Source organism: Vicugna pacos, chromosome 18 (genome assembly GCF_048564905.1).
Source record: "Vicugna pacos chromosome 18, VicPac4, whole genome shotgun sequence".
Taxonomy (NCBI): Eukaryota; Metazoa; Chordata; class Mammalia; order Artiodactyla; family Camelidae; genus Vicugna; species Vicugna pacos.
This window is the reverse complement of record NC_133004.1, coordinates 5,638,484-5,782,662: the sequence shown is the minus strand read 5'-3', so window position 1 is coordinate 5,782,662 and position 144,179 is coordinate 5,638,484. Positions and strand designations below refer to the sequence as shown.

Genomic DNA, 144,179 nt, shown 5'->3' with positions numbered 1-144,179 from the left:
CACTTTTTCACATTTGCTAGTTTTTTGATTCCAGAAAGGCTGTGGGACTCATTCTCACAGTCTCCTGTGCCCCCACCACATGGTGGCCCTCTGCTCATGTAAACACGATTTCCCACAACTGCACCCTGCCTCCCAGCTTGTCAGAGGGGAGTGTCCCACAAAGACACAGGTATTTGTGAGGATCCTGTCCCCCAGCAGAAAGCCTGCTCCTGGAGCCACGGACAGGGATCTGGCCTCCTAAGCCGCTTAGCTCTAATTCAAAGCCTAAAGTGGGGGCCCCGAACATTGCTGAATGACTTTCTGAATCACCTGGACTGGAGGGGACTGATTTTCTTTCCAGGAATGGAGGTAGCGCAGCCTCCATTTTCAGGGCTGACCTTGACGATGGATCTAGTTCCCCCGACAGCACCGCAGGAAGGAGAGGCCCTTCCATCCCACAGCTTGGAAACCCAACCCAAGGGAGTACTGAAGCAGTGCATTGCTGCCAGGTCCAGCATCCCTGCAGAGTGGCCTCTGCCCTTGAATGAGCCCCTTCCCAGGGCCTTTCTTGCCCGGACACGACCACACCCCAGGCTGTGCCAGAGCTCTGGGGCTCTGCGTGTCCATTGCACACAGGTGGGACCTGAGCCAGGTGTCCCCTGGGCCTCAAGGGAGAGAGGTCTGCTTCTGCATCAGGGGAAGGTGACCCCACAAGGCTGGCAGGACACTCTCAATATGGACCTCCAGGAGCCCTGAGAGCAGTTTCCCTGCAGGTGTTAAGAGCCATCATCAGGAGGGCAGGCCCCTCTTTGTGCAGACCATCCAGCAGTGCTGGGCCCACGTGCTGACCTCAGAAATCTACATGCCCCCAGGATACCCCAGGCAACCCCACAACTTCGTCACTTGGTGGCCTGGGTACCATGAGCTCCTTGGCCATCCCATGAGGGTGGTCCTTGCAGGCATGGTCTCCAGGTTCTCCCGTTGAGAAATCCCCCTGGGTTTCTGTGGTCACAGAGCACACACCAGAAGATTCTAGTCCTGCAGTGACCCCCACAGCAGTCAGCTCCCCTGTGCATGTCCAGGGACAAATGACAGCAATTTATTGCCAGGAACCGTGATGAACAAGGGGGTGGGATTCCATACTAAGTTCAGGATCCTGGTAACTCACTCTGCACCCCAAAAAGCTTCCATGAGAAATGTGTGTATTGGGATGTCTGTGCCCCTAGAAGAGCTTTTCCTGAGGGTTCCTGGGACCCTCCAGCCCCTCTCAAGGTTCTCAGATCCTGGGTCTAAATTTCTATCTGCCTCTTTTGGTGTACGGCCACCTGTGTCTCGTGGTCACAGGTCACTTTATTGCATGACTTGGCATGTTCTTAGTGCTCGTCCTCCACCCCTGCACTAGGCTCCCAAGATGTTCCCACTGACCCTTGGCTCCCTGGGTGGCTCGGGGGCCCCTAAGTCTGCACCCTTCACTCTCCTCCTCTACCCCCACCTCTGGGGCCACCCCTAGGTGGACTTGGAGGTGTTTGTAAATGAGTCTTACACAAGGACATGTCTGGACAAAGCAGGACCCCACCCCTGGAAAACTCACCTGCTCCCTTCTCAGAAGAGGACCCCACAGCCCCACATTGCCTCCCAGGGGTCTACACAGGACACAGTCCCCCAGTTCTGGGCAAGGTGTCTCCCTGGAATCCTTGCTTCCAGGAAGAGTCTCTCTGTCCTTCTTCAGAGTTTAGAGGTGTTCCCATGTCCCTGACCACCAAGATGCCCAGCACAGTCCCTTCAGTGACCTGGAGAGACAAGGAACTTATGTGGCCACAGGTCTCACAGGACACACCTGCTGGGACCCCAGGCTAAAGGGCTGTCCTTCTGCCTTCTCAGGTGTGGCTCTCGTGGCACCTTTTTGCAGGGGGCCCAAACGGGGAGTGTGGCCCAAAGCAGTTCATGGGGCTCTCTGGGCAGGGAAGACTTGGGCCAGGTGGCCTTGCCTGGTTTCCCTGCTGGGCCACTCTGAAAACCCCCGCTCCTCTGGCTGTGGCTGGAGGCCCCTGAAACCTCAGGGCGGGGCCCTTTCTCTCAGCCTCCACTGACTCCAAAGCCACGCTGGTGCTGGCGAGGGGAAAGAGCTTTCTTGCCTTTTTTTGGCCAAGTTGCCACAGGTGGATGCTGCGGGGAGCTGGAGAGAGAGGTAGCACTTGCTCAGATGTGAGTGGTTAAGCAATTTGACACCCTATCATCTAGCCTTAAACATTGGAATGAGGACTTTCCCGGTAAAGCTGGAAGTTACTTTAAGTAACTTGTCTAAAGATTTCTTTCTTTTTTTTCCACTTAAAGACTCATAAAACCTCTCCCAGGTCATTCCTGGTATGGACCATTATCCAGGGATCAATCAGGAAATGCAGGAGGAGAGGGGTGGGGGTGGGGGAGAGGGGAGGTTAGATCAGATCCCACAGAGAGGAGATGCCCCTCCGAGGAGCCACACACTGGGCTGTGGCTTCTGGCATCCAGCTCTCCTGTTCTCAGGCCCATTCCATCTGCGGAGTTTTCCAAAAAAAAACAATGGTGGAAGGGCCATGGAGGACACCTAGACCTTCCAGAATAGACAGGGGGAGCAGAGTCACCATGCTGGCCCTGGGTTTGGGGACAGACCTGCAGTGGAGACCACAGGCTTCTGAGAAGCCAGTTTCGAAATAAAGGCAGTATGCGCTGGAATACCCGGTTCTAGCAAGTTCTTCATCATAGACATGTAATTTACATAGTTCTCACCACGAAATTCTGTGTTCCCAACACGCTACATGAATGACGGCTTCAACACACATTCATTTCTGAGATGTGAACAAATGTAGAGCCGCTCTATCATCCAGCATAATGGGCATGGCTACACCTAAGAACACTTACCAAGATTTCTCAGCAAGAGCCAATTTCGAAATAAAGGCAGTTTGTGCAGGAAAAGCCTGTTGGAGTGAGGACTTCCCCATATACATGTAAGTTATATAGTTCCCCTCACCATGAAACGCTGTTCCCAACATGCTACATGCATGAAGGCTTCGACACACATTCAGTTCTAAGATGTAAGCATGTGGAGAGCCGCTCTTTCATTCAGCACAAAAGGCATGGTTACACCCAGGAAGATTTACCCAGATTTCTCAGCTGCTTCCTTCAGCCAGATTCAAAATAAAGGCAGTTTGTGCTGGGAAAGCCTGTTGGAGCGTGTTCAGAGCTGTTTCAGGCTCTGTCCCAGCTGGAGGGTGCAAAGCCCAATCTCCAGAAAGAGGGACCAGGATCCCACCCGCCAGGTGGTGTTGCCTTTGTAGGGGAACAGTGATCTTTGGGTAAGATATTTTGCGGCTCTCTCTAAAAACTGCTTTGACTTAAGTTTGCATCCTAGTCACCAGTTCCAGGACAACAGAAAAGGCATACCCTACATCCCTTTGCACTCAACTCTTCCCAATAGAGCAAATATTTGTCCATGAAAATACCAGCTGCTCTTCTAAGGCCCACTAAATACCCAGCAGTGTGGGCGGTGCACTCTTGATCAGGGACAGGAGGAGAGGGAACAGCGGTCCTCCGGCAGGCTTGGCCTGGTGTGGCAGCTGCGCTGTGGGTGCGTGGTGGGGAGGGAATGCAGGGAATCCTGTTTGAGGGGCCTCTGTGCACGCCTGCATTATAGTCTGAGGTTTCACACAAAGGCTCCAGGCATCCTAACTGGTCAGAGACAGCCCCCACCCTTGGGCTGGAACCACCAGGAGATAAGTACCTGTAACAGGGACAGTGCCTGGTGTGGGGAGAGGTCATGGGACACTCCAGGGGCAGGGGCGGTGGTGCTGGGGAAGGCAGGGGATGCAGTGAAGGGTGGAGGGAGCAGGGTCCTTTGCTTGGGGGTGCGAGTTCTTTGGGAGACCACAGGGCATGGCAAACATCATCCCCACCCTATACCCCAAATTCCTAGCCCCGCCAACACAGGGGCTGCTCTGCACCCTCTCAACGAGGCTCTCCTGTAAGACCGCACCCAACCAGGCATCTGGCACCCTGCCCTACCTCCCCTCTTGGGACAGATCCCGTCTTCTTGGAAACTGCCTAGCAGGGCGTATTCAAGGCCGGCAGCCGGCCTGGCGGATCTGCACTTCAGGTGCCCTACCTGGCCAGCCGTGCCTGCCTGGGCTCAGTCCTCTATCTTGCCCACCGGTAGCCTGGGTCCACTTCCGGTGCAAGCGGAGGCCCCGGAGCCCAGGCTGAGCCCCGCACACAGACAGGTGAGGGTGCCCCCGCCCCGCCGCCCCGCCGCCCCGCCCACTGGTGGCAGCACTGCCCCAGCCTCCGGCCGGTGCCACCTGCAGGTGAGGACGTCCGCGCGGCCCCGCCCGCCCCGGCCCCGCCCAGCTGCCCCATAAGCCTCCCCCCACCCCCGTCCTGGCCGCGCCCTTGCTCCCATTGGCTCCGAAAGTTCTGCCCTCGCACGTCTAGCCTCGGGAGGACGCAGACGCAAGCGCTAGGGGAGGGCCCCGCGGCGTTGCCATGGCTACAGACGCCGCGCTCCTCGCGGGCCGGCGTGCGCTTCTGGGGCAGGCAGCGGGCTCCGGAAGTGTGCAGCTGCCCGGGACCATGGCGGTGTTTGCTGCTGGGGATGGCGGCTTGCTTGGCCGGGCCACTAGTTCTGGCCGCGTCAGTCGGCGGCCGACATCCTTTCTGGGGCGGCGTCTCACAGACGGTAAACGTACGGCAGCGCCGTTGGCGGGGCCAGTGGACATGGACCGGGGTGGGATCCGGGTTGGTGTGGCGGCCGGGGAGGGCTGTGGTGCCGGGGAGCGGGTTGGGGCGGGGGGGACAGGGCTGGGGCACAGCCTCCGGCTTTCCTCCCCCTCGGGCTCTGGGGCTTGGACCGCGAGTCCGGGTAGCCCTGCGTGGCCGCGGCCTCCCAGAACCCCTGGGAAGGGCAGGTGGAGGACCCGTCTTTTATGAAGCGGGGCCTTACCCGCGTTTTGAAGAGCCCCAGAATCAGATGTTGGAATAGGGTGGTTTATCAGCCTTGTATATCAGCAGGGAAATTTCAGTTCCATCCAGATGTTGGCTCCTTCGATAAAACTCAGGAGTAAGACAAGGGTCAGTGTCAATTAGCAGTTATCTAGGGCTTGACTCAAAATAGACTGTGCGGGGTGTAGAGATGGTAGATGGGCCCTCCCTTTCAAGATTGGTACTCTTCTGGGATTAGAGGCCTCAGTTGAGGATTACATCCTCATCTGCAGTAATGGAGGTTGTGGGAAACATTAACACAGAGAAGGGAGGGGTGTTGCTGCGGTAACTCATTAAAGAAGCCAGGACATTTGCCTGGCTCTTGTGTAGGAGAGTCTCGCCTAGGGTAGGGCAGCAGTTATCAAAGTGAGTCCGAGGCCCCTGAGATGCAAGACTATTTTCATAGGAACGCCGGAAAGTCACCTGCCTTTTGCACACTCTTGCACTCCCGAGTTTCCTGTGGGGTTTTCCAGGGAAAACCTGGTCTGTGATATCACAAAACAGGTAATGTAGAGGCAGATAGAATTAAGCTCTCACCAGTCCAAAAGAGATTTTCAGAAATTAAAATCACTGCTATTCCTCTCATTAATGATTTTTGTTTAGAAAAATATACTTATTTTTTGCTTAAGAGTATTAATGGTATCATGTAGTAGGTTGTTATTATTTTTAAGTGAACTCATAAGCATTTTTTAAAGTTCTTATTTAACTTCTAACACAGGAACTATTGATAGATTTAACCTACATAAACAGCAGCCTTTTGAAGTCCTCATTATTTAAGAGTGTACAGGGGTCTTTTGGCCAAGAAGGTTGAGAGCCCCTGGAGAACGGGTGCTCAGGTACTAGTCAGGTGCTTAGCGTTGATAGACAGATGCCAAGATATCTTCTGCATGTGCTCCCGGACTCGAAATAATTGGCCACACAGAGATCGGTGGACAGTGCCTCCACTATACAAACCAGAAGCTGCTGAACGTGTCTTGAGTCTAGGCCATGTGCTGTGCAGAGATTCCCATTGTATCTGTTCTATCTAAGCCGGGATTCCTGTGCAGAGTCCTGGCCCTGAAGACTCGCTCTCCTTTGCTCCCTGCCAGGTACCTTCTGTGTTATGTCAACACTCCGAAGGGCTTCAGCCTCCGTAGGGGCGTCTGTATCCACATCGCCTTTCTCCTGAAGACTCTGCTGAAAATGGAAGAGTCGGTGCTGGTGATACCCACTTAGGGCCGCCTCTACCATTGGCAGAGCCTGGACATCCACCAGGTCCGGATTCCCTGGTCTGACTTTTTTGATCTCTCAAGTCCCAACAGAAACATCCCTGACATCATTGCAGGTGAGATGGTGATCGTTTAACTGGGGCCAGATGGTTTTTGTTCTGGTTCCGATGTGAACATCGGGCCGTCTTGCTTCGGGCTTGTCAGTCTGCTTAGGAGCCGTGCTCATGTTTCCTGCACTGCAGGTGAATTTGATCTTTCCACAGTTTTTCTCAGGAAATATATCTGAAGTGTATGAGCTCTGTGTTCCCTCCCCTCTGAAAACCCTGGCCTTCTGGTGAGATGGAGCGGTGACAAGGAGGCCACTGCCACAGAGGCCTTGTCCCAGCAGGACTCGCTCCCTGGGCAGTAAGGGCCATTCTTACCTGAAGGAAAACACGATGGGTGTGTACCATGGGTCACGTTCTGGAGAAGGTATATAACCTCTCATTCAGTATAATTTGGTCCTGCTCAAGCTTCCCATTTTGCTTTTTGTAGGAGGTAAGAGTTGAAGATTTTCTTTGAATACAGCTATTTAGAGCTTATCATTTTTTAAATTGAAATGTGGTTGATTTACAATGTTTTGTTAGTTTCAGATATACAGCTGTTTTCTTAGTTTCAGGTATACAGCATAATGATTCAGTTGTACATATACATAGTCTATTCTTTTTCAGATTCTTTTCCATTATAGGTTGCAAGATACTGAACATTTTCCCTGTGTTCTACAGTGAATCCTTGCTGTTTGTCTGTTTTACATATAGTAGTTTGTAATTGTTAATCCCAAACTCCTAAGTTTGTTTTCTAAGTCTGTGAGTCTGTTTTTGTTCTGTAAATAAGTTTATTTGTATCTTTTTTAAAAATTCCACATATAAGTGATATCATATGATACTTGTCTTTCTCTGTCTGAGTTATTTCACTTTAGTGTGATAATCTCCAAGTCCGTCCATGTTGCTGTAAATGGCATTATTTCGTTCTTTGTTACAACTGAGTAATATTCTTTTATATCTAAATACTACATCTTTATCCAGTCATTTGTCAGTGGGCGTTTAGGTTGCTTCTATGTCTTGGCCATTGAAAACAATGCTGCTGTGAACATTGGGGTGCAGGTATCTTTTGAAATTAAGGTTCCCTCTGGATATTTGCCCAGGAGTGTAATTGCTGGATCAAATGATAAGTCTTTATTTAGTCTTTTGAGGAATCTCTATACTGTTTTCCACATTGGCTTCACCAAACTACATTCCCAGCAAAAATGTAGGAGTGTTCCCTTTTCTCCAAGACTCTCCAGCATTTATGGTGAGTGGATGTTTTAATGGTGGCCATTCTGAGTAGTGTGAGATGATAAGTTATTGGAGTTTTGATTTGCATTTCTCTGAGTATTAGTGATATTGTGCCTTTTTTTCATATGACTATTGGCCATATGTATATCTTCATTGGAGAATTGCTTGTTTAGTTGTTCTGCCCATTTTTGGATTGGGTTTTTTTTTTTCTTATTAAGTTGTATGAACTATTTTTATAGTCTACAAGTTAAGCCATGTTCAGTCTCATCTTTTGCAAATATTTTCTCCCAATCCATAGGTTGTCTTTTCGTTTTGCTTATGGTTTTTATTGCTTTGAAAAAGCTGATAGGTGTAACTACGTCCCATTTGTTTATTTTGGCTTTTATTTCTGTTGCTTGGGTGGATTGCCCTAGGAAAACACTGCTGAGATATATGTCAAATAATGTTTTGCCTATGTTTTCTTCTGAGAGTTTTATAGCGTCTTGACTAATGTTTAAGTCTTTAAGCCATCTAGAGTTTGTTTCTTTTTGGGTTTCTTTTAACTCTATTATATGCTTTCGATTTGTGGTTACCCTATTTTTCAAGTATATAAACCCATTACTATATCTATTTCCTTTAGACTGATAATCACGTAGGCTCCAACACATCCTAAGAATGAGAAAAAAGAAAAAGAAAGAGAAAAAAGTCTATCTTTTCTTGCTACCGTCTCCCTTTCCCACATTGTTGTATTTTGATGTACTTTTTCTTTTTTACATCTTCATGTTTATTGTCTTGTAACTCGTTATTTCATTTCCAACTATGGTTTTCCCATTTCTATAGCATCCTGCTTCCTTTCTGTTTAGAGTAGAACCTTTTAATGTCTCTGTTTGGTTCCATAATGCTGAATTATCTGCCCAACCCCCTCCCCTCTGAGCCTCTGAATACTCAGTCCAGGGAAGCCAAACCATCCTAGCCTTCATCGGTCCTGGGATGCAATCTTCAGAGTGGGAAAAAATCATTAAAAAATAATATTCTGTGTGTTGCTTTCTACCCTTGCCCAGAGAGTGAGAATTACCTCTGAAGGCGGAGGAAGAAAGATGGGGGCGCGGGCCACAAAGTCTTTTCTCCTTTTGCTTCTGAAAAAATGATTTCTTTTGTAATTAGTGATGATGCCCTTTAAATTGGTAAGATCGAGATTCCACAGCTTCAACGCCTGTGAATAACCAGCTGGGAGAAATCTCTCCAGGGCCCCTGCAGTGGGAAAGGCAGCCCCTCTGAGCACCTGTTGTTCTGTATTCTTCCTGCCTCCACACGGGTTCGCTAGGCACCGTGCAGGACGATGCAGTTCCCCGAGGTGGAGGACTGGGAGACACCTGCTGGGTGGCTAGCCACAGGAGCCCACACTTGAAGGACAAAGGGAAGAGTAGTGGGGCAGGCGTAGGAACAGAGGATGGTTGAGACCCAGGATAGTGTCCTGGAGTCCAGCAGGCGAGGCTGGCGGGGCAGATGGGGCCCTGGTGAATGGGCAGTCCTTGAGGGATCTGAAGCAAAGATGTGAACCAAGATACTGGATTCGTTTAGGGGTACAACACCCCCTGGAGGCCGCTGGGCAGTGCAGCTAGCCCAGGAGGAGCGGGCACTTCCCCAAAGTTGGGTTGACAGGTCACAACCAACTCACTGGGAACCGAGAGGTACAGAGATATTGTTAATTTTTATCCCTCTTCCTGAAAAAAAATTGCTTCCTGTTGAATAGCCTGTGTAGTTAGTGAGAATTTAAGACATGAAATAACATTTCCTCAAAAGTCATCCATTGTGCAGTTGTTAATAAGTGTCAAATGCAAACTTGAATAGTTTAAATCAAACAGTCATCATCATATTCTAAAATCTTTTAAAATAAAAATTCTTGCTGTCTTTGTTCTTCATTTCAGGGTTCACTTGGTGATAATAATAGTAACCAAAGCAACAGCAAACCTTTAAAAAATTCTGTCCTGCTGTTCCAGGAACTCTGTGTTCATGACAAACCAATGGGGTGGCACTTTACAGGAAGGACAGTCATTAATCACACAGCTAGTAAATGGCAGAGCTGGGACTTAAACCCAAGCTGTCTGGCCCCAGAGCCCCCTCTCAGGCCCTTCAGTGCATCTCATCACTTGGCATGCCCAACACAGGCCAGAATTAAAGAGCAGCGTGACCTTGGCCAAGGCAGCTTCACTGCTTGGCCTCTGTTTCCTCATCTGTAGAATGGGGGTGTGGGCAGTGAACTCTGTGAGCTCAGTGGTCACTTCCTCCAGCTCTGCTATTCTACTGCTTTGAGTTAATTTAAGAAGTATCTGAGCCTCTGAATGGCCCACCCATTGGCTGGCGGTTTGCTAGGCCCTGGTTCACGGAGAAAAGTAAGATCAGCCTGCTTCTCCGAGGAGCCTGTGTCCCTCCATGGCAAACGGCTGTGAGGCCCAGGCTCCCTCGCTGGCAGTCGGGGACTGGGCAGGAATGTCTGATAGAAGATGGAGTCATAGCCCCTCCGGGAACAGTGGTGGCCACGGAGCTATCAGGAGCGGGAGCCTCTGTCCAGGCTGCTGAGAGGGGGGCCCTCATGAGGCCAGTAGCCCCCCAAACTAAGCCCTCAGGACAAAGATCCAGCCATTCCTACAATGTCACAACAGAGCCAGTCCATCCTCATCACTGTGCCCCTGTGCTCCTTTGTCCTGGGGCCTCTCTTTCCCCTACAACCAGAAGACTCTTCTCCCTCTCTTCTCTGAGTGTCCCCTCACTTCACCCGTGGTCCCTGCTTCCTGGGCCACCATCTCTGGAGTTGACGCTTTGTCCCCTCACACCCTCCGTTTGATCAGGAGCCTTGGTTGACCTCCTTGTGCTCACTTTCCTCCATGAGGTGATTTCTCCTCCGCTCTTGGGAGCACCTGGAAAACCCAGTCCATTCCTAGCAGTGCCTGCCACCCTGGCCTCCCTGCTTAACTGCCTCAGTCAGGAGAAGCTGGACCACCAGCTCTGTGTTGCCTCACCGCCTACCATTAAGACGTCAAATTTTATTCTCCCTCCACCACCCAGTATGGTCATTGTAGGGTCTTCTTCTCCATCAGCCTGAGCCAGCAACCCCTCATTCACCCTACCCCCAGGCTCATACCCAGGCATGCCTCCACCCCAGGTACAGCCTCTCTCCTTTATGCGCCCAACTCTAGCCGTCCAGCTGCTTCTCCACCAGCCTCCTTGGCCCTCCTTCACCCTCACTGGGGCATCATGCACTGGCTCCTCTGCTTTCCTGCCTGTCCACGTTCCTCTTACTTCCACTTCCCCACCTTCCAGCTCTGCATCCACAGTCAGCACTCTCTTTATGACAAACAAAACCCCCTTGACCCTTGATCTTTTCATTTCCTCACCAGGATGACTTCCATCTCGGTTCACCCAGCTCTATTTGTTCTGAGCCTGCAGGCAGCAGGCTCTCCCAGCACAGATTTCTAAGACCTCAAATCAATGCCCAGCATGTTGCCACTGCCAGGCAATCCTCCAGGATTTCTCTAGTGAGCACATTTCCCCACTTGCCACACAGTGCTGTCAACATTCTCTGCTCTCTGCACACCTCTAAGCTTCCCTCTGTCTCTTCCCTGACTCCCAGCAGATGGCCTTGCCTCCTGCTTCAGAGAGAAGGACATCTTACTGGAAAGGAACTCGCTCACCTGCAGCAAATCTGCTCACCTCACCTTTTATATGTCCCTCTCCCACCTGGACTCTAGCTGTAGTTGTTCTTAATTTAGTGAGTTTAGTTGACATATATATACACACAGTTAAAAGCATAGCACACTATAGGCTACCTTCTTGGGCTTACTTTTTCAATTTAACATAGAGTGTATGATGCATCCACGTCTTCGCATGTACCTGCAGTTCATTTGTTTTAACTGATCTTAAATGTTGTGTGTGTGAAAGTAACACAAGGCAAGTGTAAGCCAGGATTCAGGATGCTGGTTACTTCCTGTGAGAAGAAGCCAAGGGCAGGATAGGACACAGTATGTCACTGTCAATAGTCCTGTTCTGGTGCTGGGTGATAGGTTCACAACTGTTTCTTATAATATTAATTTTAATACATAAATACTTCTGACAGGCACCTAAGGTGAGCTTGTGTCATGAACCAAGATATACAATGGATAATCTTACATCATTATTGTTATGTAATCTTGTTATAAAATATATTAATCATAATCCTACATTGTTATGTGTTATATATTATATAGATGCATGAATTATATACTATGCATATAAATAACTACATATGTATTATATACTATCTGATAATAAATAAACAACATAACATGCTAGTATATCTACTATTATGTATTATTTAATAAATATTATACTATATCCTGTTATATGACATGGCACCTAATCTTTAATCAAAAAAAATTATGTCACTATATGTAATGGTAATTAATAAAATTAAATGAAAAAGCCCGTAGCTTTTAACGCCAAAACCGCTCCAGCTATCACTGTCTATTTTCTTCCCTTTCATGGTCGAGGTCCTCACGGTGCTATCTGTTCCCCCTTTCATCTCGTTATCCTGAACCTTCCTCCCCCTTCCATCCCATGCTGCCTTCTGCCCCGTGGTCCCTCTAGTCACCAGCGGCCTCTGGGGCACTGATTTCCGGGCAGTGCCTCAGGCCCAAGCTCACCTGGGTGTCCGCCACCTCTGCCACCGCTGGTGGGGACGGGGCGGAGGGCAGAGTGCACCTCTTGTCCTGGAACAGAACAAAGCACAGACTCCGTGACCAGCAGCAGGTGTGTCCGGGAACTGAAGGACTGGGGGGAGAGCCAGGCTGTCTGCGTCCAGACCTGGAGCACTTGGAGTGTGAAGAAACCCAGGCCTCACTGCCCCTGAAGTGAGGAAAACACCCTCAGTTGGGTTAAAGTGCTTATGACCTAGGTCTGTTGTATGGAAAGGACAAAGGGGTCCCTAAGGGGAGGGCAGTTGATGTTCCAGGCCCCACCAAGGCCCTAAGGGCTGGCGGGGTAGCAGGCTGGACGCTCCACTGGACCCAGTCCCCCCTCGGGGGTGGGGCCTTCCGGAACAAGCCGAAAGCCCTCGGTCTCTGGGGGGAACGCGGCAGTGTGGGAGCATCCCTGCAGTGAGTCAAGTGACGTCAGGGCCTGTGGGATCCATTTGTATGGCCACATCGAGCCTCAGCAGAAGCCACAGCAGGAGTGGATTCCTGTCTCTCCAGCTGTCATCCTCGTGTCTGAGTGCCAGGCTTCAGACCCGATCCCCTGGGGCGCTAGTACAGTTATACACAGAGGCGGCTCGGGGAGGCCTCAAGAGGGCGGTACTGGCCTTCCTGCCGACACGATTACACAAAGATCAAACAATCCATCGATGGGAAGAAAATAAGCACCATGGTCACATCTGGACCGCAAGCTTAGATGTTGTATATGGGTGACATTTATCGACAATCCGGCGAGGATCTGGTCAGAGCTAGAAGCCAGGGCAGCAAACCGGTAGTGACACTAAGGAACATCGTGGTGCAGAGGCTGGACTGGGGGTCTGCAGGCTCCTCCCAGGAGGAGCCTCAGTGTTTGGGAAGTGGCTAACGTGCCTGCTTCGTGTCACTAGCAAATGATGCCAAATGCGGAAAATCAGCTATAATCCTGAGCCGGGTCAGCCCTGGGTGATGTGAAAAAGGCTCCTACAAGAGGGGGCGCCAGACGGATAGTGAACCAACCAACAGGCTGATGAGTTTCTGGCCTGTGTTTATCGTGCTTTCGTAGCCAAGAATGAGGAGAGAGTTGAATGGCTCACCATGAAGATTTTAACAACTTAAGAGAGTTCCGTGTCTCACTGCATTTCAGTGTCACCCGGAGGAATTCAGGAGGTGTTTAGACCCAGAGGGGACTAACGGCCTCTTGGTTCCTCATCAACCTGGCAAACCCACCAGACCTCTATGGCCAGACCTTGGTAAGTGCCTTCCCTTGTTCTAACAAAACCCTTTCCACTCACGCCTGTGGTATGCTTTTATTTTTGTTTAATTAATGGGAATGAAGATACCTTACATCCTCTTCAGAACTTTCCTTAGGCCTTCTGCCCTTAGACCCCGGCAAGGGGGCCCGCTGCCCTGGGTCCTGCACTGACACTTCCTCTGGCCACGCCCTCGATGGGGTGGAGTCAGCAGGGCCAAGGGGACAGGGTCACTGGCTCCATCCCGTGCTCTAGAAACCCAGGACCCCAGATGCCCTGTCTCAGCAGCCCCTGACCCATTCCTAGTGCCTGCACCAGCTCTCTTAGAAGTTCAGATTCCCAGGACTCACAGAGAGGCCGAAGGGCAGCTGTATGCACGGAGGGTATGAGCACATCCCGTATGTGAATTCTGAGTGTCCCTCTGTGCACATCCAAGGCCCCTTGTGCCAAGGGATGGACCCAGCATTGGGAAGAAAAGGGTCAGGCTACTGGTCAGAGACTGGGAATCAGCTTTCCCCACACACTCATTTTCTTTGCCGGACTCCCCTGTGTCTGGGAATTCTAATTTTGAACCTGGTCTTCCTCCTTATAATGAACGTATATTTGTAAAGGCAGGACTTTAGAACCTGGTGCACTTAACATGTTTACATGTATAGGATGTGAGCTCCCAGGTATGCTTTGGCCCTGCACTTCCAAAGGTCTAGAGCAGTTATGTTGGCTCTACTGAGACTGTAATTGGTAAACACCATCTCCAGAGAGGAGGGCTCCTGCTTCACGCTCCAAAGTCAGGACCTTCTGAGTGGATAAAACAATGGACACTGTGACCCTCAATTGTAAATTGATTTAGAATAACGCCAAAGTGTGTAAGACGTGTGTGTGTGCACGCGAGCACCTGGGGACGTGTGTTGTACATGACTGTGTGTGTGTGCTCACGTGCACCTGGGGATGTATGTGGTTCTGTATGTTATGTGTGTGTGTGCGCCTGAGGATGTGTGTGGTTGTGCGTATGTTATGGGTGTGTGGGTGGTACATGACTCCATGTGTGTGTGCCCGTGGGGATGTATTTGGACTAGAGCCAGTGTGTCTGCACGTGTGTTTGTGTGTAAGTGCATGCATTACTTTTAATAGTAGAAGCTGTCCTTTAGAAATACGATGTAGTAAAAATTGTATGATGTCCTTTGCTGTATAAATCAAAATTAAAATTATCTTCAATCACCAGAAATTTAATCCCCCTCAGATTCTGTTTTTTTTTCCATATTGATTATGTCCTCATTTTACTGATGAGGAAACTGTAGCTTAGAGATGTTGACTGACTCAAACAAGGGCATGGAGCTCGCGCGCCCAGGGCCAGGACCCAGTCCAAGCCGTGCTGCTCCAGAGGCCTGGAGCCCTGCTCATCATCATGCTTGGCCTCTTGGCGGGGGAACAGATTCTGATGGGCTGTGGCCAGCGTGCAGGCTGCCCGTGCCGGGGACTCGGGAAGCCGGGTGGAGAGTACCAGACAGCAGAGAAGAGTGAAGGGCTGCTCAGAAGTCAGATAGTTTCCTAGGTCTTGGATGAGGAAGGAGGCTCACTGCTCATCCTTGATCCCTTTGCTGGTGGCCAAAAGGGACCAAGGCCCACGAGAGCACTTCTGGGAGCTGCCTGCCAACACCTGGAAAAGGACTGCTCAGGACTGGCTCTGCAGTAGGAGCAGAGGAAGGAAATGTCGCCTCCTGGTGGACATCCTTTGTGATGGCAGTAGGAGGCCTAGGAGCCTTGGTATCGAGGTGGCAAGGCAAGGTCCTAGTGGATGATCGTTTCCACGTGTCTTAAAAATCATTGCTTCATATATTTTATCCATTTTGTGGTTTATTTTAGGGTGGTAAATATGGTCAGTGTTACTCCATATTACCTAGATTAATTAATTTTTTTATTGTTAATTTTCTCTTCAGTGATTTGGAAGCTATATTGCCTCTTAAAGAAAATTCTCTCTAAATCTTTATAAATCATCTCTAAGTTCATAAATTTTTATGCAATTGGACCAGTATTCCTATAAGAGTCTCAAAAATGAAATAATCTATTAGATCCTGTTCCTCAATAATGATAAATTTAGCATATTTTACCTCTCTGCTGTTCCAAATTGTGTGTGTGTATGTCTGTGTGTTTGTGTGCTCCAGTTACTACTTTTTAGACCGTTACTTTAAGTTTGTTACATTAACAAAGAAAATAAACGTATATACATCTTGGATTTCATTGCTCACTACCACTATTTAATCCCATGTCTTTCCCACTTTTGAGTTATTTTCTTATTGGGATTTCCCAATCAACTGGACACATGATTGACTAATTGTTTTTGAGCGGTGGACTTGGAACACTTACATATCTATATGCAGATTTATGTTCTCCTCATCAACAACTCTCAGAGTGTTGTTGATGGCCCAAGCCTTGTTTTAAATTAAGGCATTGTTTTTCATCACACACACAAAAAAATTAATTTAAGGTGCTGTCTTTTTATGGCTGGCTAGTCTTTTATGGTGAATGGATATTAATAGAGATTTCCTTAACCTTCCTCCTTCTTTTTGCCATAACTCAAATTCACTGAGAAGCATGTTTTTACCATTTCTCAGATGGGCTTCAACTTTGACTTCTGCTTTAAACCATCACCCCACTCTTTTTCTCCATGCTTATTCCTGAAAAAGTGAGCTCTCTATTGGTTTATGGTGGTTCCCGTCAAAGATGTGTGACTCCCTGTCCAAAGTTCCAAAGGAAGAGAAAAGGAAAGATTCCTGTTTCTGGTGGTTACATTTTGCCAGGTTAGAGATCTAGTTATCTGCGTGGCTGCGGTGGAATCTGCAATATCTTGGCTCAGAGTTTCCTTTTTCTGGCTTACTAGGGGAACCGCATTAGCTGGGGTCACAGCGCTGTGGCCGTTGTCAGGATCCTGGGACTGAGGCAGCCCCCCTCCCTCCATGTTATTTTGATCTTGCAAACTGGGTCCCAGCTATGTGAACCCTGCACCTGGTGGCCAGGATCGCCCCACACGTGACGTGTACCCAGTTCCTTGGCGTCCCTCACTGCTATCAGCTAGTTCCAGTAAGAGTACGTGATGGCTTCCACTACTGTCCTTCCTCCATCCTCTCCAGGCAGGCCCTCCTTTCCCACTAGTTGGCCCTAAGCCTTCTCTCCTGCGCTACATACGCTGACGGAATTCCTCAGGGTTTCCACCAGGTAGATGGGTCTCTTCTATGTTTGGACCCCTTCAGTGCTTGCAGTGAAAATTTAGGATGTGGGAAGGAGGAGCTTGGGGATTCTCCGTATCTAGGGGCTCCCTTTCCAGCAGATTCAACTAACAGTGGATTGAAAATATTCTTGAAAAAACAGAAAGTTTCAAAAAGCAACACTTGAATTTGCCATACATTGGCAACAACTTACATAGCATTCATGTTTTATTAGATACCATGAGTAATCTAGAGATAATTTAAAGTACACAGGAGGACACAGTGAAAGAGAAAGTGAAAACAAATATATGTGTATATTCATGTATAACTGAAAACTTGTGCTGTATGCTGGAATTTGATACAACTTTGTAAAATGACTATAACTCAATTAAAAAAAGTTTGTATATATAAAAAAAAGTAGATGGGAGGATGTACATGAGTCCCATGCAAGTCCTATGTCATTTTATACAAGAGGCGTCAGCATCCATGGATGTTGACTTCAGGGTGAGTCCTGGAACCAGTGCCCCATGGTTACCAAGGGATTACTGGAAGTCCAGGCTCCTTATCCCAGCCTGCCATGTCCCCACGTGGTCAGACTCCAACCTGTACTACACTTCCCTTGTCACTCTCCTCCAGCCCTGGCAGACTGCCCTCTGATTCTTGAACAGGCCACACTCACTGCACTTCATGTCTGGCCCTTAAAAATACCCGTTACTTTCTGAGCATGGTTCTGCTTTCACAAGATGGGCTGCATTGTCACTAGAGAAGACAGTGTGGAGGTTCCTTTAAAAGCTGAAAATGGACTTAACTCATGATCCAGCCTTCACAATCCTGGGCATATGTCAGAAGAAAACTCTAATTCAAAAAGTCACATGCACCTCAGTGCTCACAGCAGCAGTATTTATAATAGCCAGGACATGGCAACAACCCAAATGTCCATCGACAGGTGACTGGATAAAGAAATAGTAGTATATTTATATAATGGAATACTACTCAGCCATGAAAAAACAAATAATGTCATTTGCAGCAACATGGATGGACGTAGAGATAGTCATTCTAAGTGAAGTAAGCCAGAAAAAGAGAAAAATGCCATATGATATCACTTACATGTGGAATCAAAAAAAGACACAAATGAACTTAAATACAGAAGAGAAACAGACCCACAGACATAGAGAAACAAACTTACGGTTCACAGGGATAGAATGGGATGGGAAGGGATAAATATGGGGATTCGAAAAGTGCCCCTCTTGTGGAGTTATGGAAATGTTAGCTATCTTGATCATGGTGATGGTTTTCTGGGTGTAGATATTTATCAAATTCATCAAATAGTACATGTGATATATGTGTATTTTATTGTACATGAATTATACCACAATAAAGGTGCCCTTAAAAAAAAACAGGAAAACGGTGGCATTTTGTCCTACGTTTTTATGTGTCTTAAGTGAGTGGGTCTTCAAGATTCTGGTCTGCCATATTTTCTGAACCAGAAGTGCCCTCCTTCCCTTTTCTTTGGTAAACTGTCAGTGGGTGGCATTTATTCCCGTGGCTTCAACTGCTCTCTGTCCACTGATTAACTGTCAAATCTTTTCCAGCATGGACATCTCAGTTCAGTCCCAGAAATATACTTCTAATTGACAAGTAGACATTCACATTTGATTAGCCCATAAAAATCTCAAGCTCTGTTTGTCTGGATTTACACTCGCTCAGAACTAGTTTTACTTTTTCAAACAATGGCATCACTATCCCATCCCTTTTCTGTGCCAAACATCTGGGAGTTTTCCTTTACTTTTCCACTCCTTCACCCCCGTCAGTACAACAATTCTATTCCTTAATGTCCCCCAACTAAGTCCCTGCTCCTCGCTCCCCACTGTATTAATTCACACCACTTGCTAGTCCCCCCAGTGCTGTTCTTTAGAGTGAACAATCCACTTTGCTCACTTTTAATGACTAATCTGTGTCACTCTCCTCCTTAAAACCCCAAAGAATTCCCCGCTGCGTGTGTGAGGATGTCCATGCTCCTTGATTTAACGTCACACCTTCTCATCACCTAGTTGCTGCTTTTTTTCAGCCTCAGCTTCCGCTAGTTCCCCACAGCCTCTAGCCTCACTGACCTTCCTTCCCTAAGTGCAAAGTGCTCTTAGACACGACCAGACCTCTGCACGAGACACAGAAGCTGCGGAGTATCCTGTCCCCACCACACAATCTCCTGGTCTAGAGATTTGCTGGAATCCGTCAGATGTCAGTGCAGAAAGCATTTCCTCTCTGACACCTTCCCTACCTTCTAGAACACAGCCCCAGGCAGTGCAAGAGCCCCTCTGAACATATAGTATATATGATGCAAAGTGACTCTTACCTCATTGTTTTGAAAATCTATTTAAATTTGTATCTTCCACAACACACTGTGATCTCCTTGAGGGATGGGGGGCTGTGTGGTATTTGTCTAGACAGCTAATGTCTGGCACAGACCCCGGGCCATCGGAAACAGTCTGCTGACTCATCAAGAAGAATTGTCTTTGCGACGTAAGAAAGACTACATGCTCTCTGATCTTACACCATCCGGCAAGGGTCAAAATAATTTCACATAGAACTACAGAGGCAAAATATGTGCATTCTTTTCCTCTTTGTGAGCCCGAGATCATAGGCATCCTGGAACGGATGTGTCACTCAAAGCTGTCTGTCCCCTAGGCTGTCACGCCCAGCTTCAACATATTATTTAGAAGTTGTAGGGATACGTGTACATCACCCCGTCTTAGAGCAAACGGTGCTTCAGCCTGACCAAGTTTAATGTCCATATAAAAATCAGAAATCTTCCAAACTGAAGCCTGAAGAAACATTTCCCTTTTCTCCTTCCAGTCTGTCTGCCATCTACATCCCACATCCTCACTGCTCATCTGTGTCAGGCCACCTTCTATCTAGAAACATTTCCGGTGGGACACTTGGATAAGAACTAATTACAGCAGTTATGAAACTGGTCCCATGAACGTAGGCTCGGCACAACAAGGATGTTTGACGGGAGGCCTCAGCCGCGGCCTGCAGGGTCTGTTCACGTTTTCTGCCTGGCTTCCCTGCAGATGTTGTGCAGAAAATCAAGCCTGCAGTTAAAGTCATAGAAGGCCCAAGAAATCCAGAAAAATGCAGTGAGATTCATCTCCTTGGGAATATTTTAGAAAACCATCCACTAATAGGAAGAAGAGATTTAAGAGTTTTGTTTCAGGGCAGATATTGTCCAACTGCAGGTGGGTCAGTTTTGTTATTGTTGCTCGCGAGATGGCTTTCTGCTGCTTCTAACACGCTGCTTTTAAGAGAAGTGGTCTGAGTCGGCCCTCAGAGCAGAAAGGTGAGCTGGGCCTGGAGACAGCCACGCTTCTCTGCTGTGTAGTACCCTGCTGAGAAGGAAGGGATGGCCCAGGATTTCCTCTGACTCTCTCCCTCAGTTATAAACTCTATGAAAGGAAAATGGAACAAAAGTCTTAATTCAATATGGTATTGTCAAAGTATAAAAATAATTGTCTTTGGAGGGGATGGTATATTTCAAGGGGTAGAGTACGTGCTGGATTCAATTTGCGGTACCTCAATGTTAAAAAAAATAAGAAAAAGTCTTTAAAAAAAAGAAAAATAACAAAGAAGAAAAGAGATCTCAAACAACCCCAGTTTAAAAAGAAAAAAAGTCTTTTAAAAATAGTAGTCAGCTAGGTCTTTTGCTAGATTAGGAGTTTGGGATTAACAGGTACACGCTACTATGTATAAAATAAATAACCAACTCCCAGGTCCTTAATAAATTAGTTCAACCTGAATCCTTTTTCTTTTTTCCCCTAAGCAACCTGTGGAAGCCTCTGAAATTCTCATCTTATAAAAGAATTCATTTAAAGGTGGTTTCAAAGTTACTGGTTAAAACAATTATTTGTGGTTCCATGAATATAGGTCTAGTAAGAAAGACAGACAGTAAACCAGTAAGCAAATAAATATATGATGTACTGCCAGGTACTAAGAATTGCCACAAAGAAACATAAAGCATATTAGGAGAGAAAATGTTTGAATAGGAAATATGTGCGTGCTATTTTAAATAACCTGGTCAGATAAGTCCTCTCTGAGGGTAAATAATTTGAACAAAATCTTGAATAAAGCAAAAGAATAAGCCACGTAGGTAACAGACAAGAAAAGCCTCCCAGGCTGGAAGAAGTTTAAGTACGAGACTTGGAGTTACAAACACAGCTGTCCTGGTGGGGACCATCGGGGCGGTGAAGATGGGCTGGAGCAGAACGGTGAGAGCTGAGGCTGCAGAGATGGGTGAGGGCCCAGATCACATAGGGCCTTGATAGGGAATCTGGATATCCTTCTGAATATAATGGAAAATCACGAAAGTATTTTGCAAAGTGGAAAAACTTGATCTGACTCATACTTTAATAAGACCGTTGTGGGTAACGTATGGGGAATAAGCAATGGATGCAAGGAAGGGTAAGCTGATGGGAAGCCAGTGGGAAGAGTGCTGCTGACCTGGAGAGAGACACCGAGGTTGGGCTGGGATGATGGCGGTAGACGGGCTGAAATGGGGACACGATTTGACAGTAACGGTCACAGGCCTTAGTGCTCGAGTTGGACACAGACACAGAGTGGTACAGGGTGATGGGTATGTGATATTTGGGGATGAGCCACAGTTTTTGTGCAGAGACCTGACAGGAGAATAAAGTGGGGACGTTGACGTCGGTAAGAAGGGTTGGTGGGTTTTGAATTCCCCCTAGAGTCGCGTCTGTTTCTCTGTACATGACGTCAGCCGAGCAGGGATGGGTGTTCCTACTTCTGCAGAGAATTGCGTGTCCTCCTCATCGACTAATTGGAGAGGTCGACCTGCCCATCCAATTGCAACGTCTTGAATGCTTCTTTCTATCCAGGAGGAGATTTCCAACTAAGATGCCAATCAAAAATTCCCGTGTCCAGATTTAGAGCTGTGTGCCTTTGGGATGACCTCAGAGATGCCTCCACAGAGGCTCGGTGTGCTATCTCTCCCTCAGAGAAGACAGTTACCTTCAGTCCGCTGGGTCTCAGCAGAGAAGATTTCACAAATAGCCCCTCTCAGGCCCTGGGGACCAACCACTCTCTTGGCCGAGCTCTGAAAATGAGCACGAGTTCCGTGCAAAGGGCCTTCTGGCAGATTACATGAGGACAGTGTACAAAAGGGTGAGAGGGTTGATAGTATAAATGCATTTTAATTTTTGCTCTGAAACTGACTCTGTCCTTTCGTTTTGTTAAGCAAGTGTTCTTAGGCCAGACATGATTCTCCTTTTTTCTTTCTATTTGATCATCCAAAAGGTTTAGATAGGGGATTTGTTTTAGGGTAAGAATCTTTAAAAAAAAAACCTTGCAAATAGCGTCTTGTTAGGCATTTTGACAAGTGAATTCTCCCAGCAGTATTGAACCCCCTTGTTCCTCCAGGGGGTCTCCAAAGGTATATATGTTCCAAATCTGACCCAAAATTAATGAGACTTTTCTTTTTTTTAAGAACTTCACCATGGACAAAAGATGTCACTAAAGAAGGTGAGAAAAGAGCAAGTCCCCATCATCCAGAGTCCCTCCCAAAGAGCCCACTTCTGGAGGAGATGAAGGAGAGAAACGGTTTATTTATACACACGCAGGAGTCAACCAGAAAATTTCCTACCATGTTAAATGGTGAAAGTTAAAGGCTTTGTTATCAAACTAACTTATTAGGGCAAAGGGAGAGGAGAGAATTGTCTTCCATGACAGGTTTTCTTCTACATCTTTTGAATCTCAGTTATCTTCAGCTTAAAGAGGATTTGTATTAGCCGTGGGTTCCATCTGACTTTCCATTCCTCGAACTTTGTTCTTCTTTTTCAAGATTCACTCATGTATTCTGACCCCCTGGATTTTCCACGTGAATTTTAGATTGATTGTCAATTCCTGCAAAACACGACCTGGGATTTGGGTAGGCATTCTTTGAAGCCTTAGATCTATTCGTGGACTATTGTCATCTTAGTAGAATGAAGCCTTCTGCCCCATGAATATGGGATTATTCTCTGTGAATGTAGGTCTTAATTTCTCTCAACAGACTCTCATCTATTGTAGTCTTCAGTGTCCAAGTCGGGTACTTCTTCCTCACCTCTATTGGATGCTGATTCAGAAGAGACACGACCTCCTGGAGAACCTCTGCTGCCATGGAGCTGACAAGGAACTGAGTCCTGAGAAGGCTTTAAATTCTTTTAAAAATAGGATTAATGTACTTTAATTACTCCATAGATGAGTAATGAATGGGTCACATTAGCATAGGATTTTAATCCTTTTAGAATTAGTAGAGTAATACAGACACAGTACAAAAAATTGAAATATTGCCTAAAAGAGGAGAGATTTGTAATTCCCACCCACAGCGGTGACTGTCATGAATGATTTGGTGCTTATGTCTCAGTCTCTGTGTCTCTCAGTATGTCTCTCTCCATCTCTGTCTCTCACACACTCACAATCAGATCAATTTCCATCTATATTGATTTCACACATATGTGGTGGTTCAGATGGGACCCTGGATGCAGAGAGTGGGTCTGCATACTTCCACCCTGAGGCCTCCCTTGATATTGGGTTGAGACCAAGCACCCATTTTTCCAACTGCACAGCATTCTTTCATCCACATGAACCAGAACGAATGGACCCCATCCCCTCTCCATCAACATTAGTGTTGCTTTAATTCCGACTGTTTCAACCAGTGCTGTGATGAACAACCTTGAAAAGGCATCTTTGAATAGGTGTGTAAGGGCTTTAGTGGGGTGAACTGTACGGATCAGAACTTCTGGGGAAAAGATGCATCTGTGGCCCTTTGATGCGTCCTGCACCCTGTTCTCCTGAAGAGGAGCGTCCCTTCATTCTTCCCTCCAGGGGATCTGCTGGAGCCTCTGCCTGCTTACATTGTCATCAGGGCTGGTTGTCACCTGACTAAAAACCGCCAGTGTGATGGTGACCGGTGCTGTCTCTGCAGTGTTTCCGTCTGCCTCTGTTCTCACCAGAGAGGTCAAGCATCTCTAACACACACTGGCCACCTGTATTGCCTCTCATTGGAACTGCCCATGCCTGTTCTGTTACTGTTTAGAACACTGGGTTTCGAAAGGATTTTGGACTACAGGGATGGGAAAAATTTCTCCAACATTGCGTTATGAGGAATGCATTTTCCAGGTTGTGTTTGTCTTTCAAGCAATTTTTCTGGGTTTTTACTAATTTTTTTGATTCGTTTGGTTTTGTTTTTGCCACAGGAAGAGCTAAGCATCTCCCTTGTGTCTTCTGGCTGTGATGTCACAGGGGGAACAGCAGTGTCTACCATGAGATTATGCACAGAGTTACTAAAAGGGCTTCATTTTGTGCATCACATCTTTAATCCCCCTGGATAACCCTTGAAAATAATAAAAATGCTGTTTCAAGTGAAAACAAACAGAAGTCCTCAGCCCCAGCTTAAAACATGTGGGCAGGGAGGAAAAAACCCTTTTTTAAAATTTCATTGGCATGGAACAACCAGTAGAGTTAAAGACACGCAAAGAGAAAGAGGACTTGGGTTTGTCAGGGGCTGGGTGAGGAGGAAGGGTAGTGTGTGCTCTGGATCTAAGGTTTCACTTTGAGGAAAGAAATAGTGTGAAACTAGATGGTAGTGATGGTCGCACAACATTGTGAATGTCCCTAATGCTCCTGAATTGCACAATTTAAAAGGGGAAAAGTCTATATTTTATTACATGAAACTCTGAAAAGAAAAATAAAGGATGTCATAAATCATGTGAAACAAGCAAAGGAAACTAAAGAAAATGAAACAAAAACATCTCCAGCGGAAGTGACGTGAAGTTTGAGAGGGGGAAGGGACTGATGATGGGATTTTGGAGATCATTTTGGAGAAGAAGGTGTGGGTGGGTGCAGAAGGGGCTCTGCCCCAGGTGGTGGTGTTTCCTGAACTGGTTCTCCGTTACCCAGCAGTTCAGCTGCAGATTAAGGTTCAGGAGTAGCTGCAGGAAAGGCAGGAGGGAGCTCGGTGTCTCCTGCTGGATCCAGATCATCCTTTTTCTGGCCTCTGACATCTTCCCCTGCCCCTGCCTCCTCTGTAACTATTGCAAGTGGAGAGAGTTTTAATTCTTGTGGAATACCTCATGCTGTGAGAGAGGAAAATTTTACACACCTGCCTCCCTTTCCATGTGCCTCTACAAGGACAGAAATCTTCCCAGAGCTTTCCAGACAGCTCCCACCCAGAAAGTGCCCACAGGATGTGTTCTGTGACTGAATTTATCCAGACAGGTGGTCTGAGGCCATTCTTTTTTCTGGTCCCAACAGTAGCCTCTAGGGACACCTCCCTGTGTGGCCCAGCCCTTGCCCCACCCTCACCTACACACATACACCAGCCCTGCCTTTCTGACCTTTGGTCTCTGCTTCGGGGGCTCCTGGTCCTCCACCTGACTTGCAGCGAGGTGGGCACGGTGCTCCAGGTCAGACCAGGGTGTGCTGAGCTACCCGTCAGCCCCGGGTAGGTCCCTGGGAGAGCCCTGGGTGATGTCTGGGTCAGAGGCCTGCCCCACTGATTTGTGGGCCATGGTGGTGGGGACCCCTCCATATCCAGACCCACCAGGAGTCTGCGCTGGCCCTCAGAAGAGTGACACACCAGCCCTTCACTTGGGGAGGGGGCGTTGGTGTTCTTATTCATCAGCTTCTTTTCAATATGTGGTATCTGGCTCTGCAATGATAGTGACCAGCAGCTGACCCAGCATGGAATTCTCAGAGTCCTTCCCGGCCAGGAACACTCCTGATTCTGTAGACTCTACCCTCTGCTGCTAGATCAGACCAGAACCTTGTTCAGCTCAGACATCCGGGAGGGAAAATACATACCCAGAGAGCATGGGCTCCACCTCGGGCAGCAGGACCCTTCCCGGGCTCTCCACATATCAGCCAGCCAGCTTTGTCCTGGGCTGTCTATGTGACCGGGCCCCCCAGGCCTCTGTCCTGCTCTTTCTTGAGGCAGATACCCATCCCCAACATGACTGCTCCACCTCCACCAGGCAGGATCGGGCCGTGTGGCTACCTGGATGGGATCTGAGTGGTGGCCCAGCCTGGAGGGGCCTGCCCTGGGCCTCCCTGGGTTACCTTTGGGTCTCTCTGGCCAAAAGGCCAGAGGTGCCTTGGGTGAGACCTGACCCAGTGCCAGCAGCGTTGGTAGAGACCCTCGCTGCGGGCTTTCCGGGGCCTGCGGCCTCAAGATAATGGAATGCAGCAGAACATGCCTCTGTCTCCAACCAGGTGAGCTGAGTAGGGACTTCTCTACAGAGTGGGTGCCTGGTGACTTCGGTTCCAAGTTCTGTTGGGCTCTATTGCCAGGGAAGTGAGGTCACTTCCTGGGGTCCACTTCTCCAAGCTTCCTCCTGACACAAAGCTCCTCAAGGGTCTTTCTGGGCTTCCAATCTCTCATTTCTCACTCCATGCCATGTCCACACACAGTGACACCAACTCAGCCCCTCCATAGCCCTGGGGAGGCCTGGATGCAACCAGTGCCGCAGCTCTGAAGACACAGCTGGGTTCAGACCTGGCTCCCCCTACTCAGCAGTGTTATCATCCTGGACAAGCCATGTGCCTCTCAGGGTCTCCCCAATCCCCCATCAGCACAGTGGGGATCATTCTGGCCCCTGCTTCCTGGAGAAGCCATCCTGTCTCTAGACCTAGAAACATCTATTGCATCTGTCACCCCCACGGGCTGGCATCACAGGGAGATCGTGCACAGACTCAGCAAAGGAAGGACCCCATAGAGGGCTGGCAGAGTGCAAAGCACACCCCACACAGGCTGGGGTCTGCCCTGGGGTCTGAAGAAAGTCACTTTCCTTGCTGCTTGCTTCCCCGCTCCCAGTCGTGAGACTGAAATTAAATACAACTCTGACATCTTCCGCTCTGGCATACAACCTCCTAGGTCATTCTGTCATGTTGACATACAGGCCCAGTGTCCCATCTCGGCCTCTGTGGTGGGCTGCCCCACAATGGCTTCCTATTTTTTGCCTTCTGTTCCCACACCCTTGTGGGATCCCCACACCCTCCCCTGGAGGGTGGATCGACTTTGGGACCAGGTTCTGACACATAGACTGACTTGTGAAAATGTATGTGAGTTCCACTCATTACCAGCTCCAGTGTTCTTTCTCTCTGTCTCTGTCTCTCAGTGCCTCTCTGAGTTGTCTCTCTCTCTGTTTCTCTGTCTCCCCCTGCTTCTCTGTGTTTCAGTCTGTCTGTCTCTTTTCCTGTATGTATGTGTGTATATATTTATGTGTATATGTGTGTATTTATGTGTGTGTATTGTACGCGTCCAGGGCAGGTCACTTCTGAAAATCCCTTGATGACATATTGATTATTTTGAATTCATGTTACTGAAGAAACATTATCTTTGAAAATTGTGCAAGCACTTTGGTGGGATCTTCTCTAAGGCTCAGCACTGCTAGGGAAGGAATGCACCTGTGGAATTTTGATGTATCCTGCACCTTGTTCTGCCGGAGAGGAGCGTCCATTTGCTCTTCCTTCCAGAGTACCTCCTGGGGCCTCTGCCTGCTCACGTTGTCACCAGGGCTGGTTGTCACCGGGCTAAAGACCTGCCAGGGTGATGGTGGCCAATGCTGTCTCTGCAGTCTGTCTTTCTGCCTGTGTCCTCACCTGAGAGTTAGAGCATCTCTAGCACAAACCGGCCACATGCACCGCCTCTCGTTGGAACTGACTCTGTGTGTTTTGTTTCTTTTCAGAACACTGGGCTTCAAGAGCTTTTTGGACCACAGGGATGTGAAGCTTTTCTCCTACCTTGGGTCATGAGAAAAGGTTTTTCCAGGCTGTGGTTTGTCTTTACACCTGTCTTTCTTTTCCTTTGTTTTCTGCTTTTGTTTGGTTTTATTTTGCCACAAGAAGAGCTAAGCATCTCCCTTCTGGCTCTGGTTTCACACTTAGAACAGCAGTGCCTACCCCGAGATTATGCACAGAGTTACTAAAAGGGCTTCATTTGGTATGTCTCATCTTTAATCAATCTGGATTTTCCTCTCAAAATACAAAAATGCTAATTCACATGAAGACAAACAAGCTAAAATTTCACCCATCCCTACTTAAGATATGTGGGCAGACAAACAAAAAAAAAAGCCAACTTTTATATGATTCCATTGATAGGGAACCTCCAGGATAGGTAAAGACATAGAGAGAGAAAGGGGATTAGGGCTTGTCATGGGCTGGGGGACGTAGGACGTGGGGTGCACTTTGTATACAGGATTTTACTTTGACGAAGGAAATAGTCTGAAACCAGTGGTGTTGGTCTCACAGCACTGTGAATGCAATTAATGCTCCTTAAAGTTGCACAGTTTAAAATGGGAAAAGGCTAAACTTTATTCTTATATACTTAAAACAAAAATAGAATATAGTATAATAGAAAAGAAAAAAATCTGACTCCATAGAAGATCTGTCCTTTTGGCTTTAACCCTTTGCCCTCTTTTCTAGACTTAGTTTTACTAGCTCTGCACCTTTGTAAAACAATGTTGCCTTTAGCCTTAAATATACAGGAGAGCCTACTTTCAAGGCTCTGATCTTTAAGGATATTAACACTTTTGCACTTGTATAAAGACAACAGGTTGTAGAATAGAAAACTACTTTTGTTTTGTTAGAGGATTTACAGAGGCACTATGACCTGGTCTACGTAAACAGCTGCAAACCAAGATAATGGCGGACTAATATCTTGGAGAACCATGTCAACTTCAGGCTCCTTTTCTACTAAAAAGGGGAGGGGCTGTGGTTGGTTGTTGCAAACTTCTTGGTGTAGGAATTCTTTGTTCTTGGAATCCTTTGCAGCTGTCCACATGAGTCAGATCATGGTGTTTCTGCAAAACCTGCAACAAAACAAACTTTTTCTATTCTGCAACTTGTTATCTTTATAGGAGTGCAAAGTATTAATATCCTTAAAGCTCAGAGTTTTGGGAATAGGCTCTCCTGTTTATTTCAGGCTAAAGGCAACATTGTTTTACAAAAGGTGCATAACTAGCAAGTCTAAGCCTAGAAAACACGGCAGAGTGTTAAAGGAAAAGGAACAGATCCAATATGGAGTCAGATTTGTTCTTCTCTATTACAGTGACTTTTGGTGAGAGCTAAGTGGATGATTCCTGGGTGGGTCCTCCACTGTCCAAGGCTGGAGTTCAGGCAGGATCCCTGCCAGATTCACCATGACTTTGAACCTAATCTACTGCAGAGAAAGTGACAATTATTGGATTAAAATTACCTCTCAAAATCCCTTCAATTGTCTGTAAACTATAACACAGCAGGGGATGTCTCATTGGCCAGTCAACTGCCAGTCTCCCCTGATGCAAGGGACCAGCGTCGCGGCGAGATCCATGGTGGCCTGGCCAGTGCACCTTCCTACTTTGCTCTAAAGCTTTGGCTTCCCCACTTTGACGCCTTGACAGCTCCCTTCCCTCTTCCCTCTGGCCTGGTGTGAATGAACAAGTTCCCTGCACCCACCTGGGCTGAGACCAGGCCACGCACACAGCCCCATGCACACAGCCCACCATCTGCTGTCTACCCCTGGGCTCAAGTGCAAACTCTGAACTCCCCCACCCCAAACGTCCGCGTGCCCAATGCCTCCGCCTTAGGGGTCCAGATCACCATCAGTACCATCAACCACCCAAAGCCCAAGGCCAGTGCCTGGCAGTCTGGGATCAACCTGACCCATCGGGTCAGTTGAGGCACAAGCTGCGGGAATCAGGCTGCCAAGGCGGGAATTGGAACCACCTTCAGCCCAGCCTGCCTCACCCTGTAGCCTCAGACATTAACTATGAATGTGCACACTAGGCTGGATCCCCCACTGGTGGCAGTAGTCATCATTACTGGAGCCCGGATTTCCCCACCTCAACCACAGGGTGAGGGGTGGGGGAGTGAGCTCAGGGTAGGGGTGCACTCAGAGTGAAGGGGATCCCATGGTGAGGGGGTGCAGGTGGAGAGGTGTGGGGCCCGATCAGATTGGAACTGACCTGGTTGAGAGGTGAGGGGGACAATTTCAGGATGTTGGGTGTCCTGTGCTGAGACATGAGGGGTAAGCTTGTGGGTGTAGGGGCCATAGGTTAGGACCTAGCAGGATGGAGTGTCAGGGCAGGGACCTCGGTGTGAGGAGAAGGAGCCGTGTCTTCAAGGTCTGGTGGGAGACTGGGCCTGGCCAGGGTTGGGAAGGTAGTAACAGGGAGGAAAAGGTGAGCAGGGGAATTGGGGCTGGCGGGGTGTGGCCTGGCCCAGGGCAGTCGTGGTTCTAATTCAGTACCAGGACCCAGTCGGTGGCTGGGTGAAGGCTCTGGGGATGGAGAACCGGCGGGACAAGCAGGAGGGGCCCCACCTGGCTCCTCTCGGCCCCAGCGGCCAGGGCCGGTAAAGCAGGAGACCCACCCGAGCAGTTTGCGTTGCGGGCGGGAGGAGGAGGGGCGCGCACGCGCAGACGGACAGACTCGCGGACGCCGGAACCCACCCAGAACGCGTGGAAGCTGGCTGCAGCCGGTTGCTCCTGGACCAGCTCCTGGAAGAGGAACATGGCCTGGGGCCTGGGCCGCCGCTTGCCCGCGGCTCGGCTGCCGCTGCCGGACAGTTAAGAGGGCGCTGGTAGGAGCGCGCTGCTCGGGGAGCCGGCGGGTGACGCCTGGGCTGTGCAGCTGAGGAGGCGCCCAGGGAGGGGTGCGGAGGTGAGGTCCTGGCTGCGCGTCCCGTTGGGACCCTGAGGCGGGTCCCAGCCGCTGCTGTGGTTCGTGGTAACCCCGGTATTAGTAGTTCCTGAACACCGCATTTTTACAGCCGGTTATACCCGGGTTTAGGAGAGCAGGTACAGCCCCGGGAGGTGGGAGGGCGCCGGACGGCTCCGGAGCATCTCCTATTGGCCCTCAGATCATGGCCTGCTTCTGGGAGGCGGGTGCGGTGCGGTCGCGGGGCCTCGGATGGAATGGGGGCTGCCCCATGAGAGCCCCTGGATTTGCTTCCATCTTACCCGCGGCCTGACCTTGGGGGTGGCCTCTAAAGACCCAGGTTCGTGGGACTCAGGTTACAGGTCAGTCTACTCCTGGGAGGTGGGCTCGGTGTGATCAGTGTGCTGGGATGGCTGCAGCGGCAGCGGGAATGGTCGCAAACCCCGCGCTCTCACAGGGCAGCCCCAATCCCGCCATCGCAGCCGCCACCTTTCCCTGACAGCACAGCACCGCCTTCCAGGAGCAGGCTGACCTGTAACCTGAGTTCCACGAACCTGAGGCAGCAGAGGCCAAGCTCAGGCCATGCGCTGGGGAGTTTGAAGCAAATCCACGGGCCCCCATGGTCAGACTCCATAACCAGCCATTGCCTTCGACCACACCGCGCCCTCCTCCCGGGAGCAGGCTGACCTGCTGACCGTGCCTGGAGGAGCAGAGGCCGAGCCCTTGACAGGCCGTGGGGAAGATGGGGGCAAGTCGACCAGCTTGCCAGGTCGCTGCCCATCTCCCTGCCGCTGCCCCAGGTTCGTGGATCACTTGTTTTCAAGCCAGTGGTTTCCTGAGAGGCAGGCGTGGTACAGTCAGGTGGCGGGGGCTGCGGGGAGGGGTGCTGCCCCAAGGGAAGCAGGTGGACTTGCTCCCATCTCCCCCAGGGCCAGACCTGGGGACGGCCTCTGCTGCCCCAGGTTTGCAGGACACATGTCATGTCAGCCTGTCCCTGGGAGGAAGGCTCAGTGTACTTGGGGCAGCATCAGTGGCTGAAAAGTATTTTAGAAGTGGGCTCTAGCCCAGCATAACTAACTCTCCTTTCTTCTCTTGCTTCCTCAGTTGGTGGCTGTATCGGCTTTTTCATTATAGGTTATTGTTGGATAATGAACATAGGTTTCTGTGCTATATAGAAGAAACTTTATTTAAAATCTCTTTTTATATGTAGTGGCTAACATTTGTAAATCTCGAACTCCCCTTTCCCTGGTAACCTTAAGATTGTTTACTAAGTCTGCAAGTCTGTTTCTGTTCTGCAGATGAGTTCATATTGTCTTTTTCTCTCTTTTTTTAGATTGCACATATGAGTGGTATCATTTGGTATTTTTCTGTTTCTGGCTGATTTCACTTAGAATGACGATCTCTAGCTCCATCAATGTTGCTGCAAATGGTTTTATTTTGTCCTATTCATGGTAGAGTAGTATTCCAGTGTATAAATATGCAGCAACTTCTTTACCCAGTCATCTGTTACTACATTTAACTTGCCTCCATGTCTCGGCTATTGTATACAGTGGTGCTGTGAATACTGGTGAGCAGGTATTTTTTCACATTGGAGTTATTTCCAGTTATGTACACAGATGTGGAATTGCTGGGTCATAGGGTAAGTCTACTTTTAGTTTTTTCAGGGATTTCCATGCTTTCCATAATGACTACACCAAACTAGATTTCTACCAGCAGTGTAAGAGGGTACCCTTCCCACTACAGCCTCTCTAGCATTTATCATTCATGAACTTCTGAGCGATGGCCATTCTGACTAGTGTGAGCTGATTCTTCATTGTAGTTTTGATTTGAATTCCTCGGTTTATTAGTGATATCGAGCATTTTTTCCTGTGCCTATTGGCCAATTGTGTCTTCATTGGAGAAATGCTTGTTTAGGTCTTCTGCCTATTTTAGGATTGAGCTGTTTGTTTTTTTGTTATTAAGTTGTATGAGCTGTTTATATATTCTAAATATTAAGCCTTTGTTAGTCGTATCATTTGCAAATATTTTCTCCCATTCGTAGGTTGTTGTTTCCTTTTGTTTTACTTATGGTTGTCTTTGTTGTGAAGAAATTTATGTGTTTAATTACATCCCTTTTGTTTATTTTTTTCTCTTATTTCCATTGCCTTGGTAGATTACCCTAGGAGAATGTTGCTAAGATTTATGTCAGATAATGTTTTGCCTATGTTTTCTTTTAGGAGATTTATCATGTCTTGTCCATCTGCATCTTAAGCCTGTACTCAACATCTGTGCTTCAGTTTTGAATTTTGAGCTTCTTAGAGAAAACCTACTCTTAGCTCATACATCAGATTCAACATGTCTAAAGCTGATTTCATAATCTTTCTTCTTGCAGCGTCTCCACTTATTCAGTGGGATAATCATTCTTCCGGTCTTAAATACCCAAAGGCTTGGAGTGGTCTTTGATTTATCTTTCTATCACCACCCTCCATATTTTGTCAGCTTCTTGAACTGTATGTTTTTGGTTTCAAGTGTCTATTCTGATTGCTGATACTCTGATGAAGAGCTTTCATCCCTGATACGTTATTTTTTACTTCTGCTGAATTCTTGGATATTCTCTCCCCCCCTTTCAGTCAACCTACAGTTTTGGCTCTCCAACATCTAGAGTCAAGTCAAAGACTTAACACAACCAGATCTCAGTCAGGTAGTCTCGACCAATCATCATTTTGTACTTACATTATGTGTTCCAATTATTATGTAAATTAGCCTCCTATGGTAACCTGTGCCTTATTAAAAACCAGGAGTCACCAGCCTTTTCCTATCCAGTCCTCAGTTAAAACAGATTACAATTGCCCTGAGAACTAGTTGGAGCCCCATCCCCTTCATAGAGTCTTCCCTATTTACTCCAAATACTTCTAGCTCCTCTTTGTATTCCTGCACTGTTTATGATCAGTAGCCTGTAATCTTGGCTTTGAGTACTGACTTGGTACCATCCCTGGGTGGTTTCCAATGTTTTTCCTCAGTTAGCTGGTAACTGGAGAAGACTCACTTGTTCAGCCTCCTTTATACCCCCCACCCTGCTTAGCATCGGACAAAACATGCATCCAGGCAGTGTTTACCTACTTTATTTATTCGCAGGGGTTGTGGTGTGGATTATAGCTAATAACTATTAATTCAGTGTTGCAATTTAAAAAAAAGCCAAGAAAATCCATAAAACTTTATCTCCATGTTCAGTTTAGCGCTTTACCTCAAAAGTTTTCTTAAGTCTGTGTTTACATTCACATAGTGTTCAGTGCTTGTACAGTTTCCTGAGGCAAGCAGGTGAGATGTCATTATGTTAGACTTTCACGTTACATTTCATATTGGATATATTTGTGCAATGACAAAACCTTCTTTTATAAGTAAACAGCCGGAAGCCCAGAGAGACTAAGAGCCTAACCCACGGTCACCTGGTTAGTGTTTGGCACAGGCCAGGACCACAGTTCACATCATCCAGCTGATCGTCTTCCAGTGCCTTTTCATTCCACTGCTGGGAAATGTAGCCCCATCAGCCAAACGGCCAAGTCACATTGCTGCCCCTTTACCTGCCAGTGATGGCAGTGCTACAAATAGTGGCAAAGGAAAGGTCAGAAATAGGAGTGATAAAAGACATGGAAGTGCTGGAAATGGATCCTCAACCTCGTCCTCCCTACTTGAGCGCCTCACAAGTGTCCCACTCTGAGAGTGCTGTTCATTGTTTATAACATAGCCTTAAAATCAGACATCTTTTATAAGACATGCTTTTATCCTGGTCCCTTTCCTGCTAGTAGTCACCATCATGGGCAGAAAGTGCCTGGTTATGTTCTGTTTGTCACATAGGTGGGAGGGAAAGTGGGAGAAGGAGTGGGTTGTACTGAAGCCGAGCATTTTACAGCTCTGTTGTTCTAGGACCAGAGCAGTTCCACTCTTGCTTTCATCACCTCTCCACCTCCGAGTCCCAGCCACACATTCCTGCCTGCTTCCCCACATACCACGTCCTGGGGAAGGACAGAGTTTTGGGAAATGCCCCCTCCGCCCTCTGCTCTGGGAGGTGTAGGAGTCTGCATTAACTTTTGAGCTGTTTTAGTAATTGGGTTTTCCATCTTTTCTAGACATCTCCTTTCCATCTCTGAGAAATTGGAGGTGTAACTTAACCATACATGGACTATACTAATGTATTCAGTGACATTAGTGTGATGTTGTCTGTAAGGTGTTCTGTGACTGGATAGGAGGTTTTTATTTCACAGGATGCTTCACATCCAATTCCGAAGGCCTACAGGCTGCAGGTGTAATCCAAGTTCTTACATGTCTGTAAGGTAGACATGAACATTATTTGATAATATGACCATATGTTCATAGATTACAGTTAGTCCTCCGGCTCTGTATCTAATGAAAGTTTAAATTCCAAACGCTTGAAGAAATTTTGTGGACCATGTCTTTTTGCCTGTAACCAGTTGCAAAAACTGAAATCACAACTCTACCACAAGCCACAGTGTTTCCCAGTAGAGAAAGCCCTCTAATTTTACAACCTCTAAGTAATGAAGTGGTTGTTTGGGTGAGATGAGGGATGCCAGAGTATTTTTTGGGACACTAGAGTGGCATGACAAGTATTCTGGGACTGGTTACAGTTGAATCTCTACTTCCTATATCCTGGACTGATTACAGAGGCAATGTTAGTGCAGTAACCATCTTGTGTATGCAAGTGTAGCTAGGAAGACAAGAGAGAAAATAGAAGGGATATAAAGTAATGGAGGGACTTCATAGCAGTACAAATAGTGACTTTGACACCACCAGCTGATGACGTGAACTTGGCAAGAATTTGTGAGAATTGGTGGGTGTCATTGCAAGCAGGAGAGTCCTGCAGCTCTTGGGGTGAACAGGCAAAGGGGAGAGCAGATATGGTGGCTATCCGGGGGCTATTTTTGTCCTGAATGTGAAAATGTCCAGTCCCCTGTTCAATTTGGCAGCCACAACTTCACATGACTCAGGATATTATTTCCACCAGAAATCCATAGAAATATAAACAAACTCTGTTTCCCAAAGTGTTTGTTCTCGATCTGAGATGATTGTCCTGTGGTGGTAGGTAAGTGGGCGATGGGCCCTGTTACATCACCCCCTTTCACTAGAAGTCTACCTCTCTGCTTTTCATCCTACTCCTAGAGGTGCTCTCATTCTGTTACACCTAGGCCTGTAAGACGGGCTTGCCTGAATCCTCACATGAAGAGGGATGGTTATGTGCAGTTTTAAAAATTGCTTGGGTCATGTGGTCCTTTGTTCCTTCCATTGGAAATCACTATTCCAGAGCAAATAGTATGCATCTATAGAAACTATATTGTTTGTAAGATGTCTTCAGAAGTTTTGCAGTAGGTTTAAATATTTGCTTTGTGATGGCATCTTGATTGTTTGAAGGAGGCAACCCTCACTAGGGGCATTGTGTGCTTTCGGTCTGAGAGTTCCTTTCCTGGCAGCAGAGTGTTCGTAGGCAGAGTTAGAAAGTTACCTGGTCTAAGAAGCCGAATTTGCCCGCAGCTGGGAATTGGCGGAAGAGTCTGTTATGGAAGGAAAGCTTTAGGATTATCTGGTAGCAGAGTTCTGGGATCCAAACCCTGGGAAACCTCAGCTTTTGTAGAGTATGTTCTGTAACAATAGGCTATAGGATAATTTTTACACTTGTTATGGGATGTAGAGTTGGGGAAAGACTTAAAAATGAAAGAACTTTAAAAGAGAATCTTCGAATATTTTAAAGAAGACAGTTCTCAGAATGAGAGCTTTTCTGGAAAAGACTAGCTCTTCACTTCACAGGGGAAGCAGGGAGCAGGTGTAACTGCACTTACGGTAACTTCAAAGGTAAACCTTACCCTCCCACTTAGCTGTTTCCTGGTGTAGGTTCATCTCCCACATCTGTAGTTTTAGACCTGATGTGTCATTTTCTGGTACTCCATTCTGCTTCTTAGTGAGAGACTGACCCAAAGTCACATAGCAATTGAAAAATTGCGCAAAGGTCTTTATTGTTAAAAATGTGGACCTGTGGCAGGGTGCTGCATTTGCAAGTGACTTTCAGTACAGAGAACACTGAAAAGAATGCAGTGTTATTTCTTTTTTTATTCCTTTAAGCCTTTGAAAAGAAGGTTTTCTTTGCAGAGTGTCTGGAGTACATCAGAACAAGCAGAAACTAAAAATGGCTTTAAGAAAGCTCCAGTATAGACGTTGCTTATAGTATGGTATCTGTCTTAAAGTTAATTCTTTAAAGCAGGAAGCTGTAACTCTCAATTTCTTAAGCAAATATAAACATTCTTGACTCTTATTGACATTCTTTGTGGGGTGAAGCTGCTTTTGCTTCCATTGTGAACATTGAAAGGCCTTCTATGATACTCCTACCAGTCCTCAATATTTTATTTTCCCTCTGTTGTGAACTTGTTATTAAACTTGAAGCAGATATAAATATCATTAACTTGCTACATATGTAGATATTAAGTGTTACATAGTCAGAAAGTTTGTGTACATCACACGTATCTACATAATTCCCCCCTTTCCAACTGTGTTCCTGATGAAAGGATGGTGGGAAATGGCAGTATGGGGATATGTCTTACAGTACACAGTGTTTCCCCTCTTCCCTCTACCAGATCTGGATTTTCTTTCATCTTTCGGCTTCTAGACTTACTTGCTCTTTTTCTTAAGCCAGGTATGTCTCATCCCCCTGTGCACACAAACATGCGTACACACACACACACACACACACATATATTCTACCGTAGGGAGTAGCGTGCAGCATCCCATTCTCCCACTCCTTCTCTGGATCCACCCACTGGAGGCAGTGTCTTGCACGAATTCATTTGTAAGTTCCTTTATAAAATTCGAGTGGTTGGGAAATAGGACTGATATCCACACCTAGTAGGCAGGCCCTCAAGGACAACTTCTATGGTTAATGCCAGGTTATCTTAATGTTTGAGTATCTGGGTTTCATGTCTTCCTCTACCACCTGTGTGACCCATGATTCCCACATTTCTGCCTCCCTCTAGACTTTTTCTCTCCAACTCTGAACTATTACAATCTTCTGCTGATTTGACATCTTCACTTGGAACTCTGATATCTTAAAATCAACATGTGTAAAAACTGAGCTCTTTGTCGTCCTACCCCCCCAAACTGGTCCTTTCTGCAACATTCCCCATTCAGTTAGTGGAAACTTAATCCTTCCAGCTGCTTGGGTCAAAAAACTTGGAGTTATTCTGATTTTCACTGACATACCACATGAATTCTGTCAATAGATCTGGTTTAACACTGCCTTTAAAACAGATCCAGAACCCAGCCACTTCTCACCATGGCTCCTGCCTCCACTGCTGCTTCCCTGCCCTGAGCCACTGTCCTCTCCTCCTGCACAGCTCTTCTCAGAGGCTTCCCTCCTTTCATCTCTGACCCGTTTTGACTATTCTCACCCGGCAGTCAAGTGAGCCATGAAAACCTAAGTTAGATTGTGTCGTCATTCTGCAGTGCCTCCCAATTTCAATCCGGGTAAAAGCCACAGTCCTTGCAACGTCCTCCAAGGCCATACAGGATCTGCACTGACCCTTCTCCGCAGCTCCAGCAGTGCCCCCATTCTGGAACATGAGAGGTGCACGCTGGCCTCGGTGATGGTTATTCCGTCTACCTGGGACTTCTCACCTCCTAGTCTTTTTTCTAACCTCAGCCCTCAGTGTGGCCTGCTCTGGTATTTAATACAACATCACCATCATCCCATGCCCTAAACTCTCTTTACCTTGCCCTTTTTTTATTTTTTCCATGGTTCCTCTTTCTTAACATGCCACTTCCTCTGCCTCTCTGTTGTGTGAATTGTCATCTCCACCCCCCACCCCAGCTAGACTCCAACCAAGCTCCGTGAGGACAGGAATTTTGTTTTGTTTATTGATCTATTCCAAGTGCCTAGATTAGTCCTGGGTACATAGTAGTCTGTCAAAAATTATTTGCTAAATAATTTAAAATTTTATAAAACTGAGTCATCCTTTCAGGAACGGGTGTGGAAAGGAAGCTGCATGAAAGAATGGTACAGTAAATAATGATATTTGCCTGTTGTTCTTTGTGTGATATATATATATATGTGTTTTAGTCTTAATTTGATATCCAGTTTCTTAATTTAATAGCTGTATTAAGGTGTAATTTACAGGCCATAAAATTCACAAATTATAATTGTACAAATCAGCCATTTTAGATATTTATAGAGTTGTGCAACTGTGTCCTCACAAAGTCCCCTTTTGTCCAGCCATATGCAGTTCGCCCTCCACTCAGTGGCACCCTGATTTTATTTGTTTTTGTTTTTTTGGCAATCACATCTCAAAAGAATAATTTACACAACAGTACTACTATAGCTTTGCGCTTTTAGAAATGACACACTTAAATATGAATTCAGTTGTCATTGCTGAATGTAGGTAGCAGTATCAGACATCGGTGAGAAGAATGGACCTGAGTGTCAGACTGGCTGCAATCTTACCGAGCTCCACCAGTTACCAAGTTACCCAAATTATTTTCTGCCTCAAGCTCTTTATCTGTTATATGGGGGTAATAATAGCAGCTTACAGAGTTGTTGTGAGGATTAAGCAAACAGTGAAACAAAATTTGGTATAGTGGCCAGCTTATGTAATTACGTAAGAAATAGCCTTGCAGGTAGAGAGCAAAATTCAAATCAGTTTCTAAAGTATGTGTAAAATATGATCCAGTTCCTGCCTGGTTTGTAAACACGTATGCCTACTGCAGAATGTAAAAGCAGGCTAATTTCCAACAGAAAAGATCATTTCTTAGCATTTCTTTCAAAGATATATGCAAAATCATTTTTACTAAATTTCGGGTGCCCACCTCTGAAAGAGCTTTGACACCAGGGAGGTAATTATCTACTTTTTTGTTAAAATCATGCTGACCATCACAAAGTGTTCTGAATTATATTTTAGCCTTTATGTTGGGAAATACTGTGAGACTTCTTCTAAATTAATGGGGGGGCATTCACTGTAGCTCTTGTAGCTGTTTTGTTGTTTTCTTTTATGTACAGATGCACAAAGCAGGTTCATCAGAAGCCTCTCAATTCCAAAGATAATAACAGTGAAAAATATTGTACAGTGACAGTGAATCCTTGGCATATGAAGAAAGATTGTAAAGTCCTGAATGAATTAAGAAGGTATTGTTACATTAACATACATGTAACCATGGCTCTCTTACCTTTATTTTTCACTTTATAATGAAGATACTCCCCACCCGTCAAGGTTGCTTTGTTTGATACAGGGAATATCTAAAGCCTTTTCTGCAAGTTTTTAAAATAAGTAACAGAAGGTAATTTATCAGAAGTGTGAATGGTGTAATCTGCTCTGTCTAGTATAGTAGCCACTAGCCACATGTGGCTATTTTGAATTGAGATGTTCTATAAGTGGAAAATACATAATAGATTTTTAAGACTTCATACAACAAAACTAATGTAAAATATTTATTAATAAGTTTTAAAAGTGTCAATCACACTTTTTAAATGATAGTATATTGGATATTTTGGGATAAATATAATTATTACTGGAATTAATTTCACTTGTTCCTTTTTATTTTCTAAATGGTATTACTGGAAAATTGTGACTTACACTATGTTTCTATTGACAGTTCTGGCTTCTAACTTATTGCAAATAATATGAAAAGAAAACTTTGATGAAAAATTTTGTAATTGAATAGTTGATTTACATCATAATATTTTCAGGTGTGCAACACAGAGGCTCAATATTTTTATAGATTATATTCCATTTAAAGTCACCATAAAATAATGGCTATATTTCCCTGTGCTGTATGATGCAGCCCTGTAAGCTATCCAATTTATACATAGTAATTTTTACCTCTCAATACCCTACAACTTTCCTGCCTCCCCTCTCCTCCTTCTCCCCATTGGTAACCACCAGTTTGTTCTATGTACCTGTGAGTCTATTTCTGTTTTATTATAGTAATTAATTTGTTCTATTTTTTATATATACATATAAGTTAATACATAGAATATTTGTTTTTCTTTCTCTGACTTATTTCACTATGCATAATACCCTGTAGGTCCATCCATGTTATTGCAAATGGCATTATTTTATTTTTTATGGCTGATCAGTATTCCATTGTGTGTGTGTGTGTTCATGTGTGTATATCTGTGTGTATATATATGCATATATGTATATATTATATATATATATATATATATATATAGTATACCACAACTTCTTTATCCATTCATCTGTCAGTGAACACTTGGGTTGTTTCAGTGTTTTGGCTATTGTAAATAGTGCTGCTGTGAACATTGGGGTGCATGTGTCTTTTTGAATTATATTTTTCTCCAGAAATATACCCATGAATGGGATTGCTGGATCACACGGAAGTCTATTTTCAGTTTTTTATGGAAACTCTATACTGTCCTCCAAAGTGGCTGCACAATTTACATTCCCACCAACCGAGTAGGAGGGTTCCTTTCTCTCTTAAAAGGTAAAAAATTCTCTAAATTTATATACTTTCCTTACAGTTTAGGACACAGTTTGGCAAAAGCCAGATAGAATTTGATAGGAGTAAATACAGTATTTTTTTTAAATGTCCATGCATTACGGATAGATATGTTATTGATGAGTTGGTTCCCTACATTTGTAGATGCAGAAGTTTTTATACCTTCATAGACATTTCAGTCTAGCAGAGAGAAAAATTTCTTTGCATTTTGCTGAACTTGTCTGGGTGGCTTTATCGAATATGGTCCAGGCCTCCAGAGGTGAATACACATCCAAACTGAAACATTTGAATGTCTGCAAGATTTTAAGAGTCCAGAATGTCAGATCTGGACTATAAATCTGGTAAATGACATCAGTGAGTGGACTCAAGAAAACTCCATTTGAGTGCAAAACCTTTCATAAGCCAAAAAAGGCATTGAAATTGTGGCAAAGCCAGAGACTTGTGTGTGCCACATATGGCCACAAACCCATGGGGACAACCACAGGCGTCCTGGAGTGCCAAGGGAATTCCATGTGAGGAGTCCAGCACTCACAGGAATCCAATAAGTCCCTGCCAGCCAGAGCAACTTCATTGCTACTGTGCTGTTTTGAGCAAATGTCTTTTCAACAGGTTCAAATTGGTTTATATTTTTTTTTTTACATTTTTTATTGATTCATACTCATTTTACAGTGTTGTGTCAAATTCCAGTGTTCAGTACAATTTTTCAGTCATTCATGGACATATACACACTCATTGTCACATTTTTTTCTCTGTGATTTATCATAACATTTTGTGTATATTTCCCTGTGCTATACAGTGTAATCTTGTTTATCTATTCTACAATTTTGAAATCCCAGTTTATCCCTTCCCACCCTCTACCCCTCCCCGGTAACCACAAGTCTGTATTCTCTGTCCATGAGTCTATTTCTGTCCTGTATTTATGCTTTGTTTTTGTTTGTTTTTGTTTTTTAGATTCCACATATGAGCGATCTCATATGGTATTTTTCTTTCTCTTTCTGGCTTACTTCACTTAGAATGACATTCTCTAGGATCATCCATGTTGCTGCAAATGGCGTTATGTTGTCGGTTTTTATGGCTGAGTAGTATTCCATTGTATAAATATACCATATCTTCTTTATCCAGTCACCTGTTGATGGACATTTAGGTTGTTTCCATGTTGTGGCTATTGTAAATAGTGCTGCTATGAACATTGGGGTGCAGGTGTCATCCTGAAGTAGATTTCCTTCTGGGTACAAGCCCAGGAGTGGGATTCCTGGGTCATATGGTAAGTCTATTCCTAGTCTTTTGAGGAATCGCCACACTGTTTTCCATAGTGGCTGCACCAAACTGCATTCCCACCAGCAGTGTAGGAGGGTTCCCCTTTCTCCACAGCCTCTCCAGCATTTGGCATTTGTGGATTTTTGAATGACGGCCATTCTGACTGGTGTGAGGTGATACCTCATTGTAGTTTTGATTTGCATTTCTCTCATAATTAGTGATATTGAACATTTTTTCATGTGCTTTTTGATCATTTGTATGTCTTCCTTGGAGAGTTGCTTGTTTAGGTCTTCTGCCCATTTTTGGATTGGGTTGTTTATTTTTTTCTTATTCAGTCGTATGAGCTGCTTATATATTCTAGAGATCAAGCCTTTGTTGGTTTCACTTGCAAAAATTTTCTCCCATTCCGTAGGTTTTCTTCTTGTTTTATTTCTGGTTTCCTTTGCTCTGCAGAAGCTTGTAAGTTTCATTAGGTCCCATTTGTTTATTCTTGCTTTTATTTCTTCTAGGAGAAAATTTTTGAAATGTATGTCAGATAATGTTTTGCCTATGTTTTCCTCTAGGAGGTTTATTGTATCTTGTCTTATGTTTAAGTCTTTAATCCATTTTGAGTTGATTTTTGTATATGGTGTAAGGGTGTGTTCTAGCTTCATTGTTTTACATGCTGCTGTCCAGTTTTCCCAACACCATTTGCTGAAGAGACTGTCTTTATTCCATTGTATATTCTTGCCTCCTTTGTCGAAGATGAGTTGACCAAAAGTTTGTGGGTTCATTTCTGGGCTCTCTATTCTGTTCCATTGGTCTATAGGTCTGTTTTGGTACCAATACCATGCTGTCTTGATGACTGTAGCTCTATAGTACTGTCTGACTTCTGGGAGAGTTATTCCTCCAGCCTCTTTCTTTCTCTTCAGTAATGCTTTAGCAATTCTAGGTCTTTGATGGTTCCATATAAATTTTATTATGATTTGTTCTAGTTCTGTGAAATATGTCCTGGGTAATTGGATAGGGATTGCATTTAATCTGTAGATTGCCTTGGGCAGTGTGAACATTTTAACAATATTGATTCTTCCAATCCAAGAGCATGGAATATCTTTCCATTTTTTAAAGTCTTCTTTAATTTCCTTCATCAATGGTTTATAGTTTTCTGTGTAAAATTCTTTCACCTCCTTGGTTAGATTTATTCCCAGATATTTTATTACTTTGTGTGTTATTTTAAAGGGGATTGTTTCTTTACTTTCTTTTTCTGTTGATTTATCATTAGTGTAAAGAAAGGCAACTGATTTTGAACATTAATTTTGTAACCTGCTACCTTGCTGAATTCTTCGATCAGCTCTAGTAGCTTTTTTGTGGACCTTTTAGGGTTTTCTCTATATAGTAACATGTCATCAGCATATAATGACACTTTTACCTCTTCTTTTCCAATTTGGATCCCTTTTATTTCTTTCTCTTGCCTGATTGCTGTAGCTAGGACTTCCAGGACTATATTGAATAGGAGTGGTGATAGTGGGCATCCTTGTCTTGTCCCAGATTTTAGTGGGTAGCTTTTGAGTTTTTGACCATTGAGATCCATGCTGGCTATAGGTTTGTCATATATAGCTTTTATGATGTTGAGATATGCTCCCTCAATACCCACTTTTGTGAGAATTTTTATCATAAATGGGTGTTGAATTTTATCAAAAACTTTTCTGCATCTATTGAGATATCATGTGGTTTTTGTCCATTCTCTTGTTGATGTGAAGTATTACATTGATTGATTTGCATATGTTGAACCACCCTTGTGTCCCTGAGATGAACCCCATTTGAGCATGATGTATAATCTTTTTTATGTTCTGTTGGATTCTATTTGCTAGTATTTTGGTAAGGACCATTTGCATCTGTGTTCATCAGTGATACTGGTCTGTAATTCTCTTTTTTGGTGGTGTCTTTGCCTAGTTTTTGTATCAGGGTGATGGTGGCTTCATAGAAAGTGTCTGGGAATATTCCTTTTTTTCAATCTTCTGGAAGAGTCTGAGAAGGACTGGTATGAGTTCTTTTTTGTGTGTGTGTTAGAATTACCCGGTGAAGCTGTCCAGTACTGGACTTTTATTTGTAAGGATTTTTTTTTATTGTTTATTCGATTTCATTCCTAGTGATCAGTTTGTTCAAGTGGTCAGTTTCTTCTTGATTCAGACTTGGTGGTCTGTATGTTTCCAGAAACTTGTCCATCTCCTCTAGGTTATCCATTTTTTCCATGTAGTTTTTCATGATATTCTCATATGATATTCAGTATTTCTATGTAATTTGATGTAATTTCTCCATTTTCCTTTCTTATTTTACAAATTTGTGTTCTCTCTTTTTTCTTCTTTGTGAGTTTGGCCAGAGGTTTTTCGATTTAATTTACTCTTTCAAAAAACTAGCTTTTGGTTTGATTATTTTCTTTATTTTTTTTAATCTTTATTTTATTTATTCCCTCCCTGATCTTTATTGTTTCCTTCCTTCTGCTGACTTTTGGGTGTTTTTGCTCTTCTGTTTCTAGTTCTTTTAACTGGTGGGTTAGATTGTTTATTTGGTATTGTTCTTATTTGAGGAAGGCCTGTATCGCCCTAAACTTTCCTCTTAGCACTGCTTTTGCTGCGTCCCAAAACTTTTCTGTGGTTGTGTTTTCATTTTCATTTGTCTCAAGGTATTCTTTAATTTCAACTTTGATTTCATCATTGACCCATTGGTTTTTTAATAGCATGTTGTTTAATCTCTATGCTTTCCCTTTTTTCTCCTTTGTTTCTCCTTAGTTGTTTTCTAGTTTCAACAGCATTGTTGTCAGTAAAGTTGCTTGAGAAAATTTCTATGTTCTTAAAATTGTTGAGGCTTCTTTTGTGAACAAGTACATGATCAATCCTAGAAAATGTTCCACGCGCACTTAAAAAGAATATATATCCTATTCTAGGGGGTTGTAATGCTCTGAAAATATCCACTAAATCTAATTTTTCTATTGTATCATTTAATTTCTCTGTTGTCTTCTTTATTTTCTTTCTGGAAGATCTGTCTAGTGATGTTAATGTGGTGTTAAAATTTCTGACAATGATTGTATTCCCATCAGGTTCCCCCTTTATCTCTGTTAGTAGTTTTATGTACTTAGGTGCTCATGTTGGATGCATATATACTAATGATTGTCATATCCTCATCTTGTATTGTTCCCTTAATCATTATAAAATGTCTTTGTTTATCTTTCTTTATGACCCTTGTTTTAAAGTCTATTTTGTCTCAAATCAGTACTGTTACATCTGCTTTTTTGGCATTTCCAGTTGCATGGAATATCCTTTTCCGTCCATTCACTCTCAATCTATATGTGTCCTTCTCCCTAAAGTGTGTCTCTTGTATGCAGAATATTGAAGGTTCTTGTTTTATTATCCAGTCTGCCACTCTGTCTTTTGACTGGAGGATTTAGTCCATTAACATTTACAATAATTAATGATAGATGAGTGTTTATTGCTATTTTGAACTTATTTTGCAGTTGATTTGGTATTTCTTTTTTGTTCCTTTCTTCTTCCTTTTGTGGTATGGTAACTTTGTTTTGTATCATCTTGGATTGTATTTAGTTTTTGTGACTCACTTGTAAGTTTTTGGCTTGTGGTTACAATTTTTTGTAAGTTTGTTAACCAATTACTCTAACTGTGTGTACTAAACAGATAGAAATGTAATCTCAAACCCATTTAACCAAGAATAAAATATTAAAAAAAAGAAGAAAGAAAAAATACTCTATATTTTCTTGCTTCCCTCTCCCACTCAATAATTTAGATATCTTCTTTTACAATTTCATGTTTATTCTATTTGTAATTCATGGTAGTTATCACCTTTCCATTTATGAGTTCTCATTTCTGTAGCATCCTGCTTCTTTTCTATTTAGAGTAGACCTTTCAATATTTTTTTTGCATGGGTTTAGTGTTGCTAAAGTCTTTTAGTTTTTGCTTCTCTGTGAAATTCTTTATCTCTCCTTCTATTCTAAAGGATAGCCTTGCTGGAGAAAGTATCCTAGGCTGCATCCTTTTTTTCATTAAGAACTTTGAATATATCTTGCCACTTCCTTCTGGCCTGTAGTGCTTCTGTAGAGAAATCAGCTGAAAGCCTTCTCTTCTAACTCACTCTTTGTTTTTCTCTTGCTGCCTTTAGAATCATTTCTTTATCCTTCAGTCTGGCCATCTTGATTATGATATGTCTTTGTGTGGGTCTCTTTAGGCTCTTCCTGTTTGGGAACCTCTGAGCCTCCTGTGCTTGGGTGTCTGAATCCTTCTTTAGGTTTGGGAAGTTTTCAGTCATGATTTCTTTAAATACCTTTTCCATCCCCTTTGTTCTTTCTTCCCCTTCTGGAACCCCTATTATGCATAGATTGGCATGCTTTATATTATCCCATAGGTTCCTTACATTGCTTTCATTGTTTTATATTTGTTTTTCTCTCAGCTGTTCTGAATGGGTACTTTCTGTTGTCCTCTCTTCTAGGTCACTTATTCGTTCCTCTGCATTATCTAGCCTGATTTTTACAGCCTTTAGGTCAGATCTCATTTCAGCCAATGAATTTAACAATTCTAATTGGCTCTTCTTTATAGCTACATATTTTGTTTTTGACATATTTTATGTCTCTAAACACTATCTCTTTTAGTTCCTTCAGTAATTTGATCACTTCTTTTTTGAAATCTTGATCTAGTAGGCCATCAATGTCTATTTCATTGATCGTTCTTTCAGGGGATTTCTCTTGCTCTTTTAATTGGGAATACTTCCTCTGCTTTTTCATACTGCTCATATCTCTCTGGCACTGTGGCTTAAGGTATATCAGTTATCTATTGTGGTCCTTAAAGGAGTTTATTCATTTATCTATCTAAAGCCTATGTGGAAATAAAACTTAAAAACGAGAGAGAGAGAGAATTTTAAAAGAATTGAGGAAAAGAAGATTTGAAAACAGTGTATAATCAGTAATAGAAGAGCAAGTTGAAGCAGAATAGCAGTCGAGTTGAGATGTCTTTTAAAAGCCTTAATAAAATGAAGAAAAATATCAAAACACAATATTTAAAACCTGTGAATAATCAATAACAGATCAAAACCAAGAGAATTAAAAATGAAATGAGAAGTGTAAACATAGAGAACTGTTTAAAAACTAAGGATTAATAAGGTAATAGAAAATGAAACAGGTATAAAAAGATTTAAAAAACAAAGATGCATTCTCCTAGAGACTGTGCACTCTTAATGGTTTTATTGAGAGGTGTTTGTGTCTTCACCCTGTTTCACAAACTCAGCTTGCTCTGTTGGCCCCCTCGTCTGTGCTACTCACAGTGTCCGTCAGCAAGAATATCGTGCCCCTCCAACATTGGGTCAGGTGCTGCTCTCCTTCGAGGTGGGCAGGTGGGTCACTCCCCCTCCAGATGTCGCAGTCAGTGATATGCCATTTGCTCCATATGTGGGCTCAGCTTCAAGAATAACAGCTTTATGGAGATATAATTCACATACCATAAAATACAGCATTTGAAAGTGTGCATTAGGGTTTTAAGTACATTTCAGGGCTTTGTAGCCATCACCCCCAAAAGGAACGGGTAACCTTTAGTAAGTCAGTCCCTAACCTTCCTTTCCCTTAGCCCCCAGCAGCCACCACTCTACTTTCTGCCTCTATGGATTTGCCTGTTCTGGGCATTTCATATAAGTAGAACCATACAGTATGCCGCCTTATTTGTTTGTCGTCTTTCATTTAGTGTGACGTTGTCTAGGCTCATCCATGGTATAGCATATATCAGTAACCAAATTCCTTTTTGTGTTCAAATAATATGCCATTGTTATAAATACTCCACATTGCTTGTCCATCCATCAGTTGATGATGAATAATTCTGATGTAAATGCTCATGGACAAGTTTTTGTGTGAACACATATTTTCAGTTCTCTTGAGGATATATTAGAAAATGGAATTGCTGGGATTTATTCTACTTTTAACATTTTGAGGAATTGCTAAAGTAGTTTTTAAAGTGACTGCACCATTTTATATTTCCAGTAGTAATGTATGAGGGGTCCAGTTTCTCCACATCCTCATCAACACTATTTATTACCGGGTTTATAGATACATATTTATATATCCTATATCATATATATTTGTCATCCTATTTGGTATGAAGTGGCATGTCATTGTACTTTTGATTTCTGTTTCCCTGATGCCTACTGATGTTGAACATCTTTTTATGTGCTTATTTCCCATTCGTATGTTTTTTTGGAGAAACATGTATTCAAATTCTTTGCCCAATTTTATTGTATTTGTCTTTGCATTGTCACGTTTTAAGTCTTCTTTGTCTATTCTGGATAAAAGTCCCTTATCAGGGAAAATATTGAAAATAATTTCATCCATCCTGTGGATTGTCTTCTTACTTTCTTGATGAAGTCCTTTGAAGCACAGAAGATTTTAATTTTACTGAAGTCCAGTTTACTTGATTTTTTTTCTTTGTTGTTTGTGCTTTTGGTGTCATATATTACAAGTATTTGTAATCCAAAGTCCTGAAGATTTTCTCATTGTTCATTTTCTAAAAGTTTTATAGTTTCAGGTCTGTGATTTATTTTCAGTTAACTTTCTTAAATGGTGTTAAGATAAAAGGTCAGTTTTCTTTCTTTCCAGGTGTATGTGCAGGAGTCCCAGCATCATTTTTGTAAAGATTACTTTTTCCCCATTGGATTGTCATGGCACCTTTGTCAAAAATTAAATGGTTACGTGTAAGAGATTGTTTATGGACTCTCAGTTCTTTTCTCTCAATCTATTTTTCTGTCCTTTATGCAAGTACCACACTGTGTGGATGAGTTTTGTTAGTGAGTTTTGAATTTGGAAACTTCAAAACTTTGTTCTTTTTCAAGATTGTTTTGACTATTCTGGGTATCTTGCATTTCCATATGAGTTTTAGGATCAGCTTGTTCATTTCTGCCAAAAAGCCAGAGTTGCATTGCATCTATAGGTCATTTTGAGGACAATGGCCATTCTAACATTAATAAGGCTTCTGATCCATGAACACAGAAGAGCTTTCCATTTATTTAAGGTCATTTTTAACTTCTATCACTAGTATTTTATTTTTCTATATACAAGTTTCAGTATTCCACATGTTTTTCTTAATATTCCTAAGTGTTTTATTCTTTTTGATGCTATTGTAAATGAAAATGTTCCCTCCATTTTATTTTTAGGTTATTCACTGCTGTTGTATAGAAATATAATTACTTTTTTATATATTGATTTGTGTCTTACAATTTTGGTCAGACTGGGTTATTAATTTTAATAGGATTTTTTTCTTTTCTCTCTTTTTTTTTCTTTTTGGATTCCTTGTGATTTCAATATATAATATCATGTCATCTGGTATCGAAACACTTTTGTTTGTTTCTTTCTAATCTAGAGGCTTTATTTTCTTTGTCTGTTTGCTTTGACTAGAACCTCTAGTACAATGTTGATTGTGGGAGGAAATAATTCAGTCTTTCAACATTATGTATCATCTTTACTCCAGGTTTTTCATAGATGTTCTCTGTCAAATTGAGGAAGTTCTCTTCTATTTCTAGTTTTTATCCATTTTTCTATTAATATGGCGTATTACATGAATTGACTATTGTTTGTTGAACTGCCTTTGCATACCTGGATGCATCCCACATAATTGTGTTCTATTTCATATGTTACTGGATTGGATTTGCTTGTATTCTGTTGAGGATTTTTGCATTTATATTCATAAGAGATAGTCTTGAAATTTCTTGTGATGCTTTTGTCTGGTTTTGGTATCAGTGTGATACTAGTCTCATTGAATGAATTGGGAAGTGTTCCCTCCTCTTTATTTTTAGACGAGTTTGTGAAGCATTGTTTTCTTTTTTGGTTTGTTTTTATTTTTGTTTTTTCTTTAAGTAGTTGATGGAATTCACCAGCAAAGCCATACAGGCCTAGCATTTCTTTGTGTGAATGTTTTGGATTGCTATTTCAGTCACTACTTACTGTAGGATTATTTGAGTTTTCTATTTCTCCTTGAATTAGCTTCAGCCATTTATGTCCTTCTAGGAATTTATCCATTTCATCTAGATTATCTCATCCATTGGCTATATAATTATCCATAATATTCCCTTATATTCCTTGTTATCTTTGTAAGGGCAGTAATGACATCCTTCCTTTCATTTCTCATTTTAGTAATTTGAATCTTCTCTCTTTTTTTTTAATATTAGCTAAAAATTTGTCAATTTTGTTGATCTTTTCAAAGAACCAACTTTTCTTTTTGTTGATTATTCTCTGTTGTTCATCTATTCTCTATTCCATTTATTTCTGCCTTTAGTATTTTGATTAGAATGTTTAATTCATTTACATTAATGTAATTTCTTATCAGGTTGAAGTTACATCTGCTGTCTACTTTCTATATGTCTTTTTTCCCCATTCCTCTATTACTACACTTTTTTGTACAAAGTAAGCATTATCAAGTGTGCCATTTTAATTTGTTGTTTATTTTATATTTTTCCTCCTCCTCCTCTTCCTCCTCCTCCTCTTCCTCCTCCTTACTTCTCCTCCATTGCCCTGGAGATTATAATTAACATCTTGTTTTAAAGCAATCTAGTTCACATGAATGCCAACTTAATTTCAATAGTACACCAAAACTTTGCTTTGGTATCAATCTTTTCCCTCCCCCCCTCATGCTGTCACTGTCTTACAAATTAGACCTTTATGCATTTATAAGTGCATCTACACAGTTTCATAAGTATTGTTTTATGCAGTTGTCCTTTACATCAAATAGAACAAAACATTTACATGTAATACTCAATTAATAATGTTTTATTTTTTTACTCATGTAGTAGTGCTCTTTATTTTTCAGGTGAGTGTCCTTTCATTTACACCTGCTGGACTATCCTTAGTTTTTCTTGTCGGGTAGGCCTGCTAGCAATGGATTGTTTCAGATTTTGTTTTTGTAGGTGTGTCTTAATTTCTCCTTTAATTTTTTTAAAGAATCATTTTGCTGGCTATAAAATACTTGGTGACAGTCTTTTCCTTTTATTACTTTGACGATACCATCCCACTGCCTTCTAGTCTCCATGGTTTTTGATGAGAAACCAACTGTCTTACTGAGGAGCCTTTGTATATGTTGAGCCACTTTTGTCTTTCTGCTGTCAAGATCCTTTGTTCTTGTGTTTTGACACACTGAGTCTGATATGCCTATTTTAGATGTCTCTACGTTTATACCATGTGGAGTTTGTTGAGCTGCGGGGATGTACAAATTAAAGTTTTCATTAAATTTGGGAAGTTTTCAGCCATTATTTCTTTATATATTCTTTCTGCCCCTTTTTTTCTCTCCTTCCTTCTTGCGCTCCCATTATGTGTGTATTGGTATTGTTGATGGTGTCCCACCTATCTCTGACACAGTGTTCATTTTTTTCATTCATTTTTCTTTCTGTTTCACAGACTGGATAATCTCAGTAATTTTAAGTTAACTGATATTTTCTTCAACAAGTTCATATCTACAGAGAAACCACTCATTGAAGTTTTCATTTTAGTCATTATGTTTGTATTTCTAGAATTTCTAGTTGGTTTTTAATATAAATTTTTTATTGATATTCTCTGTAAAATGAGATGTTCACATAATTTAATTCTTTAGGCATGGTTTCTGTTAGTTTTTTGAACATATGTGTAATTGCTTATTTATGTCTTTGTCTAGTAAGTCCAGTGTCTGGGCTTCCTCAGGGAGTTTTTATTGACTACTTTTTCCCCTCTGTTATGGCCAAACTTTTCTGTTTCTTTGTACATCATGTAATTTTCTGTTGAAAACTGGACATTTAAAATATTACAATGTGGCAGATCTGAAAGCCACATTTTCCTCATCTCAAGGGTTTATTGCTGCTTCCATTGTCATTGCTGCTGCAGCTATTTATTTAGTTACATTCCTGAACAAATTCTGTAAAGTCTGTATTCTTTATCATGCATGGCCATGAGATAGTGTGTGTGAAGAAAGCCTAGTTGTCATCACTGTAATAATGATTTGACAGTGATTTCTTTCAATGCCTGGAGCCAATCGTTTGAGCTGATGCCAGGTGGCTTTGTGTCTGCATGCTGTGGTATGCCCTCAGCACCGGCAGGCAGTCTGTAGCTCTTCCGTAGCCTTTAGTTCTTGCTTATGCAGAACCTAAATTTCAGCCAGAGTTGAAGGCTTAAGGTTGTCTCAGATCTTTCCTTGCCCTGTGCCACACATGTGTACGGCCTTCTACAATTCTCAAAATTTTTTGGAGCTTTTTAACCCTACCTTCACCCCCAGAAAGTCTCATTACTCAATTTTGCCTTCTAAGTTTCCTAGTCAGCATCTAGTTAGCCTCTACTGGTCCCGCTGACTCAGGCGGTTGTAATGTTAAATACTCACTGCTGATTGTTTCCCACACACACTCTGGGGACAGGCTGTTTGCACAGCATGAGTTTGTGATAGGTCAAATAGTGACAGCTTTCTGGGGGCGGATTTCTTGGGTAACTTTAAATCACTACTGCCCCTACCTTGACTGTGAGACTATTGCTTTTAAAGGCCACCATTTAGGTTAGGATACAGGGATGGGGTAGATCAAGTTACAATGCCACAAAACTCACTATCTTTATGGAGATTTAGCTGTTTTTTTTTCCTCAAATAAACAGTCCCCAGATTGCTGGAAGTCTTGGTTTAATTTCCAGAGTTCTACAGAGGTTAATTTTGACAAACTTTGCCATTGTCATTGCTTCATAGAGAAGTAAGTTTTCCAAGATGTTTACTCAGATATTCTAGAAGTGTATCCCATTTGCATTTGCTTTTAACTGAGTTACTTGCAAGACTAACTAATTCTACAGCTCCAGCCCCATTCACATAAGAGTCCACCTGCATGGCTTCTCCTACAGGGAGCAGTGCGCAACCTGTTGTCAGATTGTTGTTTGTTTTTATTAAAGTGAAGGGTTTTTAAAAAATATCCTCATGAGTAGCCTTCTGTCATTTTTACAAGTTATGAAACTTCCACTAGTCTGTAGCTATTTTTTCCCCTCACTTTTCGTTGCTTTAATGAAGTTCTCACTTTTAAGGATTTTCAGTATACCAGTTTGTGGATGCTGATCACACGGGTGAGGCATTTAACTACTGTCTAATCCTCAGTCTTTGCTCTGATTCACTGTCTAGAACATCTGAACGCATCTACTGAACCCCGTACACCAATGGATGCTAACAGCCCTAATTAAAAGTATGCTTTTTAAGTAAAGCAAAAAATATTAACTTTGACAGTGGAAAAGACAAATCTCAAATTTCCTTGCTGATCTTGCTTTCTGTGATCATGAGCTACATCATGATTTTAGAGCCGGCAGGCATATTGAGCTACTGATTTTATTTCATCGGATTTTAGAATGCAGAGCACATTTCAGGCCCACTTATAGCACCATATGTGTATCTTTAAGGATATGTACATATGATGATGTCTTTATAATAAGTACCTTATTTTAAGTACCTACTACTGTTAACCACATTAAGGAAAGCTTGAAACTGCAGTACTGAAATTTCTCATACCACCATCATCCCGTAGCATCTCTTTTGCACTTAGATGTTGTGTGACAGAGTATTTTTCTTCTCCCTAGAAATGATCAATGTTGAACGGGGAAAAATAAACCCTCTTCAAATAAATATACTCCAAATCACACACTTATCTGAACAATGGCCACAATTTTAGTCCACACCAATCCATCTACTCATACTGACTCAGAGTCCTCAACATAGACAATCCACCCCTGAAGTCAGGGTCCTCAGCACACGTTTTATCCCCTCCCCATTCCTTGTTGATTCTGATCTACTTTTGTCCAATGCGTCCTGCCAGTCTGTTTGCTGCCTGACTGCAGTTTTTAATTTTTACCTTTGAGTTCCAGGCTGCGCCTAGTGATTTCCAGAAAAATCACTCATCAGGAGGGGTGGGGAGGATTTCAGGAAGCTGTTAACCTAACTCACTTGCAGATAAGTGAGTGGCTATTGTGAGCATTCTTCTAGATATCTGTCATGCCGGCTGCATCCACCCCAGCAAAATAACGTAGCTCCTCCAACCACCTCTGCCTCCATTCATCTGGGTTTCTGCTTTAAGTGACACATGCTGCTGATGGGCATTATATATATATATACATATATATATATTAATTGAAGTATAGTCAGTTACAATGTGTCAATTTCTGATGTACAGCACAATGTTCCAGTCCTTCATATTCACATACATATGTATGAATTCCTTTTCATATTTTTTTACTAAAGTTTATTACAAGACATTAAATATTGTTCCCTGTACTATACAGAAGAAAATTATTTTTTAAACTATTTTTATATATAGTAGTTAATATTTGCAAATCTCAATCTCTAATGGGCATTTTTAAAGCCACATTTGGAACCCTTGTTGCAGAAGAGTCTGAGAAATATATTTTCAACCTCATAGCCTTTTGGTTAGGAAGTTGGAATAAAGGCTGAGCTGGCTCGCTTTCCTTGTCTGCCTTTGTGAGTAAAGGGGTCTGGAGTTTCAAGGCCCAATGAAATGTCCAAGCCCTTCAGTAGCAAACTCTTAAAGCAACCAAAATGCTCCCATCTACCAGAGCAGGACTTGTCCTTAGACACTGCTGGACATAACCACTGACGCTGTCTAAAGCATCGTCTTCATCTGGTGCACACTTTCTTTAGATGTGTAATATCCTGATTAACAGGACAAGCTGGTTTGGATTCCCAAGGTCACAGGCAGCCTTCTGCCTGACTTTGGTGTATATATGTTCATTGAAGAGTCCTCTCTCAGATCAGCTAGAGCTGTCTGGTGTGTGGTTTGCCAGAGAATGTGGGTACAGTGCTCCCCAACAGAGTGCTGCCGGTTGTTTTATTGCACGAAGAGAGAGAGTAAAAGAGACAGAACAGGAAGTTCTTGTCCAGCCTCAAACACAGTCACCCCCGCCCAGGACTCTTGCTCTGAGCCACACAGCAGTGCAGGTCAGCAGTGATGTGGCCCCGGTGTACTCCAAAACATGGTGTGGTTGTACTGGGCTATCTGTGTCTTTCATGGGCCCTGCAAAGTTCTCGGCTTTGTGAAATGGGGAACTAAGGAACTCCCACCCATGGCTGTAGCTCCCAGGGTTTGCACCCTTATGGGTTTTGAGGATTTGCTGGCAACTCATTCTTTTTCACAGGGTCATTTCTCGGTTAAACTGCAGTCCTGTGACTTCCTTATCAGAACTGCTCCTTACGTTCGGGATTTAGTGAAAGATGCCATTTTAGCCTGTAAGTTCATGTTCAGGGAGGAGGAGGAAGACAGCACAGATTAGAATTGCTGTCTTGCTTTTTTTTAATTATTGTTTTCATAAGCCGTCTCCTGTTGTCGCATAGACACTGAGTAAATGAATGACTGTTACACTTCCATTTGAAGGATGAGGAAAATGACACTCAGGGAGAGGAGGCAAAATTCCTGAGGTTCCAAAGACAAAAAGGGATGAGCACAAAATAAGATCCCTGCAAATTTCTTGGCTGTCATCAGCCTTTAGGTCAATGACAGAGTGCCGTGTGTAGTAGTAAACTTGTAGCGTGCATTTAAAAGGGTGCAGATGTTCTTGTTTTGTTGATGCAATCACACTGTTTTGTCTGGGACTCTGAAAAAGAGAAATGGGTTAGAAAATGTTGGTTTCTCATTCTTGGTCCTTCCTCTCCCTCACAGATATGGACCCTTCAATCTGTAGCAGGAATAAGACAGCCCCAGCCTTTCCGTCTCATGAGATCAGTACTCATTCATTTCATTCTTGCCCACCTGTAGGTGATAAAGCACAGCGTGATTTTCATGTCCTGCTTCACTGATTCTTGTGAAATTAGGTGTTTGAAGATAGAAACTCATGAAAGGAAGCTGCTTTTTTTTAATATAAAGTGCAGTAATTTTCTTAGCAGAGAAGGAAATTGAGGATATTCTTCATTGAAAATCAATAGAGATTTCAAGAGCATCTGTATTTCTGATGCATAGATTAAAATGACAAAATCTAGAGGGATTACAGAAATACAAGGAAGATACCAAAAGTGTCTTTAAAGAGCTTTTCTAAGACTGGGCTTGTAAAGAGACTGTTAGTTGACAGAGACCCTCTTCTCACCCATAGTCCCTCTCCTTAGGTTGGAAAGGGCCAGCGTTTCCCCTGTGTGCAGTCCTGGTGCTTCAAGTGAGTTGTAGTTTAGGGCGGTGCACATGGTGCTGCCTTCAGTTTGTCCATCGAAAGTAACCCCTGGCAGTCAGAGGGCGAGTGTGTTGCAACGACATGAACCATTCACCGTGCTCTCCGGGGTGTGTGCTCATCTCAGCTCATCCCGGCTCAGGTGATGGCAGAGCAGAGAATGGTGGCAAGAGGTCAGCCATGAGTAGGAGGGAGCAACTGGAGTCAGCTTGGAGCCAAGTGGCTAGGAGTTCCAAGTTGAATTCCCAGGACTTCCTACAGTTCATTCATTCAGCTAATACTTCTCAAGCACCTGTGATGTGCTGGTGTTTCCTTTGTGAACAGAACCAAATCCCTGTCCTCATGAATGTGATGTTCTAGTGGACATAAGAAATGATAAACGCAGAAGCAGATCCAGGTCAGGACACATGAGTGTTGTCGACTTTACAGTGCACAAGGTGAGATCCTTTGGGAAGGAATGTATGATACAGGAAAATTTGGGGGAGAGGATGGCCGAATCCCAGGTCTTATTTGGGTCCCTGAGATGCACCTCGTGAAATGTGGGTCCTTGGTTTGCACAGGAATGAATCCAAGAGAGAGCCACAGTTCAGTAAATGTAGATTTATTCAGATAGATATATACTCCACAGACAGAGTGGGCTGTTTCAAAAGGCAAGAGAAAGGCCATGAGGCGTGGGGGTTGTGTGCTCCAGTTTAAAGTAAAAATAGATACACACTCCTCTGACATAGTGTGGGATGTCTCCCTCAGCAGAGAGAGCAGCCACGAGGTGTGGTTGTTAGTTTTTAGGCACTCAGGATTTTCATATGCTAATAAGTGTGAGGATTATTCCAACAGCTTTGGGGAAGGTGTTGGGATTCCCAGGAATTGGGCCACCACTCACCCTTTGACCTTTCATGGTCAGCCTTGAACCTGTCCTGGCACCTGTGGGAGTGCCATTTAGCATCCTACTGTATTTCAGTGAGTGTGTATTGAAGCTCAAGATCTACTGGGAGTTGACTTTTCCACCGTCTCAGTGCTAATGGCTGTGCCATCCTTTTAATGGCTGTGCCTGGCCCCCTTCCCTCCTGTCTCATGGAGGAGCTCAGGACTGATTTCACAATTGCAGAGCAGGGGACAGAGTGGAAAGAACTTCATAAGTGGAAGGTGGAAGGCAGTGTTGGCAGTAGAATTCTCAAGTCAATTATAAAGTAAGGGTCTTCTGTTTGCTGGGGGTACCAGGTGTCACATTAGTGAGCTGTGAGCCTTGGGGACTTCAGTGAGTGGGTGGCTCACTGTGTATACTGTGTTGCTTCTTAGGCGGCCCGAGGACAGTTGGCTTATAGGTGACCCATTCATTCAAGCAGGGGTCTCTTTGGGGATTTTCTGCACTTGAGGCTAACATGGGTCACATGGGGGGGCAGGACCGGCCAGTCACAGCTTGGTCCACAGTCACCTAGTGTCCTCGTGGCTTTCATCCCGTGGATGTGTCACCTCCCCCTCGATGGGGACAAGGTCAAAAGTGTTGGGGCAGCTTCTCAGTGGCGAAGGCATTGCTCTCCAGACCCAACACTCAACAGCATGGACCCCTGGTGTTGGCCACAGTCTTGGCTAGATGAGGCTGTTGGGTAGCTGAGCTCATGAGACGTGGGTGCCACGCTTCCACTCTCACCAAGAGCTCTACTTCTGAAGGTTCTGGTCAGACAGCCACAAATACTCCCTAGCCCATAAACAAAGAACAGTCCCTTTTACTCGGGGAAGGGCACACAGAAGGAGAACGGATCATCCCGAGAGCAGGAGAGGCCAAATCAGTCCTGCCATCAGGGGTCTGACAGATGAGCCAGCTCAGTTCCTCTTACTAGTTGTTTAGTTGGAGGATCTGGGGTATTTGGGTGACCAGCAAGTGTCAGGAAATAGTACACGAGGGCTTTGTAGATTTTCTGGTCTGGTGTTAACTCACCCCATTGTAGCTGTTGTGCAAGGAAACAAAATTTGGTGGACAACAGGCCATGGCCTCTGCTCCCTGGTGGAGCCAGGAGATTACAATGTTAAGAACGACTGCGGGGGCATAATTTCTATGTTGAGAGGCCAGATGTCCTTACATATCTCTCATACTGGATGTCTAATTTGCAAAGGGAAACTGGATTTCATGCAGCTCTCCAGCCAAGGAGGAGACCACAAGAGGTCTCTCTCACCAACTGTGAGCTCTTTGCCTCCACTGACAGCAGCATCTATAGCAAAAAGCTGGGCTGCCACCTGCGTTTCCTTGTAAACATCCGAGTAGCCACAGCAATGACCTCATGAGCGATGGTGTGCCCAAGGAAGCGCTGTGTGGGACAGAGGGAGGAGTGCCGGGGTCAGACACCGGGAGGGCAGGCAGGCAGTGAGGACATCTGTGCAGCGCAGGCACCATGGAACTGAGCCAAAGGGAGACGAGTTTTGGAGCAGGAAGCCTGGGCAGTGCCGTGTTGTTCGTAAGAAGATCCTGGGCTCTGGATCCAAGAAGTCATTGGCTTGATTCCTGATCCCAACCCTCATCTTGGGCAAATGTTTGAAGCTTTCTGTGCCTCTGTTTCTTGGTGTCCCAATTGGGGACAAAAGTAGCAATTACCTCTGAGAGTCAGGAGCGCCTTTATAGATGTCATTTCATTACGCTCACAGCAGCCCACGAGCACGGTGCTAGGTCCCCCGTTTTACACGTGGCAGACGAGTAACTTTTAATCAGTAATCACGCAGCTAATAATGGTCATAATCAGCATTTGAATTTGATCCCTGTGTCCAGATTATTTCTATTCTCACTCAGTATTACTGGAAAACTAGTAACGTCAGAACAAACACTGCTGGGAAGTGGGTGCTTGAAACATGTTTGTCGTCTTCACCATTGGGGAGTGTTGAGTTCACATTCCTCACTGCCCGTCCGAGGCCCCCTGCGTCTCCGCTTGCCCCTGGTGGGGTCTGCAGGGCTCTAGGCAGCTTCTCCTTGTTCTCTACCCCCAAGACTCTCTGCTCTCTGCAGGATGATTCTCAACCCTGACTGCTCGGTAGAGCTAATGTCTAAAAACAAAAAAAGGTGGGGAGGGTACGGCTCAGTGTTAGAGCATGTGCTTAGCATGCAAGAGGTCCTGGGTTCAATTCCCAGTACCTCCATTAAAATAAATAATGCTCAATACTCCCCACAAAAAGAAAAGAAGTATTTAAAAAATAATAAACAGTACAAAGGCCCCACTCCAGGCTGTGGTGCACTATTTTTTAAAGGCTCACAGATGCTTCCCATATGCAGGAGGGTGAGAGCTATCCCTTTACACCTCTTGTGAGCTTGTCCACTCACACCCGTTAGCCTCTTGAAACAGGAAAACTACTTGGCTCGGCCTAGAATTTCTCCCGATTTCTAGACTCTTATTTGCCTACTGCACATCTCTCCTGGAGCCCACAGGCACCCAGCCAGAACTGAATCAGTTGTCTGCTCTCATGACTTGCCCCTCTTCCTGCCCTTCTTTTTTTGTTTAACATTTTTTATTGATTTATAATCATTTTACAGTGTTGTGTCAAATTCCAGTGTTCAGCACAATTTTTCAGTCATTCATGGACATATACACACTCATTGTCACATTTTTTTCTCTGTGATTTATCATAATATTTTGTGTATATTTCCCTGTGCTATACAGTGTAATCTTGTTTATCTATTCTACAATTTTGAAATCCCAGTCTATCCCTTCCCACCCTCTACCCCCCTGGTAACCACAAGTCTGTATTCTCTGTCCATGAGTCTATTTCTGTCCTGTATTTATGCTTTGTTTTTGTTTGTTTGTTTGTTTTTGTTTTTTAGATTCCACATATGAGCGATCTCATATGGTAATTTTCTTTCTCTTTTTGGCTTACTTCACTTAAAATGACATTCTCCAGGAGCATCCATGTTGCTGCAAATGGCATTATGTTGTCGGTTTTTATGGCTGAGTAGTATTCCATTGTATAAATATACCACATCTTCTTTATCCAGTCACCTGTTGATGGACATTTAGGCTGTTTCCATGTTTTGGCTATTGTAAATAGTGCTGCTATCAACATTGGGGTGCAGGTGTCATCCTGAAGTAGATTTCCTTCTGGGTACAAGCCCAGAAGTGGGATTCCTGGGTCATATGTAAGTCTATTCCTAGTCTTTTGAGGAATCTCCACATTGTTTTCCATAGTGGCTGCACAAAACTGCATTCCCACCAGCAGTGTAGGAGGGTTCCCCTTTCTCCACAGCCTCTCCAGCATTTGTCATTTGTGGATTTTTGAATGACGGCCATTCTGACTGGTGTGAGGTGATACCTCATTGTAGTTTTGATTTGCATTTCTCTGATAATTAGTGATATTGAACATTTTTTGATCATTTGTATGTCTTCCTTGGAGAATTGCTTGTTTAGGTCTTCTGCCCATTTTTGGATTGGGTTGTTTATTTTTTACTTATTGAGTCATATGAGCTGCTTATATATTTTGGAGATCAAGCCTTTGTTGGTTTCACTTGCAAAAATTTTCTCCCATTCCGTAGGTTTTCTTCTTGTTTTATTTCTGGTTTCCTTTGCTCTGCAGAAGCTTGTAAGTTTCATTAGGTCCCATTTGTTTATTCTTGCTTTTATTTCTTCTAGGAGAAAATTTTTGAAACGTATGTCAGATAATGTTTTGCCTATGTTTTCCGCTAGGAGGTTCTTGCCCTTCTTATTTCAGGGAATGGCACTATAATTTAGACACTGCCAAACCCAGAAAGCTGGCCGGCATCTTTGACCTCTTCCTGCCCTTCCATCACACCTGTGGCCAATCCGTCCACCTGCTGAAATGTTTTCTTCTCTCTCCTCCTGGCAGGGCCTCAGCAGGCCTTCACATGAACCTGTCAATAGTCCTCCCTGCCTCTATCTTGTCTCTTTCTAGATCACTTTGCATGTCTCCTCTACCTTGTAGGCACACAGAGTCCTTTGTGATGTACACCTGTGATCTCTCCACCTGGTTGCCTCATCTGCCTCCCACACCCTGTGCTCGCTTCTAGACTATTTACAGTTCCTGGAAGGGACCTGGCTTTGTTTGGTCTCCCTCCTTTGCATACGCAGCTCCCCAGGGAGAAATGGCCTTAACATTATACCTTCACCTGATCACTTCTAGGGCATCTCAGAACTCAGCACAGTGGTTCCCTTCTCTGGGAGAGCCTTGGCTACAGTTCCGGCTCTCTGCCCTGAGCACCCTCTGCTGACTGTTAACCAAGCCCTCTTAACACGCCTCCTCAGCCATCACTTCACTATGAGTCCTGTGCACCTAGGAGCTCCCGGAAGCAGGGACTGTGTCTTTTTCCTCTTTATTCTCAGAGCATTGTAGAGACTCAGATACAATGGTGGAGGGAACAGTGGTTATTCTGCAATTTCTCTAGAGTTGGGGCCTAGTGGTAACAGTCTGGTGGGAAGAAGGGCTTAGGGAATTTACCCTGAAGCCACATTTTCAATTAACATTTCATGTTGTTTTTGTCTGCTATTTAAAGTTATGAGTCTTAAAACAGAATGACGATTTCTAAAAATTACTTTACCGATGATTGAGGAAAATGGCAGTTTTCCATATTTAAGAATATTATTTTAAGTTTGTGTGACTGTGGTGGTGGAAAATAGAAATGCAGGGGCTACTAAAGCATTCTCATCCCCTTCCCCACCCTCAGGTCCTTTGGACAGAAGAGACAGAGGAATGTGAGGAGAAGGCTTGGAGGGTGGACAGTGCAGTGCTTTAAAATTGTGACAGTTACTTGTGCTTTTTTTAACTTTTTTTTAATGGAGGTAATGGGGCTTGAACCCAGGACCTTGTACATGCTTAGCACGTGCTCTACCACTGAGCTATACCCACCCTTCCCCCCGATATTTGTGTTTTTAGTGGGCATAATGTGCTGGTAGCAGGTACTTTAGCATCAGACACAGTCACCTGCCTCTGACCATCACGTTAGTACCTTTCCCCTGAGCTAGAGAGCTAGTCTGTTCCCAAAAGTTCAATAAATTATCTACATTTTCTTTTTTCTTAAACAAAAGGTATTAACTCATTTTTTTTAGTATCGCCTATAAATATAATGTGATTTTATTAACCATTTACCAAAGTGTTAAGTGTAATAAATATTAAGTACAGATTTCTGAAGCATCAGTCATCACTGAAGATCCACATTCTGCTGTTCTCTCTCTCTGTTAGTCACCTTACTTTTGGAGTTCTGAAAGCAGCGCCAGGCAGAACTTGAGTACAAATGGGACACGGTTGAGCAGGAAGAACAAGTCCGACCAGAATAGGAGGCGCGGTGTCCCCACGTGGAGATAGATGAGATTACCCAGGAAAAGCGGGTGATGTTTAGATGCACTTTAGTCTGTTTACTTCTGGACTTGTCAGCCTTGGCTGCATGTTGGAATCACCAGGGGATCTTAAAAAATGTTGGTGCCTGGATTCCACCACTGCAAACTCTGATGGTACTTAGTGGCCTGGGGTGCATTCTGGCATAGGGAAGTGTTTAAAGCTCCTCTGGTTATTCTAATGTGCAGCCAAGGTGAAGGAGCACTGCCTGGAATGGTGGACACAGAAGAGAAGTGAGGCCCTTCCTTCATAATAACAGTAAAAAGGGGGAAAAGAAAAAGACTGGTATAAGTGTATAAGAGGCATTGATTTGTATCCTTTCATAACACCAATAAAAAAATGCAAAATATAAATTAGCTGCAATAACATAGATGTAGAAGGAAAGACAAATTGGTTTTTATAGTTGACTCCCATTTTTTCACATGTGGCCTTGTTTTCATCGTAGACTAAGTGCCCCTTTGTCTTGAACTAAGTCCCGGTCACTGCTCCCCCTTCCTGTTGGGATGTGCACAAAGAAGCATGACTCTCATCCTAAAGTCAGAGAAAGGGTAGAAGAAGCAGGGAAACATTTGTTGAGGTGCCATCAGTGTTTGAGCAGTGTTTGAGCATGGCATTTTACATAATTGGAAATGTAAATTTATTGCTGCCACTCCTGCTGCAAAATTAAAAAAATAAAACTGTATATCTTTGTATCAACATTCTAGAGCTATGAAAAGATGATTTTTGAGTCATTTGTATTATTGCTTCTTTCCATCAGCTGAGATAATTTAGAGCTGTTTGTTCTTGCAGTCAGCAGGAGCAGGACAGAAGGTTATGAGCATGAATAACACTTGGAAAAAATGCTTTTATTAGGAGCATCTGAAAATGTCTCCAAATATAGATTTAATAAATGAATCACAGATCTACAGAATGTTGGCACTGAAAAGATATGGAGAGAGCAGGTCAAAATCCTCTTTTATAAATGGAAAAAAATGAGATTCAGCTACCAATAGAAAGTGACATTTATCTTTTACAATGTAATAAGCTTCTAATAATCCCCATTATGAATAGCTCCCATTGTTTACAACTGAAGATGGGGGTAAAAGCATATGTTGGTGAAAGACTGTACATTCAGAGATGAAAGCTGAATCTTAGACAAAATTAGATGTTCATAATGCTTTTGAGTCCTGAAAAACAAAAACTTATCATATTGGCAGCATACAAAAAATACTGAAGAAAAGTTTTTGGTCATTTAAACTGCCAAGTTTAAATTTAAAATTGCCAGCTAATTAGTTTAAATTTTCATTGGAACATGCTTGTTGAAAAATTGAAGATGAAGACTCATTTAACTTTATCGTTCTTCCTTATTTAAAAAATTGCCTTTTGTTTTTAGTTTTTTTTTTTGAAGAATTTTACTTTACTTGCGAAAGCATGCTCCATTGTTTAGAGAGGCCAGCGTTGTGGTAGTGAGATCTTGGGAATGAATTTGCCTAAATTCATATTTGAACACAGCAGCTTGCTTCCTGAGTGATCTTGGACAACTTAACTTCTCTGTGCCATAGTTTCCTATAAAATAAGAATAAGAGAGTTGCTTCTCCATGACAGTGGTAAGGACGGGTCGAAGTAATGTACAGAATCTACTTGGAAGGCTTCCTGGCACAGAGGAAGGACCATGTACTTAGTTACAGCTATTATTATACTATATCTGGTTTTATAATCCAGTTAAATCTTGAGTCTAACTGATTTCATCTCTTAAAAAATTCTAAATATAAACTCTAAAATGGAAACTCTTAAACTTCATAGTTGTAGCTAATTAACACATAAAGCTCAACCAAGAAACACACAATGGAGACCAGTTAGCTGCAGACACCTGTGACTCTTTCTGTCCTGCACAGACTCTAAGCTGTCACTACCTTCACTTCTGAAATCAAAGGCAAGCTAAGGAATAGAGCTTTAAATCTTGGCCTTGTCAAGTGCTCAGACCATGGCAGGGAAACAGTTTACTGTTCACATGTGCATTTTCAAAAAATAGTATTAAAACGAACACTGTACATATTTTGTTGTGTGATTGACATCGGTTAACAGAAAAGAAAAGAAAAATAAACAGGAAAAAAACCCATGCATTTACAAACAAGGAGGCAATGTCTGAAAATTATTATTTTTTTTATGTTTAGGATTTAGTGACCAGTTAGGAGAAATAGCATTTCATTGGTGTAATCCCTTGATTGACTAAACTTGTTTTTTTAATAAGGAAGAAGAGCGTGTTCCATTTACCACCTGGGGAAAGTGTATACATATAACCCTTTGTGCAAATGCTCTTTTTCTGGGTAAGAACCTGCCACAGACTTTTAAAATCTAATGTGAATTGCTGAGAAAACTGAAAGTCAAGTTGGGAACTATGTAGTCTCATAGAGAAAACTTTTTCCAGAGAAAATCTGAGCCAATGCAGAGCGCCACTCTGGAGGTTCCACAGTCTCTTCTGCACACAGTGCTTCCCCCAATTCTTTTCACCTCATTTGTTCAAATCAGATCAGTGGTTTAGGATTCTCCAGGGTCTGATTAAGAGACCAGATGGAGGCATTAAGATTTCTAAAATTTTCCAAGTGTAACAACCTAGGTAAAATGTCCAAGAATAGCCTAACTAAAGGATAGTAGGAACTATCAAAAAATAAAAGTAAACTACTGAAAGATATAAAAGATGCTTTAATCACATGATTCTAGATTAAAAGTTCATATCTCCAAAATATCAGAAGTTATAAAATTCATTTGGGTTTATTGTGAATAAAATCATATTAGCAATATAATAATTAATAAGATAATGAGAGTTTTACTAGTTCAAGAATAGCCAGATTAGAAAATAGGGCAGGAAGTCCAGATATGGGCTCTGATATCAATAATAATTTACTATAAGAGATGGAAGGCATTACAAATCAGGGAGATAAATAAAGGTTATTCAGTGAATGGAACACTTGTTAGCTACTTGGGGGGAAAAGAAAAGATTGAAATCATACAGTGAACCATATATTATGATAAATTCCAGAAACATTTAAAAAGTAACACAAATAGAAAAAGAACTAGAAATAAATATGGATGAGTATACAACCTCTAGATGAACAGTAAGTTTCAGAGGAAATTATACAAAGATTTCCATGCATCAGAAGCATCCTAATTTTAAACAAAACACCAGAGGATGTTATTTGTTTACAAATCCGACAAGGGGCTAATTCCTTCAATACATAGAGAGTTCAGATCACTTCAAATGTAACATCAAAATATCTCAGGAGCGTAGAAGGCAGAGAAGATGAACACACATTCACAAAGGAAAAAATAGATGTCACACTTCAATGGTAATTCACTCAGTGCACATCAAAATGAAATAGTTTTCCACCTCTCAAGTGACACAGCTCTGTTTATGAGGATGAAATGTCAGTGATCACCAATCCCATGCCTAGGTTACTGGATAATTTTTGTGAAGTATGTTTGATTTACAATTCTGTGTTAATTTCTGGTGTACTCCTCAAGCCTTCTTAGAAAGCAGTCTGGCAGTTGATATCAAGAGTCAAAAATATTCATATGTTTTAATCCACTAATTCAGCTTTGAAAAAATTTAATCAGGAATTATTTCAAAATGGCAGGGAAAAGTCATTATGAATGCAAGTCACAGACATACTTTTATATGTATATATATATATATATATATATAAAATCTCAGCCAAAATATTCTTCCAACTCTTCACAAAGTAGAATAGTATGCAGCCATGAAAAAGTGTGTCCATGAAAATATTTTATGACATGTCAAAGTGTTATGCTTATGATAGATTTGAGAATAAAATTAATATATAAAATGATTTGTAATATACAAACAATGCACCGTTCTGAAGAAATTATGTCTATAGGTCAAAGCATTATTCTTATTTTATTTTTTATTCATTTTCAGAGTTGGAGTCTTTTGATTGTAGGTGACAAAATCAATCTCCAGTGTGTTTAAACAACAACCAAAAAATGGGGATGCATGGGATTTATTGGTTCCTGTAAATGAAAACCTCAGGTCTGAGGTCTGGCTTCAGTCAAGGAGAGATACTCTAGCCCAGATGATGTCAAGGGCTGCTTTTGTCCTGTCTTCATTCTGTGTCCAAAGATGTCTCAGCATGTTGCTTCTAGGCACGCAGCATCCCAGATCATCCATCCAAACCAAGACAGGTCTCTTTTGGCAGCTTCCTCTCTTAATGGAGGAAGCTTATGGTTCACATGGGCACCAGTATGTATCTCTTCACATAATAGTGGCTCTTCCTGGGTTATTTGCCAATTCTCCAATCATGTGAGAGGCCAATACTATGAGGGGTATTATTTGTCTTAAACCAACTGAGATCTACTTCTGGTGCTTCAGAAAGAGTGGGTCAATCGAGGTTAAATCACAGGACTATAAACAAAATAGAGGTTACTTATCCTAAAGCAAGTTCTGGGTCCTCTTCTAAGACTGGGGACAGATCCATGACAGCAGTTCTGTCCACTACTGAGTACTTTCAAATTTTCTTTAATGAGCAAATGTTACATTTATGATCAGAAAAGATGATAAATAAGAAGAAACTTGAGGAAGGAGAACGGAAAGCTTTCCTGTTTCTTAAGAAATATTGAACCCATTAAGTGCTTGGAAGAAAAATGGAAATGTGTCAAGTTTGTAAAAGTTCTGAAATGAATTAGAATTGATTTTACAGACCATGTAGGAGACAGTGCTATACAGTTAGTGTGTCTTTGGGTTCTTTGAGTATTTCAGTACTTTCACTGAATAGTTGCTTGATTTGGGGCAAATTGCATCATCTCCACGTGGCTGTATTTCCTCATCTGTAAAAGAGATATAATATTACCTTCCCCACAGGGTGATTGTGAGGATTTTGAAAAATAGATGTGTGCTGAAGCAATAGTAAGCATTTAAGGATTCTTAACTATTATGTTTACTTAATACATAATTAAAAAATTATTATGTAGACTTTTAAAAATGCATAGTATTTAAATGGCCTATATGTGCTGTACAAGAGAGGAAGGCTTAATATACCTTCTATAATACATTTTTCTCAGCCTTAACTAATTTTCACATTTAATCACACACACACCAAAAAGTTATTCCTTTCACAAGCATGAAGATTTAACTGAAGAAAAGGATGATGAAAGAGAGTAGAGGAGAAAATAAAATGCTTTCTCTACAATCTGATGGCTTAAAAACTAAGTAAAACACCTTTTTAAGACTTTGGTCACCATATTCGTAGCTAATACTTAGGTAGAGTTTTTCACATGCCTGCGGTTAATGTTCCAATTGTATTCACAATTAGTAAATAATTGATTCATCATAATAGTCCTATAAATTGCTATTGTTATTCCCCCATTATATGGGTGAGGAGATTGAAGCCACAAGAGGTTAAGAAATTTGCACAAGGCCCCACAGCTAGCATCGGGAGCTGGGATCCAGATGCAGGAGTGTGGCTCCAGGAGGGACTTGTAAGCACTCCCTCTGCTCTCCCCTGCAGGTGCAAGCCAGCCGCCCGCTGCTGTAAATAACATGATGTGGTTCACTTAGTCCTGAAATTCACATTCTTTGTAGCTTTCTCTCTGGGGCAGCCATCAGGAGCAGCCAGGGACACTGAGTACATGCTTCTGGACTATGACCAAGAAGGTACATGGAAGGAAAACTGTTTAAAAATGGGATCTTTAATGCGCATTCTTCAGTGGCCAGGAAGAAACCTGCCTAGTGAGGAACTGAAACCCTATTAGCCACGTGAAATTATGCTTCAGACACCCCCGCTGCCCTTGGGTCCACACAGTCAGAACTACAGTGGATCAGGGACATGAATCTTGTGCAAATGCAGGGAGTAGGAATACCTGCCATTTTAAGATCTCAAGGAGTATGAAAAGCATGTGAAGCTTTCATCAGCAGAGACCTGCTGTCACTTCCACTGTTTCCCTCAGGGCATGTCCACAGCTTCACTGGTTCTATTCAGAATGAAGACGACAGCTAGCACCTGCTGAACCCTGAATCAGTGATAGGTTCCCCCTTGAAAGGAAGCATATCCCCTTCATGGGTTACAACTAGTTCATAACCTAAGTAATTCTACAGATGTAGAAGGGATACTTTCATTTGTTCTGCTATCACAGACTTCCCTCCAAAAGAACATGCCACCAGTTGCCCCATTTTCACCCATTAAAATATACTTAATAGGCTTTCTTCTTTAGTGCAGTTTTAGGTTTACAGAAAAATTCACAGAAAGTGGAGTTCCCATATATTCCCTATGCCCTACACACAGCTGCTCCTGCTGCCAGCGTGTTACATTAGTGGATGCACTCATTCTTTTTGACATCTTTCATTCGTCCTCCACTAAAATTTAACATGCCTGATATTCACGTCTCTTATGGCATTTACGTGCTATTTATATCACTTCTCACGTTTATGTGAAGTTTACAACACATGCATGTTTTCTGTTTAAGCTGGGTTGGGGGCAAGTTTTCTGTGTAAAAATACGATCATTAGTGAGTCTCATGCTGCTGGGTTTTTGGGTTGTCAGGTCTTGTTGACCATTGCTTCAGTTATTGGGATCATTGTCTACGGACTTTCAGTGTTCATTGTATTTCCTGCAAAACTTCCCAAGAACCTGAGTGGAACAGACCCAACCCAAAAGTACCTGACTGTGCAGGTGGGCCACGCCCATCACTGCTTCCCTCATCAGTTTTATCATCATGGTGACCCTGAACGCCATATATGAGAAAGTGGCAATCATGATGACTGACTCTGGTAAGGTCCTCCTGCAGCTGAGATTATTTCTACACTAGTTTTAGAACCAGGTCAAAACAGAGACTATCTTTTAAGCACTTCAAATGCAGTACATTACAGTCTTTAGTTAACTTCAAGTGTAAACGTATTTTCTCTAGCCTATGTGAGAAGTGAATTAGCTCCATTTTTGCATTAGTAAAAGGGACAAAGGAAGCTTTAGAATGTCCAAACTCTGTGTAAATATGTCAGTGCTTAATAATAATTTCAATTACATTAGATAATGTACCCTATTGTTGAAAGTAAATAGTCTCTGTATTGCAAATAAGTGGAAGAGGGTTGTGTTTCCAGAGGCAGATTTGCTTGCGCGTTACGGAGAGGACAATTAATCACACTGTTATGTGTCTTCCCCCCATGCTGTTCCTGTTAGTGTAGCTCCATTCTCATCAGCTGCGGCTTCTATAATAAATGTTTCTTCTCTCTTGCTTGTATCCCACCCAGCGGCTTAGCGGCCTAAGTTAAGTGCTACCCACACGTTGCATGTGGCTGGGTGGTTCTCCCAGTGGTCTGCTCAGTGGTCATCTTCTGAAAATACTAAGACCAATTCAAATTCTGAACTAGGAGGATGACCGTTTTATGTTCCCCAAATGTTTCTAGCAAGTTGCCCCGTGTTTTGTTTTTCTCCTTCAATAGTCCTACCTTACTGCTGTTCAGGGAGACAAGAGAATATTATTTAGCAGGGTGTTGAGAAGTAGCTTTCTTTCAAATTACACCTGACAGAGGACAGTTCTTGCCCATTGGATACTGTTGTGCTTATAAATTTTAAGGAACGGATGACTTTTTTTTTTTTGCCTTGTGGGATATTTCGTTCTTAGTGGGAGAAACTCTTACAACAGTGTGTACAGTTGGAATTAACATAGTGGATATGTTAAGAAATTCAAAACAGCTGATATGAAAACAGTGTGAATTGTGTATATATATATATATACATATTTAGCGTGTTAACTCATGTGTCCGTGGCTTTGATTAGGGTCTCAAAGCCGTTCACAGTTTTGCAGACTTACCTTTTTTTATTCTAGCTGCAGAGCTCCCAAGGACCAGACTGACTATGAGAACAACCCAGCCATGAAGGTGTTCTTGTTCCACTTTGTCAACTACTACTCCTCGTGTTTCTACATCACATTCTTTAAGGGCAGATTTGTGACTTATCCATGAGATCTGATGTATTCCCTGTAAAAATATAGAAATGAAGAGGTGTGAATACAGCTTTGTGTTCTGACAGTCTAACCTGTTTCAGGTTTTCTCTTAGTTGCCCAATGAAGAGTGTCTTTACTCTTTGTTCCTTAGATTCTTTTAGGCATAAAATAATGACTTTATTTCATGTTAGAGCTATCTAAAATTTAAATGAGATTTTCTTTCTAATATTCCAGTGTGACCCAAGTGGCTGTCTCCTTGAACTGATGGCACAGCTGACTATAATCATGGGAGGACAGTCCATCTGGAATAACATACAAGAGGTGTTACTTCCGTGAGTACTCAGTCATGTGATCTTGGGGTGAGAACGGCCCACCGACCCACGTCATTTTCCTGCGTGCCCATCTCTAAAACTGGGGAGACTCTCTGCTTAGTAATGTTCTCCAGATAAGAAGATCCAGCCAACAGTATAAACGTACCTGCTGTTTAATAATTATATTTAAATACCTTCCTTTTTATGTTTAACATAAATCCTCAAGTGCTATAGTCTCTGCTTATTAGCCCACCACTGGGGACTGATTGATCAGAGCCCATTGAGAGATGGCCCTTTCTGGGGCCATGAACTAAGTTTTCCCACAACTTCCTGCAAATTTCTCCTCCTTTTATATATGCATTTAAAAATCCATAACAGGAATTTGTTGAGTGCCTAGTATGTGCTAGTCACTGTATTAAATGTTGTACATATATGTATGTGTGCGTGTGTGTGTGTGTACAATTTAATCACCCAAACAATCCTTATTCTTATCTTCCTTTTGCAAATGAAGATCCTGTGGCTTAAAGAGGGTAACTGATTTGCTCAAGCTCTCATTGCCAATAAGAGACCACTGTGGGACTCAGATGTAAGACCCTGTCTCTCTGAATCCATGTTCTTCTAAGAACAGAGAATCCCTTGGGGTCCTAAGGCACAGGGTTACATAATGTTTTAAGAGACACTTGTCTAAAATAATAGCAACAGAGGTTTTGACTTACTGTTCTCTTCCTAAAAATGAGAAAAGCAGATGTTAGCAAAGGTCACACTGTCTTTTTGATTTTCACATAAGCCCAATCCCACATCAAAGTGGACAGTCCAGTGTTATCTGCAATTTCTGAACATTTCAAGGAGCTTACTGTATTCGCTTTCTGTTGCTGTTTTAACTAGTATCCCCAAATATCATGGTAGTAGGAAGAAAAAAGAAAAAGTCTCCTCTAAACAACACAAATATAACCTTGTAGTTTTCTTGAACGCAGAAGCCTGCTGAAGTCAAAGTGTTGGCACGGCTGTTCCTGAAGGCCTCAGGGGAACCTGTATCTTTGACTTTGAGGCTTCCAGAGGCCACCTGCGTCTCTTGGCCTGTGACCACTTTTCTCTATCTCAAGGTCAGCATGGTTGTGTGCCTCTGACACTGATCCTGTGATAACATCTCCTCTCCCCTCTCCCCTCTTCTGCCTCCTTCTTCCTCCTTTAACCACCCTGGTGATTACACTGGGCCCACATCTATAATCCAGGTGATCTCTCTTAGAGTCGACTGGTTAGCAACCTTAACCACATCTGCAACCATAGGCCCCCTTTGCCAGGGAATCTGACCTCTTCCTATGTTCTGGGGATAAGGACATAGACATATTGTGGCGGAACATTTTTCTGCCTACCACACTAAACTTTTTAAGATAATTTCTGGCTTTGAGTTTCTGTTCTCATGAAACTGTTGATCTCTCTTCTGTCTTGCCTTCCACACCAGCATTCTGTTCCTGGCCAACGTAACTGCAGAGCTCGCCCCTCTCTGTGGTGTCCCCCAAAACCACTTACACAAGCAGATCTTACTGTTGTTTGGAGCATGGGGGAGAAACTCAAACAACTTGAATTTTGAAATAAAAAACCTCCATCATTTTAAAATCTTCCATGCCACTATAAAAAATTTTTTTTTAACTTCTTTTTTTAATTTTTAAACTATTTTAAACTTTGTAACTTTTTTTAAACTTTACTTTTTTTCTTATCATCCTTCATTTTAGATTCCAGAAAACTGCTCTTCTGCCCACCGCATCCAAGTTCCCTTTCATTGTTTCTCCTCCCTTCCCTAACCTTCCTTCTCTTACCCTTATTACCAAGTTTCTGTCCATTCTCTTTATAGGGCAGTTAAATTATTTTTTCTTTCTTTCTTTCTTTCTGTTTTTGCAGAGTGAACACCTTTGCGTGTCAGTGTGTCCTCCCACATTTCTTCATAATGGCTTCAACTTTCAGCTTCAGTATGGATTACTGGGGTCTGTCTCGAAACAAAGGCATTTCCCTTGTCCCCCAGCTCACCACTCCCCTCAAAAAAAAGATTCTGATCTTCGCTGTGAAATGAATCTTCTTTTTCCCTACTGTGCAGTAGACAACACTTACCCTGAGCTCACAGTCAGATATTTCCAGAGGAGTAAAAGTAGGTCATGTGCAAATAATACTACTTTTCTCTGTGAAAAGATATAGGGTCAGATAGAGGAAATACTTAACTCAGATTACTCAAAAGCATTTCCTGAAGGAAATAAGTAAATTATTTAACACTAAATTTTGTTGAATCTGGTTATCCGTGAGCTATTTTTACCAATCAAGAAGGATATATTTCCTAAACTGGTACTGAGCAATTCATGTGAAATGAAACTTGCTCACATGAACTAGTTTAAAGTAAAGGATGCATTATAGTATCTGTGGTCTATTTATACCTTCGCTTAAGTAAGCACACTGTTCTAGGTTCCAGTGAGCTGAACTTTGCCTCCATGTATTTCTACTAGGGGCTAAAATATTTAGGGAATTTATTTTGAATTATGATTCCCTTTTTTGAAAACCAGGAATTCTGAATTGTAGCCAAGTTCGAGGGTGGCTTGTGTTTTCCTCACTGCCTCTTCTCTTTGTTTAAGTGCAGTTTCATTCTTAATTTTTCATATAAAATCCTAACATACCAAAGATCTATCAATTACTCTTGCTGCACCAAAACTATACCCATCCTCAAAAATACATAGGAAGGGAAAAGAAAACTTATCAAAATTAGCGACTATTTTCATGCTATTCAAATATGTCTAAAGGAACATAATGAAATGAATTTCACTGTATCTCACCTGCCTCCATCCCCCCAATCCCATGTAGGGTTCTTGAGTAGGATTCTGGGAGCAAATAAAGAAGGACAGTGATGCCGTGATCCAGGCTCCCTCTGGGGTCTCCCCAGCACTTGGATCGGCACCTGGTATAACGTAGGTCTCAGTCCAAGCCAGCTGAGTGAGTGAGTGACTCACAGGCATCGAATGCGTAACATCAGTGAATTAACAGCATTCTTTGTAGGACTCAGAGAATAAGCTGAGTGCCCTGTGGCCTTCCCAGCCTCACATACTATTTTGATGTTGGGGTCATTTCTGGGAATGTTATTCTGTACTGGACAAAAGGCTAGTACAATTCCAGGGTTAAGCAACTTTCCTAGGGAAATTTTATGATAAAATATTTAGAAAAATAGTTAAATGCCCAAAATGACATAGCATTGTCCTTTGGTGTTTAGATAATGTATGGCTGTAATTTTCTTACTTTATATGTTTTCTACATTTTCCACTGTGTGTATGCACTACTATATAATAAGAAAAAGCAAATGTTTAAAAGAGAAAATCTCTCTTCTCCAGATATGATTTGGTTAGAGGATGAGTCAGAGAAATATAATAAGAGAATCATAAATACATGTGTCCATAATTCACTCTTTAAATTCAGGAACAGGAAACTCAGGAATGAAATAGATTAAGAGAATCAAAGATACTTGTATTCAAGATTAGCAAGTAGGAGTGTCCTCAACAGAAATGGTGATAATCTATAATTCAGGGATTAAATGTGATAATGAAGGTAAAAAGACAACATGAAGTAGAAAATGCCACATGGCAAGCACAGTGTAAAGGGCAATTTACTATGATTATGCCAATATGTGTGGTCAATTCCCAAGCAAATGATTGTGTAACCCCTGCTAGAGGAAGAAAGCTTCAAGCCTTGGCTGGAGAAGGGGGAGGATCCAGTGTCTGTATTTTTTTAAATGTCTACAGGTGCTTCTCATGTGCAAATTGATATCCCTGCACGAGAACCTTAAACCAACAGAAAACCCAAAAGACTGTGGACAATGATAGGTAGACGAGAGCCCAAGCTTTTCTGCCACAGATGAGTGGTTCCACTCAGGAAGACTGAGCAAGAGGCTCAGAGTCTTAGCTAAGGACAAGCAAGTCGGGACTTCTAATACGACCTAATGCCATCGACAGGGGAGGGCATTTCAGCACAAGAAGGGAGCGCCAGGTGATTTAACATGGAAGTTTCACCCTGGATCCATACCGTGATAGATTTGGGTCCCGGAGGGTAAAAGCCCTGCTTCCCTGTGGCATGGACCTCATTCCACAAGAGGCTGAGACAGGAAGTATGAGGCAGAGAAAAATTTCCCCAGGAGAATCCCGAGTCTGGGTGCCAGGGAGGGTGATGGACGAGCGTGGTCCCAGCGCCACCCGCACCGCAGGGTTCCGAGTGGCTGTGGAGCTGCGTGCCCCCGGCCGGACCTCAGACCTGCCTGCAGTGCTCTGGGCTGCGGCCTGGGGAGCGGCTTCAGCAGCAGGCTGGCCCCATCATTCTCGTAGGTGCTGCAGTGACCCCCAACCCTGTGGCCACGGTGATCCCAAGCCAAGGGTCTAAGTGATTTCAACCCTATTTACATGTGACCACAGCCGGTTAGCCAGTGCTGCTCAAAAGGAAGATCCCCCATGGGGTTTTGATGTGTCAGGGGGGTTGCTAATACCTGGCCTGCTTTGAATCATTTCATCCTGACAGCAGCCTGGGCAGTTGAAGTTTCATCTCTCAATTTTATTTCAACTTTTTTTGTTGAAAGTATAGTTGGTTTACAATATTGTGTTAATTCTTGCTGTACAGCATAGTGATTCATATATATATATATATATATTCCTTGTCATATACTTTTCCACTATAGGCTATTAAAATTTATTGAGTGTAGTTCCCTGTGCTATACAGAAGGATCTTGTTGTTTGAAACAAAAATTACTAAACAAAGTAACAAAGTAAGCAGACTAAACCTAGCCATGTATATGACACAGTTGAGTTTATCTCAGGATTTAAATGTGGTTTTGATCTCCAGGATCTCTTTATCAAATTATCATATGTAAAGTGCCTGTGGAACACTTCTCAGAAATATGTTTTAAAATCATAAGATTTAGAGAATAAAGAAGGAAGATAATTATACTGGAAAGCAGATATCAAAATATAGAAATGGGCATTTGTGATACAGTAATATCTGAATTATTGGAAGAATGTGTTGAATAAGAGGATCCAGTGGTGGGTCTACTAACCGCAACATTCTGCCATAGCAGTGAGTGTAAGTCATCTTCTGAGATCTGCAACAGTTGCATTTTGAATGTAAATAAAGTTAAATAAAAAATAAGCCATGAAGTGTGGATTCAGATTCAGGGGTATCTCGAGTCCATATCCCCAGCACTTCCCAGTGCTCCCTGCTCTTCCCCTAATGTCATTGAAAGAAGTGGGGAAAGTTTGTGAAGTGAAGGGCAAGTTCCATTGCAAAGAAATCTCGTAGCAAACCTGGGAGCATGGCCAGTGAAAGCTTAATGCTGAGATTAGAGGCCGTGGGAAACCAAGAAGAGGCAGCTCTTTACAAGTCACATCATATGCTCTGTGTGTGTCTACGTGTGTATGCATACAGACGTGTGGGCATGTATGATGTATACACCTGCCTTTCATGTGAAGCCGCCTCACTGTCCAAATTTGAAATCCATCCAAACGTGCAGTGCAGTCAGTCGAAGCTCAGCCAGACGCTAAGTTGTCTGTTGTTGCTCTGTCTCTTCTGCTGAACTCCACGAGTAAACCACGCACCAGCTATTGCTTTCAGGAACAACAGCTCTGTAGGCTACAGGTCCATGCCTTGTTTCACTGCCAACTCTGATTTCCTTTCAGGAAAAATTGCCATTTGAAAAAGGGGAAAGCATTCAGTTGGCCCACAAGCCTCTGAGTGAGGAAAAAACATAACGTTAGAGACAGCTCTGTGGGACAGCATCCAGAAGGGGGCAGAGCACTGGGCTGCAAGTCGAGGCTGTGTTTCTTTCAAGCTCTGCACTGAATTTGAGGTGGCATGCCACTTCTCTGGCCCTTGATTTGTTCAGCTTAAATTAGGGTCTTGGACCTGTTCTATCCAACGTTAGAGTATCACTTTTTTGCTCGGTGACCCTCCATGGCTCCGCAATTCCTTCAGAGGGAAAAATGCCCACATCCTCATGGCAGCCTCTAAGGCTCCACCCCCAAAACCACCACTTATTTCCTATTCACTGTGGCCCACACCAGTCTCCATGCTGTCTTTCCAGCTTGAGAGACCTCCAGGCCTGTAATCACTGTTCCCTCTGCCCCTCCTCTGCCCACCCCTTTGTTTCCTTCTTTGCCTTATTCAAAGGTCACTGCCCCATCCCCACTCCTCCCTAGCACACATTCCTCACCCTCCTTTATTTTCCTTCACAGCACTTATCACCGGCTCACAGACCCTGTATTTCTGTCTTTTACTTATTTTCTGTGAGATTTTCAGACTGGAAAGGCCATGGTGGATAATAGCAGAGAAATGGGGGTAAAAAAGACAAATGAGGGAAGGCATCTTCTAAAACCTAAAATGCCCACCTGAAAAGGAGGTAGGAGATAAAGTAGCAGTAGTCGTTACAATTTTGGTAAACCCAAGGTATGTGGTCAGGTCTAGTTTTCACAATTTTTGAGGGTAGGGAGGCAGCAATAAAAAGAAATTTATCCTGAAAACAAGAAATTAAATTCTTGGGAAGATGATGTGTTCAGCTTGAAATGTCAGTAATACTTTTATGACCTTGGTCTGATAATATCCTGCCTTATAATTTGATCTGTTTGACAGCTGGGTCATTAATCTAATGGTGCCTCAGTTCCAGAAGCAGAACAGACCACCCCACGATGGGAATGGGACAACCGTCTGTATCCCATGGGCAAACTGGGGTTATTTTATGAATACCCTGAAATGAGTAAGCCATCAGTGGAGATTTCTGTGCTGTCGGTTATACTAGAATATGCTTTGGGTCTCAGAAGCATCGGTTACCGAGCCAAACAATGACCTAGCATATCGACAAGGAGCCCACTTTTCTCCATTAGATGCAATTATGCAGTCAGGCTTTCAAATAGGGTGCCTGTGTGTATCTTTGTCAATATTTATGTTGTACAAAGCTGAATGTTTACTGCCAAGGAATGAAATGGAATACTCATTCAGATACGTCTCCACCATTGATTCTCAGATCCTTCTGGTCATGTCGTCTGAGGATGAACTCAGAACCGTTACTAGATTTGACTCAGCTCGGGCTGTAGCCCATGTGGCACAGCTGCTGGCTGATATCCTTCTAAACAGAGTCATGTGAGCCAGCCGGCCTGTGCAGAAAGCCCGCAAGGGCATCCTGCCTCATTGCAGCAAGGTTCACAGGGTCACCCCTTCCACATCTCACACCTGCCTTTGATATGGTTTCTGCCTGATTCCTTGAGTGACCTCATGGCACATCACTGGCTTGGATTCAAGATGAATTTGCTGATCTGGAGTATCGGTAGAGCACACATCTCCTCCTTCTCCAATGTCTTTGTCCATTTCTGTACATTTGCTTGGGCTCGGTTTCTCTTTGGTTGAACTTGGTTTTGAGCTCTTAGTTGCCTTTAAATTGTTGCATCTCAAAATAGATTTCCATAGGAAACGTTATCTTTTCTATTATGCATGGCGCACTTTTATCTACTAGAAGGCTGATGAAGTGCACGTTTTGTATCTGAGCCCTTTCAGCTCACCACTGCCTTGAAGTAGTTTTTTTTTTTTTTTTAAGCTTAGGAGACAAGAAAGGATTTGGGTCAATAGGCTTTGCATTTATGCATGCGGGTTCATGTCTGCAAAGGCACCTCTTTGTGCTTCCTGTTTATAAGTCTACAGATAGAGGGAGTTTACTTTTTCCTAAATTACATTCTCCCTACATAACAGGATGGAGTAACAGCTATTCTAGAGAGATTGTTCAGATTTATTTGTTTTCCTATTATCTAAATAATCCCTGACGAATTAGAAAATTCAATCCATTTCTGAGAGTAGGCAGTCTGTTTTTCTGTATTCAACGCTGGAGTGAAACTTATATTGTGTTCTTTTCATTCATGGGAGGTAGAATTTCCAAGTGCTTTTTGAATTATTTTTGTTCCTCTAAAATAAATTGCCTTAGGTGGTGATCTCCTGACCTCAGTTTCCTCCTCCCAGTTTTTCCCATGATCATTAATGTCACCCCACCTGCCTTTTTAGTTATGCCTCTTAGCTGCTGAAGGGGAACAGCTACTGACAGATGACCCTGGAGCCCTCCACCTGAGCTTCGTTAGGCCTCGCACCCAGCCACCAACCCTAGTCTCCTTCGCCTGAAGTATCTTTCTCTGCTTTTCTGCCTGGAAGGACTCTTGCCAAGCCTTGGCAGGGACCCCTCCACTTTTTAGAGATTATCTGCTCTCCTGTCTAGGCATGAATTGCACTTGATTCTTGTCTTGATGGTGCATGATCGTGTCCGTGTCCATTGTGCTCCGTGGCTGGACTGATCCTGTCGGAGGCTGTAGTCAGGCTTTTCATCCTCCCATCATTGTCTGGAGCACCACAGCCTGGACCCTGGGCCTCATACGTGTTTAAGTGACTTGAGCTTGGAGTTTCAGCACACTCACATAAAACTATTAGATGAGTTGGCGGTAATATTGCCCCCAAGGGCCCCACAAGGTTCTATATGGCATATGGCTTTTTCTGAGTGAAATTTCTCTTTTATTTGTTTTAGTGAATTCCCCACTGTCCTTTGAGATTATTAGAGTAACCCTGAGTTGTTAACCACAATAGCTCTCCCCACACCAGCGAAAGATCCTGCTGTCTGAGAACTCAGACATGGGACATAAGAGAAATAATCTATCAGTCTTAAAATCTGGAAGCCATAAGATACCATTTTGTACTTAGAGCACCCACAGCACAAACACCAGTCTCTCAAAAATTTGACGCTGCCTTCCCAGAGGGCGGGCGCCATAAGTGAAATGCTGTGAGGGATGAAGTGAGAGCTCTTTGTCTCTGGTACTGCCTTTTCCACCCTTGCTGTGTTAACTTGATCTTCCCTTCATATATTATGTTCTCCATTTAATTTATTGCAGTTAATATCAGTTGTTCTTCAACATCTCCTTGCACCCGAACCGTCCATTCCCTCTCTCTCCAGTGCTATCCCACCCACGCCTCTCCTGTGGTCTCCAGGACCAGGCCTGTCTCCCCCACGCCCTCACCTCTGTTCTGTCTGCCCACCACCTGCACTGACATTTCCTTAACTCTGCAGAATGAGCTTCCCAAAATGGCAGCTGAGTAACTGGGGGGGATTGTAGACCTCTCATCTCTTTACCGATTCATTCGTTTATCTATCCAAAAAACACTGAGCACCTGCTATGCCAAACACTGTATCAGCTGCTGGGGAGACCAAGACAGATAAGACTTGGTGTCTGCACTCCCCAGGCCAGGCGAGACTTGGCGAGTAGTTGATGGATTGCTAACCAGGTGAACACAAATTGGACTTCCTAGAGCTAGAAATATTTGAACTGAATTTTGAAAGGTGAAAGGAAGTTAGCTCTCTAATGTGTGGTAGAGGGAGTGGACACTTCATGCAGAGAGGTAGAGACATAAGTGTACACGGCATGAACTGGCTTGGCTAGACTGAAGAACAACAAGTAGGGCTAGAACAAAGGATCCATAGGTGGGAATATCAGGTGCACATGGCGTCTGTCACGATGGGCCTTGTGTGCTTAGACTTGAATGTATCCTTAATGAAACAGGTATATATTGGAATATTTGTAAGTAAGAGAATTGCATAATGTTTATGTTGAAGAATATCTGGTTATTCTAGCAGCAGAATGGAAGCTACTATTTTTGGGAGAGGCCCATATTTTGGGGGGAAAGGATGTTTTGGGAACAATCCAGGTAACCCAGACAACAAGTGTCACACGCCTGCAGAGAGGCCCTGGGCAGAGGGAGAGGGACATGGGCGGCAGAAGTGATGACTGCTGCAGTAGGACTGCAGGGCTGGGGCGGTGGGCCACAGAGCTGCTGAGGTGACTTTCCAGTGACCCATCTTGAAAGAGGATCTGCAGGGGCAGTGTAAGGGGAAGAGCTGATTTTGAGATGGTTCTGTGTGTGGCAGTTTGAGTGCAAAGTGTCTATGGGACATCTGAGGGGTGATGTCTGTTGTTAAGCTGGATTCACCAGTCAGGAGCTCAGAGGAGCTGTGGGTGAGGCCGTGGGGGCGATTCAGTCCTGCCAGGTGGAGGACTGAAGAAGAGGCCCTTTGGAAAAGGGCCATGAACATGGCAAATGGGAGACGAGAAATCCACCAGGAGAAATAACAGTAGAGCAGTTGGGAGAAAGCTAGTTGAGGCAACACAGAGAAGGCTGTAACCTGGCTTAAGAGGGATTTGAACACTGACTAAAGGGAGCATAGTGAGAAACTGGGGGTGTGGGGGGCAAAAAAGCAAGGGCTAAATCCCACCTTTAATTGCCAAGACTGGGGAAAGGGAGGAGGAGGACTAAGGTAGCCTTTAAAAAACAGATCTGTGTGTATCTGTGTGTGTGCATATGTGCACACACACTTTTCTGCCTGGGCTTTTAAAATTTATTTAAGTAAAACAAAAATTAAGGGGGGAAAACATTCCACTGAGAGGAAAATATTTGTCCACGGCAAAAGCTACCTGGTAATCAAATAAACAGGAGCTGAAAATGCCCACTGGTTTGAAACACACAGCCGCCGGCAGTGCAACTCCTGTCTCAGTGCCGCGGTGAGGGCCGTGGGGGATGCAGGGCTCCGAGCCCTGGAGGAGTCATCAGCGCTGGCACTTCTCCAAGAAACTGGACTTTAAAGGGAAGAAGAGAGAGTAGAATGTATCAGAGAGCAACACAGGGCCGTGAGAGGGTTGGGAGAGGGTTAGTTTTGTTTTACAGTGGGCGTTTCTGGCCTTGATGAGTTCCTAGGCCTTTGCTGTTATTGGTCTTTGTTCCAAAAGCTTTTTAGAAAGTTCTTCTCATTTGAATATCTGAACAGATTAAATCATGTTGGGTTATTTCTGGTATTTTATTTTTTAATTAATAAATTATCTGGAATTTATTTTAATATCAAAAGTGGGGACACTGTGCCAGGTCTTCCAATGATTTAGCTAATTACTCCAGTACTTGAATCCACTGATTTGAAGTGTCAGTTTTATAATATTACTAAAATCTCAAATATATCCACGTCTATTCTTCAAATGCATTGTATTACATTCATACTCTCAGTGCACTATTTCTATACTTTTTCCACGACCATAGATTAATGCCTCCTAGAGTTGGTCCTATTTAATCTTTTTCCAGAATATCCCTAATACTGCAAATTCAAACTTCCCTCCTCATTATTTTATTTGTATATTTGTGTATATTTCTGGAAGAACAATACGATCACCTTTCAGATGTTTTTCTTAAATCCATTTTGGATTATTAACTAAATTTGCATTCAGATTCTAAATTTACTTTGGAGAAATAATGTTCTATGTCCCCCAAGCTTGAGTCTGCCCAATGAAGAGTATGGTGCATTCTACTGCTCATTCAATCATCATATTTTTTTTCTTTTTTTTAAGTCATTTATCAGAATCATCTTAACATTTTTAATTAATTTATTTCTGAATAGTCTGTGCCTTTGTTGTCATTATAAATGATATCTTTTCTGGGTTTTTAACTGGGTTGATTGCTAATAAACTCCTAATTTCTGGCAATGAGAAGGAGATCTGACAGTGTGGGGCACTCTTTCCAATATGGTGACTGTGAGCAGTGTGTTTCCTTAGGATGTCCACTTGCCAATTTGCCAGTGGCTGCACCCACTCCACACATTTCTGCTACTTACCTGCCCCCTGTAGGCAGATGAGTTCATGTAGGGTTAGGTGGGTTTTGGACACAGATACTGACATCACTGCTGCCACGCTGCTGACACTCTGGCATCACTAACTCTGGTTCTTGCTCTCTGACCTCCCTGAATATGACAGCTCCTTTTGGGCTGTGGACCTACTGCATCTTTCCAGCACTGTCGGCTTTTATGCAACACATCCCTGCCTCTCAGATCAGAAGCAAATGTCAGCTCCTCCTACCCATCCACCCCATCCACGGTCTTGCCGTTCCTGGCCAGAGTGGTCCCTACCCCTTGACTGATCAGTAACACTAAAGGGACTTTAAATTTGCCTGTCATCCTCTGGCTTAGTTACATACCTGTGCTAGTTTACTTTAAAGGTCTGCCATTTAGGAGGGGAGGGTCTAAATGTCTTTTAGATTTCTGGCCTTATCATTTCTAACTGCTCCCCCACCCCATGGAACAGCTTACCGCAGATCTCTGCTGCCCCATCTGTAGCAATGCCCTGTAAACTACAGACAGAGAGAAAAGAACTTCTAAGCCACCACCATAACTTTGACTTCCTGTGACCACACAGATCATAGAAATATCAAGATAAAAATTCCTGAAGAAGGATATTTTGCTTAGGAAGACACTTTAATTGCATACCTTTCTGTGACTTGTAATAACTTCATAGACTCTCTGAATGTGCTGCACTCACCTTCCCAGACTCAAGGGAGCTTGCTCACTTGCCTATTTTCAGTGCATTTCCTCCAACATTCTCTATGCAGAGCTTTCCCAAAAGTACATTCCTTATTCCTATTTAAATTGTTAGATAAATCCACAATATTCTTTTTTTAATCCTCAATTACAAATTATCTTCCAAGATTGCATTATTTCAACACTGATAGTGAATAATATGCTTCAAGATTCCCAAGTTTATTACGAGCAAATAACTATGGTTGGTTGAAGATTTTTAAGTATGTTATTCCTACTAAGGGTATATACGTGAAAGAAACAGTTTGTAATAAGTCTTCTTCCCAGAGATATTATATTTGCCTTTTGTTTGGATTCTTTCACTGTTAAACATTATTATTACCATGAATGTGTTTTCTCTTTGGGATTTAGTTCACCATTTGCCCCCCTCTCTTTACAGGAGTAAAGGAATTGATGTTGTTTTTCCATCCGTCCACCACTGCATGTTATGTGTCCATCCCTTAAACAGGTATTCAGTTTGGGTTCACCACATTATCTGTTGCCTCTTTCCAGTGGCCCCTCTGTTGGCTCTGGAGAACAATATATTGGAAATCAGACTCGGTACGTGGAAACTTGACTACAAATTATAGACGCATGGTGCGAGAAAAAGCCCAGAACATCACAGCGTGGCAGTCAACCATGAAAGTAACAGCAATTCTGGCTGTGGTGGACCAGCGTGAGTAAAAAGGCTTCATTGGGTGAAGACTTAGAAGAGTCCAAAAATGCATTGGCGTTGCTTCCTAAGGAATCCAGTGATGGGTATTGTTTAATATGAGAGGGAGATGCTAACACTATCATCGTTATAAACAACATAGTTGTTGTAATTGTTATTATTTTTTATATAATTTCTTTATAATAAATATTTGTGACTTACAAGACACTTACAGAGGCAGTTGTTAAGAAGTGTGGCCACTATACTGTTACAGAAGAGTTAATTCAGTACAAGTATGGTAATACTATTAATGAGTACTCTTTTGATCCTCACATGAATATAAAGGTTACCCAGGAGTGCTTGTATAATGGAGATAGAAATCAATCCATTTAAGAGTTTGTAGAATCTAAAATAACAGCAGTCATTCCACCATATTTGACTTCGTGTGTGTGTTGGAGGTGGGGAAACAGAGTCCACACATTTTCTGAGGGCACATGTGTTCCCAGGCTGGGGGATATCGGCTAAAAACCTCCGCTGCCCATAGAGAGGCACACGCCAATACTTGGCTTAGAGCCCAACCCCCACATTCCCTGTAAGACCAGCCTAGGAAAACACTCAGGGAAGACAAGCTAAGGGATTCAATTAGAACCCAGACGCTGCTATCAGTTGGAGGAACTTCCCCACACTCAGTATTCCGGAAAAAAGCCTTGTGTGGGGGGAAGCTGGGGAGACCAACAGCAGGCAGAAGGCTGGGGGCACACTTGTTTCCAGTTATGTAGATGTCCGCTAATTACCTCCAGAGTCAATCAGGGGGCACTCGCAGCTACTTGAATTCCAAGCCCAGCCAACAGCTTTCCCTTGCAGCCCGGCGTAGGAAAATACAAAGGGAAGACACGCTAATGGATTCTATTTGAACCCAGGGGCAGCTGTAAGATGGAGGAGCCTGTCAACCCTCAGGATAACAGAGCACGACTTCGTGTGTGTGCTGGAGGTGAGAAAAGAGAGTACACGCATATTTCTGGGGGCACAGTTATTCCCAGGTTGGGGGATGTAAGTTAAACACCTCCACATCCCATGGAGAGGCACACGCTAATACTAGGTTTTAGAGCCCAACCCCCACTTTCGCTCACAGCCCGGTGTAGGAAAACACACTTGCAAGTCAAGCTAAGGGATACTATTAGATCCCAGGTGTTGCTGTCAGTTGGAGGAGCCTCCCCACACTCAGGAAACGAGAACAATTCTTCGCACGTGTGCTGGTGGTCTGGAAACAGAGTCCACGCATTTTTCCTGGGGCACAGGTATTCCTAGGTTGGAGGATGTACGTTAAACACCTCCATATCCCATGGATAGGCACTCGCTAATACTTCGTTGTAGAGCCCAACCTCCAATTTCCCCCGCACTCCTGGCAGGGCAAGCCATCACGGAAGACAAGCTAAGGGATTGTATTGAACCTAGATGCTGCTGTCACATGGAGGAACTTCCCAACACTCAGGACTCCGGAGACACTCTTGTGTGTGGGGGAGGTGTGCAGCCCCAATCCACGCAGATGAATGGTGACACAGGTGTTCCCCGGTAGGGGAGTTCCCGAAGTAATTCCTCAGTCAGTAGGATGGCACAAGCTGCTACTTGGCCTCCAAGCACAACCCCCAGCTTTCGCTCGCAGCCGGCCTAGGGAAACACTCAGGGAATACAAGCAGAGTTTTTCTATTCGAACGCAGGCGCTGCTGTCAGTTGGAGGAACTTCCACACACTCAGGATTCCGGATCCCAGCCTTGTGTGGGGGGGAGTTGTGGAGACCCAGTCCACGCAGATGAATGGGGGCACAGGTGTTCCATTTTAGGGTGAAATCCTCTAAGTACTTCCCCAGTAAATCAGGGGGCACTCGTTGCTACTTGGACTTCAAGCCCAAACCCCACTTTCCCCCACACTCCAGCCTAGGCATGCCATCAGGGAAGACAAGCTGTGGGATTCTATTAGAACCCAGGCGCTGCTGTCAGTTGGAGGAGTCTCCCCATACTCAGGATACCTGAACAAGTCTTTATGTGTATGATGGTTTTGGGGAAACATAGTCCACGCAACTTTATGGGGGCACAGGTGTTCCCAGGGAGGGAATGTTCTTTAAACACCTCCACTGCCCATACAGGGGCACTCGCTATTACTTGGCTTTAGAGCCCAACCCCCACCTTTGCTAGCAGCCCGTCCTTGGAAAACACACAGGGAAGTCAACCTAAGGGATCCTATTAGATCCCAGATGCTGCTGTCAGTTGGAGGTGCCTCCCCACACCCAGGATACCAGAACACTTCTTCATGTGTGTGCTGGAGGTGGGGAAACAGAGTCCACGCATTTTTCAAGGAGCACAGGTGTTCCCAGGTTGTGGGTTTTTGGTTAATAACCTCCACTTCCCATGAAGAAGCACTCGCTATTACTTGGATTTTGAGCCCAACCCCCACTTTCCCCCCGCACTCCGTATCAGGCAACCGAACAGGGAAGACAAGTTAAGCGATTTTATTAGAACCCAGGCACTGCTGTCAGTTGGAGGAGGCTGCCCACTATCAGGATATCTGTGCAAGTGTTCGTGTGTGTGCTGGAGGTCTGGAAACAGACTCCACGGATCTATATGGGGGCACAGGTGTTCCCAGGTTAGGGATGTAGTTTACAAACCTCCACTAACCATAGAGAGGTACTCGTAAATACTTGGTTTGGATCCCAAACCACACTTTCCCCCGCACTCCCGCCTAGGCATACCATCAGGGAAGACAAGGAAAGGGATTCAGTTAGAACCCAGGCGCTGCTGTCAGTTGGAGGAACTTCTCTGCACTCAGGATTCCGGAACACATTCTTGTGTGTGGGGGAGTTGTGCAGCCCCACTCCACCCAGATGAATGGGGGCAAAAGTGTTCCATTTAGGGAGAAGTCCTCTAAGTACTTCCTCAATCGATCAGGGGGCACTCACTGCTTCTTGGACTTCAAGCCCAACACCCAGCTTTCCCTCACATCCCGGACCAGGGAAACACTCCTATTAAAAGCTAAGGGATTCTATTAGAACCCAGACGCTGCTGTCATTTGGAGGAGCCTCCCCACTATCAGGATACCTGACCACGTCTCCGTGTGTGTGCTGCAGGGGGGAAACAGAGTCCACTCATCTTTATGGGGACACAGTTATTCCTAGGTAGATGAAGTAGTTTAAACACCTTCACTGCCCTTAGAGAGGCACTCGCTATTACTTGGCTTTAGAGCCCAACCCCCACCTTCGCTCCCAGCCCGTCCTTGGAAAACACACAGGGAAGTCAACCTAAGGGATCCTATTAGATCCCAGATGCTGCTGTCAGTTGGAGGTGCCTCCCCACACTCAGGATACCAGAAAACTTTTCATGTGTGTGCTGGAGGTGGGGAAAGAGAGTCCACGCATTTTTCAAGGAGCACAGGTGTTCCCAGGTTGTGGGTTTTTGGTTAATAACCTCCACTTCCCATGAAGAAGCACTCGCTAATACTTGGATTTAAAGCCCAACCCCCACTTTCCCCCGCATTCCGTATCAGGCAACCAAACAGGGAAGACAAGTTAAGCGATTTTATTAGAACCCAGGCCCTGCTGTCAGTTGGAGGAGGCTGCCCACTATCAGGATATCTGTGCAAGTGTTCGTGTGTGTGCTGCAGGTATGGAAACAGACTCCACGGATCTATATGGGGGCACAGGTGTTCCCAGGTTAGGGATGTAGTTTACAAACCTCCACTAACCATAGAGAGGTACTCGTAAATACTTCGTTTGGATCCCAAACAACAATTTCCCCCGCACTCCCGCCTAGGCATACCATCAGTGAAGACAAGCAAAGGGATTCAGTTAGAACCCAGGCGCTGCTGTCAGTTGGAGGATCTTCTCTGCTCTCAGGAGTCCGGAACACATTCTTGTTTGTGGGGGAGTTGTGCAGCCCCACTCCACCCAGATGAATGGGGGCAAAATTGTTCCCTTTAGGGAGAAGTCCTCTAAGTACTTCCTCAATCGATCAGGAGTCACTCACTGCTACTTGGACTCCAAGCCCAACCCCCAGCTTTCCCTCACATCCCGGACCAGGGAAACACTCCTATTACAAGCTAAGGGATTCTATTAGAACCCAGACGCTGCTGTCATTTTGAGGAGCCCCACACACTAAGGATATCTGAAAGTCTTCGTGTGTGCTCTGGAGGTGGGAAAGATATTCCACGCATCTTTATGGGGGCACAGGTGTTCCACAGTTGGGGATTTGGTTTAAACACCTCCACTGCCCATAGAGGGGCACTCGCTAATCCTTGTCTTTAGGGCCCAACCCCCACATTCGCTTACAGCCCGGCCTAGGTAAACACTCAAGGAAGTCAAGCTAAGGGATTCTATTAGACCTCAGGTGCTGTTGTCATTTGGAGGAAACTCCCCACATTCAGGATAGAAGAAAACTTCCTCGTTTGTGTGCTGGAGGTGGGGAAACAGAGTCCAGGCATTTTTCAGGTGGCACATGTATTCCTACGTTGCTGGTTTTAGTTAAAATTTCTCAAATTCACATGTAGATGCATTGGCTAATACTTGGTATTAGAGCCGAAACCCCACATTCCCCTGCACTCCAGCAGAGGCAAACCATCAGGGAAGGCAAGTTAAGGGATACAAGAACACAAGCGCTGCTGACAGTAGGAGGAATGTCCCAAAACTCAGGATTCCGGAACCCAACAATTTGTGGCGGGGAGATGTGGAGCCAAAATCCAAGTAGATGAAATGGGTCACACTTGTTCCCCATTAGGGAGAAGTCCTCTAAATACTTCCACATTCCATCGGCGGGGAGTTGCTGCTACTTGGCCTCCAAGCCAACCTCCCAGCTTTCCCTCTAAGCCCGGCCTAGGGAAACACTCAAGGAAAACAATCTAAGGGATTCTATTAGAACCCAGGCGCTGCTGTCATGTGGAGGAGCCTCCCCATTATCAGGATACCTGACCACGTCTCCGTGTGTGTGCTGCAGGGGGGAAACAGAGTCCACTCGTCTTTATGGGGGCACAGGTGTTCCAAGGTTGAGGAAGTAGTTTCAAACCCTCCACTGCCTACAGAGATGCACTCTCTAATACTTGGCTTTAGAGCCCATCCTTCCCCCACCATCGCTCACTGCTAGGCCTAGGAAAACACTTAGGGATGTCAAGCTAAAGGATTCTATTCGAACCCAGGTGCTGCTGTCAGTTGGAGGAACCTCCCCACACTCAGAGCACCAGAAAACTTCTTCGTGTGTGTGCTGGATGTAGGGAAACAGAGTCAAAGCATCTTTCAGGGGGCACAGTTATTTCATGGTGGTGGTTTGTAGGTTAAACACCCACATCCCATGGATAGGCTCTCGCTAATACTTGGTTTAGAGCCCAATCCCAACTTTCCCCCCGCTCACCGGCCGTGGCAAGCCATCATGGAAGACCAGTTAAGGTATTGTATTACAACCCAGGCGCTGCTGTTAGTTGCAGGAACCTCCCCACACTCAAGACATCTGAACCCAATTTCGTGTGTGTGCTGCAGGAGGGAAACAGGGTCCACGCATCTTTATGGGGGCACAGGTGTTCCCAGGTTGGGGATATACTTTAACCACCTCCACTGCCCATAGAGAGGCACTCGCTATTACTAGTCTTTGGTGCCCAACACCCAACTTCGCTCACAGCCTGGCCAAAGGAAACACTCAGGGAAAGCAAGCCAAGTGATATTATAAGGTCCCAGGTGCTGCTGTCATTTGGTGGTGCCTACCCACACTCAGTATACCAGAACTGTTCTTCGTGGGTGTGCTGGAGGTGGGGAAAGGGAGACCACGCATTTATATGGGGGGCAGGTGTTTAAAGGTTAGGGATGTAGTTTTAAAATCTCCATGCCAATAGAGAGGCACTCGCTAAAACCTAGTTATAGAGACCAAACCCCACGTAGATCAAAGCATGGCCTATGTAAATACTCAGGGAACACAAGCTAAGGGATTCTAATAGAACCCAGGTGCTGCTGTCATTTGGAGTAGTCTCCCCATGCTCAGGATTCCAGAAAGCTTCTTCGTGTGTGTACTGTTGGTGGAGAAACAGTGTCCACACATATTCCAGTGGGCAAAGGTATTCCCTTGTTGGGGGTTGTTGGTTCAACACCTCCAATTCCCATGGAGAGGCACTCATTATTACTTGGATTTAGAGAACAAATCCCACTTTGAACCGCACTCCAGCTAATGCAATCCATCAGGGAACAGAAGCTTAAGGATTCTACTAGAACACTGGCACTGATGTAAGCTGGAGGAACTTTCCCACTCTCATATTCCGGTAGCCAGACTTGTGAGGGGAGGGATTAGTGTATCCGCACTCCACGTAGATGGATGTGGGCACAGGTGTACCCCTTTAGGGAGAATTCATCTAAATAATTCCTCAGTCCATCGGGGGGCACTCGCTATTATTTGGCCCCAAAGCTCAACCCCCAGCTTTCCCTCAGAGCCAGGCCTAGGGAACAACTCAGGTATTACAAGCTAAAGGATGCTATTACAACCCAGGCGCTGCTGTCACTTGAAAGTGCCGGCCCACACTCAGGATACCTGAGCACGTCTTTGTGTGAGTGTTGGAAGTGGGGAAACAGAGTCCATGCATCTTTATGGGGGCACAGTTATTCCTAGGCTGGAGGATGTAGGATAAACAACTCCACATCCCATGGATAGGCACTCGCTAATACTTCGTTTTTGAGCCCAACCTCCAATTTCTCCCGCACTCCTGGCAGGGCAAGCCATCACGGAAGACAAGCTAAGGGATTGTTTTGAACCTAGATGCTGCTGTCACATGGAGGAACTTCCCAACACTCAGGACTCCGGAGACAATCTTGTGTGAGGGGGAGTTGTGCAGCCCCAATCCACGCAGATGAATGGTGACACAGGTGTTCCCCGGTAGGGGAGTTCCCTAAGTAATTCCTCAGTCAATCCGTTGCACAAGCTGCTACTTGGCCTCCAAGCACAACCCCCAGCTTTCGCTCGCAGCCCGGCCTAGGGAAACACTCAGGGAATACAAGCAGAGTTATTCTATTTGAACGCAGGCGGTGCTGTCAGTTTGAGGAACTTCCACACACTCAGGATTCCGGATCCCAGCCTTGTGTGGGGGCGAGTTGTGGAGACCCAGACCTCGCAGATGAATGGGGGCACAGGTGTTCCATTTTAGGGTGAAATCGTCTGAGTACTTCCCCAGTAAATCAGGGGGCACTCGTTGCTACTTGGACTTCAAGCCCAAACCCCACTTTCCCCCACACTCCAGCCTAGGCATGCCATCAGGGAAGACAAGCTTTGGGATTCTTTTAGAACCCACCGCTGCTGTCAGTTGGAGGAGTCTCCCCATACTCAGGATACCTGAACAAGTCTTTATGTGTATGATGGTTTTGGGGATACATACTCCACGCAACTTTATGGGGGCACAGGTGTTCCCAGGGAGGGAATGTTCTTTAAACACCTCCACTGCCCATAGAGAGGCACTCGCTATTACTTGGCTTTAGAGCCCAACCCCCACCTTCGCTCCCAGCCCGTCCTTGGAAAACACACAGGGAAGTCAACCTAAGGGATCCTATTAGATCCCAGATGCTGCTGTCAGTTGGAGGTGCCTCCCCACACTCAGGATACCAGAACACTTTTTCATGTGTGTGCTGGAGGTGGGGAAACAGAGTCCACGCATTTTTCCAAGAGCACAGGTGTTCCCAGGTTGTGGGTTTTTGGTTAATAACCTCCACTTCCCATGAAGAAGCACTCGCTAATACTTGGATTTAAAGCCCAACCCCCACTTTCCCCCGCACTCCGTATCAGGCAACCAAACAGGGAAGACAAGTTAAGCGATTTTATTAGAACCCAGGCCCTGCTGTCAGTTGGAGGAGGATGCCCACTCTCAGGATAACTGTGCAAGTGTTCGTGTGTGTGCTGGAGGTCTGGAAACAGACTCCACGGATCTATATGGGGGCACAGGTTTTCCCAGGTTAGGGATGTAGTTTAAAAACCTCCACCTACCATAGGAGGTTCTCGTAAATACTTGGTTTGGATCCCAAACCACACTTTCCCCCGCACTCCCGCCTAGGCATACCATCAGGGAAGACAAGCAAAGGGATTCAGTTAGAACCCAGGCGCTGCTGTCAGTTGGAGGAACTTCTCTGCACTCAGGGTTCCGGAACACATTCTTGTGTGTGGGGGAGTTGTGCAGCCCAACTCCACCCAGATGAATGGGGGCAAAAGTGTTCCCTTTAGGGAGAAGTCCTCTAAGTACTTCCTCAATCGATCAGGGGGAATTCAATGCTACTTGAACTCCAAGCCCAACCCCCATGTTTCCTTCACATCCCGGACCAGGGAAACACTCGTATTACAAGCTAAGGGATTCTATTAGAACCCAGAAGCTGCTGTCATTTTGAGGAGCCCCACACACTAAGGATATCTGAAAGTCTTCGTGTGTGCTCTGGAGGTGGGAAGGATATTCCACGCATCTTTATGGGGGCACAGGTGTTCCACAGTTGGGTATTTGGTTTAAACACCTCCACTGCCCATAGATGGGCACTCGCTAATCCTTGTCTTTAGGGCCCAACCCCTACATTCGCTCACAGCCCGGCCTAGGTAAACACTCAAGGAAGTCAAGCTAACGGATTCTATTAGACCTCAGGTGCTGCTGTCATTTGGAGGAAACTCCCCACATTCAGGATAGAAGAACACTTCCTCGTTTGTGTGCTGGAGGTGGGGAAACTGAGTCCAGGCATCTTTCATGTGGCACATGTATTCCTACGTTGCTGGTTGTAGTTAAAATTTCTCAACTTCACATGTAGATGCATTAGCTAATACATGGTATTAGAGCCGAAACCCACATTCCCCTGCAATCCAGCATAGGCAAACCATCAGGGAAGACAAGTTAAGGGATTCAAGAACACAAGCGCTGCTGACAGTAGGAGGAACGTCCCAAGACTCAGGATTCCGGAACCCAAAACTATGTGGCGGGGAGTTGTGGAGCCAAAATCCAAGTAGATGAATGGGGTCACACTTGTTCCCCATTAGGGAGAAGTCCTCTAAATACTTCCACATTCCATCGGGGGGCAGTTGCTGCTACTTGGCCTCCAAGCCAACCTCCCAGCTTTCCCTCTAAGCCCGGCCTAGGGAAACACTCAAGGAAAACAATCTAAGGGATTCTATTAGAACCCAGGCGCTACTGTCATGTGGAGGAGCCTCCCCACTATCAGGATACCTGACCACGTCTCCGTGTGTGTGCTGCAGGGGGGAAAAAGTGTCCACTCATCTTTATGGGGGCACAGGTGTTCCAAGGTTGGGGAAGTAGTTTCAAACCCTCCACAGCCTACAGAGATGCACTCTCTAATACTTGGCTTTAGAGCCAATCCCCCACCATCGCTCACTGCTAGGCCTAGGAAAACACTTAGGGAAGTCAAGCTAAGGGATTCTATTCGAACCCAGGTGCTGCTGTCAGTTGGAGGAACCTCCCCACACTCTGAGCACCTAAACACTTCTTCGTGTGTGTGCTGGATGTAGGGAAACACAGTCAAAGCATCTTTCAGGGGGCACAGTTATTTCATGGTGGTGGTTTGTAGGTTAAACACCCACATCCCATGGATAGGCTCTCGCTAATACTTGGTTTAGAGCCCAATCCCAACTTTCCCCCGCACACCGGCCATGCAAGCCATCATGGAAGACCAGTTAATGTATTGTATTACAACCCAGGCGCTGCTGTTAGTTGCAGGAACCTCCCCACACTCAAGACATCTGAACCCAATGTCGTGTGTGTGCTGCAGGAGGGAAACAGAGTCCACACATCTTTATGGGGGCACAGGTGTTCCCAGGTTGGGGATATACTTTAACCACCTCCACTGCCAAAATACAGGAACTCGCTAATACTTGGTTTTAGAGCACAACCCCCAATTTCGCTCACAACCCGGCCAAGGAAAATACTCAGGAATATCAACCTAATGGATCCAATTAGATCCCAGGTGCTACTGTCACTTGCAGGAGCCTCCTCACACTCAGGATACCAGAACACCACCTAGTGTGTTTGCTGAAGGCGGGGAAACAGTGTCCTTGCATCTTTCAGGGGGCACAGTTATTCCCAAGTATTTGGTTGTAGGTTAAACCACTTCAACTCCCGTGGAGAGGCACTCAATAATACTTGGATTTAGGGCCCAACCCTCACATTCCCCCGCACTCCCGCCTAGGTTAGCCATCAGTGAAGACAAGTTAATGGATTGTATTAGAACCCAGGCCCTGCTGTCAGTTGTAGGTGCCTCCCCACACTCAGGAAACCTCAACCCGTTTTCGTGTGTGTGCTGGAGGTGGGGAAACAGAGTCCACGCATTTTTGGGGGGGCACAGGTGTTCCAAGTTTGGGGATGTATTTTAAACACCTCCAATGCCCATAGAGAGGCACTCGCTATTACTAGTCTTTGGTGCCCAACACCCAACTTCGCTCACAGCCTGGCCAAAGGAAACACTCAGGGAAAGCATGCCAAATGATATTATAAGGTCCCAGGTGCTGCTGTCATTTGGAGGTGCCTACCCACACTCAGTATACCAGAACTGTTCTTCGTGGGTGTGCTGGAGGTGGGGAAAGGGAGACCACGCATTTATATGGGGGGCAGGTGTTTAAAGGTTAGGGATGTAGTTTTAAAATCTCCATGCCAATAGAGAGGCACTCGCTAAAACCTAGCTATGGAGACCAAACCCCACATAGATCAAAGCCTGGCCTATATAAATACTCAGGGAACACAAGCTAAGGGATTCTAATAGAACCCAGGTGCTGCTGTCATTTGGAGTAGTCTCCCCATGCTCAGGATTCCAGAAAGCTTATTGGTGTGTGTAATGCTGGTGGAGAAACAGTGTCCACGCATATTCCAGGGGGCAAAGGTATTCCCTTGTTGGGGGTTGTTGGTTAAACACCTCCAATTCCCATGGAGAGGCACTCATTATTACTTGGATTTAGAGAACAAATCCCACTTTGAACCGCACTCCAGCTAATGCAATCCATCAGGGAACAGAAGCTTAAGGATTCTACTAGAACACTGGCACTGATGTAAGCTGGAGGGACTTTCCCACTCTCATATTACGGTAGCCAGACTTGTGGGGGGAGGAATTTGTGTATCCACACTCCAGGTAGATGGATGTGGCCACAGGTGTACCCCTTTAGGGAGAATTCATCTGAATACTTCCTCAGTCCATCGGGGGCACTCGCTACTATTTGGCCTCAAAGCCCAACCCCCAGCTTTCCCTCAGAGCCAGGCCTAGGGAACAACTCAGGTATTACAAGCTAAAGGATTCTATTAGAACCCAGGCGCTACTGTCACTTGAAAGTGCCGGCCCACACTCAGGATACCTGAGCACGTCTTTGTGTGTGTGTTGGAAGTGGGGAAACAGAGTCCATGCATCTTTATGGGGGCACAGTTATTCCTAGGTAGATGATGTAGTTTAAACACCTTCACTGCCCTTAGAGAGGCAATGGATATTACTTGGCTTTACAGCCTAACCCCCACCTTCGCTCAAAGCCCGGCCTAGGAGAACACTCAAGGAAGTCAAGCTAAGGGATTCTACTAGATCCCTGGTGCTGCTGTTAGTTGGAGGAGCCTCCCCACACTCAAGAAACAAGAACAATTCTTCGCACGTGTGCTGGTGGTGTGGAAACAGAGTCCACGCATTTTTCCTGGGGCACAGGTATTCCTAGGTTGGAGGATGTAGGTTAAACACCTCCACATCCTATGGATAGGCACTCGCTAATACTTCGTTTTAGAGCCCAACCTCCAATTTCTCCCGCACTCCTGGCAGGGCAAGCCATCACGGAAGACAAGCTAAGGGATTGTATTGAACCTAGATGCTGCTGTCACATGGAGGAACTTCCCAACACTCAGGACTCCGGAGACACTCTTGTGTGTGGGAGAGGTGTGCAGCCCCAATCCACGCAGATGAATGGTGACACAGGTGTTCCCCGGTAGGGGAGTTCCCTAAGTAATTCCTCAGTCAATCTGTTGGCACAAGCTGCTACTTTGCCTCCAAGAACAACCCCCAGCTTTCGCTCGCAGTTCGGCCTAGGGAATCACTCAGGGAATACAAGCTGAGTTACTCTATTCTAACGCAGGCGCTGCTGTCAGTTGGAGGAACTTCCACACACTCAGGATTCCGGATCCCAGCCTTGTGTGGGGGGGAGTTGTGGAGACCCTGTCCACGCAGATGAATGGGGGCACAGGTGTTCCATTTTAGGGTGAAATCCTCTAAGTACTTCCCCAGTAAATCAGGGGGCACTCGTTGCTACTTGGACTTCAAGCCCAAACCCCACTTTCCCCCACACTCCAGCCTAGGCATGCCATCAGGGAAGACAAGCTAAGGGATTCAATTAGAACCCAGGCGCAGCTGTCATTTGTAGGAGACTTCCCACACTCAGGAGACCTGAACAAGTCTTTGTGTGTGTGCTCGTGTTGGGGATACATAGTCCACTCAAATTTATGGGGTCACAGTTGTTCCCAGGGAGGGAATGAACTTTGAACACCTCCACTGCCCATAGAGAAGCACTCGCTATTTTATAGCTATAGAGCCCATCCCCCAAATTCGCTCCCAGCCCGTTTTTGAAAAACACTCAGGGAAGACCACCTAAGGGGTCCTATTTGATCCCAAATGCTGCTGTCATTTGGAGGTGCCTCCCCACACTCAGGATACCAGAAAACTTCATCATGTGTGTGCTGGACGTGGGGAAACAGAGACCACGCATTTTTCAAGGAGCACAGTTATTCCCAGGTTGTGGGTTTTTGGTTAATAACCTCCACATCCCATGGAGAAGCACTCGCTAATACTTGGTTGAGACCACAACCCCCACTTTCCCCCGCACTCCCTATCAGGCAACCAAACAGGGAAGACAAGTTTAGCGATTATATTAGGACCCAGTCCCTGCTGTCAGTTGGAGGAGGCTGCCCACTCTCAGTATAACTGTGCAAGTGTTCGTGTGTGTGACGGAGGTCTGGAAAATGACTCCATGGAAATTTATGGGGGCACTTTTGTTCCCAGGTAAGGGATGTAGTTTAAACACCTCCACTAACAATAGAGAGGTACTCACAAATACTGGGTTTTGGAGCCCAAACCACAGTTTCCCCCGCACTCCCGCATAGGCATACCATCATGGTAGAAAAGCAAATGGATTCAGTTAGAACCCAGGCGCTGCTGTCAGCTGGAGGAACTTCCCCACACTCAGAACACCAGAACACTTCTTCGTGTGTGTGCTGGATGGAGGGAAACAGAATCAAAGCATCTTTCCGGGGGCACAGTTATTCCATGGTTGTGGGTTGTAGGTTAAACACCCACATCCCATGGATATGCTCTCACAAATACTTGGTTTGGAGCCCAATCCCAACTTTCTCCCACACACCAGCCTTGGCAAGCCATCATGGAAGACAAGTTAAGGTATTGTATTAGAACCCAGTCACTGCTGTTAGTTGGAGGAACCTCCCCAAACTCAAGACATCAGAAGCCGATATCATGTGTGTGCCGGATGAGGGAATCAGTGTCCACGCATCTTTATGGGGTCACAGGTGTTTCCAGTTTGGCGATATACTTTAACCACCTCCACTACCAAAATATAGGAACTCGTTAATACTTGGTTTTAGAGAATATACCCCAAATTCGCAAAAGTCACGGCCAAGGAAAGTACTCAGGGAAGTCATCCTAATGGATCCAATTAGATCCCAGGTACTACTGTCAGTTGTAGGAGCCTTCCCACACTAAGGATACCAGAAAACTTCGTGTGTGTGCTGGAGTTGGGGAAACAAAGCACACGCATTTTTCAGGGAGCACAGTAATTCCAAGGTTGTGGGTTTTAGGTTAAACATCTCCACTTCCCATGGAGAGGTACACGCTGATCCTTGATATTAGAGCCCAAATCCAACTTTCAACCACACTCTGGCCTAGGCAAACCATCAGGGAAGACCAGCAAAATGATTCTATTAAAACCAAGAAGCTGATGTCACTTGGAGTTACTACCCCACACTCAGGATTCTGGAACCCAACCTTGTGTGGTGGGGAGGTGTGGAGCCCCAATCCACGCAGATGAATGGGTTCTCAGGTGTTTCCCTTTAGGGAGAATTCCTCTAAGAACTTCTCAGTCCATCGGGGGGTAGTCGCTGCTACTAGGCCTCAAAGCCCTACCCCCAGCTTTCCCTCATGGCCAGGGCTAAGGAAACACTCAGGGAACACAAGCTAAGGGATTCTAATAGAACCCAGGTGCTGCTGTCATTTGGAGTAGCCTCCCCATGCTCAGGATTCCAGAAAACTTCTTCGTGAGGGTGCTGTTGGTGGAGAAACAGAGTCCACGCATATTTCAGGGGGCACAGGTATACCCTTGTTGGTGGTTGTTGATTAAACACTTCCACTTACCATGGAGAGGCAAAAATACTTGGATTTAGATCCCAAATCCCACTTTGAACTGCACTCCAGCTTATGCAATCCATCAGGGAATAGAAGCTTAAGGATTCTACTAGAACACTGGCACTGTTGTCAGTTGGAGGAACTTTCCCACTCTCAGGATTCTGGAAGCCATTCTTGTCGGGGGGGATTTGTTTATCCCCACTCCATGAAGTTGGATGTGGGCACAGGTATTCCCCTTTATGGAAAATTTATCTAAATGATTCCTCATCCCATTGGGGGACACTCCCATCTACTTGACTCCCTAAACCAGTCCCCAGCTTTCCCACGCAGCCCGGGTTAGGGAAACACTCAGGGAATACAGCTAACTGATTTTATTAGGACCCAGGGGCTGCTGTCAGTGGGAGGAGCCTCCCCTCACTCATGATACCTGAACACGTCTTCGTGTGTGTGCTGGTGGTGGGGAAAAAGAATCCACGCATCTTTTTTTGGTCACAGGTGTTTCCAGGTTTGGTATGTTGTTTAAACACCTCATTGCCCATAGAGAGGCACTCGCTAATACTTGGATTTAGAGCCCAACCCCCACCTTTGCTCACCGCCTGGCATGGAAATACACTCAAGGAAGTCAAGCAAGGGATCCTACTACATCCCATGTGCTGCTGTCATTTGGAGGAGCCACCCAACACTGAGAATATCAGAACTCTGATTCATGTGTGTGCTGGAGGTGGGGAAGCAGTGTCCACGCATATTTCAGGGGGCTTAGGAATTCCCACGTTGGGGGTTTTAGGTAAACGACTCCACATCTCATGGAGAAGCACTCCATAATACTTGGATTTAGAGCCCAAACCCCACTTTCTCCCGCACTCCGGCCTAGGCATGCCATCAGGGAAGACAAGGTAAGGGATACTATTAGAACCAAGGCGCTGCTGTCATTTGGAAGATCCTCCCCTCAATCAGGATACCTTAAAAAGTCAATGTGTTGTACTGGATGTGGGGAAATAGAGTCCACGGATATTTATGGGGGCAGAGTTGCTCACAGGTTAGGGATGTTATTTAACACCTATAATGCCCATAGAGATGCACTCGATAATACTTGGTCTTAGAGCCCAACCCCCACGATTGCTCACAGCACGGCCTAGGAAGACACTCAGGGAAGTCAAGCTGAGGGATACTTTAATATCCCAGGTGCTGCTGTAAGTTGGGGCATCCTCCCCACACTCAAGACACGAGAACACTTCTTCGTCAGTGTGCTGGAGGTGGGAAAACAGAGTCCACGCATATTTCATTGGGCACAGGTATTCACAGATTGGGGGTTGTAGGTAAAACAGCTGCATCTCACATGGAGAGGATCTCGCTAATACTTGGTTTAAGAGACCAAACCTCACTTTCCCCCGCCCTCAGGCCTAGGCAAACCATCAGTGAAGTCAAGCTAAGGGATTCTCTTAGAACTCACGGAATGCTCTCAGTTGGAGGAACTTCCCCCACTCAGGATTCCAGAACCCTACTTTGTGTGTGGGAGGTGTGGATCCCCACCCCCACGCAGATGAATGGGGGCACAGCTCTTCCCCGTTAGGGAGAAGCCCTTTAAGCTCTTCCTCAGTCCATTTGTGAGCACTCGCTGCTACTTGGATTCCATGCCCAACCCTCAGCTTTTCCTGATAGCCTGGCCTAGGGAAAAATTCAGGGAATACAAGCTAAGGGATTCTAATAGATCCCAGGTGCTGCTGTCTGTTGGAGGAGTTTCCCCATATTCAGGATACCTGAACACGTCTTCTTGTGTGTGCTGGAGGTGGGGATACAGATTCTACTCATCTTTATGTGGGCACAGGTGTTCCCAGGTTGAGGATGTAGTTTAAACACCTCCACTTCCCATAGAGTGGCCCTTGCTAATACTTGGCTTTAGAGCCCAATCTCCACTTTCGCTCAAAACCCGGCTTGGGCAAACTCTCAGGGAATTCAACCTAAGGGATCCTATTAGATCCCAGGTTCTGCTGTGATTTCGAGGAGCCTCCCCACACTCAAGATAACAGAACACTTCTCCGTGTGTCTGCTGGAAGTGGGGAAACAGAGTTCAAGCATATTTCCAGTGTCACTGGTATTCCCATTTTGGGCTTTTTTGGTTAAACACCTCCAAATCCCATGCAGAGGCACTCGCTAATACTCGGTTTAGAGCCCAACCCCTACTTTCCCCCAAACTCTGGCCTAGGCAAACCATCAGGGAAGACATGCTAAGGGATTCTATTTTTATCCAGGCGCTGCTGTCAGTTGGAAGAACTTCCCCACTCTCAGGATTCCGGAACACAGCCTTGTGTGTGGGGAAATAGTGGAGCCCCAGTCCACGCAGATGAATGGGGGCACAGGTGTTCCCGGTTAGGGAGAAGTCCTCTAAGTTCTTTGTCAGTCCTTCAGGGGGCACTCGCTGCTACATGTCCTCAAAGCACAACCCTTATCTATCCCTTGCCACCCGGCCTAGGGAAACAGTAAGTCAATACAAGTTAAAGCATTTAATTAGAACCCAGGCGCTGCTGTCAGTTGGAGGAGCCTCCCCACACTCAGGATAACATAACACTTCTTCGTGACTGTGCTGGGGGTGGGGAAACAAAGTCCACGCATCTTTCAGGGGGCACAGGTATTACCCGGTTGGGGGTTGTATGTTAAACACTTCCACATCCCATTGAGAGGCACTCGCTAATATTGGGTTTTAGAGGCCACCCCCACTATCCCCCGGACCTGGGCCAAGGCAAGCCATCAGGGAAAACCAGCTAAGGAATTCTATTAGAAGCCAGGCACTGCTGTCAGTTGGAGGAGCCTGCCCACTCTAAGGATAGCAGAACACGTCTCGGTGTGTGTGCTGAAGTTGGGGTAATATTGTCCTCGCATCATTCAGGGGGCAAAGTTATTCCCAGGTTGTGGTATGTAAGTTAAAGATCTCCACATCAAATGGAGAGGCACTCGCTAATACTTGGCTTAAGAGCCCAAACCCCAAATTACCCCACACTCCGTTCTAGGCAAAGCATCAGGGAAACCAAGCTAATGGATTCAATTTGAGACCAGTAGCTGCTGTCAATTGGGGGATCTTCCACAAAATCAGGAATTCTGAATGCAGCCTTTTGTTGGGGGGGTTTGGAGCCCCATTCCATGCAGATGAATGGGGGTACAGGGGTTCCCCGTAGGGGGAACTCCTCTTAGTACTACTTCAGTCCATCAGGGGGCACTTACAGCTACTTGCCTTCCAACCCCAACCTGTAACTCTCCCTCACTGCCCGGCCTAGGGAAACACTCAGGGAATACAAGCTAAGGGATTCTATTCGAACCGAAGCGCTGCTGTCAGTTGAAGGATCCTCCCCACACTCAGGAAGCCAGAACACGTCTTCGTGTGTGTGCTGGAGGTGGGGAAAAATACTCCACGCTTCTTTATGGGTGCACAGGTGATCTCAGTTTAGGAATGTAGGATAAAAACCTCCACAGCCCATACAAAGGCACTCACTAATACTTGGCTTTTGAGCACAACCCCCACTTTCGCACAAAGCCCACCCAAGGAAATCAGTCAGGGAAATCAACCTAAGGGATGCTATTAGATTCCAGTTGCTGCTGTCAGTTGGAGATTCCTCCCCACACTCAGGATACCTGAACAATTTTTCGTGTGTGTGCTATAGGTTAGGAAACAGAGTCCACGCATTTTCCTGGGAGCACAGGTATTTCCAGGATGATTGTTGTAGTATAAAGACGTCCATTTCCCATAGAGAGGCACTCACTAATACTTGGTTGAAGATCATAACGCCCACTCTCCTAATCACTCTGGTCTTGGCAAAACATCAGGGAAGACATGTTAAGGGATTCTATTAGAACCCAGGAGTTGCTGTCAGGTGGAGGAACTTCCACACACTCCGTATTCCGGAACACAACCTTGTGTGTGGGGGAAGTGTGGAGCCCCAATTCACGCAGATGATTGGGGGCACAGGTGTTCTCCAGTTGGGAGAATTCCTCTAAGTATTTCTTCAGTCTGTCAGGGGGCACTCCATTCTAATTGGCCATCAAGCCCAACCAAACCTTTTCCTCACAGCCTGGCCTAGGTTAACACTCAGGGAATACAAGCAAAGGGATTCTATTAGATCCCAGGTGCTGCTGTCAGTTGGAGGAGCCTACCCACATTCAGGATACCAGAAGAATTCTTTGTGTGTTTGCTGGAGGTGGGGAAACCGAGTCCATGAATCTTTCAGGGGGCACAGGTATTCACAGTTTGGGAGTTGTAGGATAAACACCTCCAAATCCCATGGAGAGGCACTCGTTATTTCTTGGTTTTAGAGCCCATACCACACTTTCCCCTGCACTGAGGCCTAGGTAAACAATCAGGCAAGGCAAGCTAAAGAATTCTATTACAGCCCAGGTGCTGCTGTTATTTGCAGGGTCTTCCATACTCTCAGGATTTCGGAAACAAGAATTCTGTGTGGGGGAGTTGTGGAGCCCCAATCCAAGCAGATGAATGGGGGAAAAGTTGTTCCCCGTTAGGGAGAATTCCTCTAAATACTTCCTCAATCCATCTGGGTCACTCGCATCTACTTGATTCCCTAAACCAGTCCCCAGCTTTCCCACGCAGCCCGGGTTAGGGAATCACTCAGGGAATACATCTAAGGGATTTTATTAGGACCCAGGGGCTGCTGTCAGTTGGAGGAGCCTCCCCTCACTCAGGATACCTGAACACGTCTTCGTGTGTGTGCTGGAGGTGGGGAAAAAGGATCCACGCTTATTTTTTGGGTCACAGGTGTTTCCAGGTTTGGGATGTTGTTTAAACACCTCATTGCCCATAGAGAGGCACTCGCTAATACTTGGATTTAGAGCCCAACCCCCACCTTTGCTCACAGCCCGGCATGGAAAAACACTCAAGGAAATCAAGCAAGGGATCCTACTACATCCCAGGTGCTGCTGTCATTTGGAGGAGCCACCCAACACTGAGAATATCAGAACTCTGCTTCATGTGTGTGCTGGAGGTGGGGAAGCAGTGTCCACGCATATTTCAGGGGGCTTAGGAATTCCCACGTTGGGGGTTTTAGGTAAACGACTCCACATCTCATGGAGAAGCACTCCATAATACTTGGATTTAGAGCCCAAACCCCACTTTCTCCCGCACTCCGGCCTAGGCATGCCATCAGGGAAGACAAGGTAAGGGATACTATTAGAACCAAGGCGCTGCTGTCATTTGGAAGAGCCTCCCCTCAATCAGGATACCTTAAAAAGTCTGTGTGTTGTACTGGATGTGGGGTAATAGAGTCCACACATATTTATGGGGGCAGAGTGTTTCACAGGTTAGGGATGTTATTTAACACCTAAAATGCCCATAGAGTTGGACTCGATAATACTTGGTTTTAGAGCCCAACCCCCACGATTGCTCACAGCACGGCCTAGGAAGACACTCAGGGAAGTCAAGCTGAGGAATACTTTAATATCCCAGGTGCTGCTGTAAGTTGGGGCATCCTCCCCACACTCAAGACACGAGAACACTTCTTCGTCAGTGTGCTTGAGGTGGGAAAACAGAGTCCATGCATATTACATTGGGCACAGGTATTCACAGATTGGGGGTTGTAGGTAAAACAGCTGCATCTCACATGGAGAGGATCTCGCTAATACTTGGTTTAAGAGACCAAACCTCCCTTTCCCCCGCCCTCAGGCCTAGGCAAACCATCAGTGAAGTCAAGCTAAGGGATTCTCTTAGAACTCACGGAATGCTCTCAGTTGGAGGAACTTCCCCCACTCAGGATTCCACAACCCATCTTTGTGTGTGGGAGGTGTGGATCCCCACCCCCACGCAGATGAATGGGGGCACAGCTTTTCCCCGTTAGGGAGAAGCCCTTTAAGCTCTTCCTCAGTCCATTTGTGAGCACTTGCTGCTAATTGAACTCCAAGAGTAACCCCCTGCTTCCTTCGCATCCCGGCCTAGGGATACGCTCAGTGGATACAAGTTAAAGGATTCTTTTAGAACCCAGGCGCTGCTGTCAGTTGGAGGAACTTCCCCACTCTCAGGATTCCAGAACCCAACCTTGTGTGTGGAGGAAATGTGGAGCCCCACTTCACGCAGTTGAATAAGGGCACAGGTGTTCCCCGTTAGGGAGAAGTCCTCTAAGTACTTCCTCAGTACATTGGGGGCACTCGATGCTACTTGGTTTCCATGCCCAACCCTCAGCTTTTCCTGATAGCCTGGCCTAGGGAAAAATTCAGGGAATACAAGCTAAGGGATTCTAATAGATCCCAGGCGCTGCTGTCTGTTGGAGGTGTATCCCCACATTCAGGATACCTGAACAAGTCTTCTTGTGTGTGCTGGAGTTGGGGATACAGATTCTACTCATCTTTATGTGGGCACAGGTGTTCCCAGTTTGAGGATGTAGTTTAAACACTTCCACTTCCCATAGAGCGGCCCTCGGTAATACTTGGCTTTAGAGCCCAATCTCCACCTTCGCTCACAGCCCGGCTTGGGCAAACCCTCAGGGAAGTCAACCTAAGGGATCCTATTACATCCCAGGTTCTGCTGTGATTTCGAGGAGCCTCCCCACACTCAAGATAACAGAACACTTTTCCGTGTGTCTGATGGAAGTGGGGAAACAGAGTCCAGGCATATTTCAGGGGCCACAGGTATTCCCAGTTTGGGGGTTGTTGGTTAAACATCTCCACTTCCCATGCAGAGGTACTCGATATTACTAGGATTTAGAGCACAACCCCTACTTTCCCCCGCATTCTGGCCTAGGCAAACCATCAGGGAAGACATGCTAAGGGATTCTATTTTAATCCAGGCGCGGCTGTCAGATGGAAGAACTTCCCCACTCTCAGGATTCCGGAACACAGCCTTGTGTGTGGGGAAGTAGTGGAGCCCCAGTCCACGCAGATGAATGGGGGCACAGGTGTTCCCGGTTAGGGACAAGTCCTCTAAGTTCTTCGTCAGTCCTTCAGGGGGCACTCGCTGCTACTTGTCCTCAAAGCCCAACCCCTATCCTTTCCCTTGCCACCCGGACTAAGGAAACAGTAATACAATACAAGTTAGAGCATTTAATTAGAACCCAGGCACTGCTGTCACTTGGAGGAGCCTCCCCACACTCAGGATAACTCAACACTTCTTCGTGACTGTGCTGGAGGTGGGGAAACAGAGTCCACACATCTTTCAGGGGGCATAGGTATTACCCGGTTGTGGGTTGTATGTTAAACACTTCCACATCCCATTGAGAGGCACTCGCTAACATTGGGTTTTAGAGGCCACCCCCACTATCCCCCGGACCTGGGCCAAGGCAAGCCATCAGGGAAAACCAGCTAAGGAATTCTATTAGAATCCAGACACTGCTGTCAGTTGGAGGAGCCTGCCCACACTAAGGATAGCAGAACACCTCTCGGTGTGTGTGCTGAAGTTGGGGTAATATTGTCCTCGCATCATACAGGGGGCAAAGGTATTCACAGGTTGTGGTATGTAAGTTAAAGATCTCCACATCAAATGGAGAGGCACTCGTTAATACTTGGCTTAAGAGCCCAAACCCCAAATTACCCCGCACTCCGTTCTAGGCAAAGCATCATTGAAACCAAGCTAATGGATTCAATTTGAGGCCAGTAGCTGCTGTCAGTTGGAGGATCTTCCACAAACTCAGGAATTCTGAACGCAGCCATTTATTGGGGGGTTTTGGAGCCCCACTGCACGCAGAGGAATGGGGGTACAAGTGTTCCACATAGGGGGAACTCCTCTTAGTACTACTTCAGTCCATCGGGGGGCACTCGCGGCTACTTGCCCTCCAAGCCCAACCTGTAACTCTCCCTCGCTGCCCGGCCTAGGGAAACACTCAGGGAATACAAGCTAAGGGATTCTATTCGAACCCAGGCGCTGCTGTCAGTTGGAGGATCCTCCCCACACTCAGGAAGCCAGAACACGTCTTCGTGTGTGTGCTGGAGGTGGGGAAAGAGACTCCACGAATCTTTATGGGGGCACAGGTGTTTCCAGGTTAGGGATGTAGGATAAACACCTATACAGCCCATACAAAGGCACTCGCTAAAACTTGGCTTTAGAGAACAACCCCCACATTCTCTCAAAGCCCATCCAAGGAAATCAGTCAGGTAAGTCAACCTAAGGGATGCTATTAGATCCCAGTTGCTGCTGTCAGTTGGAGATTCCTCCCCACACTCAGGATAGCAGAACAATGCTTTGTGTGTGTGCTCTAGGTTAGGAAACAGAGTCCACGCATATTTCAGGGAGCACCGGTATTCCCAGGATGGGATTTGTAGTTAAAGACGTCCATTTCCCATACAGAGGCACTCACTAATACTTTTTTGAGGAGCCAAAAGCCCACTCTTCTCCTCACTCTGGTCTTGGCAACCCATCAGGGAATACAAGCTAAGGGATTCCTTTAGTACCCAGGCGCTGCTGTCAGTTGGAGGAACTTCCACACACTCCGGATTCCGGAACACAACCTTGTGTGTGGGGGAATTGTAGAGCCCCAATCCACGCAGATGAATGGGGGCTCAGGTGTTCTCCGTTTGGGAGAATTCCTCTAAGAATTTCTTCAGTCTGTCAGGGGGCACTCCATGCTCATTGGCCATCAAGCCTAACCCCCACCTTTTCCTCACAGCCTGGCCTAGGTCAACACTCAGGGAATACAAGCTAAGGGATTCTATTAGATCCCAGGTGCTGCTGTCAGTTGGAGGATCCTACCCACATTCAGGATACCAGAAGAATTCTTCGTGTTTTTGCTGGAAGTTGGGAAGAGGGTCCACGCATCTTTCAGGGGTCACAGTTATTCCCATTTTGGGAGTTGTAGGATAAACACCTCCAAATACCATGGAGAGACTCTCGTAATTTCTTGGTTTTAGAGCCCATACCACACTTTCCCCCGCACTGCGGCCTAGGTAAACAATCATGTAAGACAAGCTATGGAATACTATTACAGCCCAGGCGCTGCTGTTAGTTGCAGGGTCCTCCGTACACTGAGGATTCTGGAAACTAGAATTCAGTGTGGGGGAGTTGTGGAGCTCCAATCCACGCAGATGAATGGGGTAAGAGGTGTTCCCCGTTAGGGAGAATTCCTCTAAATAGTTCCTCAGTCCATCGGGGGGCACTCGCATTTACTTGACTCCCTAAACCCAACCCCCAGCTTTCCCACGCAGCCCGGGTTAGGGAATCACTCAGGGAATACAAGCTAAGGGATTTTATTAGGACCCAGGGGCTGCTGTCAGTTGGAGGAGCCTCCCCTCACTCAGGATACCTGAACACGTCTTCGCGTGTGTCCTGGAGGTGGGGAAACAGAGTCCACGCATCTTTTTTGGGTCACAGGTGTTTCCAGGTTTGGGATGTTGTTTAAACACCTCATTGCCCATAGAGAGGCACTCGCTAATACTTTGATTTAGACCCCAAACCCCACCTTCGCTCGCAGCCCGGCATGGAAAACACTCAAGGAAGTCAAGCAAAGGGATTCTACTAGATCCCAGGTGCTGCTGTCAATTTGAGGAGTCACCCAACACTGAGAATATCAGAACTCTTCTTCATGTGTGTGCTGGAGGTGGGGAAGCAGAGTCCACACATATTTGAGAGGGCTTAGGTATTCCCAGGTTGGGGGTTGTAGGTAAACGACTCCACATCTCATTGAGAAGCACTCCATAATACTTGGACTTAGAGCCCAAACCCCACTTTCTCCCGCACTTTGGCTTAGGCATGCCATCAGGGAAGACAAGGTAAGGGATACTATTAGAACCCAGGCGCTGCTGTCATTTGGAAGAGCCTCCCCTCATTCAGGGTACCTTAAAAATTTGTGTGTTGTACTGGATGTGGTGAAATGGAGTCCACGCAAATTTATGCGGGCAGAGTTGTTCACAGATTAGGGATGTTACTTAACACCTATAATGCCCATAGAGATGCATACGATAACACTTGGTTTTAGAGCCCAACCCCCACGATTGCTCACAACGCGGCCTAGGAAGACACTCAGGGAAGTCAAGCTAAGGGATTGTATTGAACCCATGTGCTGCTGTCACATGGAGGAACTTCCCAACACTCAGGACTCAGGAGACACTCTTGTGTGTGGGGGAGTTGTGCAGCACCAATCCATGCCGATGAATGGTGACACAGGTGTTCCCCGGTAGGGGAGTTCCCTAAGAACTTCCTCAATCAATCGGTTGGCACAAGATGCTACTTGGCCTCCAACCCCAACCCCCAGGTTTTGCTCGCAGCCCGGCCTTGGGAAACACTCAGGGAATACAAGCTGTGTTATTCTATTCGAACTCAGGCGCTGCTGTCAGTTGGAGGAACTTCAACACACTCAGGATTCCGGATCCCAGACTTGTGTTTCGGGGAGCTGTGGAGACCCATTCCACGCAGATGAAGAGGGGCACAGGTGTTCCACTTTAGGGTGAAATCCTGTAAGTACTTCCTCAGTAAATCGGGGAGCACTCGTTTCTACTTGGACTTAAAGCCCAACCCCCACTTTCCCCCACTCTCCAGCCTAGGCATGCCATCAGGGAAGACAAGCTAAGGGATTCTATTAGAACCCAGGTGCTGCTGTCAGTTGGAGGAGACTCCCCATACTCAGGATACCAGAACAAGTCTTTGTGTATGTGCTGGTGTTGGGGATACATATTCCAAGCATCTTTATGGGGGCACAGGTGTTCCCAGGAGGGAATGTACTTTAAACACCTCCACTGCCCATAGAAAGGCACTCGCTATTACTAGGCTTTAGAGCCCAACCCCCACCTTCGCTCGCAGCCCGTCCTTGGAAAACACTCAGGGATATCACCCTAAGGGATAATATTAGATCCCAGATGCTGCTGTCAGTTGTAGGTGCTTCCCCACACTCAGGATACGAGAACACTTCTTCATGTGTGTGATGGAGGTGGGGATACAGAGTCCACGCATTTTTTAAGGAGCACAGGTATTCCCAGTTTGTGGGTTTTTGGTTAATAACCTCCATATCCCATGGAGAAGTACTCGCAAATACTTGGATTTAGAACCCAACCCACACTTTCACCCGCACTCTGTATCAGGCAACCAAACAGGGAAGACAAGTTAAGGGATTTTATTAGAACCCAGGCCCTGCTGTCAGTTGGAGGAGGCTGCCCACTCTCAGGATAAATGTGCGATTGTTCGTGTGTTTGCTGGAGGACTGGAAACAGACTCCACGGATATATATGGGTGCACAAGTGTTCCCAGTTTAGGGATGTAGTTTAAAAACCTCCACTAACCATAGAGAGGTACTCGCAAATACTTGGTTTTGGAGCCCAAACCACACTTTCCCCCGCACTCCCGCGTAGGCATACCATCAGGGAAGACAAGCAAAGGGATTCAATTAGAACCCAGGCGCTGCTGTCAGTTGGAGGAAATTCCCTGCACTCAGGATTCCGGAACACATTCTTGTGTGGGGGGGAGTTGTGCAGCCCCACTCCACCCAGATGAATGGGGGCAAATGTGTTCCCTTTAGGGAGAAGTCCTCTAAGTACTTCCTCAGTTGATCAGGGGGCACATACAGATACTTGGCCCCCAAGCCCAACCCCCAGCTTTCCCTCACATCCCAGACCAGGGAAACACTCATATTACAAGCTAAGGGATTCTATTACAACCCAGTCGCTGCTGTCATTTTGAGGTGCCCCCCCCCACACTAAGGATATCTGAAAGTCTTCGTGTGTGTTCTGGAGCTAGGAAAGATATTCCACGCATCTTTATGGGGGCACAGGTGTTCCAAGTTGGGGATTTGGTTTAAACACCTCCACTGCCCAGAGAGGGGCACTCGCTAACCCTTGTCTTTAGAGCCCATCCCCCACATTCGCTCACAGCCCGGCCTAGGTAAACACTCAAGGAGGTCAAGGTAACGGATTCTATTAGACCCCAGGTGCTGCTGTCATTTGGAGGGAACTCCCACCATTCAGGATAGAAGAACACTTCCTCGTTTGTGTGCTGGTGGTGGGGAAACAGGGTCAAGGCATCTTTCAGGTGGCACATGTATTCCCACGTTGCTGGGTGTAGGTAAAATTTCTCAAATTCCCATGTAGATGCATTGGCAAATTCTTGGTATTAGAGCCGAAACCCCACATTCCCCAGCACTCCAGAATAGGCAAACCATCAGGGAAGGCAAGTTAAGGGATTCAAGTAGAACACAAGCGCTCCTGACATTTGGAGGAACTTCCCCACACTCAGGATCCCGGAACCCAACCTTGTGGCGGGGAGATGTGGAGCCACAATCCAAGTAGATGAATGGGGTCACAAATGTTCCCCATTAGGGGGAAGTCCTCTAAATTCTTCCACATTCCATAGGGAGGCAGTGGATGCTACTTGGCCTCCAAGGCAAACTCCCAGCTTTCCCTCTCAGCCCGGCCTAGGAAAACACACAAGGAATACAAGCTAGTTATTCTATTAGAACCCAGGCCCTGCTGTCACTTGGAGGAGCCTCCCCACAATCAGGACACCTGAGCACGTCTCCGTGTGTGTACTGGAGGTCGGGAAACAGATTCCACGCATCTTTATGGGGGAACAGGTTTTCCAAGTTTGGGGAAGTAGTTTAAAACCCTCCACTGCCCACAGAGATGCACTCGCTAATACTTGGCTTTAGAGCCCTTCCCCCACCATCGCTCACTGCTAGGCCTAGGAAAACACTTAGGGAAGTCAAGCTAAGGGATTCTATTAGGACCCAGGTGCTGCTGTCAGTTGGAGGAACCTACCCAGACTCAGAACACCAGAAAACATCTTCGTTTGTGTGCTGGATGTAGGGAAACAGAGTCAAAGCATCTTTCAGGGGGCACAGTTATTCCATGGTTGTGGGTTGTAAGCTAACACCCACATCCCATGGATAGGCTCTCGCTAATACTTGGTTTAGAGCCCAATCCCAACTTGCCCCCACACACCGGCCTTGGCAAGCCATCATGGAAGACAAGTTAAGGTATTGTATTAGAACCGAGGCGCTGCTGTTACTTGGAAGAACCTCCCCACACTCAAGACATCTGAACCAGATGTCGTGTGTGTGCTGGAGGAGGGAAACAGTGTCCACGCCTCTTTATGGGGGCACAGGTGTTCCCAGGTTGGGGATATACTTTCACCACCTCCACTGCCAAAAGATAGGAACTCGCTAATACTTGGTTTTAGACCACAACCACCAACTTCGCTCACAACCCGGCCAAGGTATATACTCAGGGAAGTCAACCTAATGGATCCAATTAGATCCCAGGTGCTACTGTCTGTTGCAGGAGCCTCCCCACACTCAGGATACCAGAAAACTTCGTGTGTGTGTGCAGGTGGGGAAACAAAGCACACGCATTTTTCAGGGGGCACAGTTATTCCCAAGTTGTGGGTTGTATGATCAACATCTCCACTTCCCATGGAGAGGCACATGCTGATACTAGGTTTTAGAGCCCAATCCCACTTTCAGCCAAACTCTGGCCTAGGAAAACCATCAGGGAAGACAAGCAAAGGGGTTCAATTAAAACCAAGACGCTGATGTCACTTGGAGGAACTACCACACCCTCAGGATTCTGGAATCCAACCTTGTGTGGTGGGGAGGTGTGGAGCCCCAATCCACGCAGATGAATATGTGCTCAGGTGTTTCCCTTTAGGGAGAATTCCTCTAAGAACTTCCTCAGTCCATCGGAGGGTACTCGTTGCTAATTGGCCTCCAAGCCCAACCCCCAGCTTTCCCTCATGGCCCAGCCTAAGGAAACACTCAGGGAACACAAGCTAAGGGAGTCTAATAGAACCTAGGTTCTGCTGTGATTTGGAGTAGCCTCCCCATGCTCAGGATTCCAGAAAACTTCTTCGTGTGTGTGCTGTTGGTGGAGAAACAGAGTCCACGCGTATTTCAGGGGGCACAGGTATTCCATTGTTGTGGGTTGTTGGTTAAACACCTCCAATTTCCATGGAAAGGCACTCACTCACTAATACTTGGATTTAGAGCTCAAATCCCACTTTGAACCGCACTCCAGCTTACGCAATCCATCAGGGAAGAGAGGTTAAGGATTCTCTAGAACACTGGCCCTGCTTTCAGTGGGAGGATCTTTCCCAATTCAGGATTCCAGAAGCCAGTCTTGTGGGAGGGGGATTTCTGTATCCCCAATCCACGTAGATGGATGTGGGCACAGGTGTTCACCTTTAAGGAGAATTGATCTAAATACTTCCACAGTCCATCGGGGGCACTCGCTACTATATGGCCTCAAAGCCCAACCCCCAGCTTTCCCTCAGAGCCAGGCCTAGGGAAACACTCAGGGATTACAAGCTATCGGATATTATTAGAACCCAGGCGGTGCTGTCACTTGAAATTGCCGGCCCAAACTCAGGATACCTGAACACGTCTTCGTGTGTGTGTTGGAAGTGGGGAAACGGAGTTCATGCATCTTTATGGGGGCACAGTTATTTCCAGGTAGATGATGTAGTTTAAACACCTTCACTTCTCATAGAGAGGCACTAGCTATTACTTGGCTTTAGAGCCCATCCCCCACCATCGCTCACTGCTAGGCCTAGGAAATCACTTAGGGAAGTCAAGCTAAGGGATTCTATTAGAACCCAGGTGCTGCTGTCAGTTTGTGGAGCCTCCCTACTCTCAGAATACCAGAACACTTCTTCGTGTGTGAGCTGGATGTAGGGAAACAGAGTCAAAGCATCTTTCAGGGGGCACAGTTATTCCATGGTTGTGGGTTGTAGGTTAAACAGCCACATCCCATCGATAGGCTCTCGCTAATACTTGGTTTAGAGCCCAACCCCCACATTCCACCCCACCCCAGCCTAGGAATTCCATCAGGGAAGACAAGCTAAGGGATTCATTAAGAACCCAGGCGCTGCTGGCATTTGGAGGAGACTCCCCACAATCAGGATACCTGAGCACGTCTCAGTGTGTGTGCTGGAGGTGGGGAAACAGAGTCCACGCATCTGTATGGGGGCACAGGTGTTCCAAGATTGGGGAAGTAGTTTCAAACCCTCCAAAACCCACAGAGATGCACTCGCTAATACTTGGCTTTAGAGCCCATCCCCCACCATCGCTCACTGCTAGGCCTAGGAAAACACTTAGGGAAGTCAAGCTAAGGGATTCTATTACAACCCAGGTGCTACTGTCTGTTGGAGGAAGCTCCCCACAGTCAGAACACCAGAACACTTCTTCCTGTGTTTGCTGGAAGTGGGGAAACATAGCACACGCATTTTTCAGGGGGAACAGTTATTCCATGGTTGTGGGTTGTAGGTTAAACACCCACATCCCATGGATAGGCTCTCGCTACTACTTGGTTTAGAGCCCAATCCCAACTTTCCCCCGCACACCGGCCTTGGCAATCCACCATGGAATACAAGTTAAGGTATAGTATTAGAACCCAGGCACTGCTGTTATTTGGAAGAACTTCCCCACACTCAAGACATCTGAACCCAATGTCGTGTATGTGCTGGAGGAGGGAAACAAAGTCCACACATCTTTATGGGGGCACAGGTGTTCCAAGTTGGGGATTTGGTTTAAAAACTCCACTGCCTAGAGAGGGGCACTCGCTAACCCTTGTCTTTAGAGCCCATCCCCCACATTCGCTCACAGCCCGGCCTAGGTAAACACTCAAGGAGGTCAAGGTAACGGATTCTATTAGACCCCAGGTGCTGCTGTCATTTGGAGGGAACTCCCACCATTCAGGATAGAAGAACACTTCCTCGTTTGTGTGCTGGTGGTGGGGAAACAGGGTCAAGGCATCTTTCAGGTGGCACATGTATTCCCACGTTGCTGGGTGTAGGTAAAATTTCTCAAATTCCCATGTCGATGCATTGGCAAATTCTTGGTATTAGAGCCGAAACCCCACATTCCCCAGCACTCCAGCCTAGGCAAACCATCAGGGAAGGCAAGTTAAGGGATTCAAGTAGAACACAAGCGCTCCTGACATTTGGAGGAACTTCCCCACACTCAGGATCCCGGAACCCAACCTTGTGGCGGGGAGATGTGGAGCCACAATCCAAGTAGATGAATGGGGTCACAAATGTTCCCCATTAGGGGGAAGTCCTCTAAATACTTCCACATTCCATAGGGAGGCAGTTGCTGCTACTTGGCCTCCAAGGCAAACTCCCAGCTTTCCCTCTCAGCCCGGCCTAGGAAAACACACAAGGAATACAAGCTAGTTATTCTATTAGAACCCAGGCTCTGCTGTCACTTGGAGGAGCCTCCCCACAATCAGGACACCTGAGCACGTCTCCGTGTGTGTACTGGAGGTCGGGAAACAGATTCCACGCATCTTTATGGGGGAACAGGTTTTCCAAGTTTGGGGAAGTAGTTTAAAACCCTCCACTGCCCACAGAGATGCACTCGCTAATACTTGGCTTTAGAGCCCTTCCCCCACCATCGCTCACTGCTAGGCCTAGGAAAACACTTAGGGAAGTCAAGCTAAGGGATTCTATTAGGACCCAGGTGCTGCTGTCAGTTGGAGGAACCTACCCAGACTCAGAACACCAGAAAACATCTTCGTTTGTGTGCTGGATGTAGGGAAACAGAGTCAAAGCATCTTTCAGGGGGCACAGTTATTCCATGGTTGTGGGTTGTAAGCTAACACCCACATCCCATGGATAGGCTCTCGCTAATACTTGGTTTAGAGCCCAATCCCAACTTTCCCCCACACACCGGCCTTGGCAAGCCATCATGGAAGACAAGTTAAGGTATTGTATTAGAACCGAGGCGCTGCTGTTACTTGGAAGAACCTCCCCACACTCAAGACATCTGAACCAGATGTCGTGTGTGTGCTGGAGGAGGGAAACAGTGTCCACGCCTCTTTATGGGGGCACAGGTGTTCCCAGGTTGGGGATATACTTTCACCACCTCCACTGCCAAAAGATAGGAACTCGCTAATACTTGGTTTTAGACCACAACCACCAACTTCGCTCACAACCCGGCCAAGGTATATACTCAGGGAAGTCAACCTAATGGATCCAATTAGATCCCAGGTGCTACTGTCTGTTGCAGGAGCCTCCCCACACTCAGGATACCAGAAAACTTCGTGTGTGTGTGCAGGTGGGGAAACAAAGCACACGCATTTTTCAGGGGGCACAGTTATTCCCAAGTTGTGGGTTGTATGATCAACATCTCCACTTCCCATGGAGAGGCACATGCTGATACTAGGTTTTAGAGCCCAATCCCACTTTCAGCCAAACTCTGGCCTAGGAAAACCATCAGGGAAGACAAGCAAAGGGGTTCAATTAAAACCAAGACGCTGATGTCACTTGGAGGAACTACCACACCCTCAGGATTCTGGAATCCAACCTTGTGTGGTGGGGAGGTGTGGAGCCCCAATCCACGCAGATGAATATGTGCTCAGGTGTTTCCCTTTAGGGAGAATTCCTCTAAGAACTTCCTCAGTCCATCGGAGGGTACTCGCTGCTAATTGGCCTCCAAGCCCAACCCCCAGCTTTCCCTCATGGCCCGGCCTAAGGAAACACTCAGGGAACACAAGCTAAGGGAGTCTAATAGAACCTAGGTTCTGCTGTGATTTGGAGGAGCCTCCCCATGCTCAGGATTCCAGAAAACTTCTTCGTGTGTGTGCTGTTGGTGGAGAAACAGAGTCCACGCGTATTTCAGGGGGCACAGGTATTCCATTGTTGTGGGTTGTTGGTTAAACACCTCCAATTTCCATGGAAAGGCACTCACAAATACTTGGATTTAGAGCTCAAATCCCACTTTGAACCGCACTCCAACTTATGCAATCCATCAGGGAAAAGAGGTTAAGGATTCTCTAGAACACTGGCACCGCTGTCAGTTGGAGGATTTCTCCCAATTCAGGATTCCAGAAGCCAGTCTTGTGGGAGGGGGATTTCTGTATCCACACTCCACGTAGATGGATGTGGGCACAGGTGTTCACCTTTAAGGAGAATTGATCTAAATACTTCCACAGTCCATCGAGGGCAGTCGCTACTATATGGGCTCAAAGCACAAACCCCAGCTTTCCCTCAGAGCCAGGCCTAGGGAAACACTCAGGGATTACAAGCTATCGGATATTATTAGAACCCAGGCGGTGCTGTCACTTGAAATTGCCGGCCCAAACTCAGGATACCTGAACACGTCTTCGTGTGTGTGTTGGAAGTGGGGAAACTGAGTTCATGCATCTTTATGGGGGCACAGTTATTCCCAGGTAGATGATGTAGTTTAAACACCTTCACTTCTCATAGAGAGGCACTAGCTATTACTTGGCTTTAGAGCCCATCCCCCACCATCGCTCACTGCTAGGCCTAGGAAATCACTTAGGGAAGTCAAGCTAAGGGATTCTATTAGAACCCAGGTGCTGCTGTCAGTTTGTGGAGCCTCCCTACTCTCAGAATACCAGAACACTTCTTCGTGTGTGAGCTTCGTGTGTGGATGTAGGGAAACAGAGTCAAAGCATTTTTCAGGGGGCACAGTTATTCCATGGTTGTGGGTTGTAGGTTAAACAGCCACATCCCATCGATAGGCTCTCGCTAATACTTGGTTTAGAGCCCAACCCCCACATTCCACCCCTCTCCAGCCTAGGAATGCCATCAGGGAAGACAAGCTAAGGGATTCTATAAGAACCCAGGCGCTGCTGGCATTTGGAGGAGACTCTCCACAATCAGGATACCTGAACACGTCTCAATGTGTGTGCTGGAGGTGGGGAAACAGAGTCCACGCAACTGTATGGGGGCACAGGTGTTCCAAGATTGGGGAAGTAGTTTCAAACAATCCAATACCCACAGAGATGCACTCGCTAATACTTGGCTTTAGAGCCCATCCCCCACCATCTCTCACTGCTAGGCCTAGGAAAACACTTAGGGAAGTCAAGCTAAGGGATTCTATTACAACCCATGTGCTACTGTCCGTTGGAGGAAGCTCCCCACAGTCAGAACACCAGAACACTTCTTCCTGTGTTTGCTGGAAGTGGGGAAACATAGCACACGCATTTTTCAGGGGGCACATTTATTCCATGGTTGTGGGTTGTAGGTTAAACACCCACATCCCATGGATAGGCTCTAGCTACTTCTTGGTTTAGAGCCCAATCCCAACTTTCCCCCGCACACCGGCCTTGGCAATCCACCATGGAATACAAGTTAAGGTATAGTATTAGAACCCAGGCACTGCTGTTATTTGGAAGTACTTCCCCACACTCAAGACATCTGAACCCAATGTAGTGTATGTGCTGGAGGAGGGAAACAAAGTCCACGCATCTTTATGGGGGCACAGGTGTTCCAAGTTGGGGATTTGGTTTAAAAACTCCACTGCCCATAGAGGGGCACTCGCTAACCCTTGTCTTTAGAGCCCATCCCCCACATTCGCTCACAGCCCGGCCTAGGTAAACACTCAAGGAGGTCAAGGTAACGGATTCTATTAGACCCCAGGTGCTGCTGTCATTTGGAGGGAACTCCCACCATTCAGGATAGAACAACCCTTCCTCGTTTGTGAGCTGGTGGTGGGGAAACAGGGTCAAGGCATCTTTCAGGTGGCACATGTATTCCCACGTTGCTGGGTGTCAGTACAATTTCTCAAATTCCCATGTAGATGCATTGGCATATTCTTGGTATTAGAGACGAAACCCCACATTCCCCAGCACTCCAACCTAGGCAAACCATCAAGGAAGGCAAGTTAAGGGATTCAAGTAGAACACAAGCGCTCCTGACATTTGGAGGAACTTCCCCACACTCAGGATCCCGGAACCCAACCTTGTGGCGGGGAGATGTGGAGCCACAATCCAAGTAGATGAATGGGGTCACAAATGTTCCCCATTAGGGGGAAGTCCTCTAAATACTTCCACATTCCATAGGGAGGCAGTGGCTGCTACTTGGCCTCCAAGGCAAACTCCCAGCTTTCCCTCTCAGCCCGGCCTAGGAAAACACACAAGGAATACAACCTAGTTATTCTATTAGAACCCAGGCACTGCTGTCACTTGGAGGAGCCTCCCCACAATCAGGACACCTGAGCACGTCTCCGTGTGTGTACTGGAGGTCGGGAAACAGATTCCACGCATCTTTATGGGGGAACAGGTTTTCCAAGTTTGGGGAAGTAGTTTAAAACCCTCCACTGCCCACAGAGATGCACTCGCTAATACTTGGCTTTAGAGCCCTTCCCCCACCATCGCTCACTGCTAGGCCTAGGAAAACACTTAGGGAAGTCAAGCTAAGGGATTCTATTAGGACCCAGGTGCTGCTGTCAGTTGGAGGAACCTACCCAGACTCAGAACACCAGAAAACATCTTCGTTTGTGTGCTGGATGTAGGGAAACAGAGTCAAAGCATCTTTCAGGGGGCACAGTTATTCCATGGTTGTGGGTTGTAAGCTAACACCCACATCCCATGGATAGGCTCTCGCTAATACTTGGTTTAGAGCCCAATCCCAACTTTCCCACACACACCGGCCTTGGCAAGCCATCATGGAAGACAAGTTAAGGTATTGTATTAGAACCGAGGCGCTGCTGTTACTTGGAAGAACCTCCCCACACTCAAGACATCTGAACCAGATGTCGTGTGTGTGCTGGAGGAGGGAAACAGTGTCCACGCCTCTTTATGGGGGCACAGGTGTTCCCAGGTTGGGGATATACTTTCACCACCTCCACTGCCAAAAGATAGGAACTCGCTAATACTTGGTTTTAGACCACAACCACCAACTTCGCTCACAACCCGGCCAAGTTATATACTCAGGGAAGTCAACCTAATGGATCCAATTAGATCCCAGGTGCTACTGTCTGTTGCAGGAGCCTCCCCACACTCAGGATACCAGAAAACTTCGTGTGTGTGTGGAGGTGGGGAAACAAAGCACACGCATTTTTCAGGGGGCACAGTTATTCCCAAGTTGTGGGTTGTATGATCAACATCTCCACTTCCCATGGAGAGGCACATGCTGATACTAGGTTTTAGAGCCCAATCCCACTTTCAGCCAAACTCTGGCCTAGGAAAACCATCAGGGAAGACAAGCAAAGGGGTTCAATTAAAACCAAGACGCTGATGTCACTTGGAGGAACTACCACACCCTCAGGATTCTGGAATCCAACCTTGTGTGGTGGGGAGGTGTGGAGCCCCAATCCACGCAGATGAATATGTGCTCAGGTGTTTCCCTTTAGGGAGAATTCCTCTAAGAACTTCCTCAGTCCATCGGAGGGTACTCGCTGCTAATTGGCCTCCAAGCCCAACCCCCAGCTTTCCCTCATGGCCCGGCCTAAGGAAACACTCAGGGAACACAAGCTAAGGGAGTCTAATAGAACCTAGGTTCTGCTGTGATTTGGAGTAGCCTCCCCATGCTCAGGATTCCAGAAAACTTCTTCGTGTATGTGCTGTTGGTGGAGAAACAGAGTCCACGCGTATTTCAGGGGGCACAGGTATTCCATTGTTGTGGGTTGTTGGTTAAACACCTCCAATTTCCATGGAAAGGCACTCACTAATACTTGGATTTAGAGCTCAAATCCCACTTTGAACCGCACTCCAGCTTACGCAATCCATCAGGGAAGAGAGGTTAAGGATTCTCTAGAACACTGGCACTGCTGTCAGTGGGAGGATCTTTCCCAATTCAGGATTCCAGAAGCCAGTCTTGTGGGAGGGGGATTTCTGTATCCCCACTCCACGTAGATGGATGTGGGCACAGGTGTTCACCTTTAGGGAGAATTGATCTAAATACTTCCACAGTCCATCGGGGGCACTCGCTTCTATATGGCCTCAAAGCCCAACCCCCAGCTTTCCCTCAGAGCCAGGCCTAGGGAAACACTCAGGGATTACAAGCTATCGGATATTATTAGAACCCAGGCGGTGCTGTCACTTGAAATTGCCGGCCCAATCTCAGGATACCTGAACACGTCTTCGTGTGTGTGTTGGAAGTGGGGAAACGGAGTTCATGCATCTTTATGGGGGCACAGTTATTCCCAGGTAGATGATGTAGTTTAAACACCTTCACTTCTCATAGAGAGGCACTAGCTATTACTTGGCTTTAGAGCCCATCCCCCACCATCGCTCACTGCTAGGCCTAGGAAATCACTTAGGGAAGTCAAGCTAAGGGATTCTATTAGAACCCAGGTGCTGCTGTCAGTTTGTGGAGCCTCCCTACTCTCAGAATACCAGAACACTTCTTCGTGTGTGAGCTGGATGTAGGGAAACAGAGTCAAAGCATCTTTCAGGGGGCACAGTTATTCCATGGTTGTGGGTTGTAGGTTAAACAGCCACATCCCATCGATAGGTTCTCGCTAATACTTGGTTTAGAGCCCAACCCCCACATTCCACCCCTCTCCAGCCTAGGAATGCCATCAGGGAAGACAAGCTAAGGGATTCTATAAGAACCCAGGCGCTGCTGGCATTTGGAGGAGACTCCCCACAATCAGGATATCTGAGCACGTCTCAGTGTGTGTGCTGGAGGTGGGGAAACAGAGTCCACGCATCTGTATGGGGGCACAGGTGTTCCAAGATTGGGGAAGTAGTTTCAAACCCTCCAATACCCACAGAGATGCACTCGCTAATACTTGGCTTTAGAGCCCATCCCCCACCATCGCTCACTGCTAGGCCTAGGAAAACACTTAGGGAAGTCAAGCTAAGGGATTCTATTACAACCCAGGTGCTACTGTCTGTTGGAGGAAGCTCCCCACAGTCAGAACACCAGAACACTTCTTCCTGTGTTTGCTGGAAGTGGGGAAACATAGCACACGCATTTTTCAGGGGGCACAGTTATTCCATGGTTGTGGGTTGTAGGTTAAACACCCACATCCCATGGATAGGCTCTCGCTACTACTTGGTTTAGAGCCCAATCCCAACTTTCCCCCGCACACCGGCCTTGGCAATCCACCATGGAATACAAGTTAAGGTATAGTATTAGAACCCAGGCACTGCTGTTATTTGGAAGAACTTCCCCACACTCAAGACATCTGAACCCAATATCGTGTATGTGCTGGAGGAGGGAAACAAAGTCCACACATCTTTATGGGGGCACAGGTGTTCCAAGTTGGGGATTTGGTTTAAAAACTCCACTGCCCAGAGAGGGGCACTCGCTAACCCTTGTCTTTAGAGCCCATCCCCCACATTCGCTCACAGCCCGGCCTAGGTAAACACTCAAGGAGGTCAAGGTAACGGATTCTATTAGACCCCAGGTGCTGCTGTCATTTGGAGGGAACTCCCACCATTCAGGATAGAAGAACACTTCCTCGTTTGTGTGCTGGTGGTGGGGAAACAGGGTCAAGGCATCTTTCAGGTGGCACATGTATTCCCACGTTGCTGGGTGTAGGTAAAATTTCTCAAATTCCCATGTCGATGCATTGGCAAATTCTTGGTATTAGAGCCGAAACCCCACATTCCCCAGCACTCCAGCCTAGGCAAACCATCAGGGAAGGCAAGTTACGGGATTCAAGTAGAACAAAAGCGCTCCTGACATTTGGAGGAACTTCCCCACACTCAGGATCCCGGAAACCAACCTTGTGGCGGGGAGATGTGGAGCCACAATCCAAGTAGATGAATGGGGTCACAAATGTTCCCCATTAGGGGGAAGTCCTCAAAATACTTCCACATTCCATAGGGAGGCAGTTGCTGCTACTTGGCCTCCAAGGCAAACTCCCAACTTTCCCCCTCAGCCCGGCCTAGGAAAACACACAAGGAACACAAGCTAGTTATTCTATTAGAAGCCAGGCCCTGCTGTCACTTGGAGGAGCCTCCCCACAATCAGGACACCTGAGCACGTCTCCGCGTGTGTACTGGAGGTCGGGAAACAGATTCCACGCATCTTTATGGGGGAACAGGTTTTCCAAGTTTGGGGAAGTAGTTTAAAACCCTCCACTGCCCACAGAGATGCACTCGCTAATACTTGGCTTTAGAGCCCTTCCCCCACCATCGCTCACTGCTAGGCCTAGGAAAACACTTAGGGAAGTCAAGCTAAGGGATTCTATTAGGACCCAGGTGCTGCTGTCAGTTGGAGGAACCTACCCAGACTCAGAACACCAGAAAACATCTCCGTTTGTGTGCTGGATGTAGGGAAACAGAGTCAAAGCATTTTTCAGGGGGCACAGTTATTCCATGGTTGTGGGTTGTAAGCTAACACCCACATCCCATGGATAGGCTCTCGCTAATACTTGGTTGAGAGCCCAATCCCAACTTTCCCCCACACACCGGCCTTGGCAAGCCATCATGGAAGACAAGTTAAGGTATTGTATTAGAACCGAGGCGCTGCTGTTACTTGGAAGAACCTCCCCACACTCAAGACATCTGAACCAGATGTCGTGTGTGTGCTGGAGGAGGGAAACAGTGTCCACGCCTCTTTATGGGGGCACAGGTGTTCCCAGGTTGGGGATATATTTTCACCACCTACACTGCCATAAGTCAGGAACTCGCTAATACTTGGTTTTAGACCACAACCACCAACTTCGCTCACAACCCGGCCAAGGTATATACTCAGGGAAGTCAACCTAATGGATCCAATTAGATCCCAGGTGCTACTGTCTGTTGCAGGAGCCTCCCCACACTCAGGATACCAGAAAACTTCGTGTGTGTGTGGAGGTGGGGAAACAAAGCACACGCATTTTTCAGGGGGCACAGTTATTCCCAAGATGTGGGTTGTATGATAAACATCTCCACTTCCCATGGAGAGGCACATGCTGATACTAGGTTTTAGAGCCCAATCCCACTTTCAGCCAAACTCTGGCCTAGGAAAACCATCAGGGAAGACAAGCAAAGGGGTTCAATTAAAACCAAGACGCTGATGTCACTTGGAGGAACTACCACACCCTCAGGATTCTGGAATCCAACCTTGTGTGGTGGGGAGGTGTGGAGCCCCAATCCACGCAGATGAATATGTGCTCAGGTGTTTCCCTTTAGGGAGAATTCCTCTAAGAACTTCCTCAGTCCATCGGAGGGTACTCGCTGCTAATTGGCCTCCAAGCCCAACCCCCAGCTTTCCCTCATGGCCCGGCCTAAGGAAACACTCAGGGAACACAAGCTAAGGGATTCTAATAGAACCAAGGTTCTGCTGTGATTTGGAGTAGCCTCCCCATGCTCAGGATTCCAGAAAACTTCTTCGTGTGTGTGCTGTTGGTGGAGAAACAGAGTCCACGCGTATTTCAGGGGGCACAGGTATTCCATTGTTGTGGGTTGTTGGTTAAACAACTCCAATTTCCATGGAAAGGCACTCACTAATACTTGGATTTAGAGCTCAAATCCCAATTTGAACCGCACTCCAGCTTACGCAATCCATCAGGGAAGAGAGGTTAAGGATTCTCTAGAACACTGGCACTGCTGTCAGTTGGAGGATCTTTCCCAATTCAGGATTCCAGAAGCCAGTCTTGTGGGAGGGGGATTTCTGTATCCCCACTCCACGTAGATGGATGTGGGCACAGGTGTTCACTTTTAGGGAGAATTGATCTAAATAATTCCACAGTCCATCGGGGGCACTCGCTACTATATGGCCTCAAAGCCCAACCCCCAGCTTTCCCTCAGAGCCAGGCCTAGGGAAACACTCAGGGATTACAAGCTATCGGATATTATTAGAACCCAGGCGGTGCTGTCACTTGAAATTGCCGGCCCAAACTCAGGATACCTGAACACGTCTTCGTGTGTGTGTTGGAAGTGGGGAAACTGAGTTCATGCATCTTTATGGGGGCACAGTTATTCCCAGGTAGATGATGTAGTTTAAACACCTTCACTTCTCATATAGAGGCACTAGCTATAACTTGGCTTTAGAGCCCATCCCCCACCATCGCTCACTGCTAGGCCTAGGAAATCACTTAGGGAAGTCAAGCTAAGGGATTCTATTAGAACCCAGGTGCTGCTGTCAGTTTGTGGAGCCTCCCTACTCTCAGAATACCAGAACACTTCTTCGTGTGTGAGCTGGATGTAGGGAAACAGAGTCAAAGCATCTTTCATGGGGCACAGTTATTCCATGGTTGTGGGTTGTAGGTTAAACAGCCACATCCCATCGATAGGCTCTCGCTAATACTTGGTTTAGAGCCCAACCCCCACATTCCACCCCTCTCCAGCCTAGGAATGCCATCAGGGAAGACAAGCTAAGGGATTCTATAAGAACCCAGGCGCTGCTGGCATTTGGAGGAGACTCCCCACAATCAGGATACCTGAGCACGTCTCAATGTGTGTGCTGGAGGTGGGGAACCAGAGTCCACGCATCTGTATGGGGGCACAGGTGTTCCAAGATTGGGGAAGTAGTTTCAAACCCTCCAATACCCACAGAGATGCACTCGCTAATACTTGGCTTTAGAGCCCATCCCCCACCATCGCTCACTGCTAGGCCTAGGAAAACACTTAGGGAAGTCAAGCTAAGGGATTCTATTACAACCCAGGTGCTACTGTCTGTTGGAGGAAGCTCCCCACAGTCAGAACACCAGAACACTTCTTCCTGTGTTTGCTGGAAGTGGGGAAACATAGCACACGCATTTTTCAGGGGGCACAGTTATTCCATGGTTGTGGGTTGTAGGTTAAACACCCACATCCCATGGATAGGCTCTCGCTACTACTTGGTTTAGAGCCCAATCCCAACTTTCCCCCGCACACCGGCCTTGGCAATCCACCATGGAATACAAGTTAAGGTATAGTATTAGAACCCAGGCACTGCTGATATTTGGAAGAACTTCCCCACACTCAAGACATCTGAACCCAATGTCGTGTATGTGCTGGAGGAGGGAAACAAAGTCCACGCATCTTTATGGGGGCACAGGTGTTCCAAGTTGGGGATTTGGTTTAAAAACTCCACTGCCCAGAGAGGGGCACTCGCTAACCCTTGTCTTTAGAGCCCATCCCCCACATTCGCTCACAGCCCGGCCTAGGTAAACACTCAAGGAGGTCAAGGTAACGGATTCTATTAGACCCCAGGTGCTGCTGTCATTTGGAGGGAACTCCCACCATTCAGGATAGAAGAACACTTCCTCGTTTGTGTGCTGGTGGTGGGGAAACAGGGTCAAGGCATCTTTCAGGTGGCACATGTATTCCCACGTTGCTGGGTGTAGGTAAAATTTCTCAAATTCCCATGTAGATGCATTGGCAAATTCTTGGTATTAGAGCCGAAACCCCACATTCCCCAGCACTCCAGCCTAGGCAAACCATCAGGGAAGGCAAGATAAGGGATTCAAGTAGAACACAAGCGCTCCTGACATTTGGAGGAACTTCCCCACACTCAGGATCCCGGAACCCAACCTTGTGGCGGGGAGATGTGGAGCCACAATCCAAGTAGATGAATGGGGTCACAAATGTTCCCCATTAGGGGGAAGTCCTCTAAATACTTCCACATTCCATAGGGAGGCAGTTGCTGCTACTTGGCCTCCAAGGCAAACTCCCAGCTTTCCCTCTCAGCCCGGCCTAGGAAAACACACAAGGAACACAAGCTAGTTATTCTATTAGAACCCAGGCACTGCTGTCACTTGGAGAAGCCTCCCCACAATCAGGACACCTGAGCACGTCTCCGCGTGTGTACTGGGGGTCGGGAAACAGATTCCACGCATCTTTATGGGGGAACAGGTTTTCCAAGTTTGGGGAAGTAGTTTAAAACCCTCCACTGCCCACAGAGATGCACTCGCTAATACTTGGCTTTAGAGCCCTTCCCCCACCATCGCTCACTGCTAGGCCTAGGAAAACACTTAGGGAAGTCAAGCTAAGGGATTCTATTAGGACCCAGGTGCTGCTGTCAGTTGGAGGAACCTACCCAGACTCAGAACACCAGAAAACATCTTCGTTTGTGTGCTGGATGTAGGGAAACAGAGTCAAAGCATCTTTCAGGGGGCACAGTTATTCCATGGTTGTGGGTTGTAAGCTAACACCCACATCCCATGGATAGGCTCTCGCTAATACTTGGTTTAGAGCCCAATCCCAACTTTCCCCCACACACCGGCCTTGGCAAGCCATCATGGAAGACAAGTTAAGGTATTGTATTAGAACCGAGGCGCTGCTGTTACTTGGAAGAAACTCCCCACACTCAAGACATCTGAACCAGATGTCGTGTGTGTGCTGGAGGAGGGAAACAGTGTCCACGCCTCTTTATGGGGGCACAGGTGTTCCCAGGTTGGGGATATACTTTCACCACCTCCACTGCCAAAAGATAGGAACTCGCTAATACTTGGTTTTAGACCACAACCACCAACTTCGCTCACAACCCGGCCAAGTTATATACTCAGGGAAGTCAACCTAATGGATCCAATTAGATCCCAGGTGCTACTGTCTGTTGCAGGAGCCTCCCCACACTCAGGATACCAGAAAACTTCGTGTGTGTGTGTGGAGGTGGGGAAACAAAGCACACGCATTTTTCAGGGGGCACAGTTATTCCCAAGTTGTGGGTTGTATGATAAACATCTCCACTTCCCATGGAGAGGCACATGCTGATACTAGGTTTTAGAGCCCAATCCCACTTTCAGCCAAACTCTGGCCTAGGAAAACCATCAGGGAAGACAAGCAAAGGGGTTCAATTAAAACCAAGACGCTGATGTCACTTGGAGGAACTACCACACCCTCAGGATTCTGGAATCCAACCTTGTGTGGTGGGGAGGTGTGGAGCCCCAATCCACGCAGATGAATATGTGCTCAGGTGTTTCCCTTTAGGGAGAATTCCTCTAAGAATTTCCTCAGTCCATCGGAGGGTACTCGCTGCTAATTGGCCTCCAAGCCCAACCCCCAGCTTTCCCTCATGGCCCGGCCTAAGGAAACACTCAGGGAACACAAGCTAAGGGAGTCTAATAGAACCTAGGTTCTGCTGTGATTTGGAGTAGCCTCCCCATGCTCAGGATTCCAGAAAACTTCTTCGTGTGTGTGCTGTTGGTGGAGAAACAGAGTCCACGCGTATTTCAGGGGGCACAGGTATTCCATTGTTGTGGGTTGTTGGTTAAACACCTCCAATTTCCATGGAAAGGCACTCACTAATACTTGGATTTAGAGCTCAAATCCCACTTTGAACCGCACTCCAGCTTACGCAATCCATCAGGGAAGAGAGGTTAAGGATTCTCTAGAACACTGGCACTGCTGTCAGTGGGAGGATCTTTCCCAATTCAGGATTCCAGAAGCCAGTCTTGTGGGAGGGGGATTTCTGTATCCCCACTCCACGTAGATGGATGTGGGCACAGGTGTTCACCTTTAGGGAGAATTGATCTAAAAACTTCCACAGTCCATCGGGGGCACTCGCTACTATATGGCCTCAAAGCCCAACCCCAGATTTCCCTCAGAGCCAGGTCTAGGGAAACACTCATGGATTACAAGCTATCGGATATTATTAGAACCCAGGCGGTGCTGTCACTTGAAATTGCCGGCCCAAACTCAGGATACCTTAACAAGACTTCGTGTGTGTGTTGGAAGTGGGGAAACGGAGTTCATGCATCTTTATGGGGGCACAGTTATTCCCAGGTAGATGATGTAGTTTAAACACCTTCACTTCTCATAGAGAGGCACTAGCTATTACTTGGCTTTAGAGCCCATCCCCCACCATCGCTCACTGCTAGGCCTAGGAAATCACTTAGGGAAGTCAAGCTAAGGGATTCTATTAGAACCCAGGTGCTGCTGTCAGTTTGTGGAGCCTCCCTACTCTCAGAATACCAGAACACTTCTTCGTGTGTGAGCTGGATGTTGGGAAACAGAGTCAAAGCATATTTCAGGGGGCACAGTTATTCCATGGTTGTGGGTTGTAGGTTAAACAGCCACATCCCATCGATAGGCTCTCGCTAATACTTGGTTTAGAGCCCAACCCCCACATTCCACCCCTCTCCAGCCTAGGAATGCCATCAGGGAAGACAAGCTAAGGGATTCTATAAGAACCCAGGCGCTGCTGGCATTTGGAGGGGACTCCCCACAATCAGGATATCTGAGCACGTCTCAGTGTGTGTGCTGGAGGTGGGGAAACAGAGTCCACGCATCTGTATGGGGGCACAGGTGTTCCAAGATTGGGGAAGTAGTTTCAAACCCTCCAATACCCACAGAGATGCACTCGCTAATACTTGGCTTTAGAGCCCATCCCCCACCATCGCTCACTGCTAGGCCTAGGAAAACACTTAGGGAAGTCAAGCTAAGGGATTCTATTACAACCCAGGTGCTACTGTCTGTTGGAGGAAGCTCCCCACAGTCAGAACACCAGAACACTTCTTCCTGTGTTTGCTGGAAGTGGGGAAACATAGCACACGCATTTTTCAGGGGGCACAGTTATTCCATGGTTGTGGGTTGTAGGTTAAACACCCACATCCCATGGATAGGCTCTCGCTACTACTTGGTTTAGAGCCCAATCCCAACTTTCCCCCGCACACCGGCCTTGGCAATCCACCATGGAATACAAGTTAAGGTATAGTATTAGAACCCAGGCACTGCTGTTATTTGGAAGAACTTCCCCACACTCAAGACATCTGAACCCAATGTCGTGTATGTGCTGGAGGAGGGAAACAAAGTCCACGCATCTTTATGGGGGCACAGGTGTTCCAAGTTGGGGATTTGGTTTAAAAACTCCACTGCCCATAGAGGGGCACTCGCTAACCCTTGTCTTTAGAGCCCATCCCCCACATTCGCTCACAGCCCGGCCTAGGTAAACACTCAAGGAGGTCAAGGTAACGGATTCTATTAGACCCCAGGTGCTGCTGTCATTTGGAGGGAACTCCCACCATTCAGGATAGAAGAACACTTCCTCGTTTGTGTGCTGGTGGTGGGGAAACAGGGTCAAGGCATCTTTCAGGTGGCACATGTATTCCCACGTTGCTGGGTGTAGGTAAAATTTCTCAAATTCCCATGTCGATGCATTGGCAAATTCTTGGTATTAGAGCCGAAACCCCACATTCCCCAGCACTCCAGCCTAGGCAAACCATCAGGGAAGGCAAGTTAAGGGATTCAAGTAGAACACAAGCGCTCCTGACATTTGGAGGAACTTCCCCACACTCAGGATCCCGGAACCCAACCTTGTGGCGGGGAGATGTGGAGCCACAATCCAAGTAGATGAATGGGGTCACAAATGTTCCCCATTAGGGGGAAGTCCTCTAAATACTTCCACATTCCATAGGGAGGCAGTTGCTGCTACTTGGCCTCCAAGGCAAACTCCCAGCTTTCCCCCTCAGCCCGGCCTAGGAAAACACACAAAGAACACAAGCTAGTTATTCTATTAGAACCCAGGCCCTGCTGTCACTTGGAGGAGCCTCCCCACAATCAGGACACCTGAGCACGTCTCCGCGTGTGTTTTGGAGGTCGGGAAACAGATTCCACGCATCTTTATGGGGGAACAGGTTTTCCAAGTTTGGGGAAGTAGTTTGAAACCCTCCACTGCGCACAGAGATGCACTCGCTAATACTTGGCTTTAGAGCCCTTCCCCCACCATCGCTCACTTCTAGGCCTAGGAAAACACTTAGGGAAGTCAAGCTAAGGGATTCTATTAGGACCCAGGTGCTGCTGTCAGTTGGAGGAACCTACCCAGACTCAGAACACCAGAAAACATCTTCGTTTGTGTGCTGGATGTAGGGAAACAGAGTCAAAGAATCTTTCAGGGGGCACAGTTATTCCATGGTTGTGGGTTGTAAGCTAACACCCACATCCCATGGATAGGCTCTCGCTAATACTTGGTTTAGAGCCCAATCCCAACTTTCCCCCACACACCGGCCTTGGCAAGCCATCATGGAAGACAAGTTAAGGTATTGTATTAGAACCGAGGCGCTGCTGTTACTTGGAAGAACCTCCCCACACTCAAGACATCTGAACCAGATGTCGTGTGTGTGCTGGAGGAGGGAAACAGTGTCCACGCCTCTTTATGGGGGCACAGGTGTTCCCAGGTTGGGGATATACTTTCACCACCTCCACTGCCAAAAGATAGGAACTCGCTAATACTTGGTTTTAGACCACAACCACCAACTTCGCTCACAACCCGGCCAAGGTATATACTCAGGGAAGTCAACCTAATGGATCCAATTAGATCCCAGGTGCTACTGTCTGTTGCAGGAGCCTCCCCACAATCAGGATACCAGAAAACTTCGTGTGTGTGTGGAGGTGGGGAAACAAAGCACACGCATTTTTCAGGGGGCACAGTTATTCCCAAGTTGTGGGTTGTATGATAAACATCTCCACTTCCCATGGAGAGGCACATGCTGATACTAGGTTTTAGAGCCCAATCCCACTTTCAGCCAAACTCTGGCCTAGGAAAACCATCAGGGAAGACAAGCAAAGGGGTTCAATTAAAACCAAGACGCTGATGTCACTTGGAGGAACTACCACACCCTCAGGATTCTGGAATCCAACCTTGTGTGGTGGGGAGGTGTGGAGCCCCAATCCACGCAGATGAATATGTGCTCAGGTGTTTCCCTTTAGGGAGAATTCCTCTAAGAACTTCCTCAGTCCATCAGAGGGTACTCGCTGCTAATTGGCCTCCAAGCCCAACCCCCAGCTTTCCCTCATGGCTCGGCCTAAGGAAACACTCAGGGAACACAAGCTAAGGGAGTCTAATAGAACCTAGGTTCTGCTGTGATTTGGAGTAGCCTCCCCATGCTCAGGATTCCAGAAAACTTCTTCGTGTGTGTGCTGTTGGTGGAGAAACAGAGTCCAGGCGTATTTCCGGGGGCACAGGTATTCCATTGTTGTGGGTTGTTGGTTAAACACCTCCAATTTCCATGGAAAGGCACTCACTAATACTTGGATTTAGAGCTCAAATCCCACTTTGAACCGCACTCCAGCTTACGCAATCCATCAGGGAAGAGAGGTTAAGGATTCTCTAGAACACTGGCACTGCTGTCAGTGGGAGGATCTTTCCCAATTCAGGATTCCAGAAGCCAGTCTTGTGGGAGGGGGATTTCTGTATCCCCACTCCACGTAGATGGATGTGGGCAAAGGTGTTCACCTTTAGGGAGAATTGATCTAAATACTTCCACAGTCCATCGGGGGCACTCGCTTCTATATGGCCTCAAAGCCCAACCCCCAGCTTTCCCTCAGAGCCAGGCCTAGGGAAACACTCAGGGATTACAAGCTATCGGATATTATTAGAACCCAGGCGGTGCTGTCGCTCGAAATTGCCGGCCCAAACTCAGGATACCTGAACACGTCTTCGTGTGTGTGTTGGAAGTGGGGAAACGGAGTTCATGCATCTTTATGGGGGCACAGTTATTCCCAGGTAGATGATGTAGTTTAAACACCTTCACTTCTCATATAGAGGCACTAGCTATTACTTGGCTTTAGAGCCCATCCCCCACCATCGCTCACTGCTAGGCCTAGGAAATCACTTAAGGAAGTCAAGCTAAGGGATTCTATTAGAACCCAGGTGCTGCTGTCAGTTTGTGGAGCCTCCCTACTCTCAGAATACCAGAACACTTCTTCGTGTGTGAGCTGGATGTAGGGAAACAGAGTCAAAGCATCTTTCAGGGGGCACAGTTATTCCATGGTTGTGGGTTGTAGGTTAAACAGCCACATCCCATCGATAGGCTCTCGCTAATACTTGGTTTAGAGCCCAACCCCCACATTCCACCCCTCTCCAGCCTAGGAATGCCATCAGGGAAGACAAGCTAAGGGATTCTATAAGAACCCAGGCGCTGCTGGCATTTGGAGGAGACTCCCCACAATCAGGATACCTGAGCACGTCTCAGTGTGTGTGCTGGAGGTGGGGAACCAGAGTCCACGCATCTGTATGGGGGCACAGGTGTTCCAAGATTGGGGAAGTAGTTTCAAACCCTCCAATACCCACAGAGATGCACTCGCTAATACTTGGCTTTAGAGCCCATCCCCCACCATCGCTCACTGCTAGGCCTAGGAAAACACTTAGGGAAGTCAAGCTAAGGGATTCTATTACAACCCAGGTGCTACTGTCTGTTGGAGGAAGCTCCCCACAGTCAGAACACCAGAACACTTCTTCCTGTGTTTGCTGGAAGTGGGGAAACATAGCACACGCATTTTTCAGGGGGCACAGTTATTCCATGGTTGTGGGTTGTAGGTTAAACACCCACATCCCATGGATAGGCTCTCGCTACTACTTGGTTTAGAGCCCAATCCCAACTTTCCCCCGCACACCGGCCTTGGCAATCCACCATGGAATACAAGTTAAGGTATAGTATTAGAACCCAGGCACTGCTGTTATTTGGAAGAACTTCCCCACACTCAAGACATCTGAACCCAATGTCATGTATGTGCTGGAGGAGGGAAACAAAGTCCACGCATCTTTATGGGGGCACAGGTGTTCCAAGTTGGGGATTTGGTTTAAAAACTCCACTGCCCATAGAGGGGCACTCGCTAACCCTTGTCTTTAGAGCCCATCCCCCACATTCGCTCACAGCCCGGCCTAGGTAAACACTCAAGGAGGTCAAGGTAACGGATTCTATTAGACCCCAGGTGCTGCTGTCATTTGGAGGGAACTCCCACCATTCAGGATAGAAGAACACTTCCTCGTTTGTGTGCTGGTGGTGGGGAAACAGGGTCAAGGCATCTTTCAGGTGGCACATGTATTCCCACGTTGCTGGGTGTAGGTAAAATTTCTCAAATTCCCATGTCGATGCATTGGCAAATTCTTGGTATTAGAGCCGAAACCCCACATTCCCCAGCACTCCAGCCTAGGCAAACCATCAGGGAAGGCAAGTTAAGGGATTCAAGTAGAACACAAGCGCTCCTGACATTTGGAGGAACTTTCCCACACTCAGGATCCCGGAAACCAACCTTGTGGCGGCGAGATGTGGAGCCACAATCCAAGTAGATGAATGGGGTCACAAATGTTCCCCATTAGGGGGAAGTCCTCTAAATACTTCCACATTCCATAGGGAGGCAGTTGCTGCTACTTGGCCTCCAAGGCAAACTCCCAGCTTTCCCTCTCAGCCCGGCCTAGGAAAACACACAAGGAATACAAGCTAGTTATTCTATTAGAACCCAGGCACTGCTGTCACTTGGAGGAGCCTCCCCACAATCAGGACACCTGAGCACGTCTCCGTGTGTGTACTGGAGGTCGGGAAACAGATTCCACGCATCTTTATGGGGGAACAGGTTTTCCAAGTTTGGGGAAGTAGTTTAAAACCCTCCACTGCCCACAGAGATGCACTCGCTAATACTTGGCTTTAGAGCCCTTCCCCCACCATCGCTCACTGCTAGGCCTAGGGAAACACTTAGGGAAGTCAAGCTAAGGGATTCTATTAGGACCCAGGTGCTGCTGTCAGTTGGAGGAACCTACCCAGACTCAGAACACCAGAAAACATCTTCGTTTGTGTGCTGGATGTAGGGAAACAGAGTCAAAGCATCTTTCAGGGGGCACAGTTATTCCATGGTTGTGGGTTGTAAGCTAACACCCACATCCCATGGATAGGCTCTCGCTAATACTTGGTTTAGAGCCCAATCCCAACTTTCCCCCACACACCGGCCTTGGCAAGCCATCATGGAAGACAAGTTAAGGTATTGTATTAGAACCGAGGCGCTGCTGTTACTTGGAAGAACCTCCCCACACTCAAGACATCTGAACCAGATGTCGTGTGTGTGCTGGAGGAGGGAAACAGTGTCCACGCCTCTTTATGGGGGCACAGGTGTTCCCAGGTTGGGGATATACATTCACCACCTCCACTGCCAAAAGATAGGAACTCGCTAATACTTGGTTTTAGACCACAACCACCAACTTCGCTCACAACCCGGCCAAGGTATATACTCAGGGAAGTCAACCTAATGGATCCAATTAGATCCCAGGTGCTACTGTCTGTTGCAGGAGCCTCCCCACACTCAGGATACCAGAAAACTTCGTGTGTGTGTGCAGGTGGGGAAACAAAGCACACGCATTTTTCAGGGGGCACAGTTATTCCCAAGTTGTGGGTTGTATGATCAACATCTCCACTTCCCATGGAGAGGCACATGCTGATACTAGGTTTTAGAGCCCAATCCCACTTTCAGCCAAACTCTGGCCTAGGAAAACCATCAGGGAAGACAAGCAAAGGGGTTCAATTAAAACCAAGACGCTGATGTCACTTGGAGGAACTACCACACCCTCAGGATTCTGGAATCCAACCTTGTGTGGTGGGGAGGTGTGGAGCCCCAATCCACGCAGATGAATATGTGCTCAGGTGTTTCCCTTTAGGGAGAATTCCTCTAAGAACTTCCTCAGTCCATCGGAGGGTACTCGCTGCTAATTGGCCTCCAAGCCCAACCCCCAGCTTTCCCTCATGGCCCGGCCTAAGGAAACACTCAGGGAACACAAGCTAAGGGAGTCTAATAGAACCTAGGTTCTGCTGTGATTTGGAGTAGCCTCCCCATGCTCAGGATTCCAGAAAACTTCTTCGTGTGTGTGCTGTTGGTGGAGAAACAGAGTCCACGCGTATTTCAGGGGGCACAGGTATTCCATTGTTGTGGGTTGTTGGTTAAACACCTCCAATTTCCATGGAAAGGCACTCACTAATACTTGGATTTAGAGCTCAAATCCCACTTTGAACCGCACTCCAGCTTACGCAATCCATCAGGGAAGAGAGGTTAAGGATTCTCTAGAACACTGGCACTGCTGTCAGTGGGAGGATCTTTCCCAATTCAGGATTCCAGAAGCCAGTCTTGTGGGAGGGGGATTTCTGTATCCCCACTCCACGTAGATGGATGTGGGCACAGGTGTTCACCTTTAGGGAGAATTGATCTAAATACTTCCACAGTCCATCGGGGGCACTCGCTTCTATATGGCCTCAAAGCCCAACCCCCAGCTTTCCCTCAGAGCCAGGCCTAGGGAAACACTCAGGGATTACAAGCTATCGGATATTATTAGAACCCAGGCGGTGCTGTCGCTCGAAATTGCCGGCCCAAACTCAGGATACCTGAACACGTCTTCGTGTGTGTGTTGGAAGTGGGGAAACGGAGTTCATGCATCTTTATGGGGGCACAGTTATTCCCAGGTAGATGATGTAGTTTAAACACCTTCACTTCTCATAGAGAGGCACTAGCTATTACTTGGCTTTAGAGCCCATCCCCCACCATCGCTCACTGCTAGGCCTAGGAAATCACTTAAGGAAGTCAAGCTAAGGGATTCTATTAGAACCCAGGTGCTGCTGTCAGTTTGTGGAGCCTCCCTACTCTCAGAATACCAGAACACTTCTTCGTGTGTGAGCTGGATGTAGGGAAACAGAGTCAAAGCATCTTTCAGGGGGCACAGTTATTCCATGGTTGTGGGTTGTAGGTTAAACAGCCACATCCCATCGATAGGCTCTCGCTAATACTTGGTTTAGAGCCCAACCCCCACATTCCACCCCTCTCCAGCCTAGGAATGCCATCAGGGAAGACAAGCTAAGGGATTCTATAAGAACCCAGGCGCTGCTGGCATTTGGAGGAGACTCCCCACAATCAGGATACCTGAGCACGTCTCAGTGTGTGTGCTGGAGGTGGGGAACCAGAGTCCACGCATCTGTATGGGGGCACAGGTGTTCCAAGATTGGGGAAGTAGTTTCAAACCCTCCAATACCCACAGAGATGCACTCGCTAATACTTGGCTTTAGAGCCCATCCCCCACCATCGCTCACTGCTAGGCCTAGGAAAACACTTAGGGAAGTCAAGCTAAGGGATTCTATTACAACCCAGGTGCTACTGTCTGTTGGAGGAAGCTCCCCACAGTCAGAACACCAGAACACTTCTTCCTGTGTTTGCTGGAAGTGGGGAAACATAGCACACGCATTTTTCAGGGGGCACAGTTATTCCATGGTTGTGGGTTGTAGGTTAAACACCCACATCCCATGGATAGGCTCTCGCTACTACTTGGTTTAGAGCCCAATCCCAACTTTCCCCCGCACACCGGCCTTGGCAATCCACCATGGAATACAAGTTAAGGTATAGTATTAGAACCCAGGCACTGCTGTTATTTGGAAGAACTTCCCCACACTCAAGACATCTGAACCCAATGTCGTGTATGTGCTGGAGGAGGGAAACAAAGTCCACGCATCTTTATGGGGGCACAGGTGTTCCAAGTTGGGGATTTGGTTTAAAAACTCCACTGCCCATAGAGGGGCACTCGCTAACCCTTGTCTTTAGAGCCCATCCCCCACATTCGCTCACAGCCCGGCCTAGGTAAACACTCAAGGAGGTCAAGGTAACGGATTCTATTAGACCCCAGGTGCTGCTGTCATTTGGAGGGAACTCCCACCATTCAGGATAGAAGAACACTTCCTCGTTTGTGTGCTGGTGGTGGGGAAACAGGGTCAAGGCATCTTTCAGGTGGCACATGTATTCCCACGTTGCTGGGTGTAGGTAAAATTTCTCAAATTCCCATGTCGATGCATTGGCAAATTCTTGGTATTAGAGCCGAAACCCCACATTCCCCAGCACTCCAGCCTAGGCAAACCATCAGGGAAGGCAAGTTAAGGGATTCAAGTAGAACACAAGCGCTCCTGACATTTGGAGGAACTTTCCCACACTCAGGATCCCGGAAACCAACCTTGTGGCGGCGAGATGTGGAGCCACAATCCAAGTAGATGAATGGGGTCACAAATGTTCCCCATTAGGGGGAAGTCCTCTAAATACTTCCACATTCCATAGGGAGGCAGTTGCTGCTACTTGGCCTCCAAGGCAAACTCCCAGCTTTCCCTCTCAGCCCGGCCTAGGAAAACACACAAGCAATACAAGCTAGTTATTCTATTAGAACCCAGGCACTGCTGTCACTTGGAGGAGCCTCCCCACAATCAGGACACCTGAGCACGTCTCCGTGTGTGTACTGGAGGTCGGGAAACAGATTCCACGCATCTTTATGGGGGAACAGGTTTTCCAAGTTTGGGGAAGTAGTTTAAAACCCTCCACTGCCCACAGAGATGCACTCGCTAATACTTGGCTTTAGAGCCCTTCCCCCACCATCGCTCACTGCTAGGCCTAGGGAAACACTTAGGGAAGTCAAGCTAAGGGATTCTATTAGGACCCAGGTGCTGCTGTCAGTTGGAGGAACCTACCCAGACTCAGAACACCAGAAAACATCTTCGTTTGTGTGCTGGATGTAGGGAAACAGAGTCAAAGCATCTTTCAGGGGGCACAGTTATTCCATGGTTGTGGGTTGTAAGCTAACACCCACATCCCATGGATAGGCTCTCGCTAATACTTGGTTGAGAGCCCAATCCCAACTTGCCCCCACACACCGGCCTTGGCAAGCCATCATGGAAGACAAGTTAAGGTATTGTATTAGAACCGAGGCGCTGCTGTTACTTGGAAGAACCTCCCCACACTCAAGACATCTGAACCAGATGTCGTGTGTGTGCTGGAGGAGGGAAACAGTGTCCACGCCTCTTTATGGGGGCACAGGTGTTCCCAGGTTGGGGATATACTTTCACCACCTCCACTGCCAAAAGATAGGAACTCGCTAATACTTGGTTTTAGACCACAACCACCAACTTCGCTCACAACCCGGCCAAGGTATATACTCAGGGAAGTCAACCTAATGGATCCAATTAGATCCCAGGTGCTACTGTCTGTTGCAGGAGCCTCCCCACACTCAGGATACCAGAAAACTTCGTGTGTGTGTGCAGGTGGGGAAACAAAGCACACGCATTTTTCAGGGGGCACAGTTATTCCCAAGTTGTGGGTTGTATGATCAACATCTCCACTTCCCATGGAGAGGCACATGCTGATACTAGGTTTTAGAGCCCAATCCCACTTTCAGCCAAACTCTGGCCTAGGAAAACCATCAGGGAAGACAAGCAAAGGGGTTCAATTAAAACCAAGACGCTGATGTCACTTGGAGGAACTACCACACCCTCAGGATTCTGGAATCCAACCTTGTGTGGTGGGGAGGTGTGGAGCCCCAATCCACGCAGATGAATATGTGCTCAGGTGTTTCCCTTTAGGGAGAATTCCTCTAAGAACTTCCTCAGTCCATCGGAGGGTACTCGCTGCTAATTGGCCTCCAAGCCCAACCCCCAGCTTTCCCTCATGGCCCGGCCTAAGGAAACACTCAGGGAACACAAGCTAAGGGAGTCTAATAGAACCTAGGTTCTGCTGTGATTTGGAGTAGCCTCCCCATGCTCAGGATTCCAGAAAACTTCTTCGTGTGTGTGCTGTTGGTGGAGAAACAGAGTCCACGCGTATTTCAGGGGGCACAGGTATTCCATTGTTGTGGGTTGTTGGTTAAACACCTCCAATTTCCATGGAAAGGCACTCACTAATACTTGGATTTAGAGCTCAAATCCCACTTTGAACCGCACTCCAGCTTACGCAATCCATCAGGGAAGAGAGGTTAAGGATTCTCTAGAACACTGGCACTGCTGTCAGTGGGAGGATCTTTCCCAATTCAGGATTCCAGAAGCCAGTCTCGTGGGAGGGGTATTTCTGTATCCCCACTCCACATAGATGGATGTGGGCACAGGTGTTCACCTTTAGGGAGAATTGATCTAAATACTTCCACAGTCCATCGGGGGCACTCGCTACTATATGGCCTCAAAGCCCAACCCCCAGCTTTCCCTCAGAGCCAGGCCTAGGGAAACACTCAGGGATTACAAGCTATCGGATATTATTAGAACCCAGGCGGTGCTGTCGCTTGAAATTGCCGGCCGAAACTCAGGATTCCTGAACACGTCTTCGTGTGTGTGTTGGAAGTGGGGAAACTGAGTTCATGCATCTTTATGGGGGCACAGTTATTCCCAGGTAGATGATGTAGTTTAAACACCTTCACTTCTCATAGAGAGGCACTAGCTATTACTTGGCTTTAGAGCCCATCCCCCACCATCGCTCACTGCTAGGCCTAGGAAATCACTTAGGGAAGTCAAGCTAAGTGATTCTATTAGAACCCAGGTGCTGCTGTCAGTTTGTGGAGCCTCCCTACTCTCAAAATACCAGAACACTTCTTCGTGTGTGAGCTGGATGTAGGGAAACAGAGTCAAAGCATCTTTCAGGGGGCACAGTTATTCCATGGTTGTGGGTTGTAGGTTAAACAGCCACATCCCATCGATAGGCTCTCGCTAATACTTGGTTTAGAGCCCAACCCCCACATTCCACCCCTCTCCAGCCTAGGAATGCCATCAGGGAAGACAAGCTAAGGGATTCTATAAGAACCCAGGCGCTGCTGGCATTTGGAGGAGACTCCCCACAATCAGGATACCTGAGCACGTCTCAGTGTGTGTGCTGGAGGTGGGGAAACAGAGTCCACGCATCTGTATGGGGGCACAGGTGTTCCAAGATTGGGGAAGTAGTTTCAAACCCTCCAATACCCACAGAGATGCACTCGCTAATACTTGGCTTTAGAGCCCATCCCCCACCATCGCTCACTGCTAGGCCTAGGAAAACACTTAGGGAAGTCAAGCTAAGGGATTCTATTACAACCCAGGTGCTACTGTCTGTTGGAGGAAGCTCCCCACAGTCAGAACACCAGAACACTTCTTCCTGTGTTTGCTGGAAGTGGGGAAACATAGCACACGCATTTTTCAGGGGGCACAGTTATTCCATGGTTGTGGGTTGTAGGTTAAACACCCACATCCCATGGATAGGCTCTCGCTACTACTTGGTTTAGAGCCCAATCCCAACTTTCCCCCGCACACCGGCCTTGGCAATCCACCATGGAATACAAGTTAAGGTATAGTATTAGAACCCAGGCACTGCTGTTATTTGGAAGAACTTCCCCACACTCAAGACATCTGAACCCAATGTCGTGTATGTGCTGGAGGAGGGAAACAAAGTCCACGCATCTTTATGGGGGCACAGGTGTTCCAAGTTGGGGATTTGGTTTAAAAACTCCACTGCCCATAGAGGGGCACTCGCTAACCCTTGTCTTTAGAGCCCATCCCCCACATTCGCTCACAGCCCGGCCTAGGTAAACACTCAAGGAGGTCAAGGTAACGGATTCTATTAGACCCCAGGTGCTGCTGTCATTTGGAGGGAACTCCCACCATTCAGGATAGAAGAACACTTCCTCGTTTGTGTGCTGGTGGTGGGGAAACAGGGTCAAGGCATCTTTCAGGTGGCACATGTATTCCCACGTTGCTGGGTGTAGGTAAAATTTCTCAAATTCCCATGTCGATGCATTGGCAAATTCTTGGTATTAGAGCCGAAACCCCACATTCCCCAGCACTCCAGCCTAGGCAAACCATCAGGGAAGGCAAGTTAAGGGATTCAAGTAGAACACAAGCGCTCCTGACATTTGGAGGAACTTCCCCACACTCAGGATCCCGGAACCCAACCTTGTGGCGGCGAGATGTGGAGCCACAATCCAAGTAGATGAATGGGGTCACAAATGTTCCCCATTAGGGGGAAGTCCTCTAAATACTTCCACATTCCATAGGGAGGCAGTTGCTGCTACTTGGCCTCCAAGGCAAACTCCCAGCTTTCCCTCTCAGCCCGGCCTAGGAAAACACACAAGGAACACAAGCTAGTTATTCTATTAGAACCCAGGCACTGCTGTCACTTGGAGGAGCCTCCCCACAATAAGGACACCTGAGCACGTCTCCGCGTGTGTACTGGAGGTCGGGAAACAGATTCCACGCATCTTTATGGGGGAACAGGTTTTCCACGTTTGGGGAAGTAGTTTAAAACCCTCCACTGCCCACAGAGATGCACTCGCTAATACTTGGCTTTAGAGCCCTTCCCCCACCATCGCTCACTGCTAGGCCTAGGAAAACACTTAGGGAAGTCAAGCTAAGGGATTCTATTAGGACCCAGGTGCTGCTGTCAGTTGGAGGAACCTACCCAGACTCAGAACACCAGAAAACATCTTCGTTTGTGTGCTGGATGTAGGGAAACAGAGTCAAAGCATCTTTCAGGGGGCACAGTTATTCCATGGTTGTGGGTTGTAAGCTAACACCCACATCCCATGGATAGGCTCTCGCTAATACTTGGTTTAGAGCCCAATCCCAACTTTCCCCCACACACCGGCCTTGGCAAGCCATCATGGAAGACAAGTTAAGGTATTGTATTAGAACCGAGGCGCTGCTGTTACTTGGAAGAACCTCCCCACACTCAAGACATCTGAACCAGATGTCGTGTGTGTGCTGGAGGAGGGAAACAGTGTCCACGCCTCTTTATGGGGGCACAGGTGTTCCCTGGTTGGGGATATACTTTCACCACCTCCACTGCCAAAATATAGGAACTCGCTAATACTTGGTTTTAGACCACAACCACCAACTTCGCTCACAACCCGGCCAAGGTATATACTCAGGGAAGTCAACCTAATGGATCCAATTAGATCCCAGGTTCTACTGTCTGTTGCAGGAGCCTCCCCACACTCAGGATACCAGAAAACTTCGTGTGTGTGTGTGGAGGTGGGGAAACAAAGCACACGCATTTTTCAGGGGGCACAGTTATTCCCAAGTTGTGGGTTGTATGATCAACATCTCCACTTCCCATGGAGAGGCACATGCTGATACTAGGTTTTAGAGCCCAATCCCACTTTCAGCCAAACTCTGGCCTAGGAAAACCATCAGGGAAGACAAGCAAAGGGGTTCAATTAAAACCAAGACGCTGATGTCACTTGGAGGAACTACCACACCCTCAGGATTCTGGAATCCAACCTTGTGTGGTGGGGAGGTGTGGAGCCCCAATCCACGCAGATGAATATGTGCTCAGGTGTTTCCCTTTAGGGAGAATTCCTCTAAGAACTTCCTCAGTCCATCGGAGGGTACTCGCTGCTAATTGGCCTCCAAGCCCAACCCCCAGCTTTCCCTCATGGCCCGGCCTAAGGAAACACTCAGGGAACACAAGCTAAGGGAGTCAAATAGAACCTAGGTTCTGCTGTGATTTGGAGTAGCCTCCCCATGCTCAGGATTCCAGAAAACTTCTTCGTGTGTGTGCTGTTGGTGGAGAAACAGAGTCCACGTGTATTTCAGGGGGCACAGGTATTCCATTGTTGTGGGTTGTTGGTTAAACACCTCCAATTTCCATGGAAAGGCACTCACTAATACTTGGATTTAGAGCTCAAATCCCACTTTGAACCGCACTCCAGCTTACGCAATCCATCAGGGAAGAGAGGTTAAGGATTCTCCAGAACACTGGCACTGCTGTCAGTGGGAGGATATTTCCCAATTCAGGATTCCAGAAGCCAGTCTTGTGGGAGGGGGATTTCTGTATCCCCACTCCACGTAGATGGATGTGGGCACAGGTGTTCACCTTTAGGGAGAATTGATCTAAATACTTCCACAGTCCATCGGGGGCACTCGCTACTATATGGCCACAAAGCCCAACCCCCAGCTTTCCCTCAGAGCCAGGCCTAGGGAAACACTCAGGGATTACAAGCTATCGGATATTATTAGAACCCAGGCGGTGCTGTCACTTGAAATTGCCGGCCCAAACTCAGGATACCTGAACACGTCTTCGTGTGTGTGTTGGAAGTGGGGAAACTGAGTTCATGCATCTTTATGGGGGCACAGTTATTCCCAGGTAGATGATGTAGTTTAAACACGTTCACTTCTCATACAGAAGCACGAGATATTACTTGGCTTTAGAGCACATCCCCCACCATCGCTCACTGCTAGGCCTAGGAAATCACTTAGGGAAGTCAAGCTAAGGGATTCTATTAGAACCCAGGTGCTGCTGTCAGTTTGTGGAGCCTCCCTACTCTCAGAATACCAGAACACTTCTTCGTGTGTGAGCTGGATGTAGGGAAACAGAGTCAAAGCATCTTTCAGGGGGCACAGTTATTCCATGGTTGTGGGTTGTAGGTTAAACAGCCACATCCCATCGATAGGTTCTCGCTAATACTGGGTTTAGAGCCGAACCCCCACAATCCACCCCTCTCCAGCCTAGGAATGCCATCAGGGAAGACAAGCTAAGGGATTCTATAAGAACCCAGGCGCTGCTGGCATTTGGAGGAGACTCCCCACAATCAGGATACCTGAGCACGTCTCAATCTGTGTGCTGGAGGTGGGTGGGGAAAAAGAGTCCACGCATCTGAATGGGGGCACAGGTGTTCCAAGATTGGGGAAGTAGTTTCAAACCCTCCAATACCCACAGAGATGCCCTCGCTAATACTTGGCTTTAGAGCCCATCCCCCACCATCGCTCACTGCTAGGCCTAGGAAAACACTTAGGGAAGTCAAGCTAAGGGATTCTATTAGGACCCAGGTGCTACTGTCTGTTGGAGGTAGCTCCCCACAGTCAGAACACCAGAACACTTCTTCCTGTGTTTGCTGGATGTGGGGAAACATATCACATGCATTTTCCAGGGGGCAAAGTTATTCCATGGTTGTGGGTTGTAGGTTAAACACCCACATCCCATGGATAGGCTCTCGCTAGTACTTGGTTTAGAGCCCAATCCCAACTTTCCCCCGCACACCGGCCTTGGCAATCCACCATGGAATACAAGTTAAGGTATAGTATTAGAACCCAGGCACTGCTGTTATTTGGAAGAACTTCCCCACACTCAAGACATCTGAACCCAATGTCGTGTATGTGCTGGAGGAGGGAAACAAAGTCCACGCATTTTATGGGGGCACAGGTGTTCCAAGTTGGGGATTTGTTTTAAAATCTCCACTGCCCAGAGAGGGGCACTCGCTAACCCTTGTCTTTAGAGCCCATCCCCCACATTCGCTCACAGCCCGGCCTAGGTAAACACTCAAGGAGGTCAAGGTAACGGATTCTATTAGACCCCAGGTGCTGCTGTCATTTGGAGGGAACTCCCACCATTCAGGATAGAAGAACACTTCCTCGTTTGTGTGCTGGTGGTGGGGAAACAGGGTCAAGGCATCTTTCAGGTGGCACATGTATTCCCATGTTGCTGGGTGTAGGTAAAATTTCTCAAATTCCCATGTAGATGCATTGGCAAATTCTTGGTATTAGAGCCGAAACCCCACATTCCCCAGCACTCCAGCCTAGGCAAACCATCAGGGAAGGCAAGTTAAGGGATTCAATTAGAACACAAGCGCTCCTGACATTTGGAAGAACTTCCCCACACTCAGGATCCCGGAACCCAACCTTGTGGCGGGGAGATGTGGAGCCACAATCCAAGTAGATGAATGGGGTCACAAATGTTCCCCATTAGGGGGAAGTCCTCTAAATACTTCCACATTCCATAGGGAGGCAGTTGCTGCTACTTGGCCTCCAAGGCAAACTCCCAGCTTTCCCTCTCAGCCCGGCCTAGGAAAACACACAAGGAATACAAGCTAGTTATTCTATTAGAACCCAGGCACTGCTGTCACTTGGAGGAGCCTCCCCAAATGAAGACACCTGAGCACGTCTCCGTGTGTGTACTGGAGGTCGGGAAACAGATTCCACGCATCT

At 46.0% G+C, this 144,179-nt stretch overlaps 1 long non-coding RNA gene across 1 annotated transcript; it reads left to right on the top strand.

Annotated features, from left to right (window-relative positions):
• Positions 1 to 30,111: 30,111 nt before the first annotated feature.
• LOC140686890 (uncharacterized) lies at positions 30,112 to 84,101 on the top strand. Its single transcript, XR_012060892.1, has 5 exons — positions 30,112 to 30,333; positions 39,359 to 39,484; positions 40,662 to 40,803; positions 70,727 to 70,824; positions 83,735 to 84,101. It is a non-coding gene; the product is annotated as an uncharacterized lncRNA (long non-coding RNA).
• Positions 84,102 to 144,179: the final 60,078 nt, after the last annotated feature.